This window comes from Silurus meridionalis, chromosome 7 (assembly GCF_014805685.1).
Source record: "Silurus meridionalis isolate SWU-2019-XX chromosome 7, ASM1480568v1, whole genome shotgun sequence".
Taxonomy (NCBI): Eukaryota; Metazoa; Chordata; class Actinopteri; order Siluriformes; family Siluridae; genus Silurus; species Silurus meridionalis.
The window spans coordinates 10,865,715-11,008,754 of NC_060890.1; the positions used below are offsets into that span (position 1 = coordinate 10,865,715).

The 143,040-nt window shown below is 36.2% G+C and overlaps 13 protein-coding genes and 1 non-coding gene across 22 annotated transcripts in view; 8 read left to right on the top strand and 6 right to left on the bottom strand.

Annotated features, from left to right (window-relative positions):
* Positions 1-19,113: 19,113 nt before the first annotated feature.
* trnae-uuc lies at positions 19,114-19,186 on the bottom strand. Its single transcript has one exon. It is a non-coding gene; the product is annotated as a tRNA-Glu (tRNA).
* A 14,655-nt stretch (positions 19,187-33,841) lies between these two features.
* Positions 33,842-67,465, top strand: fam20cb (FAM20C golgi associated secretory pathway kinase b). The gene is made up of 10 exons (XM_046853810.1): positions 33,842-34,645; positions 35,090-35,265; positions 35,924-36,002; positions 60,113-60,205; positions 62,756-62,871; positions 63,670-63,850; positions 64,772-64,881; positions 64,972-65,053; positions 65,176-65,235; positions 65,634-67,465. Exons 1-10 carry the CDS (start codon positions 34,128-34,130, stop codon positions 65,890-65,892), a joined length of 1,674 nt encoding a protein of 557 aa, XP_046709766.1. The 5' UTR covers positions 33,842-34,127; the 3' UTR covers positions 65,893-67,465.
* A 977-nt stretch (positions 67,466-68,442) lies between these two features.
* foxl3 (forkhead box L3) lies at positions 68,443-72,403 on the top strand. Its single transcript, XM_046853811.1, has 4 exons — positions 68,443-69,301; positions 70,385-70,515; positions 71,189-71,357; positions 71,645-72,403. The coding sequence occupies exons 1-4, from the start codon at positions 69,299-69,301 to the stop codon at positions 72,065-72,067; spliced, it is 726 nt and encodes a 241-aa protein (XP_046709767.1). The 5' UTR covers positions 68,443-69,298; the 3' UTR covers positions 72,068-72,403.
* A 6,025-nt stretch (positions 72,404-78,428) lies between these two features.
* Positions 78,429-86,229, bottom strand: tom1l2 (target of myb1 like 2 membrane trafficking protein). 2 transcript variants are annotated; one of them, XM_046854065.1, is made up of 15 exons: positions 86,125-86,229; positions 85,419-85,503; positions 84,032-84,110; positions 83,760-83,909; positions 82,355-82,489; positions 82,096-82,227; positions 81,891-82,007; positions 81,542-81,675; positions 81,419-81,467; positions 80,851-81,016; positions 80,631-80,751; positions 80,408-80,483; positions 79,954-80,013; positions 79,466-79,502; positions 78,429-79,177 (listed from the first exon to the last, which is right to left on the bottom strand). In XM_046854065.1, exons 1-15 carry the CDS (start codon positions 86,174-86,176, stop codon positions 79,023-79,025), a joined length of 1,548 nt encoding a protein of 515 aa, XP_046710021.1. In that variant the 5' UTR covers positions 86,177-86,229; the 3' UTR covers positions 78,429-79,022. The 2 variants fall into 2 exon arrangements, with proteins under 2 accessions (XP_046710021.1, XP_046710022.1); XM_046854066.1 differs by lacking the exon at positions 79,954-80,013 and having other exon boundaries at positions 86,125-86,206.
* Positions 86,230-87,453: 1,224 nt separating this feature from the next.
* atpaf2 (ATP synthase mitochondrial F1 complex assembly factor 2) lies at positions 87,454-91,102 on the bottom strand. Its single transcript, XM_046854063.1, has 8 exons — positions 90,796-91,102; positions 90,659-90,703; positions 89,609-89,757; positions 89,413-89,510; positions 89,084-89,164; positions 88,859-88,971; positions 88,283-88,398; positions 87,454-88,132 (listed from the first exon to the last, which is right to left on the bottom strand). The coding sequence occupies exons 1-8, from the start codon at positions 90,929-90,931 to the stop codon at positions 87,995-87,997; spliced, it is 876 nt and encodes a 291-aa protein (XP_046710019.1). The 5' UTR covers positions 90,932-91,102; the 3' UTR covers positions 87,454-87,994.
* Positions 91,103-102,834: 11,732 nt separating this feature from the next.
* Positions 102,835-106,573, top strand: noxo1b (NADPH oxidase organizer 1b). Its single transcript, XM_046854300.1, has 8 exons — positions 102,835-103,079; positions 103,158-103,238; positions 104,001-104,073; positions 104,179-104,362; positions 104,558-104,754; positions 104,842-104,955; positions 105,074-105,191; positions 105,346-106,573. The coding sequence occupies exons 1-8, from the start codon at positions 103,014-103,016 to the stop codon at positions 105,893-105,895; spliced, it is 1,383 nt and encodes a 460-aa protein (XP_046710256.1). The 5' UTR covers positions 102,835-103,013; the 3' UTR covers positions 105,896-106,573.
* Positions 106,574-108,750: 2,177 nt separating this feature from the next.
* On the top strand, positions 108,751-109,928 carry rnf151 (ring finger protein 151). The gene is made up of 4 exons (XM_046853901.1): positions 108,751-108,774; positions 108,920-109,095; positions 109,196-109,292; positions 109,422-109,928. Exons 1-4 carry the CDS (start codon positions 108,751-108,753, stop codon positions 109,926-109,928), a joined length of 804 nt encoding a protein of 267 aa, XP_046709857.1.
* Positions 109,929-110,475: 547 nt separating this feature from the next.
* tex2l (testis expressed 2, like) lies at positions 110,476-121,999 on the bottom strand. 2 transcript variants are annotated; one of them, XM_046854231.1, is made up of 12 exons: positions 121,675-121,999; positions 117,812-119,079; positions 116,597-116,797; positions 116,229-116,490; positions 115,770-115,837; positions 113,338-113,478; positions 113,113-113,212; positions 112,034-112,163; positions 111,640-111,774; positions 111,220-111,432; positions 110,889-111,009; positions 110,476-110,708 (listed from the first exon to the last, which is right to left on the bottom strand). In XM_046854231.1, exons 2-12 carry the CDS (start codon positions 119,066-119,068, stop codon positions 110,607-110,609), a joined length of 2,730 nt encoding a protein of 909 aa, XP_046710187.1. In that variant the 5' UTR covers positions 119,069-119,079; positions 121,675-121,999; the 3' UTR covers positions 110,476-110,606. The 2 variants fall into 2 exon arrangements, with proteins under 2 accessions (XP_046710187.1, XP_046710186.1); XM_046854230.1 differs by having other exon boundaries at positions 115,770-115,933.
* Positions 122,000-125,986: 3,987 nt separating this feature from the next.
* Positions 125,987-127,394, top strand: neurl2 (neuralized E3 ubiquitin protein ligase 2). The gene is made up of 2 exons (XM_046853477.1): positions 125,987-126,930; positions 127,141-127,394. The coding sequence occupies exons 1-2, from the start codon at positions 126,219-126,221 to the stop codon at positions 127,254-127,256; spliced, it is 828 nt and encodes a 275-aa protein (XP_046709433.1). The 5' UTR covers positions 125,987-126,218; the 3' UTR covers positions 127,257-127,394.
* A 634-nt stretch (positions 127,395-128,028) lies between these two features.
* Positions 128,029-129,345, top strand: msrb1b (methionine sulfoxide reductase B1b). The gene is made up of 4 exons (XM_046853481.1): positions 128,029-128,201; positions 128,390-128,532; positions 128,632-128,746; positions 128,847-129,345. The coding sequence occupies exons 1-4, from the start codon at positions 128,147-128,149 to the stop codon at positions 128,864-128,866; spliced, it is 333 nt and encodes a 110-aa protein (XP_046709437.1). The 5' UTR covers positions 128,029-128,146; the 3' UTR covers positions 128,867-129,345.
* A 382-nt stretch (positions 129,346-129,727) lies between these two features.
* On the top strand, positions 129,728-134,620 carry meiob (meiosis specific with OB-fold). 6 transcript variants are annotated; one of them, XM_046853468.1, is made up of 13 exons: positions 129,728-131,113; positions 131,322-131,379; positions 131,574-131,705; positions 131,808-131,880; positions 131,957-132,167; positions 132,251-132,351; positions 132,432-132,484; positions 132,807-132,902; positions 132,979-133,098; positions 133,183-133,327; positions 133,415-133,601; positions 133,817-133,903; positions 134,212-134,620. In XM_046853468.1, the coding sequence occupies exons 1-13, from the start codon at positions 131,048-131,050 to the stop codon at positions 134,356-134,358; spliced, it is 1,476 nt and encodes a 491-aa protein (XP_046709424.1). In that variant the 5' UTR covers positions 129,728-131,047; the 3' UTR covers positions 134,359-134,620. The 6 variants fall into 6 exon arrangements, with proteins under 6 accessions (XP_046709424.1, XP_046709426.1, XP_046709427.1 ...); XM_046853470.1 differs by having other exon boundaries at positions 133,000-133,098; XM_046853471.1 differs by having other exon boundaries at positions 131,972-132,167; positions 133,000-133,098.
* Positions 134,406-137,599, top strand: mlst8 (MTOR associated protein, LST8 homolog (S. cerevisiae)). The gene is made up of 9 exons (XM_046853475.1): positions 134,406-134,686; positions 134,864-135,035; positions 135,556-135,607; positions 135,683-135,845; positions 135,927-136,002; positions 136,100-136,252; positions 136,382-136,506; positions 136,615-136,778; positions 137,311-137,599. The coding sequence occupies exons 2-9, from the start codon at positions 134,907-134,909 to the stop codon at positions 137,427-137,429; spliced, it is 981 nt and encodes a 326-aa protein (XP_046709431.1). The 5' UTR covers positions 134,406-134,686; positions 134,864-134,906; the 3' UTR covers positions 137,430-137,599.
* Positions 137,600-138,321: 722 nt separating this feature from the next.
* On the bottom strand, positions 138,322-141,950 carry bricd5 (BRICHOS domain containing 5). Of its 2 annotated transcripts, XM_046853480.1 has the most exons (6): positions 140,937-141,950; positions 140,533-140,670; positions 140,275-140,427; positions 140,085-140,192; positions 138,977-139,130; positions 138,322-138,667 (listed from the first exon to the last, which is right to left on the bottom strand). In XM_046853480.1, exons 1-6 carry the CDS (start codon positions 140,988-140,990, stop codon positions 138,576-138,578), a joined length of 699 nt encoding a protein of 232 aa, XP_046709436.1. In that variant the 5' UTR covers positions 140,991-141,950; the 3' UTR covers positions 138,322-138,575. The 2 variants fall into 2 exon arrangements, with proteins under 2 accessions (XP_046709436.1, XP_046709435.1); XM_046853479.1 differs by having other exon boundaries at positions 140,533-141,950.
* A 141-nt stretch (positions 141,951-142,091) lies between these two features.
* Positions 142,092-143,040, bottom strand: part of LOC124388627 (phosphoglycolate phosphatase) — a 1,419-nt gene continuing 470 nt past the window's right edge. Inside the window, exons 1-2 of the mRNA XM_046853476.1 lie at positions 142,704-143,040; positions 142,092-142,605 (exon numbers count right to left, since the gene is read on the bottom strand). The exon at positions 142,704-143,040 is cut by the window's right edge and continues 470 nt beyond it. Of these exons, the coding sequence (XP_046709432.1) occupies positions 142,280-142,605; positions 142,704-143,040 (663 nt within the window). The 3' untranslated portion in view covers positions 142,092-142,279. The remainder of the gene's footprint in view (positions 142,606-142,703) is intronic.

Here is a 143,040-nt window from a genome sequence, read left to right on the forward strand (position 1 = left end):
ATTTAATTCACATTAGTAATTTAACAAGCTTGTGGCAGCCACAGAGTATTTTTATTGTAGCCCAATTTGGCATAAGATCCACAATCCTGGCAACTCATTAAGTGTTCTTCAATCTATTGTTCTTAGCTGTCATTAATTGTTCTATCTATTGCACTTTCTCTCTAAAAACATTGATAGTGCAAGCATGGGGCAACATGATTTCTGCCCCAAGTGAGCCTCTATTAGTGCTTTTTGCAGTAAATTAATATAAGTTTTTTTACCACTATGTAGAAGAATGCCTCAATAGATGTAAATAAGGAGGTGAGCTAACTTCATATATATGTAAAAAGTAGCAACAACATCTTTTTAAAATGCTGATTACTTAAAAGTGGTAATTAATATTTTAATTTGATTTTAAAATGTGATAAATGAGGATTTTATGGAGGTTAATATTTACTGAATGAACGATATAATGTAACAGTGGTGCCACATGCTCCTGAGCTTCCCCTAAATTTGAAGCACATATTACACTCCTTTAACTCAAAAATACTGACTATACCTTCTTACTCACTGTGTTTCCTCCGGCTATGTTCGTCTCTTACTTCAAAAAGGCTCTGAACCTCCAACTTGCCCTTAACTTACAGTACATGGTAGATTTATTGTCCATTGTATTGTGATGAGGACTGAAGATCAGAGCTTGAAATTTGAATACGATAGCTCTAAGGCTGAGGCAAACCCTGAACCACTGCTGCATTTCTCTTCACTGATAATTCGGCTCAGAACAGCAAAGCAAAATCAAAATGCAAAGGCCTGAAGCTGCAGAATGTATTGGACACATGCCACAGCAATGTTTCAGGCCCTGAGGTCGCATATTATAATAGTTAAGAGGGAAGGAAACTTTTAATATGTACAGCGCGTGCTTGCTGCAGGGTCAGAGCCATATAACCATCCGCAAATAAAATTCTTATCTACCTGGTCTTTGCACTTGACACTAGGGACAATTGTCAAATTAATCACCGTGTCAGACTACTGTAGAAAAAATGACCTCATTCTCTGTGTGTGATTGGTAGATCGCACCTGGAGACTCTAGTGAAGTGTTAATTAAAAGCAGTAATACAGTTGTCAGTGTCGATAAATCAATGAAAACCCAAGAGAAGGAAGCAAGAGGAACAGCATAGTGCCTGACTTCTAAAAGTAAACACACTTTTCTTTCTTGTTCCATGACCTTCTTTGCTAACGGTGGAGAACAGTAAGTAAAGCAATATTGAATTCAGGATAAATGGTCAAACATGGTATGATAGTTTTTTAATTATGAATTATTTTATGGCTTGATCCTAATTCCCACTCGACATGTGTGTGTATACAAAAGTGAATTTCAAAGGAAAAATTTATTTTCTATTACATCATCAACCTACATTATACTAATTCACTCTTTTTTTTATTTATGAAGTATAATGTGTAGTAACACTTCATTCACACAAACATAAAGTATGATTTATTAATGGAAAGGTTAATGTTAATTATTGTAGTAAATAATGATATTTAGGGGAACATGGTGGATTAAATCCCACCCTGAAAAAGAGTAAACAAAAAGAGAAACATGTTGAGTCCAACAGTTGCATCAAATCTGATAGAATTAGGGATTTAAATCTAAATCCAGGTTTCTGTAAAGCTGCTTTGTGACAATATGCAAATACATTTTAATTGAATTAATGAAGACCCCTTTATGGTGTCTAGTGAATTAGTGAAGTTGATTGTCTATTTTAATTTCTGTTATGACTCAAATTTATACTTGTTGATGTGTGCAGGAGGTTTACGTTAGATTGTTTTACCTAATTATCCTGCTAGAGGGACAGGACATGCTTCATGCTTTGGGGTCCATCATAATGCAGCACCTCGAAAATACTGGCCAATTTCATCATCCTCATCCTTCATATTTTCTGCTATAAGAACTGTAAGGGTGTTGGCATAAGGTAGAAGTTCAATTTTAGAAAAGGTTTAGACATTGATGTCTACTTAGTAGGCAAGGAATTGTGGGTGTTAATCAGGTATTATGTCCTTAATGTTTTAGCAAAATAGAGGACAGAATAATTATTCTGGACTAGGGTGGTTACATTATAATGTTAAATCTGTCTCTGAGTTTATGAGTGCTCAGAGTATAGCAATATGAATGCTCAAAATCCGGAGAGATTTTAAAAGAATCTAATTAAACATATTCTTAATGTCTCACAAAACACAACAGCTCTATTTCTAAAGGCATCCATAATTGGGACATCCGGCCTAGAAGGTCAGGCATCAAGAGAACACTAATGATCGAGAGTCTCGACTTCTGCAAAAGAATAAAAGAAGAGAAAGTCAGCAAGGCAGTTAGGGTGAGATGTAGAGGGATAGTGGAGGGATATGGAGTTAAAGAAATGCAGTAGTGTAACTGAGCAGAGCAGAGAAGGGTAGATTATAGTAGAGTTGAGTATAGTAGAGTACAGTATAGCAGGGTAAGCTGAGACTTGAACAGGAGTTTGAAGGGTGTTTAATTCAGTACTTCTGCCACTCAGAGAACCAGAAATGACTATCACACGGCCTTAGTCACAACTGCCCATCTGGAAAGTTTGTCAAGAGCCAAAACTTGTTACCATCAATAACGTAGCTCTCTGTGTGAAGAGAGAGTCCTGAAGAATGTTGAGAGGCATAACAGGTTTGATCCTGTTCTTAGCTACAATAGTGAATTGAGAAGGGATGAGTTCCCATTTCATGGATATTGTTTAGAGTTTAGTGTTATTAAGGAGGCAGAAGAATCTATGAGGAGGGTCGAGAAACACATGATTATAGCCCGCAGTATGGCTCACAGCTTACTGTACAGTTCAGGGCCAATCCTTAAAGCAATTGTTATTTCATAGGTGCAAGTATAAGAGCTAAATAATATGTAACAACATCATGAGCACAGTCACCTTGAATTTGGGATAAAACTACATAGTAGCCTTGCAGGTCCACATGTAACCAAATGTGAAATGTCTTAAATATGTCGCGAAGCAGACATGCGTTCATCCTATTTGTACTGGAATCAATAGACAAATGATACTTAGCTGGGTTAGTGCCAATTTGGAAAATAATCAATAAGACAATGTAGATAACTACAGAACAACAATGACATATGGAATCATATTTCAAATATAAAATGATTTGAAATAGTGCTGTCTGGATCATAATGGTTTAAGGAGGGATGCATGGAATCTGGAACAAACATTTTAAATAGGCAACATCCGAAAGGTCATGCTTAACCTATTTGCCATGTTGTGCCAGGTCAGGATCAGAAAAAAGAAATTACTTCAGCATTTTGGTGAAGAAAATACCAACCTGAAGACAAGCAGAGAGAAACTTGCTGAGTTTCCGACAGGGCGTCAACGAAAAAAAAAGGGAAAAAAAGAAAAACAAACCAAAATTTTTTAAATAAATAAATAAATATATATATATATATATATATATATATATATATATATATATATATATATATATATATATATATATATATATAATAATTATTATTATTTTATTATTATTATTATTATTATTATTATTATTATTATTATTATATATATTATTATATCATGTCACGGTGAATAAACATGGTCGAGACCTGTAGTTCCTAACTCTTACACTTAGAAAGGAGAGACAGGGTTGGGTGACGTCACGTCAATAACGGGAATTTTTATAAAATTAAAGTTATGGATGAAAAATTCTTAAACTTCAATAGCCCAATTCAGAAAAACGAGAGGAAAAAAATGGGGGGAAATGTGCAAAAGCTAAAGTTGTGTATGCAGCTGATCTGGTTATGAGGATAGCTATGCTTTTACCCATAGAACAACAATATTTCTTTTAGATTGCATAACATTATTATTTCAAGTGTGTAGTTTATCATAATGTGTGTAGGAACAAAACAATTACAGCCTAACTAGTCTAGATGGATTGTAGTTAAAGTCACACTTATTGATTTGGTAACCTTGAATTGGGTTTGATGTCATAAAGGTTTTCTGTAATTGTACTGAATAGGTACTGAACTGAGTTAATCCAGGGGAATCTCCAGTGTAGCTTAAAAGGCTAATTTAAAAGACATATTTGAGAAGGATATAGATAAGGATATATTAGGGTTAGGGTTAGCCAAGGAGTTGTATGGTTCTTGGTTCTGAGAGTTTGATCAATTGTACACAATAACATGTGAATTTAACCTCCTAAGACCTGAACTTTGGTTTGGCTTGCATTTTAGATTTCTTCCAGTTATTTGGGGTTAGGAAGAACCAATAATTATAATAACCATATATTTTCTTTGAACATGAAGCTCTTCTTGGAAAAAAATGATGTCACTTATGTGGACACTCGGTCTGTATCTACAGAAAACAATAAAGACACCATTGTGCACAATGTCCACGTATGTGGACACCCAGGTCGTAGGAGGTTTTAATTGTGCAATATATGCATTTAGGGTAATATTTATACATGAACTTGAGCTCTCACAAATATGTCCAAATTTGTGAACTGATCTTAGAAAATGTTTTACTAATCCAGTGGCTGTAGCTGAAGCAGAGAGGAGCTTTTTAAAGCTAAAACTAATCAATGGGGCAGACGTTGGCATGGTTCACTCAGGGCTTCATTCAAGCTGGAACCACCATTGCCGCTTGGTGGTATCTACTTAGCATGAACATCCAGTTCAGCATCAGTTCTACATCAAGCAGAACATTTTGAGAGTAGTAAATGATGTTTAAACTTTCTGACTCTAACTTGCCACATCAACCTGTAGCTTTTTTTGCACAATTATTTTAAAGTCGTTAAAAAGGTTTTGGGCTCATGATAATCTATCAGATATAAATCAGTGTTAAAGTCATTAATATTTTTCTATTGATAGATTGGTTTGCTAAGAGTAACATTAGAGTGTTTTCACATAAACTGAGTTGATTAAGCAAAGAGTCTTGTGACAAAATAATAATATGTATATTATAGCCATAATAAATCATTGTACTTGGATAGTGAGGTACATTTGAAGGCAAATACTTTGGTACTTTTACTCAAGTGAAAGCTTAAAGGGAGCACTTTTACTCGAATAATATTTTACCAACTGTATCTATTTACTCAAGTACACGCTTCGTATACTTCGTCCACAACTGCATAATACAGATACAGAATAATACTGTTAGTGACAGAGACCACAGAAACATAATGAAAAGTGTTGACCTTTAGTGCAGTGCCTCCTTTATATAAAAGTACTCAAAACGTCTGGACAACTTAAAGTAATAAATTAGTATGTTTTTGTATGTGTATATGTGTATATCCATGTGTGTGCATTTGTGTGCATGTGTTAGAGCAGATGAGAACACTTTGCTGACTTTGTAATTCTGTAGGTGTGTGTGTGTGTGTGTGTGTATGTGTGTGTGTGTGTGTGTGTGTGTGTGTGTGTGTGTGTGTGTGTGTGTGTGTGTGTGTGTGTGTGTGTGTGTGTGTGTGTGTTAAGCACTTGGTTTCATCCCAGACCTGCGAGCAAGTGCTAAATTGACAGTCAGTAGTAATTACTGATCATGGCTCTGATAGCCCCACAGATTAAAACCCAGATTGTTTTCAATCTATTGCCTCTGTGCACATATGCCTAGTCCCGTCAGATCTGGAGGAATGCCAGATAATTGAACTCGCTGGTTCAGCTCTACAATGTACAGTTCTAAGATGAAATCATTGGTATTGGGACAGTAAACTCCCTTTTCAATTCTGCTGTGTCATTTTTTTCATTGCCTAAAGATATAAATGGCTTCTGGGACATCTGGATTTTTTATGTGTTTTCTTTCATTGAGTCAAATTATGACTTTGATTATGGACTAGAGGTCAGATGATGGATAGTAAATTGAAACAGAGACACACACACACACACACACACACACACCCACACACAAACATGTTTGTTTTACTATCCTTGTAAGGACCTTCTATTGACAAGTATTTATGCTTTGTCTACGCTCTCAGAAATAAAGATACTGAGCTATACTATCATTTTGGGAACTTTTGTCTATTTGTAGTGTACCCTCAAGCTAGGAAGGTGCACCTGTGTGTGTTTTTTATTCCTTGTTTAAAGGAATACAATTTTATAGTAAAGCTTTCGGGTTAATCAGTAACCCTTTTGGTCCAGTTATATATGAATACAATATTTACATTTTCAGATAAAAGTACAAAATATTTACTGTTGATGGTATCACCCAAGCTATTGCAATTGTGATTAAGGCAAGCATTCACTGTGGTTCAGGTTGTTTTATTTACAGTTCTGTGAAAAGAGAGCACACCCATCTCTGTATTTTACAAAAGCACAGCGTTTTATAAAAAAATAATGAGTGTATACAAAAAAATATAGAACTTTTACAAATTTCGAATGATGTTCTTATCTGTAAGATAAAAAAAATGACAGAGTAATTTAAGTTTTTTCGCCGTTGTAAGGAAAAAAAACGTAGTTTGTCGACCACAGAGGGTTAATGGCCGTTTTTTTAATGTATTTTTTGCTTGATTTGAGACTTAAGTAAAACAAATGTTTAATGATTAAAAAGAAATTTTCTGGTGGAGTTCATTTACTTATTTTTTTTTTAATATCTGAGTAACGAAAGGACATTGTGAATAAATGTGTGTTGCGTTTAAGGGTTTAATTTAGCCTTTTTTTAATTTATTTATTTATATTTTTAATTACAAAATGTCAAACAAAAATGCTTGCTGCATTAATCATTAATTTTGTCAGCCATATTATAAACCAAAATGAATATACACATATTGGCTTGCCCCTACGACACTCAAGTTTGTGACTCTGTCTCTTACTAAGCAAACCACTGTCTCTTTGACTCCTACAGGAATTATCTGTGCCTGAGCACAGGGAAGGTGCTTTTCAGCATGTTTTGTCATGGCTGTGCAGGGTTGTATTGGGTTAAAGTGGGGCAGGAAGAGTGAAAGGATATTGCAGAGAGGCAGCAGGATCACCATCATGGCAGCAAAGTGTCATGGCCTTCCAGCTTACATCATTGACAGCATGAAATAGAACACGACACCTCAAGGGGAACAGGATAGCAGGAAATTGAGAGTGAGTAAGACCTCCAGTGGGTATAAGGCTCTACCATACAGTGAGTGAATGTATAATTTAATACATCAAAATTAAATACTAGTACACTATTATTAAAAAAAATGCATGAATAAAAAGTTAATAAATTCTTTATTTATTAATTGATTAATGTAAAACCATTTAGAAAGATATGCAGATAGGAGAGGGGTGAATATGTAGTCTGGGGGTTTAACACATAATATATGTGTTTTCATCCTCTGTGTGTAGGAGAGCAAGAAATAAACCTAATATGTAATTCCTGTAATTTCATTTCTGGCAGACAGATGTGTTATTTTAATTTATTTGGAAAGAACATAAAATCCATATAGGAGTTTATTCATGTTTGTAGAGCTTGAACACATCTGCATGCTACACCATTTTGTTTAAAGATGTGTGTAGTTTAAACATTTCTACAAACCACATGGTGCAGAATTACTCAATAAAATCTAGTATGCAGCTCATAGCAGTGTGCATGTTTACCTTGGTCATTAACACTTGTAATTTCTAGAGCCTATCCTGATGCACTGAGATATTTTCCACTGACTCAGGCTTGCTTGAATGCTCACTGAAAAAATGCAAAAAATACACAGCTCATGAAGTAATGAGCTTGCTTTGGGATCAGCTCTCTTACTGCACTGAGAATGTGGTGCCTCAGGGGCTCATTAAAATATTTGGTTATAAACAATAATTCAAGCAACCAGTTTAAAAGGCAAAATGAAAGCATGTGTGGATGTGCTTATTAACATGTGTGAGGTTGAGATATGTTCAATTACCACACTCTGAGTTGGTGTCAAATGTGCTAAATGATCTTGAATATTCTGAGAAACAACTCATGTTTACAAAATCACTGCTCACGTGTATTAAACCTCTGTAATAAATATGTTAATACTCTGAACTCTGTGAGCAAGATTTTGGCAGTACGATATGATGTGTACACACTGCACAAATTCTGATGAAGAAAATATTTTTTTAGGTCACAGGGTTCAAACCCTGCTTCTGAAGTTGCTTCTGTCCTGCACACCTTAAGGTTTTTCATTCTCTAATACACCTGATTTAAAAAACAGCTACTTATCAGGCTTTCTTTGGCTGAAGTGGGTTTAATGGAGCAGGATAAGCACTGAAATACAGGACAGGCGTACTCTAGGAGTTCTCTTACTTTCATTTACTGTAAAATTTTTTAATATACATTAAATAATTCTATAATACTATGTGTATTTTTTAATATATTATTGCAGGCATACAACATACATTGTATCTGCAGTAATATGTGTATTATAATCATACAGTATATTTTGCTTCTTTTGCCCAACATGCTTGACAACTGAAGCAAGATACAGATGTGCAGTTCAATGTTAATGATCTTGTTGAAGGAACCAATCATGTCAGCATGACACTGCTTGGATTTAAACTCCACCTTCTAGTAGTACAACTGTAGTACAATGGCTTGCTCACCGATCAGTTTCCTCAACTAGAAAGCTCGATTGTTAAATTTGCTCACACTAAATAATACAATTTAGTACTTGGCAGGTTGTAAAAGTTTTTACTAGCATATAAACTTAAACTTGAAGTGGGTTTGTTTTCTTGCATAAAGAGCTCAAACTACCTTCAGATACTGTTACTGAGAAAATGTTTATTATTCTTATTCTGACCCAAAATGTTATAAATTACTGTTTAAATAAATACAATATACACAGCTAATTTTTACAGTACATATATGAGGTGACCATGAGTATTTTAAACAACAGTGAATGTGTTTGTAAAATAATCGCTAGAATAAGCAGGTAAACTGCTGGAATTGCTGAGATTTCACCCTGGATATTTTTTGGAAATCTGAGCTTACAGCATTGCAGTTTTCATTGCAGCACAGTGACTAATCATTCTAACAAATGTAATCAAGTTATGCGTGTTATGATTTATTACACCACTTAGCACCCAAAACAAATGGTTTTACGCTGCATACAGAATGACACTAAACTCCCAGGGAAATGTTTACTACAACTCCTTTAATTGGTCCCATTAGCTTGTGTATACTTTGATGTTTTATGAATGTGCTACAAAAGTGTGGCGCGATTTTAACGTTGCCTCCTGTATGAGGTCAGCAGCACATCAATGGAAAATACAACTTAATATAGTCTGTAATGATGTCTGACAGGGAATAAATATTAATTAAATGAGATCAAACCAGGCTTAAACACTTGTCTTCATTAATGTTTAAGTGACAATGTAATTTTCTGGGTACTGCAACTCATAGGGTGATGAAGCGTCTCCGTTGCCCCTTGTTGTTCCCTAAGTGCCATCTAAAGTGTTTGTGTAGACTGAACAGGGTGGTGTGTTGCACTGAGTGCTAATGGCACGATGGAGCTCCCGTCCAATATCAGCTTTCATGGTGCTTGTAAATTATAGATCTCAATATGAAGTTATAACAGCCGCTTGAGTGATATCTGTTTCATGGAAAAGGATCGTCTCAGCATTTTTTTTCACGTCAGTCCCTGGTGGTTTACTGATTACCATCCGTCATGTTGATGCTCCATTGTTTATTGATCAGCAGCTCATAAATTGTGAAGGAATATAGCAATGATGGGGCCTCTAAAAGCATTTTTAAATAGATTAGTGTTGGCAACTGGAAAGCCACAAGAGCCTTTTAGAAATGAATGTGTGAAGGCACAATACAAACCATTGAGATTAAAACAAGGCAGAGGAGCCCCTGGGCCATTGTGTCTAATCTGTGTACCCCTCCTTTCTGCCATATTGTATTTAACTTGAACATTCATAGAGTAATGCTTTGGTCATGGCTGGTGCTGCTACACCAAGCTGAAAAATATCTCTCAGTGGATAGTGAAACACCAAGGCTGTCTTGCTGTGTAATTTTTCTGAAGTGTACTGCTGTTGCCTCAAGTCCGAGCTATTTGTCTTGTGCTCTGCCCTGGTGTCTTGTGGTACATCACAGGAAAGATGAATGCAGCTAATAGACTGTGACACAGCCATTAACTACAGCTGTAATGAAAGTGTAATGGAATCAAGCAGCCATTTCTCAGCACAACTCTGGCACACGTAGGTAAAATGTTTAAAGATGAACCACAAAGCCTTGGCATTCCATGCTGCTTGCCCTTGAACTCATTTTGGCCTCACAGGAAACATCAGAAACCCAAGGCTACTTTAAGTCATTTTATAAATTAAAGAGATCCACTGATTACATTTTTCTTCAGATCATGAAGAAAGAAAAGAAACATGTACAGTATGGTCCATAATTTTCTCAGCCAGAAATAAATCGTAGGCTAATTAGTACAGATTGACAGTAATAATGCTCATCTCTGAGGTGATTTGGGGCTCTAATTCTTAGCTGTCAGTGTAAAAAAATATCATAATAAACACCATAATCAGGATCAAAATTTAAGCAATGTCCAAACTGAAGAAATGTGTCACACTTAATATATCACAATGGCAATGTGTAGTTTCAATTGATATTTTAAAAAAGTACTCCAGTTTAATTGTATTCAATTAAATATTTTGGTTAATTGATATACAGAGTAAACTTCTAAATCAGCTTTTAAATAATATTACATTACAGATTACAGTATAAAATAAATCCCAATCATCATGTGAAGAACCCATGCATCTGGTTAGAACAAGTGAAGAGAGTACTGTTTAGTGAATGTTATTTTTACATGCTAAAGCCATCTGCTCACATGCTCAGTGACTCTTAGTAAAGCAAAATGACTTACACCACATGAATATTTTCTCCAATTAAAACACTGTCTCATTAACTTAAACTGGTCATAGGACTCCATAGAATTCAGGATTCACAGTAGTTTTAAGAGCTTCAAAAGAGACTTTTATACAAGCTGCACCAACCACAGAATCTGGCCTGCATTAAATGAACAAACCGCATAATCATGCAGTGAGATCTTTGATCATTTGTTAAAATATCGAATTTCACCAGTTAATATGGAATTGGTTATTGCTGTATTATAACAAAGTTTCATGGAGGCCAGGCGTCCCATGTAGTCTTTAAAATATCTCTGCTGTGTATTTATTACTCAAATATCTTCAAGTAGTCATAAAGCATGGTCATGGTCACCAGTATAAGTTTCTCACCTCCTGACATGGTAATCTACTGGAACCACTGCCCTAAAAAAGTATTTTGTCCACTTAGAACCATCTCTCCCATCCTCTTCTTTAAAGTCTATCCAATATTAGATTGCTATTATCCAAAGTACACAAAGAGACATAGTTAGGAAGTTTTTATTTCACTCTTCATCATAAAGCTTTATTGTCATTATTTACGGGCTATTTTCTTCTTGAATGAATCCCATTTGCCTGTACACAAACAAACCCAGAGCCTGCTGAGACCACTAACACATAAGACTATGATGAAATTCTAGCTTGTTGATGAACTCTGATATCAGGGGAAATAATGCGGATGAATTTGATCTAATGAGAGCTCAAGATGACTTTTTGATTTTTTTTTATAGCAGAAGAAAAAGAGCAGATTAAATGAAGTATAAAGTAAACTATTATTATAGTTTGTTATTGGTTTCATGACCAGAAAAAAAAAATCCCAAAAGAAATAATCACATGTTTAAATAAATTGTACACTGCAGTACATATATGACACACTTCAGGAGCTTATTTTATTCCAAATTATAGATTAGGCAGTTTTCATTGTGCTACACATATTTAAAACACATACTGTATGTCAAAACACTTAGCCACTAAACCTGATTCTGATATATATATATATATATATATATATATATATATATATATATATATATATATATATATATATATATATATATGTATTCAGTATACTGTATAGCGTGGTCTGGCTTGTCAATACCAGTCCAGTGTGCTAAAATGGATGGATTAGAGTGTCTTTCTTTGCTTCTTCAAAAGAATTTTAACAATTTTCAAGACCAGCAACTTTCAGGTCTATAAAAATTGATTTGTTTGTCAGGAGAGAAAACTGATTGGATCCTTTCATCCATGAAATCTTTGGGTGAAACAGGAATATCATTCTGTCACATGAAGAGGGTAAAAAAGAGTGGGAGAGTGAGGGAGAGAGAACTGAGATTAGGTCAGGCATTGTCTAGTGTTTTAAATACATACTGTACTTGAATACATACAACACATGATAAAGATTACAATATTTTGACAATAATGGCTGTATGATGAGTTTTTTAGAGGACAGTAAATCTATACAGCTATACAAGCTTCACAAGTTTCATTTCTATAGTATTGCCCATTGAGAAGATGTACTAAAATGGTTGCTGAAATGTGAAGGGTGTACTCACTTTTGGCAGATTTTGCTGCTTGCTTTGAGACTTGGCGCATCAGTAAATCAAATGTTCAGTGATTCAAAACCATTTTTCAGTTATTAATGCGTACACACACAAAAATATAATTATAATTCTAAAATGAGGTAAAATCTTAATACAGTACAGTACCGTATACATAAAATAGCATTTTTGGGTGGCGTCCGTCTATCGTCTTTTCCTATTTATCGTGGGCGGTTTGGGAATGTAGCCACCGCGATAAATGGGGGATTAATATCTATCTATCTATCTATCTATCTATCTATCTATCTATCTATCTATCTATCTATCTATCTATCTATCTATCTATCTATCTATCTAGGTATTTTAATATTAAACGTATACGTATTTTAATACATATTTCAAATATAAAATAGGATTTTGTAATTTGTATCTAATAGGATTAATAAAATGGCTTCACATTTTGTATCAAAATACTTGTGTTTCATATTTTTGTATTTAGTATTTAAAATACTGTAAAATACTTTGTAAGAAATCTAATCTACATGATGACATGATTGCCAAATATTGTACCCTAACTGAAGTAGCTGTTTGGTAGGATAAAAATGCAAGAATGACTGTCTAACACATAATATTTTATTATGTTTATGATTAAAAATCAAATGATGCATTAGTTGAATTAGTTGTTATTGTATACAGGTGCCATCAGTTGTTTTCTTATGAATGACTTGTCTGTCATTGAGTCAGTGTTGCTAATGTAAAGTAGCCCTTCATTACCAAACACCAAGTAACCAAACAAGGATACAATTATGAATAATTTGCAAACATTAAACTGTTGGGTACTTTAAAACTAATCTTTATCTGGGAGATCACAGGGATTATGAATGTGAATATTTGATCTGTTAGCTGGTTGCATATGTCAGATTTATTGCTTGACTCTGCCAGAGAAAAGCTGTTCAAGTCAAGTCAAGTCAAGTCATGTCAAGAGGCTTTTATTGTCATTTCTACTATACACAGTGGTACACAGTACACAGTAAAAATGAGACAACATTCCTCCAGAACCCTGGTGCTACACTAAACAACATAGAGCTACAACACACAACATAAGGCTACATAAAGTGCATCGAGTGCAACCTAGTGCAAACAGTGCAGACAAAAAACAGTACAGACAACACAAGACAGTGTGGGACAATACACCTAACACAAGATAGCACTGACCAGTAAACCTACTGTATACACTAAATATACAGTACTGTGCAAAGAGGAATATAAAAGACTATGTACAAGAGTAACTGTAAACAAACACAATGCAGTGCAAAAACAGCAGAAGCAGCAGTCGAGAGGTGCAAAAAAAAGCATGTGAACGGTATAATATGGTTAAGTATAAATAATAAATAAATGTTGGTGGAATGGATTGAGATGAGTAATAAGTGTGTGTTTAAGTTCAGGTTGTACAGTTCAGTAACACTCCGTTTAGTGAGTGTGTGTGTGTGTGTGTGTGTGTGTGTGTGTGTGTGTGTGTGTGTGTGTGTGAGTTTCAGTTCTGTGTATTGAGGAACCTGATGGCTTGCGGGAAAAAGCTGTTGCACAATCTGGATCTGACGGCCTTAATGCTTCGGAACCGCTTTGCTGATGGCATGATGGTGAGGAGTGTGTGTGATAGGTGTGTGGGGTCGTCCACAATGCTGTTGGCTTTGCGGATGCAGCGTGTGGTGTAAATGTCCATGATAGAGGGGAGAGAGACTCCTATGATCTTCTCAGCTGTCCTCACTATCGTGAGGGTCTTGTGATTCGAGACGGTGCAGTTCCCAAACCGCAAAAAGTGAAGCAGCTGCTCAGGATGCTTTCAATAGTCCCTCTGTAGAACATGGTCAGGATGTGGGGAGGGAGATGAGCTTTCCTTAGCCTTCTTAGGAAGTAGAGACGCTGCTGGGCTGTCTTGGTGATGGAACTGGTGTTGAGTGCCCAGGTGAGGTTATCCGCTAGATGAACACCAATCAAGCGTTAACATCAAATGTTGCTATCAAACGTTGTTTACTTAATCAGCTGAGTAGTGTAATAGTGAATGAGATCAAATAGGCCAATTGATGGAAGGTTTGCAAATAAAATTTCATGTTCTCTTGTAGAAATTTTTTAGCGTTTTAAAATACAAAAATACAAAAATGTATTTTGATACATTTTGTGGCTGCTGTATTTTGTAGTTTTGATACAATTGAAGTTCAAGATAAGAAGGGTCCCTCCCCAGCCACTCTTAGTGCCGGTCCCAAGTGCGGACAAATGGGGAGGGTTGCATTAGGAAGGGCATCCAGCATAAAAACATGTGCCATATCAAACATGCGGATGATCGGCTGTGGTGACCCCTAATAGGAGAAGCTGAAAGAAAGTTTAGATACAGTTAAGGTATTTAGTATTTTACTTCAAAATACATTTTGATGTATCTTTGCCCAACCCTGTATAAATATATACAGGATTCTGTGGAGGCCAGTCAAGTTCTTCCACACCAAACTCATTCATCCATGTCTTTATGGGCCTTGCTTTGTGCACTGGTGCACAGTCATGTTGAAACAGGAGCGGGCTATCCCCAAACTGTTCCCAAAATGTTGGGATCATGAAATTGTCCAAAATGTATTGGTATGCTGAAGCATTAAGAGTTCCTTTTACTGGAACTTAGGAGCCAAGCCCAATTCCTGAAAAACATCCCATCATAATCCCCCCTCAGAAAGTTGTCAACCTCTGTGCACTATGCGTCTCAGCATTCGCTGGCCCCGCTCTGTGATTTTTCTGTGATTTGTCCATGCATCCATTTGTCTGTGCTCTCATACATTCATCTGAGAATCTCGTTAAAAATATATCTAAAGAAGAAGTGGTTGGATATTAGTAGACTTTATAGAATTATCATTGCAACAAGCAAATAAACTGATTCGATTTTGGTATTGATCCAAACAGGACAATGGTCACAGCAAGGTCAAATGACTAAAATCATTTTTCTTTAAAAGCATCCTACCCGCTTGTCAGAGATGGTACCATATGTCCATCAGTACATTTTTCCATCTGTTCAAAATCTCAGATATCAGTAGGAAATGTAGGATTTGTATGGAAACCTTTGCTGCCACCAGATGAACAGATTACATTTTGGAATTGATCCAAACATGGGCAAGATATACTTTAAGGGTTTTTCAGGCATACAAAGTAGTAATAAAAAGGCACTAAACTAGGTGTAGTTGGCAAATCCTATAACACACTGCTGGCATTGGAGTTCTACTTGTTTCTTTTTTTTTATATATATATACATACATAAAGTGGTATGAAACAATGTTTGCCCCTTCCTGATTTCTTTTTTTTTTGTATGTTTGTCACACTTTAATGTTTCAGATCATCAAACTAATTTAAATATTAGTAAAAGATAACACATGTGAACACAACAAGCAGTTTTTTAATGAATTTTTATTATTGAGGGAAAACAAAATCCAACACTACATGGCTCTGTGTGAAAAAAAGTGTTTGCCCCATAAACCTAATAACTGGTTGGGCCACCCTTAGCAGAAACAACTGCAATCAAGCGTTTGCGATAACTTGCTACGAGTCTGTTACTGCGCTGTGGAGGAATTTTGGTCACTCATCTATGCAGAATTGTTGTAATTCAGCCACATTGGAGGGTTTTCAAGCAGGAACCGCCTTTTTAAGATCTCCATAGGATTCAGGTCAGGACTTTGACTAGGCCACTCCAAAGTCTTCATTTTGTTTTTCTTCAGCCATTTAGAGGTAGACTTGCTGGTGTGTTTTGGATCATTGTCCTGCTGCAGAACTCAAGTTTTCTTCAGCTTGAAGTCACAAACAGATGGCCGGACATTCTCCTTCAGGATTTTTTGCTAAACAGCAGAATTCGTGGTTCCATTTATCACAGTAAGTCTTTCAGGTCCTGAAGCAGCAAAACAGCCTCAGACCATCACACTACCACCACCATATTTTACTGTTGTTATGATGTTCTTTTTTTGAAACACACACCTTCCAAAAATTATTATTTGGATTATTTGGACACACACCTTCCAAAAAGTTAAACTTTTGTCTCGTCAGTCCACAGAGTATTTCCCAAAAAGTCTTGGGGATCGTCAAGATGTTTTCTGGCAAAACTGAGATGAGCTTTTAAGTTCTTTTTGCTCAGCAGCAATTTTCGTCTTGGAACTCTGCCATGCAGAGTATTTTTGCCCAGTCTCTTTCTTATGGTGGAGTCATGAACACTGACCTTAACTGAGGCCTGCAATTCTTTGGATGTTGTTGTGGGGTCTTTCATGACCTCTTGGATAAGAAGTCGCTGTGCTCTTGGGGTAATTTTGGTCAGCCGGCCACTCCTGGGAAGGTTCTCCACTGTTTCATATTTTTGCCATTTTTGAATAATGGTTCACTGTGGTTTGCTGGAGTCCTAAAGCTTTAGAAATGGCTTTATAACTTTTTCCAGACTGATAGATCTTAATTACTTTCTTTCTCATCTGTTTCTGAATTTCTTTGCATCTCGACATGATGTCTAGCTTTTGAGGATCTTTTGGTCTACTTCACTTTGTTAGGCAGGTCCTATTTAAGAAATTTCTTGATTTGAACAGCTGTGGCAGTAATTATGCCTGGGTGTGGCTACAGAAATTAAACTCAGGTGTGATAAACCACAGTTTTAACAGGGGGGCAAATACCTTTTCACACAGGGCCATGTAGTTTTGGATTTTGTTTTCCCTCAATAATAAAAACATAATTAATTTCATTTAAAAACTTCATGTTGTGTTCAGTTGTGTTATCTTTTACTAATATTTAAATTAGTTTGATGCTCTGAAACAATAAAGTGACATGCATGACAAACATGCAAAAAAATAAGAAATCAGGAAGGGGGCAAACACTTTTTTACACCACTGTACATACATACATACATACATACACTGATCAGACATAATATTATGACATTATACCATTTTGACCGGTGAGTGAATAACACTGATTATCTCTTCATCATGGCACCTGTTAGTGGGTGGGATATACAAGGCAGCAAGTAAACATTTTGTCCACAAAGTTGATGTGTTAAAAGCAGGGAACTGGGCAGACGTAAGGATTTGAGCGATTTTGACGAGGGCCAAATTGTAGTGGATAGATGACTGAGTCAGAGCATCTCCAAAACTGCAGCTCTTGTGGGGTGTTACCAGTCTGCAGCAGTCAGTATCTATCAAAAGTAGTCCAAAGAAGGAACAGTGATGAATTGGCATACATACATAGATATTAATATACTATATATTGTACATATCATATGCTGCAGAACTACAGGACAAAAAAAGTAGTGCATTCTTTAGGCACCATGTTACAAGTGAAATGTTTTGTCTTTTTTCAAAAACAACAAAGTTGCAGAGAAATATTTTGATATTGTTGCGTTAAGAAACCACAATTTTCTGTACACTGCTCTTTGATGCGTTTTACTAACATATTTGAAAAAACATTTTATATAACCTAATTTGAACTATTACAGTGTATAACAGTGAGCTACTTTGTCCCTGGGTGTGGATAAGTGTGTTGTACACATGTGCTCTGTGATGGAATGATAAAATATAAAAAATATATGTGATTTCTAAAAATATATAAAAACTCTTTGGAGTGCACATTTTAGTTCTCAGGCTTGGGTCATTTACTGTAAATACCATCACTTTAAACCATCTTTAATTACTTACTTACTTACCAGTGAATTTAAGCTGACTGGTTATTAGTGGTTCAAGCATGAATTGCAGAAACCCCATTGTAATTGTAGGGATTATTATTATTATTATTATTATTATTATTATTATTATTATTATTATTACGCCCTAAAACTGATCGTGCAGACCAAACTGTAAGGCCTAGAAACTGGAAACTTGGCCAAATGGTAGAGCTTAATTTGCGGAAATCTTGACAAAGTATCAACCCAATTGGCCTATGGGGGCGCTACAGTCCAAAAAACACATGTTGAAAACCTACTTTTGCGAACTAGTCCTATGGTTTTTACCCAATCAAACCAAGCCAGTGCAGAAATGTTTCCTGGGCAGTGAATAGCATTCACAAAATTATTTTAAGATAGTTGAACATTCAACTCATTGTTGCAAAGTGTTTAAAATGTTTGAAATAGGTGGGGCCACTTTTTCTAAAATCTCTATGACTCATGAACGGAATAAGATATCTTCAAGAAATTTGATACACGTGTGTATAAGTTCAATCTTTGGTCAAATAAAGTAGCTTTGCCACTTGGTGGCGCTAAACAAGGGAAAAGAATAAAAACGGTTATAACTACTATCCAATCAACCTGAAACGTGTGTGACACAAGGATCTATGAGGACATTTACGTATCTCAAAAAACATGGCCGGCATTAGCCAATGAATTTCGAGCACCTATTACACAAGGTTAATGGACACCGATCAAAAAGAAATCTCAGTGGGCATGTTCAACCCATGGCCCTAAAGGGCTTTAATAATTTTAAAAGAAATTGACCACTGGGGGTTCCTAATGTTCCTATGTTTTTTTCTTATGAGCCTCAATGCCTTAAGTGCTTAAACCCTGGTAATCGCTGCTTGCAGCTATATTTATTATTGTCACTAAACTTTCTTTCGGCTTCTCCCGTTAGGGGTCGCCACAGCGGATCCTCCGCACGTTTTGATTTGGCACATGTTTTTACGCTGGATGCCCTTCCTAAGGCAACCCTCCCCAATTTATCCGGGCTTGGGACCGGCACTGAGAGTGGCTGGGGATGGTTCCCTTACCGGGAATCGAACCCGGGTCGCAGCGGTGAAAGCGCTGCATCTTAACCACTAGACCACCAGGGGACCTTGGCACTATACGTTATCAATGTATCAATATGCTCCCATTAGTGTTATACCTGATTGCAGATTGATCTTGGTGTGACTCAGTAAGAGTGCATATCATGCTAAATGATTATAAGTAATGGAACACCAAGACTTGATGTGCTGAGGTTGTGAAACAAAGCAACCATGACGTTGAGTTTAGAGTGCAGGTAGTGATCCTATATTCTGATCATTATGGCCATAAAGGTCTTGTGAGTATTAAAGGGGGCTCAGGATTTGTACCTTGGGGGATGTTTAACCACTGTGACTTTTAATATAATGTTTTCACAGTCATTAATATATCACTATACAATAATCTGTAAAATTACAGCACATCACTGTCACATTTGCAGTATTTTAATAAAAATATTAGATTTTTTTTATATCACATAGATTTTGTTTAGGTTGATAGCTCAACGTCATGAACAGACATTTTTGAGCACAATTGATTTAAAAATAGTCTAGAGAACTTAAGAAATTACGAAACCTTTAAGTGTTAAATCTGTAGTTCCTCCTTCATTTTCTTTGTAATCCACCTCCTGGCCTTGAGCCATCATCCAGTGACAAGGGCCAAAATCAGTACTGGCAGGCTTTAATTAGAGCATCCATTTTACATTACAAACCACTAAACATTCAGTCTTGACCATCCGCCTTTGGCTCTGCACTCAGAAGCATGTTAATGAGACTAAAGATGCAGACACACATTTTTGCCTATTATGCAACATGGCACATTATTTATAATTATAACAGCACAGATCATAATTTCAGTGCTCTGTTGCAATAAAGAAGAGAGCACTATGTGGCAATTTACTAGATATAAAATAATTCAATAATGACAGACACTTTTCTTTCATCAATCTGCAGTCTGATAAAGGTGCATTAATCCTCTCACATGTGTCTGCAAATAGAACCAACTCTTCAAATTATTGTCTGCTTATGTATAGAATTATGGTTTTATATTTAAAAATGAATTGTTTAGGTGACAAGAGATTCATATTATTTCATTTTTTTTAATAATCTATAATAATATAAGTAAAAATATTATTTATTAACATTTTATAAATTTATAATAATCTGTTCAGAAAACGTTCTTTCTATTGTTACACCTTGCACCTTGCACATAGATTTAATGAAGGGCTTTCAACATTTATTTTGTTAAAGAATGTAATTATCAACTAATGTAATTGTTGATATGGCAGTTTTGCATTTGAAGAGACACTTATTTATCAGTTTTTTAAAGAATCTCCACTGTCAGGCTAATCTTCACTTTGTAACTTAAAATAAGAACTAAAACTAAAAAAAAAGGAGTGGTTTGTGAAGGGAAAAAATATAATTTGATAATCTTACTTACATTAAAAACTTATTTAAAAGATGTTCCACAACATTGAATGGAACGAGTCGCAGATAAAAAACAAATACTAAGTATTTAGATACAAATTAAACAGGTGAGATGTATAGCAAGATGTATAATAAAAAACATTTGGCAAATTGTTGGTATTTATAAAAATCACAGTCTGAAATTCTTTTGGTCCCCAATATGGACTCACACAAACACAGACAATACTGTTTTTCATATGCTTCCCACTATAAAAAAAATAATTTTTTAACTTAAAAAGTGATTTTCTGATACAATTCAGTATGTTATTTATTTATTTTTTATTTAAGGGACACATACAGCTTTCTGTGAAAAAAGTAAACAAAGCCTGGAAAATTGTATGCTGAAACTTGGAGATGTAGGAGATGCAGGAGTAACATCAAAATGTCAAAAAAAACAATATCAAAGGACCTGTAAATTATAAATTATATTTGACCAGATTTGTTATTTCTTCCATTGATTTAGGCATGCAGCAGTTTACAATGTAATTCCACCATGGTGTAGTTAACTACTACTACTGTGCACTCAGTGTGTACACACAGCATTGTTACCACAATAACCATGACATAGTTGTGCGAAAGAACAATAGCATGAGTCTACTGAAGGTCTCACAGATGCTCCTAACCATCTGCTATAGCCATATGGCTTTCTCTTGTCAAATTCTATGCCAATGTTGAAACCCACATCGGTGGCTTTCCAAAGTAAACAGGAATTGAGCAGGTATTATCTGTCTCAAGGACGCCTAGAATTATTTCTAAATAGCAGTGTTTTTAAGCAGTAAAAGTATTAGGTTTGTTTTGCAAAGTCTGTACTTAATTCTGATCTGAATGGTTGAGAGAAATAAGTAGCTATCAGTAATCTTTTCCTTTGAGATGAAGGTACTTTATTACTGACAGTTTGCATTTTGACTGCTCTCTCTCTCTCTCTCTCTCTCTCTCTCTCTCTCTCTCTCTCTCTCTCTCTCTCTTCTCTCTCTCACTGTCTGTTTTAATATACCTTATTCACATTGAAATTCACAAGCAGACGTGATGCCCTCTGAAGCTCATCTAAATTTGAATTTCATGTCTAAATCCTGCTCTCTCAATCAAACCCATGCTTTATTAGAAAAATAAAGTATGGGGGGTGCATTTAATATCAAATCTGTTCTGATTTACACATTGAGTGTAACACTGCAGTCTTTTAGGTGTACACGCATATAATACGACGGTGTATTACAGCTATTTGTATTACAGGTGTATTACAGCCAGGATTTTAAAAAAGAACTGGAAGGGAAGGGGAAATTTCCGAGTTTAGAAATAAGAATTTTCAAGTTGTAAGTCGAAATTTCCAAGTTTACATGAAGGAAAAAAATTTTCAGTATGATGATAATATATGTATGGGCTAAAATAAGTATTTCCTTGTTGCTAAATCCAAGAGCATAATGCGAAACAAGTGACGTCTGTCCAACCTTGCAAAGTGTATATGCGGTTTACTTACTTGATAGAAATCCAAACCCCACACATTTGAGTTTAAAAAAAAAGTGCTAAAAATTGTTCAGGTTGAAGTAATTTTTAATTATATTAGTTTTAATATTCTGAGTTTTAAACTTGAAAATGTCGACTTACAACACTAAGATGTTCTGTATGAGGTGATACACAAAACCTTTCTAAAACTTTAAGTTTATTTCTCGTAAATTTGTGAGTTTTGTCTTGTTTTGATGAGTTTTAAAATTGGAAATTCCCTGCACCTCCCCTTCCATGTTTTTTTTTATAATCCCATAGTGGTCCTAATACGCCGTCGTAGGAAATCAGACGTTTTTTGTTTGTTTGTTTGTTTGTTTTTTAGAAGTGTTGTATACTGAATTTTATTGGTGATCATCATTCATTGTGGTCATACAGTTGCAACTCAGTAAGACTGCAATGGCTACTACAGTAAGCTCAAATATTACCAGAGTAAGAAAAATGCCTTTTGAAAATGTAACTGACATTTGATGAGCCATGTGCTTGTCTTATTTCTTTCTTGTTATTCATGTGAAAAGAAGCTGTTATGGTTTCTAGTGGTGTTGACAGACATTGATCTGAAACGTCCTCTGGAGGTGTGAGAGAATGATTTTTTTTATGTTTGCTGTGGAAGTGAACAAATCCCGGGGGTCGGCAGGTTGCTACATATCCTTTCTGCTGATCTAATGGTGTGTTGCAGTTTGTTTGGTCTACTCCTGTGTCAGAATGGTCATTCATCAGCTTTTATAGGAAGAACATCCTTTGTTGGAACGTATTAGAAATCCAGTCCATCCTGGCATTTGATTTTATGTCAGCTGCAATTTCTTAAGAATGTGAAGGCCTCTTCTGCTGTCACAGTCTTCTTATATATAGGAAGGGAAGGCAATAGTCAGTATTTAATAATTTAAATAGTTCATGCTGTAATTTACAGACTTGTTCTAAATGGCCATGTCATAAACTCAAGGACAAAACAAACATGGCTTTAAGTCATAATGATGAGCGCATCCCTTTAACAGTGGCCATGCACTAAGCACCTTATGAATGCATATGTAGGTTACTAAGAAACTAAAGTTCTTCTCTGGCCATGCATTGGTGGTCGGAGTAAATGAGTTATAGATCCATTTCCTTTCTTTGCAGCTGATCACTGCACGGAAATTGGAAGGCTGGACCATAAAGAAAGAAACAGAAGTCATTGGCTCTTGCAAACTGGACAGCTTCTCCCTCCTCATCCTCTCAGCTCTGTGGGTAATATAGATATTATTTCAGCCTCAGTCCCATTTTCTTCTCAATTAAATTATGATGTCCTCGACCCATCCTGGCTGGGTGAAAGAGAGGGAAAAAGATATGATGTGAAAGCTTTATTGATGTCTACAATTACCGGCTAGGCTCAGCTGTAGGCTCTACGTGAATGAGGGTGGGAGGTTAGGGGCCTTATTCAAGCCTTGGAGCGACCCAGGGCCAGCAGGGAGCACCATCATAACTTCCACGGTCCGCCTCGTCTGATAGATGAGCAAGAGAGAGAGAGATCTCCTGAGGATTCAGTGCTCCCAGTGCCCACTGCAATACTGTGCTGTTGAGTCTCTTCCTCATCCATTAGGCTGAGCTAGACATATGAACCATATATAGTTTTTCAAAACAATGGAAGGCAGGGCATAAATTATTTGGTGGGACAAGTGAGTGTATAATACCATAAATACCACTTTTTGGTTTCACAGTAACATCTATTCTATAAAAATTACAAAGATGCAGGTGCAGGGTTTTAACCTCAAAAGTTTTTTGTTCTGGAAAACATGTGTAATTAAATGGATGGCAAAAAGAGTGCCATCTACCACTCTGATGTTTACTATCCTATGTTTTCTACAATGGAAAAGTAAAACCAGTTTAACAAACTACACACTTCAAAATGAAGGTTATTTAGAGTGATTTCATAGAAAAAGATCTTAAATGATTTAATTTCTGCCACAAAGAACCTAAAAAATCTTGATATTTTGTATTCTGTAAACACATAGATTTAAACTCTAAGAACAATTTCTTGTCTTTTTTATCTACTAATTGGACATTACAAATTATATTAAAACACAGAACATCAGCTTTATTGTTTCATTTTGTTCACTTTACTATGTAAGAAATTGCAGGGTTTTTTGTGTACAAGAAAGTTCTAGAGATTTAGCTTTTTTTCTGTATTGTACTACTGTGTTATTTGAGCATGTCATGAGGCTGAAAAAATCATTAAACATGTCAGCTAAATGTGAACTGAAAAAATAATATATAACTGATTACACTTTTATATAATTTGCTACTTTGTAATTACTTGTCTAGTGCAATACATATATTGTAAATGTGACTTCAGATTTGTGGTTTTATAAAAACAATGTCTCACTCAGATTTTAACACAGTGTTCTAAGATGTGTTGTGGAGACATTGTCTTAAACAATGACTCTACTTTGTTTGTCTGTGCTTATGTTGAGCAACCTGTGCAACGTGCTCAGATTACTGATCAAATGACATGGAAAACAGAGGAAGCCTGTCTGGCCAGAGCTTAATCAGAAAGGCTAGTCCTTTTTATATTTAAAATGGCATGCTTTATATATATATATATATATATATATATATATATATATATATATATATATATATATATATATATATATACAGTGGTGAGAAAAATAAGCATTTGAACACCCTGCTTTTTTGCAAGTTCTCCCACTTAGAAATCATGGAGGGGTCTGAAATTGTGAGAGACATAAACTAAAAAAAAAAATAATCCAGAAATCACAATATATGATTTTTAAACTATTTATTTGTATGATACAGCTGCAAATAAGTATTTGAACACCTGTCTATCAGCTAGAATTCTGACCCTCAAAGACCTGTTAGTCTGCCTTTAAAATGTCCACCTCCACTACATTTATTATCCTAAATTAGATGCACCTGTTTGAGGTCGTTAGCTGCATAAAGACACCTGTCCACCCCATACAATCAGTAAGAATCCAACTACTAACATGGCCAAGACCAAAGAGCTGTCCAAAGACACTAGAGACAAAATTGTACACCTCCACAAGGCTGGAAAGGGCTACAGGGAAATTGCCAAGCAGCTTGGTGAAAAAAGGTCTACTGTTGGAGCAATCATTAGAAAATGGAAGAAACTAAACATGATTGTCAATCTCCCTCAGACTGGGGCTCCATGCAAGATCTCACCTCGTGGGGTCTCAATGATCCTAAGGAAGGTGAGAAATCAGCCCAGAACTACACGGGAGGAGCTGGTCAATGACCTGAAAAGAGCTGGGACCACCGTTTCCAAGGTTACTGTTGGTAATACACTAAGACGTCATGGTTTGAAATCATGCATGGCACGGAAGGTTGTTCTGCACATGGACAGGGCGACTGCACTGTATTAAGGAGAGGATGACCGGGGCCATGTATTGCGAGATTTTGGGGGAACAACCTCCTTCCCTCAGTTAGAGCATTGAAGATGGGTCGAGGCTGGGTCTTCCAACATGACAATGACCCGAAGCACACAGCCAGGATAACAAAGGAGTGGCTCTGTAAGAAGCATATCAAGGTTCTGGCATGGCCTAGCCAGTCTCCAGACCTAAACCAAATAGAGAATCTTTGGAGGGAGCTCAAACTCTGTGTTTCTCAGTGACAGGCCAGAAACCTGACTGATCTAGAGAAGATCTGTGTGGAGGAGTGGGCTAAAATTCCTCCTGCAGTGTGTGCAAACCTGGTTAAAAACTACAGGAAATGTTTGACCTCTGTAATTGCAAACAAAGGCTACTGTACCAAATATTAACATTGACTTTCTCAGGTGTTCAAATACTTATTTGCAGCTGTATCATACAAATAAATAGTTTAAAAATCATATATTGTGATTTCTGGATTTTTTTTTTTAGATTATGTCTCTCACAGAAGACGATCACAATTTCAGACCCCTCCATGATTTCTAAGTGGGAGAACTTGCAAAATAGCAGGGTGTTCAAATACTTCTTTTCCTCACTGTATATATATATATATATATATATATATATATATATATATATATATATATATATATATATATATATATTTCGAAAGATCAGTTTCCTCACATAGTTGTAATAGTACAGTATGGTTAGCACTAATGCTAAACTTAGTGTGTAAACTTATGGTTAGGGTTGTGGTTTGCTATTAAGTATTGGTTAGGTTAGGTTAGGTTAGGGTGAAGGTTAGGGTTTGGTTTATGGTTTTGGCTTAAAATAATATAATATTAGCACATAAATATAGGTCCCCACAGAGATGAATACTGTGTAAGTGTGTGTCCCAGCAAATTTCTGCATTATTTGGGCTCCGATGTACTCTCCACCCAGAGAAAAGTACACCACTAGGTGTGGAGTGTAATGAAGGGTCTTGTCAAAACACGTCAAAACAAGGCAAAAAGGTGCGGCCTTATTGGGGTTTTCAAAGCTTAGTTCCGCACCATGCAGGTGACAACAAAACTCAGAAAAATTGACAAAGAATGTTGTGGCTGTGTTTCTGCCCTATGAGGTAATGCTCTAATTGGATTTCTCTCTTGAAATCTCTGTGTAAATTTGCCTGTGCAGACAGTCTGACCTTTATGGTATCAACCTGCAGTGACTTGTAGTGTAGTATTATTAAAGACAGAAGCTTATGCATACGGATATGAAATAGACATAAGGTTTTGCCTTGCAGTCCTATAACTGAGAATATGGCACATTGAATATTAGACATCAGAAATCTGGTCAGTGTGGTATATATTCACGAAGGGCACTTTTTTTTTTTTTTTTTTTTTTTTACAATTTTGCATGGTGCACACAGGCTGGTCTTATTTTCAGTTCTCACCTGACCCACAGCATTTTTCAGCTGGTTACATTTAGTGCTTCTGTTTGCTTACAGAAAAAAAGGCCATCAGTCACCATGGTAAGCACTACCTGTTCATCAATTATGCAGCTGTGTAACAAAAAAGTGGTTTTGAAGAAAACCAATTAAGAGCTTCTGTTTAAAAAACTCAATTCAATCTGAATTCTTGTCATAAAATAAAATGCCAATTTATACATACCCATGTGCCATCACAATGCATTAAACATACCCAGCTAAGTGTGAAGTCTGAAATCAAGTCTAGTACTTAATTAGAGGCATACATAGCAGCTGGATTTTTTGTTTCATGCTGATAGATATAATTTTCCACTTTTTAATTGTAATTTTTTTTTGGTCTTATGTGGTGGTCATTTTGCACATACATACATATATATATATATATATATATATATATATATATATATATATATATATATATATATATATATATATATATATATGACCTTTAACGCAACACACATTTATTTACAACGTCCTTTCTTTACTCAGAAATGAAAAAATTATTAATTTCACCAAAAAAATTACTTTTATTTACTAAACATTTGTTTTACTGATGTCTCAAGTCTTAAATCAAGAACCAAAATCTGCCATGATACACAGATTGTGTTGTTGTGTGGAAACATAGTAAAAGATCCATTTGGTGTACTGATGATTTACGTAATTTAAAACACCATCACTGCTTTAAAACATTTGCAAGTACAGTATATATTTGATCTTTATGCTCTATGTTGAGTATGGTTTCATAATAATAAACCCACATTTGCATAAATCATCCATATTTGTCCATACCCATGTAGTAATACAGTAAACTTTATTACATAACTTAAGGTTTACTGTTAAGCCTTTTTTCCACATAACAGATCAGGAAGAAGAATGACATGACTCAGGGTTTCCTACATTACTCATGACAGCGCTGGAGGTTGTGTACAATAAAGTGTTTGTGTGAAAAAACTAGTAATCCCTCTTTGTATGTGAGTAAAGTACCTAAAAGTGAAACCAGGAAGGTCAGCAGCATTGAAAAGTATAGAAACCACAACAATCAGTCTATAGAAACTGCTATGGTGTAATACAATCTATTTGTACTAGCTGCATTTGTATTTGGAATTAACCTAAAGTGGGCGTGACTGGAAAGAAAAGTTTTTCTGTTCTTCTATTCTAATCTTCTCTGTGTTTATTTTTTATAGACCCACATTTTGATACTCACCCACAAATGTGAAAAAGAATTAGGACTAAATTTCTTAAGTTTTCTCTAATAACTCACATTATAGTAATTATACACCATTATACACTACATTTTTAATCACAGACTTCTCATATAGTAATATTCCTTCAAACTGCAAAATAAAACCTTGCAATTAAAAAGAGCTGTTTTCAAGTGATAAAAAGAGTCCAGCTGACTACAAATGTTACTATTATAAGCTTGAAAATGGATGGTATTTTATTGACTTTTGATTTTCTTTGCCTGTCTTTGTCACATGGTTATGCGCTGAGGTGAACGACAGAGTTCTGATCTGAGCCAGTGTGCCATGTCAGCTCCCTTAAGCACAAAACTCAGCACCCACACCAAACAACTGCCACAACTCCACAAGTTTAAGTACACACAGCCGCATGGACTCCAGCCTTGCAATTTTAGCAGGCAAACAATTCTTTAATAAAGACCTTAGCAAGCAGTGTTACCTGCTACAGTAAAGTGTTTTATAACTTCCAAGCAAGTGAGGGAGTGAGTAGATCTACTTAGTCAGCACTTGAATAATTGAAGTGCAAGGAAGTGATGAGCCAACTTCAGGATCTAAGACCTGACAATGCTCAGGACCCTTCTGAAAAGCTCTTGATTTAATTTCTCGTAAATGCAAATAATGACACACAATATTGCTTAAATTAATATGCACCTTATAACAAAAAACATTAACGCTTTCACTGTTGCAATACTCAGAGATACAGATAAACGTTGTCTTTCCTTGGGATAATAGTGGCGAAGGTTTTAGTGATTCTTAAGGCTTTGATTAATATTTGGCAAAGATCTTCTCCCAGATAGATAGCTACCTAAAGTAATGACCCAAATACTGTACTTCATCTTACTAATCAGTAAAGGAAACCATCCTTGTCCACTTACCTATCTGTCACGTTGCCTTTCAACAAAAATGTTAAGAGAAAAGATGCTGTTCTAAATATTAATAGGGTAACACAAAACTTTACCCACTATCAGTCACCTTGAAAAACAAAAAACTCTAGCCAGTCAAAATCCTGCAAGCCACATATACATTAGGCACTCATTAGTTGAAAGATGTGTATAATCTGTATAAGGAGCCACCTAAAAACTGATATATTGATGCTAATCCCTTTTTACCAACTTTACATTATGCCCTGGTACATCCATCATGGTACCCAATTGGAAGTTAACATTACATGGTAAATGAACTGTCTGAAAATGAGTGTGGTACAAAAGAAACAGAAATCCAGAAAGTAACAGAAAGCTCCATTTTGTGACAGCAATAGAGTCTAGTCTAAGCAGTATTCTAGGGGAAAGACTGAGGGAACACTGAAAGGACAGGCTTTTTTATTTGAGTTTCAAAACAACAGGCTGTAGTTAACTTCAAAATCAAAATAGATAATATGTAATTATATTATTGCTCACACATTTACAGTATATTCCACACTTGCTCTTTCAATTTTTCTAAAGACATTTCCTTGGAATTGTTTCATAAACCTAACTTGCTTTTGTTATGGAGACAAAAAAAAAAGTAACTGCAGCACATTTGAAATAACAGAGTCAGGGGGAGTGACCTTTTGCCTGCAGTTGATTGCTGACTGCTCAATGTACTGATATAGCAGGTGGTGGCAGATTAAGAAGGTGAGGAACATCTGTCAGACAGAGTCCACACAGCCCAATAAATGCTCATATATATATATATATATATATATATATATATATATATATATATATATATATATATATATATATATAAACCAGTATTAGCGCAAAAAACTAAATGATGTGTTAAAATACCTTATACAAGATATTTTAAAATGATAACTCATACAAATAATAGAAGGGCCACTTGTTAATTTTAACCTGATAAACAGATTCACTTGTAGAGGGAAAAACACTCTAATCGTGTTGAGTTTTATCAGCTGCACCCTTCTGGTAAAAACAAACCCAGACTCCTTTGGCTGTCATTTTCAGCTTTGAAAAAATATATATAGCCCTTGAGTAAAATAACTAACTGTGGCACAGATGACTGTTATTTAGGCAGGGTAAGGGGGTCGTTACTATAATCAGTGCTGACCAGTCATCCTTGGAGACGCGCATTAAAACCCACACACCGAAATAAACATAAGCCTAACGCAGTGATCTGAACCAAAGCCTTTCCACAGTTCTAGCTCCTGCTCATTAAAGCTGTCCGCCTGGGGCTAATTATAGTAGTATATAGAGCCAATGGGGAACTGGCTCTGCATCATCTTATCTGGACACAAACATGGCACCCAGGCGAACACGACCCCTCGCTTTTTTAACACTTGAACAAACATAGGGTCTGCACAGAGTACAGTACCTACTGAAATCCAGGTAAAATATAGATCTAAATGAAACAGCTAAATAGAAAAAGAGTAAGAGAGAGGGACAGAAAGAGAGTCAGGCAAAATAGAGCTTTCACAATGTGGCTGCTGTAGCTTAATTTAGTTACATTTGTGTTTGCATGCATTTGTTACTTACATCCACTAAAACCACTCCCTATGAAAATACACCTGTTTTTAGCCATCCATTGAAACAGTAAGTATGCTGTGCTTACCTGCTAGGTGGAGCCTACTCTGCTGCATATAATTTTTATACATGTTTATCTGATTATTTCACGTTTCCTAATAAAAAATCACAGGTAAATGAACATAAGTTAGTAAGCTATGCATTTTTACAATTCTAAAGATTTAAACATGAATGTCCCCAGTGCACATAAGTATGAGAGACAAAAATAGATTTGCAATTGTAATACCAGTTTAATTATAAGCTCGAAACCTCTTCAGTGCTCCACTCAGTTAGTCTTTCAGATAGTAAAAGGAGCACTTAAAGAATAATGGTTGAATGCTATAACTCAATTTCTTGGTTTAATTCACTCACGCATCCCTCAACACTCCATCACCATTCAAGCAAAGTGCAGCGTAAATCTCAGACTCAATAATAAACAGACACATCACCCAATACTTTCGCACTCTCACTCTATCTGTATATATATATATATATCTCGGCTTCTATCTTCAGCATAATTCCGACTTTCTCTGTCTATGGAATTGTATCTAATGGTCTTGTCTGCTACCTTGCAAAGACATACGGTACCTGTTCATAAATTGTTTCTGGCATATTTACAGCCTCTGCTGTAGTCAGCGTTCTGAACAGTACAAATCCTCAGGTGCCTTTGCCATCTGCAGGACTCTAGCTGATGCCAAGCTGGTGGTCAGTGCTGAGGAACCTGAAACGGAAGGGTTTCTACTGCTGGACTGTAAGACAAATAAATCTAATTTACCATTTCCTCTTATGTCCATTGTCATCATAAACACAAAGAGAAACAAGAGAGGGGCTGTTAGTAGTTTTGGCTAGGCTATGCTTTTCTAAAAATGGGAGTTTCATCCAAAAATTCTCAAGCAGTACAAATAAATAGTTTTTTTTATGCTGAGTCAGAAACAGAGGAGCTTTCTTTGGAAGTGAAACCCAACACTGTATTGGATCAATGCGAGTTTATTAAGACTGACCTCATGTGTTCATCCTAAGTCAAAGGATTCTTCTTGAATGGAATGGACAGGACCTAGACAAAGCAAGACATTGTGTTGTTGTGGTCTAATAACTAAGTATCTCAGCACACTGCAATCTTTCTGAATATTTTCTGTAACTGAGGCCATCCAGTGTTCAGAAAAAAACTACTCCAAAGTGAACAGTTTTTTGCTAAACATAGAATCAAAATTACAATAAAATGTGAAAAGCATGTACAGTTTATGAACATAATATTGTGCGTGTAAACATAACGCATTTGTAACTTTGAACAATGTAATTATCAAAACATTATTTCCATTTCCTTTCTTTTTAATTGCATTGTCTCATACAATACAGTGTTCATTCATTTTCTGTTACTGTTTCAATGACAGGTAGATTATGTTTAGTAACATTCCTAGACTCCATTTTCAACTATTTTCCATACACAGCACAGCTGATTAACTGTTGTCTGTGTTAACACTGTTGTCTGGAGCATATGCTGACATTTTATTCAACTGCTTTTGTGGAATTTGTCAGTGGCTAAAGTGTATGTGAGTAAGATAACATGCTGGAAACAGATACTGACGTGGTATAAGTGCAACCAAAACAGAATATTTTTTGTTCTCATAAAATGGTGAAATCACAAGCCCACTACAGTTATGTAAAAGTGTCAGAATTATTCATAAACTAGAGCAAAATATATATATAAAATATTATAGAAAACCAAAAACCTTGATTGCAGCATTTATATTAAGTGTACAGTTTAGTCCACTTTATTAGACCTTGTTTTTTTGTTCTATGTACACTAACAGTCTGAGTTTATGTGATTTTATGTTCCTCTGATAGACCAGATCAGTGCCAGGTTGTGGTGCTCAATATTTGATAGTCGCAAATAATGCAGATAAGGACTATTCTACACATAGGGGTTACACGTAAATATATTGGTAGCAAAGCACATGTCAGTTTAAAATTAAATAAACAATAATAACCAATTTATGACTATTGTCTCGTTTTCAGACTCATTTACACTGATACACCACTGTTCATTCATACAAGAATACTAAGGGGTGGTTTTATGACTGTCCCTTTCCACAGATGGACATTTTAGAAGAGAGTTGACCAAATATGCATAGCAACAGAGAGGTTACAGTCAGTAATCTTATACCTTTGTTTACTACGGTAGGCATGCCTATTCCAATCTAGAAGGAATCTACAAGGTGGGTGCGGCATCATGTTGGTACCGTGATGAGAGTTGTTGCCTCACAATGAAAAGCGTATGTGCACGTGTTCTCTGCGTTTGTGCTGGTTTTTTCTCTATGTCCAAAAAGACGCAGATGAGGAAGAATTTTCCTTTGCTGGAAATAAGTGTGTGAAAATGTGTGTAGTGTCCTGCATTAGACTGGCAACCCATCCAGAGCAGGATGAAGGTACAGAAAGTAGTTACAGAAGATGAATGAATGAACCCTAACCCTAGTGTAGGTCTACTTATTCGACACTCAGATGGAGGAAAGCACAGATGAAGCAGTGGACGGGGTAAGACGCCCTCTTCTTGTACAGTGTGGAGTTGCACACAGCAGCAGGCTCAGTCTGAGCTCTGATTGCTCTACTGATCTCCACTGCGCAGCTTTAGCCAATCCCGTGTCTGTATGAGTGACGCTGAAGCGGATCGGAGGAGCGCCCCTTTAACACACACACCCACACACACACATACACAACGCGACGCAACAGAGCAGAGCGCAAAACCGTTTTAGTCTTGTCAACCAAAAAAAAATCTTTCCTGCGCGTCATCGCGTCTTTCTCGGTGGCGGTGTATGGAGTGTGACACGTGAAACTTCTTCGAAGAATTGTTCCTGCTGGAGAGACGCAGCGCTTTCTCCGTCTAACCTGTCCTGGGTTTTGTTTTCACTTCGCGTCACGCCGTGCTTCACCGAGTCTGCTGTGTCGGGGATAAAAAAGCAGGAGCGAGCAGACGCGCAGGAGAACAAGCGCGTCTGCGCTCATGCAGAGCTCCGCTGTCTCCCTGCGACTTGCCAAGTACAAATGTTTCCTCCGTAAACCATTTCCTTTGGATGGAAAGCGCTGAGTCGCGCATTACAATACAGACCGCAAAGATGTGCCGCTGCTTCTCCGCGGAGCTTTTCCAGGCTCCTTGTGATGCCTTTAAACTTTACAAGTAAAGCGAGCTCAGATTTCGGAGCGTACCGTGACTCATTTGACTTTCTTTAATGGAATTTGCTTGTCATTGGACTGGATTACACTCAAAACAATCACATTCCCGCTAACCAAATCGCCACAATCCCGTCTGAAACTGGCGCATGAAAGCCACGCTGTGCCGTGCGTCCTGCTCAAATTGGCCACTCGCGTCGTGTGCACCGTGTGCGATGTAGCGCGCCTGCTCACTTTCCTTCTTCTCTTTCCCAATAAATCTTGGAGCTTCACCGAACAGGAGGGCCTGAAGATGATCCTCTTCCGCAAATTCCGCGTCCTGATCCTGACCGTGTTCCTGATCGCGTGCTCTTTGCACATCATGATCGACTTGTTGCCGCGGCTGGAGAGTAAAGGCACCGGCGGCTGCTCCTGCTCTCACGCCGCCAGCGAAGAGCCGCGCAACTGGGCCCAGTCTCTGGGCCGAGCCGCCGCCCCAGAACCTCTACCGCCTCACAAACACACACTGAGAATACTGCAGGACTTCAGCAGCGAGCCCGGTTCCAACGTATCCTCACATTCACTGGAGAAGCTCAGTCCTGCTGGGGAGAAGACGGAGGCGAAGAGGACAGGTGAGCACCGCGTCAAGGCGGGACAGGACCGGAAGCAGGAGCCGCCAGTACCGGGAAAGGATACACACTCCAGACTCTCAGCGCTGTTCGAGCACCCGCTCTATAAAACACCTTTACCTGTCCTCAGCGACCAGGACACACTGTTTAACGTCAACACAGACATCAGATTTGACCCCAAAGCAGCCGAAAACCAAGAATGGTTAGTTTCCTGATTTTCCTTTTATAAAGATTTTAAAACATATGGTATTCATATGTAACTCATAATAAGGTATTTGAGTCCAAACATATAAATGTCTTATTTATAGGTAAAAAAAAATATTGTACGTAAAGTGCACAAATATATATGCACAATAATTTTTACACCTAATAACGTTATCATATGGTGTAATTATCAGATTAATTTATAATAAACTTAATTAAATAATATTACATTAATATTAATTTTAATCAATACAAAAAATGATGGAAAAAAAATAACACCGTTTTGTAACGTTTGCCTAAAATAAATAATACACTCTCATGGACTGGTTATATTAGAAGTCCTGGAGAACTGTCTTTTAAATTGAGTTTTTTTTAGTATCAGCAACTGGTTCTATCAAATGGTGTGTTTATGTGTGTGTGTGGGCATCTCCATGCTTGACAGGCATGGACAGGAGAAGAATGGGGAGTACACCCCTCCAGGTGAGCTCACCGCAGACTCCTACCCTAACTGGCTGCGCTTCCACATAGGCATCAACCGCTATGAGCTCTACTCCCGCCACAACCCTGTCATCGATGCAATGCTGAAAGACCTGATTACACAGAAAATCACAAGTGTTGGTAAGTGACAGCAGACCGAAAATGTATGTGATTTCATGAATGCTATTAAACTAGACAGCAAAACTGTTAGAGCTAGAAAAGTGACAAGTTTTTTTTTTAATGGATGTGATTGGACTTTGTTTTATGCATATTGTGTGTAGGAGTACACTGAATACAGCGTTCCTTTCATCTCATTATCAAAGTTAACTACACTGCAGTTTTCACTTTCATTGGCATTTAATTAAAAATGCGAGGCAAAAAGCACAGTGTTTAAATACATTGCATGGAGGCAGCCAGAGCTGTCTAATAAGAATCAGGCAGTGATTAGTGGGATGCAGCTGTGTTGGCACTCACACACACTATTGACTACAACAGTACAGAGTTTACTTACACTGCACAGTGGAAAATCAAAACCTGTCAAGGTCAACAGTCTTTTTTGTTTTAACTCAGTGTCTTCGTTGTGTAGGCACATTCTGCCGATGAAGGCCCTTTGTACCAAGGCCTACAAGAAATTCTAAACACCCCCCCATTACATTTGTTTCCCTTCATTTAATGTATGTTTTGTACCGTCAACAGTCATGTGACTTTTTAACTTTAATAAGAAAACAGTTACAACATTAAGTGTGTGAGACTGATGCGACTTTGAGATTTTATACTAAGGGCTTTTGTTTCTCTAAAGCCATGAAATCCGGAGGCACGCAGCTGAAGCTCATCATGACATTCCAGAACTATGGCCAAGCGCTCTTCAAACCTATGAAGTAAGTAAAAAAAATGGCTATGTGTGTGTTTACTCTGCTGTCAGTGTGTGTGTGTGTGTGTATATATATATATATATATATATATGTATGTATATATATATATATATATATATATATATATATATATATATATATATATATATATATATATATACACACACGCACGCGCGCGCGCGCGCACGCACGCACGCACGCACGCACACACACACACACACACACACACAAATACACACAATTCAGACAGGGAATCTCTAAATGTGTGAGTTCATGAAAAAGAAATGTGTGAGACAAGGTGTGAAGGAAAAAGGAAAAATGCCAGTGAATAAAAAAAGTGTGGATATATTTGTGTTTAGCCATAAAGATACGTTCAAGCATTCTTTTATTTGATTTTCCATTATTATTTGCTTTTGGTTTGAGCCAAGCCACCTAGACATATTTTCTACTTGGATTTCATCCAGGGAGCAGTTGCTTTCAGAATTTCATAACTAAAACACCGTGAATTTGTTGGCTCAGAACAAATGTCTGATGATATTAAAGGGATTGTAACATTAGTCACAAATAAGTGCTGGAGTCAGAGCTGCAGTGCGTAGAATTGTTTTGGCAAGCTATCTCCGTCTCGTTTATCCTGACACTTCTGATTATTTCTACCCTGTAAAATCGGCCTTGCCATTTTGGGAGGTACAACTTTAGTGCCGCTGCTTTATTTAATTTGAAATCATCTTTCATTATAACCATTAAATAATGGCATTGAATTTGGGCCATTGATGTAGGATTTATGTTAGCCATCACAGTAGGTTAGGGAAGGCGCTTTATCTTCTGCCATAAATATAGGTTACAATGGGAGGGTTGCTGTGCGTGGATTTGACGTGCCCTTCTCAACAAGTAATAATGGCCTCCCTATAATTTTCTATAGCTATAAATGGCAAAAAATGAATCACTTCACTGTCAGTTCACAGCCATGGTGCCATCTGAGTGCAGGGGCCAGACCGATGAAATTCTTTTGACACACACTGTGTTTTTTTCTGCATTAGAGTGTCTTGGAGTTGCATTTGGCTCCAGGTATCTTGACAGTAATATATGCTGTGATAAAATGATAAACTCGATTATTTGATTCTGTATTGAAATAAATGCTTTTTTTGTTGCAATTTACAATTTTACAGAAATAAAGATGTCACTAATCAATAAACATCCTAATGATTTTTAAGTTGCCAGCTAAGCTTACCGTTATCACAGTGAATTATGATCCTCATTAAAAACTACTAAGTGTATGTCTTTAAGGATGTAGACATTAGTAACTGGTACTGGTGTTGACAAGTTCCTCCAATAATATTTTTATCTCCAGATAGTAGACTTGAACACAATAAAAAAAACAAGGCTTTCTGGTGTTTTCTTCATCTCAGCTTGATAAAGTTTGTGAGTCACAGTAGGTCTATTTCAAAAAGTTCTTTTTTTTTTCCTTACCCACATATTTGATGTGGCCTTTCTTTTTAGCTTAGACTGACGTTTGGACCATGTTTAGCTTTTTTCTATCATGAATAATGATGTCTAAATCAAATCTGATTACGTTCAAATAAATGTGGATATAAAATAGATGGAAAAAAAATCTCTACCCTGTCATGTAGATGTTAATAGGTTCTGTACAATATGTAGTTTAACCCCCTACATCAGAATAGGCTATGCAGCTGGTTACATATAGCATACAGAATTATTTGATGGTGCACAAATAAATCTCCCACAAGGCTACTTTCATCAACAGTGTGTTTAGTTTCTGCACAGAAAGTATTTAGGACAGATGAGAACAATGGCCCACTGGTGAGAAGATAAATGTTATTAGAGAGTAGGGATCAGCATACAGTCTGTACCTTCTATAATTAGCACAAAGCAAACAATCTACTCTGGCTTTTTGTGAACTGGACCTCATTCCTGAAGTTTATTTTCAATATCTTTTATTTTAAAGTAAACTATGTCTTAAAATACATTCATTATCAGTTAGAGTACAACTCAAGGGTTAGATTCGGCTTGGAGTTTTGTCGGGGAAAAGCAGTGGTTATTGTGAGCTGTGTTTGATTATGTCATGCTTAAGAAAGGTCTTAGACCATTCTTATCTTTGAAGTCATCCATTAAAATGATCACAGAAAGTGCTTCCTTTATGTACTTTTTTTAATTATTTGCACTGCATTAACCCATAACTTTATATATAAGCTCATATACAGATATTTCCATTTGCACCATTTGTAGTTTAGTGAATCAGGTGCATAAAAATGAATCATGTCTGTCTTTGTGTGTGGTATGTAGTAATATCAACCTCAACCGATTGCATAATAGGTAAAATCCCCTTAAAGCATACACGCTACAGTTTTACTTCGTGGAAAATTCCCCTTAAGGACATTCTTTTCACAAGTTGCGTTTATGCACAGAGATGAATTGAACATTTTGATTTTTGGACTTAAAAAATATAAAGGTAATATGTTTGGTCAAATTTTCTACTTAATAGTTAAAGAATGGCAAGCTTAATAACAGACCAAGAAGCAATGAGTCATACTGTGTTGCAATGAAATAGCAGTGGCCGGTCTTAAAAACTTTCTGTGATACAAAATACTCTTGAAAAGATCTTTCCTTTTTGTGTGAAATGGAGACAAGGGCTCATTAATACAATTCGTCTTTGTGCCCCAGTTGTTTGACGTTATATTCAAGATGTCCTTGGTTTGCTGAATCACTTCACGGTCTGGCTGACTGACCAAAATGACAGTATTGACAATTATTTTTTTTCATGGAGTTGCATTATTGCTGTATGTTAAGTGTAAATTGTAGAAAGTGGTTGGTGGTGAATGTTTGTCTGAGATTTAGCTCCAGTGGAAGAGGCCTTAATGTTGATCCTTAATGTGGCTGACTGTTGCACCTCTGCCAACTCTCAGACGATGCAGACTGTTTTACCGGCACTGACATGATTCATACTTAATTAGCACCTCTATAAACATACAGCAACATATTTTGGACAATTTTGCTACCATTGATTACAATGTTTCGAAGTGTTCATTGCAGTGTGGTGTTCCGCCAATGACAGACAATGAACACCTATAATAAAAGACTTTCTTAAGAATGTTTTATACTCAGGTGATTGCAGACTTAACAAATGCAGGCTTATGTACTTGTTATCTAAAGGCATGTAGTATTTTGCATGTAAACGAAAGAAATAATAGTTGATGTATTCATGGTTAATTTAAAAGAATAATTTTGCATTTAAAATGTTGTGCCTGGATGACGAGCCACATCTGATTATTGGATCTGCTTTAGTGCAGCGAATCACTGGCAGTTTTGGTGTAGCTGCCTTCCAAGCAGTTATTTTACTCTGAACATTGATTGTATGTGACATGCTACATTAAGCCAGAAGTATAAAAATACCTCCCAGCCACTGAGGAAACTCATTGACTTCACACTGTACGACCTTATGCCAAACACAACAAGCTTGTTTGCCAGGTAAAATATAACAAGCATTTAGATAGACAAACCTGCAGACCCGCCTGACAACCACTGTTGTCCAAATGTTTCCTTGACACTTGTTTATTGCACCATTAGCTTTAGGAGATGAATAAATGAACCAAACAGCAAACACAATGATTAGGCGCAGTCTTAGAGACATGTGCTTTAGTTAAAGTCCTTCATAATGAATCACTGTAGGAATGTCTGATGAGCTACAGGGTTTTGCACATAGCAAGGGTTAATTGTGCTCTCCACAGCCACTAAGAGACCATAGATCTCTTGATTTTCAAGATATGACTTTAAAAGTGTACTATAGAACTCCATTAAATGGCACATGATCTATGACTCAATGCTAAAATCCCATTTATTCTAGCTTTTCTTAATACTTCCCCTTATCAGATTTAGGGAGACATACTGACTCACATACCTAGTCTATAAATATGAAGAATGGAAACTGAGGTCCAAAATCTGAGGCCACACTGAGAATCTTGGAATTTTGTTCATTTAAACATCAACAAAATGTAAAAATGAGAAACATCTGTAAAACAAAAAAGTTAATGTAAAATCTTGAATGTTCAGTAATAACAATTCTGTACTATTTAACATTATATTTTGACCAAATTTGTAATATTGAGCATATAAACTTCCTTGGACAAAAAGCTAGCTTTTTTCAGATAGCTTTCTATTAAAGCAGTTGCTTGAGACACAAACACAAACACACACCCACACACACACACACACACACACACACACACACACACACACACACACACACACATATAAATAAGGGGTGTAACGGTACACAAAATTCACGGTTTGGTGCATACCTCGGGTTTTAAGTCATGGTGAGGTTCAATTTCGGTGCAGTTAGGGGGAAGAAATGCAGAAAATAAAATTGCTTGTCAATTTTTATTAACACAGTTTATTATTATTAACATTTGTGATCATCAACATTTCAACAGCCTGCTTGGTTAAAAAATATATAAAATAATATTTTATAATATTTTATCCAAAATTTAATAGAATAAATCACATTCATTTTATTAAACATTTAGTGGTGTAATGATTAAAATTGGCACAAATTCTATTGATTAAATAAAATTAAATAAATGGAAATAAAATAGTTTTGTTAGATTTGCTAGAGCCCATTTATTATATTTTACATTTTATATTTTATTTTCTAAAGATATGATCTACTTAACTATACTTTTTATTTAATTATACTTTAAGAAATGTCTTAATTCCTTGCATCCCACATTCATGAACTCCCTTGATATGTGGCATTGTCAGGATTTAGTTTTTTTGAGAGAAGTTCTTGAAGCTGTACATGAAAATATAGCTATAAAGATTCTTTGGCGTTTCCATGAATGCGCAAAACATCCTATTTCCAGTGCGGAATTAGTAGCTAAAGTGACACTGTACTAACTGTAGTTTTTTTGTACACTTGGCATTGTTGTGTATGTTTTCAAGTTTAATATTAATAGTAATAATTTAAAAAATGCACTAAAAGTGCGAGGCGAAGACTAAACAAACTTGCTGTCTGCCATTTTATACGTTCCTGACGAAACTCAGATTTTAACTATGTTCCGCTCGTAAAAAGGACTGCATTTGGTACCACACACACACACACACACACACACTAACAGTATATATAAGTTGTATTAGCCGATTAAAAATATTTTACTCTAATGTAAAATAGTTTACCTAATTAGGATCATGTATTTTGCCTTGTTTGCATGTGCTAAATAATACAGGTGATGGCAAATGCAGATAATTTTAATTACATACAAACAAAAAGCCATCACCTGAAACATGAAGTCAACGACTTTGAAAGACAAACAAGAGACAGTGAGTACAGTGCAAGGTGAGGCTTAAATGCCAGAGCTAATTATGATGTAATGTGAGGTTAACATTTGATAAAGTTTATTGAGGTGCAGTGGCTGATGGGTAAAGTTCTCCATTTTGTTTATAGCATAATTATTACAAAGACTCCAGTTAGTGTGTGGCTCTGGATGCGCAAACCTGTCTTCCGAATGGGGTCCCCTTAAATCAAGTGGGAGGTTGTCTTTGTCAATGGAGCAAGGACGTGGGGCAACGTCCTCAGCCTAGCAGAATAATGAAGCATTGTTCAGAATAAAACCAGGATACATAGTGTTGTCTGAAGAAAAGCAAGAAAGACAGAATGATGCCCGCAGCTCTGCCGGGAGGATACAGAACATCCTCAGCAGAACAGGGAGGATAAGTGATGTCTTCAGCAGGGCAGGGAGGAGGAGATATCCTCAGCAGACTAAAAAAACAGACAAGGAAAGAAAAAGCATTACTTGAAACATGACGTGAATGAAAGACAAACGAGAAAAGGAAGTGCAATGAAAGTACAGGTGTTAATTACAAGGCAATCTGACATAGGTACGGAAAAGAAAACAAGGTTCAGTATGGTGCAATGGCTGATGGGTAATGTAGTCTATTGTCTCTTATAGAATAATCCTGACAGCGTTTAAACCTGACCACCATCACTCCTGCTGTCGTCTGTCAGTCAACAAAATGCATGAGTGTAGCATCATTGTACAAATATCATTGTACAAATAAGACAGTGATTTTATTTAGTATTATTTCTCATTCCCTCCTGACATGAATTGATTGCTGACCACTGCATAACATAAACTAAAGTTACATTTAGAGGGTGTTCTGAGAAATAATTAGCCAATAATGATGCAGAAAGGAGAAATTCAGCGTTGTTAAACTTCTTGATTGTCAGTCTTAATTATTATGGCTCAGGCATAAGCTCTGAGCTTATTTTATTTCACAGTAGGACAGACTCTAATTGGCACTACATGTATAAGGCTATCAGAAACATGGCTTTGAATGAGACAGATAATTAGAGGACAACAGAAACCACCATAAGACTCTCAGCCTCACTGCCAGTGTGAGGAGCAGTTCATGGCCCTGGAGAAGACATCTGTTGTACATCTTAACTTCAAACACACACTGCTCTAGTCCAGGCTGGCACACACACTCTCTAGATTTGTGCTTGAGGTGATTTACACATCTGAATGTCCTCCAATTTTCTGTATTGGCTGTTCCATATTGTGTTACTAAAAAGTTGGGTCGGAAAAAACAGCTATAATGTTTGCCCTGGATTCAGATTTTTCCTCCTTCTTTCTAAAGTTGGTATGTATGTCTATATTTTTGTTTCAGTCTCACTGCTCCCTCTTCCCTGTGCGAGTCTCACAAGTTCATTGCAGATTTTCGTGTTGTAATCAGTACCACAGTTGTTATAGTAGAAGCTCAGAGGATTGCATGTATGCCATAAGGCCTAGCCTTAACGGTTTTCTGTCTTTGTTTTCAGAACTCTCAGACATGATTGATTCTAAATCTTTTTTGTCGGAATGAGAGGCTAGAGACAACCACAAAAGAAAGCATATGGCTCTTTTGTGGTAATAAAAGAGGCATTAATATGTGATGAATCTGGGAAAAGACAGTTTGTACTTTTTCTATCTTAAACTAGTTCTTAGAAGGTGTTAGAACTGGAGATGAGGGCTAATAGCACTAAAGCAAAACAAGCTTGCAGGAAATCATTGATCTGTTTACACCGCAGAGATAAGCAGAAATAGAAATTTTTTTAAAACAGACATGCGCATTCGCCTGTTTGTTTTACAGCATATGCAAATATGAGCTTTGGAATCTAATTTGTGGTTAAAGTAGGGCCTGTGTTTGGGAGCTAATCTCAAATCATGTAAAATAATGTGCATGTATTATTGCAGGCACAACAATAGTGCTGGCAGACAGCAGAGCACAAAGGAGGAACTTATTTCTGGATCACAAGTTTCACAATTTTCCAACGTACTCTGCCAGATGCACCTTATAAATGGCCCGAAACCAAGAATCTCGCATGAAGAACCCAGTCTTGCTTCTTTAATCCTTCTTGAAAAACAGCCCATTGTGCTGATATTATATAAGCCTTTGCTGTAGTATCATTTAAACGACTTACTTAAAAAAGAGGGTTAAAGAATCAGAAAGCCAGCATAACACTTTCTTTGAGCGCTTGTCATCAGTTTTGTTATTAAACTGCTTTAATTAAGGTCTGTGCAAGAGCTGTGGTGGAAGATGGTTATGTCGAAAAATGTTTCTCTTACCCACAGGCAGCACGTTGCTCACTGTAGACTCGGTTATAAACTTTTTGTGCCATGAATGCAGCTATTCAAACTCCCTGACTGTTTTGCAGTTGACTGAAAGATAAGTGGTTCCTGTGTTCAATATGGATTATGTAATGTTTGTGTATTCAAATTTGGTTTTTGTAAGTTTGTTTATTGTTGATGATGGTGTTTTAAATAAAATTATTCGTGGCACTACTTTTATAGTGAAAACACCACAGGATAACAACTTATTATTATTATTATTAATGTTATTACAACTACAACTTGATTATATGCTAGAATGCAAAATGTCCTGAAATTATTGGCAGGACAATAGTGATAAAAAAAATCTTAATTTATATAACTTCATGTATTATATAAGGATAAAAGCAAATGAGGTGTGCTGGAAAATAATTAGCAAAAGGGTGGTGTGATACAGGTGGATGTGAACCATTTTCTACTACCAAGGTGAGAATTGTAATGTAACAGTACATCTCAAAGCTTTTTAGTTATTTTAAAGTTATGAGTCAACACTCAAATGTTTTTCATTTATTACAGAACAGCACATAATGCATTTTACCCACTTATAGCAAAAAAACAGGGAAAAACAAGGTAGTTCCTGTTATCACTTGTGATTTAACACAAGTTGCTCATGTTTCTTTTTTCATTTCACTGAATTTAATGAGACATAAAATGCATTTTGCGTTACTGAGAAAGCACAATATGCTACCCCAGAGATTTTACTATGTCACAAAGCCCAAAGTTAAATTTTTGCCTTAGAGTGCTGACACTGGAGATTCCTTCCAAATGATAAATGAAGCTCTTCTCACAGAAAACCACTGCATCTGCCCTACTCTACTCCCTGTGCATGCTGTTATTATACAGTATATGAATGCATTATTACAGTATAAACATGTAATTTTTCTATGTAGCACTATTGTCAGCACTATTGTCAGAGACAGACAGATCGTGCTGTAATACAAAAATAATGAACAATGTGCAAGTGTACGTGCTATGCTGTTTTTGTATAAAAGCACAATTCGGAGTGTGATCTTCCACTAGTACCACAGCAGTTTGCTTAAAGTGTTTCTACTTCCTTCATTTTAACAACCATTTTACTATATCCACTCAAGGGACAATACTATAGAAATGAAACTTAGATATACTTTAGAGTAGTCAGTGTGCAGCTTGTATAGCAGTATAGCTTTACTATCCTCTGAAAAGAACTCAACATACAGCCATTATTGTCAAAATAGCTGGCAACAAAAGTGAGTACACCCCAAGTTATAACAACTGTAGGTCATCTGTATAGCCATGCAAAGCCACAGGTCCTATTCATCATGTTCATGTTTTTCTCTGCTTGACAGGACAGGATACAAATTTGTGTATCTTGTTTTATAGAAGTTAAAGTCCAATACAATTTTCTTATACTGACCACTGGATATTCAACATGGTATCTCATGGTAAAGAACTCTCTGGGATTTGAGAATTAGAATAGTTGCTCTCCACAAAGATGCCCTGGGCTATAAGAAGTTCAGTAACACCCTGAAAATTAGTTACACTGCAGTGTAGATGTTTAAATGTTGCAGAAGCAGAAGGTCCACTTGTCGGTGCTCAGACATGGCTGTCATCCCAGAAGGAAGAGTCTTTTGAAGCTGGCTAAAAAGAAAAGTTTACTGAAGACAACCTGCCCAAGACCATGAATTACTATAACCATATCATGTGGTCTGATGAGACTAAGATAAACTTATTTGATTTAGATGGTGTCCTACATATGTGGCAATGCCCTGGTAATGAGTGCCAAGAAAATTGTGTCTTGCCTACAGTCAAGCATGGTGGTGGTAGCGTTATGGCCTGGGGCTGCATGAGTTTCTTTCTTTCTTTCTTTCTTTCTTTCTTTCTTTCTTTCTTTCTTTCTTTCTTTCTTTCTTTCTCTCTCTCTCTCTCTCTCTCTCTCTCTCTCTCTCTCTCTCTCTCTCTGTCCTGAAAACTGTTATCTACAACAACAAAAAAAGGGCAAAGCACCACGACTTTTACAAATAGTAAAACAATCAGCTTTTGTAGTTTGTTTGTAAAAATTAGTCTTAGGTTGTTTTGTACTTTCATCCTGTGAGCTATTACTACAAAAAAATATATCAAGTAATATAAACACTGCACACCTATCAGATACAAGAATCAAATATTGTGCAGTATGATTATACATTAAAGTCTTTCACTGTGAAAATACTCATAGCTCATGTGTTGGAACATCCCATCCAGCTCTTCAGCTTGACCTATCCTTCAGTCAAAAAACTTGGAACTTAGGTAGTCTCTTTTGTTTTTGTTGCTGTTTTGGGGGTTGGTTTGTTTAGTTTTAAATTTATCTTTATTTCTTTCTACACATAGCTGGAAATGTGAACACATCAACCAACACTGTTACCAATAGTGTAGTGAATCTGTTTTTTTGTTTTTCTTTTCCTTGTATTTTTTTGTCACCAATAAAGTTTCACAGACTGTTCTCATAAATATTTAACAATTTCACTTCTGCTTTTCTTAGATCTAGACTTTTTTTTTTCCCCGCTGTGGTTTGTAGGTCCAATTCGCCACAGGATTACTGGCATTCTTTGAAATTATATTTAGTTCTCTGAGCATTCCAGATTAAACTGATATGCCACAGATCAGTAACAGAAAAATTGCATGGGGTATGCTCTTAAATGGAAAATAATTAATGACAGAGTGATGTGATGTGTGGTTAACACCCCAAAAAAGCTTGAGTCTCAACTAACAATGTCAAAGTGTTTCTTGCTATGTAAAGTCTTTATTTATATCTATTTATAGTTACATTAAATTATGCAAAACATCTGTTATTACTTACATTAAAGCAGCTCTATACATTCATTTATTCCCTCAACTTTTTTTTTCCTTTGATATAGCAAAAATGACCAAGAAACCTAAAAAAATACAATTCTGTGTTGGAAAACAAAATTGTTACATATTAATTATCTAATTGTTAAAAAGTCCTTGCCAGTTTTAAAACAGAGATCAGAACTTCTTACCCTGTTCCTACTTCCTTAACATCCGAATGAATGCTTTCATTTTTAGTTTGTGATGCTGAAGTTTAATGACATCCCACTTTGTGATAAACAAGTCTGTCTAGTGCTCTTTTTATTCCTGTAAGATGGCATGATGTTTGTTAGAGCAGATTTTCATGATTTCTTAAAAGCTGTAAGATGAAGAGCTGCTACTTTTGTAATAAAGCTTGAGGAAAATAAGAAAACATCTCGACCACATGTCGAATCTTGCCAACAGCCTCCCACCAACAGCCAGACCAGACCAAAAACTGTATAATTACTCTGAAGTGTTCCTGCAATAAATCTGAAACCAGACATGAAAGAATTTAAGGAACATTTTTAATTATACACACAGAGAAGACCAAATAAACACTAGCACTGGAAGCAAATTTATGCAGTAGTTATCGGAGGAATGTTGAATTTGTACAAAGCTGCTAGGAACCTGCAAGCGATGATGTTTCAGAGCATATTAGCACTTCAATTCAATTAACACTGGTTCAGTTTCTTATTTTGCTCAGTTCTTTTAATCAAGTCAAATTACTGCCATTCATGCTAACACTGGTATCAAGCAGACTATCGCAATAGAAGCCCTTGAGAAAGTCACGTTTGGTCTGCTTCCATAAAGACAAATTAAGGGAATAGATGATACTTTGTTTGAGGCTTTGTATCATGCTAAAAGGGGACTGCAATTTCCGATTTTATTAAACACATTTTGGACCAATGTTAAATAATAATAAATGCCATTGTAAAGTGAACATGAACAAATATGCAACAGTGTGTTATTTCCTGGCATTTGTCTGCACCATAAAACTTGCAGAAAAGGTGTGATCACACTCTGAGAGCACGTTGTGAGGAAGACTAAAGCATAAGCCTCTAAAATGGGTTCGGGACTTTATATATCCTGCTGGAAATACAGATGTGATATGGCACAGCTGGATACAGCAGTCATTAATCACACTTATTTAACTGATGAATTTAACACCCTAGTGTATATTCATGACTCAATAACAGTTTTTCATGTATTTATGATGGATTTATTACAAGTTGCCTCTAATAAATGAACTGAACTTTATTGCTCCTGCTCTCTTAGTTAATTCAGACAGAAATAGAGATAATAGTTATTTGCTAAATATAGTGATCCACCTCCATGTCTGGTCTTTGTAATAGGAATTTCCATGGTTGTGCAACAAGCCAGTATTTAGATGGTGCTTTGGAAATTTGATCTCTGCTCTGTTTTTATCCAGAGGTCCTAAGACAAGCCTGAGGTGGGACAGAGGAGACTCTGTGCTGCCATTGTCCTGCACTCTTTGCTATTGTCTGTCCTCTGATCACCCTTTTATCTGTGCGAAATCCATACCATGGAAGGAAAAAGTAGAATGTATTAGCTTACAACAGCAGTGAATCGAAGGTCTTTGGAAGGAACATTGACCCATTATATGAAAGGTCGAGGGTGTATATTATAAAGGGGGAATTTGTTTAGTTGAACGTACCAGATTCATTACAAATGCCATGCAGTACTTGATCACCGAACAACACCCTGATGTAATAGATAAAGAAAAGTGTTAGTATGGCTATATTGGAGTAGTTGAAAACAGATTTTTAAATACTTTATATATATATATATATATATATATATATATATATATATATATATATATATATATATATATATATATATATGTATCATAGTTTTTGCTTGCTTTTGAATCTCATCTTATTGTGTGTATTTATCTCACATCAGTCAATAATTAAAGCGGTACTGTGCACTAAAAGAGATTCAAGATTAGGAGATTAAAAGAGAACATTCCAATTCATGTAGAGGCAAGTGTGCAGTTATATAATCCATAAAGACATAGGAATAAAGTAATTTGAGCAATGATTTCCAGAGGTTTTTGGTAACATGAAATTGTGTTTCATGAAGTTCGATTGATGGTCATGGCAGTGATGTTGCTGTAATTGTAGTAGGCAGACCCTTTAATGTGATATTTGAACTGGTCTTGAAACCTACGGCAGTTCTTTGAGACGTACTTGCTAACATCACACAATTGTACCTGCCTGCCAAAGGAATGTTACATTTTTTTACTTTTATAAAATATTTGCAACATTTTAATGTATCACTACTAACTTTTAAATTGAGTCTAACTGGCTGGAATAATGCTTAAATATAACTTGTCTTCTATAGTAGCTTCAAGCCAGTGGAATTGTATTGCAAAAGGACAACCAATGCTTATCTTTACTCAATCTTTTAACATTTAATGAACCTTATTTTGTCTGAAATGACATTATATGTCCTTGGAGTGATATAACTCCGTGAGCTGTATGGGCTTTGTTTTTTCATGAATAATCACTTTAAAATATCATAACATAGTGTGCTATGGTCCATGTATTGTATTATTTTTTCTTTTTGATTTAGTGTAGATGTTTTGACATAGAAGGGAAACGAGCAGAAGTAACAGAGATATGTGTCATGGTTGTACAGTAAGTCCGGAGGGTTAAGATGTTCCACTTGCCCCAGCAGAGCATCAGCAAATCATTTCTGTTACAAGCCTCTCACAGCAGGATCCTGTTTTACAGTACCAGTGACTGAGAAGCAGGACTTCCTTCACTCAGATGTTTATTCCATCTCCTTGGCCTCAATGAATCCCTGAGGATAGTTGTTGACATTATAGCCAACGAGTGATGTGTCCCGTCATCCCAGTGAAGAGGAAATGGCTTTCAGTCATGGGTGCTCACAAGCCAAATTGTTTCTACACATCTGCACCTGTGCATGTACAGTATTTTATATGTAAGTCTTTCTGTCACCATTAATTTATTGTTGAAAGGCAAAAGTCCTTAAGGTCATTTGACCCAAATCAGTCAAACCTTGACTCAATAATGATTAAAAATTATTACTTTATTACAATAATTTACACTGATATCCTGGTCAAAGTCACAATGAATACAGAGCTTAACCCAGAACATGGCACAAGAGGTGGGAATACTCCTTGGGTTGGATGAAATTTCATCATGAGGCTTATTAACTATCAGTATTTTTAAATGGCCAGTGAAAATGTGTCTAATTCCTGTTAGCAGTGCTCAAAGCCATCAGTGGATGTGGCTCAAATGTGGCACTTAAATTTCCTCTAGTCATCGTGCTTTTTTCTGCTTTTTCTCTTTCTGCCTCCCTCCTTCTCTCTCTCTCTTTCTCTCTCTCTCTCTCTCTCTCTCTCTCTCTCTCCCTCTTTGTCTGCCTCTCTTCTCTCCCTTTCTGCCCCCACAGTGCACTCTGGCCTCATATGCTGGCCATTAACTTTCCTCAAGCTGCTCTGTAATGTGAAGGAATGGCGTGCCCTCAGCACAATGAAATTGTGACTGGGTCATCGTTAACACATGCCGCTCTAATGGCCTGTCTGTGTATCTGCTTGATGTGGAGCTGTATTTACTGCACAGCTGCTGCTGACCCTGGAATGACACAAATAATGTGCTTGGGTTATCCTATTTAGAGCCAAGGTAGAGAGAGAGGAGGAAAGCAGCTAGGTGTAAAGCACAAGAACAGCTCTCTGAATGCCAAATTGAGCTAATCCCTGCCTTTACAAAAAAAAAAAAAAAAAAAGATACACTTTACTTAAGCTTTCTCACAGGCACCCAGTCTCACCGATCCAAGAATATTCTCCACCTGCTCTCATACAGATTACTCTTATTGCTGATATAGAGCGTGTTCAAATATTTCAAATCCCTACACTTCTTACACAGATCAGGTGAATTCTTTATTGAATGAAACCCCATAAAATCCTGGCTTATCATTCAGTTATTCCTCTTAAAGCAAAGTAACAACTATAAATTATTCAGCAAGTACACTTAAAAAATTGTTCCATCCAGTACTCATAGGGGCTTTTTGATTTGTTCTTCTGGGATATGCAGGGAAGCTACAAGCCCCCTTATGAATCTAAAGAATCTTTTTTAGGTCCTTGCAAAACTTTTTTAAGTATACAGTCAAATAGTAAAGGCATACAGTTAAACAAGTGAGGATTCTGTGTTTTTAACAAACATTCTGCTGTGAAACATTCACTCAAGCTGTTAATTAACTTATGACTGTAAGAGAAAGGTAAAATGCCAGTGATTCCCGGTAAGGCCTCTTAAAACATCTTGCTCGAAGGAAAGGGAATAAAGGAATAGTTATAAATTATGTAAAGCCTACTCTCAAGATGTTCAGTCAAATCCTGCCATGTGGCTCCACTCTTACAGCTTTGTGCCATCCTCCTGTGTTTTCCCTATAGAGGATGAAGCTTAATGCTGGACCTTGAAATATTTCTTAGAAAAAAAAGTCTTACTACAGCATTTCCCCCCTGCTGCGACATAAAGACTGATATTCAGGCTTTGTTTTAACACTAGAAGAGATTTCTGCATGTATAGAAGATGTCAGTTGATAGTGCGCATCCCCCCCCCTCCTTTATAGCCGTTACTCTGTGCCCTTTATACCCTTCTGCTGCGAGCCCAACTCTGGATTTTTTTGGTGCTCAGCTTGTGATGTTCCCCCGCTGCTAGATAAATGCTGTTTTGGTATCTGTAGGGAAGAGGAGCCTGAGGAGGGACAAATAAGGTAGACTACGTGCTCAGAGTGTAGAATCTAAAATGGAAGATTCAGACCTGCTAATTAGTGGTAATTGCTATATAGGAAAAGCAATTTACTTGTTTTATCTTGAGAAATGTACATTTTGTAAATCATTGCTTTTTAAGTAATCACAGATAAAGCAAAAGAATAGAATAAATGTGTGCATTGAATTCTTTAAAAAACAAAACATCATTGCTGTAATATTTAGTCATGCATCAGTTATTATAAAAGCAATGTTTTATTAACAGTTATTGGATTGCACTGAATTACAAATTTACATATATGTGCTGTATTGGTGTTGAAAAATTCTGCTTTTAAAGAATCAGGATTTACATTTACTAAAAAAGAGGCAATCTGTACTCTATTCTGATAATGGTGGCTGTTTTCTTTGTGCTCCAGCAGACAGGTTTAGATGAAGTGATCAATTCCAATTACACAGCTGTGTCTGGATCTCAACTGAAGCATAAATACATCCCATACTATATGTGATTTCTTTAAGTTAACATAATCTGTGTTCTTCAAAACAAGCACTGGCAATCACAAAAATAAAGATTTCAGTTAATGATTCATACTGATTCAGAGCAGCTCCAGTATTGGTTCAATGTTTCTGACTGAGTTCAATATCTCCTCGCTCACTAGCCACTTTTTACTGCCATATAAAGATGAATACAGTCAATTTCATTTCCTTTGTATAGTACTAAAAGCACTTCCTTGATTTGAATTATTACAAAACGATATCTCAGTAGCATAAGTCATAATTAATCACAGATATGTCACCCTCCCCCTTATTATGATGTCTAGGTTCCTCCCACACATCCGAGGCATTTAGTGTGTATTCATGCTCAAAGAATTCCAATCAGAGCGTCTCTTCTCTCTTAGTTGTTGTTGTTTTGTTTTTTTAATGAGCCATGCTGCTTTAAGGCATACCACATGCTAAGACTGGGTACTCAGATTCCTTTTTACAAAAGACACATACCACTGAGCACAAAAATATATAACATTTCAAAACGCTTGCATTTGCTACAAATGAATTTTTAAATGTGGTTGCTATTTGCAAGTATGACACAAAGAGCAAGTTCACAAACATGCTCAATAATCAATAATGAGCTAGGCTCGAGGTAATCTCTGCCTCAGGGTGCTCCACCTACGAGTCACAGAGCCTCTGATATTTTTGTACACTTTTCAGGGACAAAGCTTCAGAATAGTGATCAGCTCTCAGAGCTGCTATGTGTAAGCACTTATGAGTAATACTTCCCAGCAGGAAAAGAAGCTCTTAAACAGTGCATCCAAGTGAGCTTTTTCAACAAAGAAATTTTAATTAAAACAAATGGCACAATTTCAAAGGGTATATATTACGGAAATCACTGCTGTAATTAATTTTCACTCTTATTACGTACCTTATTTTGCTTCTAATACCAGCAGGTGTCTTATTTTTTTTTTATTTGTAATTGCATACAGCCAAGGGCTGATATATTTCACAAGCCTTTTTGTCAGTGCTGCATATAAACACTGTGATCAAGCTGAGTCAGTCTGGGAAGCTACAATCCAGTGCTCCTGTGCACTTTATAACCTCACATCAGACATCATCAGCACATGCCTGAAGCATGGTGGGTGGACAGTGCAGTCTGCGTATGTTTGTAAGATCCTGGATGCATTATCAGACAGTGAAGCCCAGTAACCATGGCTGGTAAATCTGCCAGAGGTTATGGATTCCTTTTTATGGTCCGTTGATCTGAATGGAATATTTACAGGATGCCATTATGGTAGCGATGGACCATGGAGGGGCTGATGCAGCTGGAGGTTTAGGCCTGCCTGTCGTTCGGCTCAGCGGGTTATTTTCAAAGACGGGAAGAATTGGTTTCCTGAATTGTTGCAGCTGGGCTGTCAGCCGTCGGTCATCTTGAGAGGGCCTCTTTAAAACTGACACATAGTCAGTTGTGATAGCGAGGAGAAATCGATTGCTGTCTTGAACACCTGATCCTCCCCACAAAGGTACATCTATCTAAAGTATCTAGCAATCTATAAGCGCTATGATAGGTTGAGCTTTAGGTAAAACTGCCTGCTACAAATCTAAGCTTAGAAAAACACATGTCCTCTTGAAGCCCACGCTGTCTCCTCATGTCCACACCAGCACTTTTTCCACACATATGCTGACTGAAGGCAAACAGCTGGCCTTCTGTATCTGTGTATCTGTGCTTCACACCCCAGGGCACTGCTGACAGTTAGTGGGAGACATGACTGAAGGAGCTATATAGCATTCAACATAGAGTACTACTACCCAAACAGCAATGTTCCCTTATAAATATACCAATGCAGAAACAGCAATCCTGCTGAAACATACATGCACACAGACACACTCATTCATGAATAAAAATATATACCTGCCTCAGACATGCACAGACATAGACACACAAACCTGAGCTAGTGTTCAAAAAACAAACAAACAAAAAAAAAAAAACGAATCGTGTGACTATCCAGAGACAGAGAGAAACATGCTTAGTTGCTTGGTGGAATTTTTACAGCATGTTTAAGTATTAATTTTCCTATAAAGCAGACTCAAGGCCGTCATCGGACTTTCTCAATAAACAGCTTTGCCAGCACTGTCAGACACAGCACTAAATAGTGGCCATCTGGGCTGAGCTGTGCTCGGTGCATGTGTGGATAAGTGCAATGGCCTCGATACTCACTCGGGCCCAAAACGCCCTTCACAAGTAAAACTGCTCCAAGTGCTTTAATGTTGAATGAGAGAAAAATGATAGGAGCGTTTTATCTGACATGCTGTTTCAGACACCAATACCACCCACCCCATGTTTCTGTACCACACCTCATGTTTTGTAGCTGCACATTGCATAGTGAGAAAATGGTTAAGAGCATTTTACCTCATCAAGTGCCAATCTAACTGTGGCTCAGGTGGAATGGTGAAGCTGGTCAAACAGAGTGCCTCCTGGCATAATGTTTTATCTGTTATTACCAACGCGCCAATGAAAGCTGCTTTATTTTCTCCCAGGTACCCTCACACCCTCTCCTTCAAGAATGAGAGCCAGGGTATTATCTCCAAAGGTCATCTCTGTATGCTCCAGCAGAGTTTAAACAATGCTCCATTTACTAATCACAAAGTCACGGTGGAGTCCCAGTGGAACGTGCGTATGAAGTGATGAAGTTTAGCATGTGGTTCAGCAAGCATGTTGTTTCAGTGTTCAGTTGTTCCTCTGCATCACATTAACTGGAATGATGGAGTAAGCTTTTCGAGCATGTACAGCTGCCATGCATGTGTATTGTTCGTGTTCTCCGAGCAATTATCAATGACACATGTTTAATGGTATTCACTGAGCGAAGCGCCAGCGAGGGATTCGGGCAGTGTGCACAGTCACAGCTGTTTCTCGAACCGTTAATCTGTTCTTGTTAAGGTTCTCATGGTATCAGATTTTTTATTGTGCACACCTTTTGTGCTCCCACACCCCACAGCATTTTGCTATCTGCTTCCTATGTTTTGCTTGCAAAGCAAACAGTCAACTATTTTTTTCCTGCTGCTGCTATGGTCCGTTGAGCCTTTAGTTTGTGTGTGTGTGTGTGTGTGTGTGTGTGTGTGTGTGTGTGTGTGTGTGTGTGTGTGTGTGTGTGTGTGCACCTTTTGTGTCCTTTGCGCCAGTATGCTGCCTGTTAAGAGTAAACAAGAGTAAACAGTGTCTTTACACCCATGTAAAGTGCATACTCAGCCTATTTTGATAGCTCATGTGGCCCATGTCTCAGCAAACTTTAATTTTAAAAGGGCTCCACTACAGACACACATCTCAGAGGTCTGTTTTTGCTTTAGATGAAATGGGTGTCAAGTGGGTGTCAGTTTCTAAAAGATATAGTGTTTTATGTAGGACCACATCTTTGGAGTTATGCATTGGGACTGGAACAAACAAGTGGCTCAGACAACAAGCTTGAACTCTTATGTGGGCGGGCAGATATGAATCGACACAGAAAGGTCATGTATATTAATACTGGAGCATACTGGTACTTAGTCCAGAGCACAGGTAAAAATTACTTTGGCCTAAGAGGAATTTGCAGTTTAGGAAAAAGACCAATGAAGTTAATTTAAAAATACTATTCTAAAAGTATGTGAACAACAGATTCTTCCCCAAACTGTTACCATAAAGAATGAAATACACAGTTATCACAGAATACACAGAATATCAGAATAACAGTATCCCATGACAGGAATTAAAATCAAACCCCAGTGAACAGAGCTCTGAACTCAACCTCACTGAACACCTTTGGGATGAACTGATATGCATGAGTCTGTCTCACCCAACATTAGAGCCTGACCTCAATAATGCTCTTTTGGCTGAATGAGCACAAATCCCCACAGCCACATTCTAAAATGTAGTGTAAAGCCTTTGCAGGGGAATGAAGGTTGGAGGTTATTATTGCAGTAAAGGGAGGACATTTTTTATATATTTTAACTGCCATGGTTTTGGAATACAGTACAATGTTTTATCAATCGTAAATAAGTGCCTTGGTCAGGTGTCCAAATACCTTTGTTCATATAGTGTACAAACCAATGTATCTGTGTGAATAAGGAAGTACCCCCATACCTACAGACACATAGCTTTTTCATTATTCGATTTACTTTATCCTCAATCTCTCTGTTTACAACACTAGTATACACTGGTATACACATTTTACAATCTTTTCAGTTACAGATAAAGCTTTGTAGCTCACTTTGTGAGAATGTTCCAATTGTCAAAGGTGTCTTAGTGTCTTATATACAATGTACTGGGTGGATGATTTTGATCTTATGACCCTCGGAATCATATCTGGTTTCCTTTGTTATTTCCTAGTCCAGCAGAGAAGTGCAGTGGTGGACAGTAACGAATAAGATGTAATTCGTTAAATGTAATTAAATGTAATTTGTTACTGTACTTAAGTCAGTTTTTATTTTTCACGAATCTTTACTCAAGTGTTTACGTTTGGGGAGACTTTTACTGTAACTTCATCACATTTCAATGTCAATTACGATATTTTGCTTTTTACCTTTTTTTATTTATGAGTGGATAAAAACTTAACTGGTCAAGCAGGCAGCAAGTCACCAATCAGGGTAGAGCGCACGCTTTGTTTTAAACTTGTTTTGATTGCACCTTGGCAGTGGTGGATTTAGGCGTAGGCGACATGGGCAGCTGCCCAGGGTGGCATCTTGCCAGGGGACAACACAGAGAGTTGGATAAAATCTCGTCACTAAAGAGCATTGAATTACAAATTAAAAATATGGATGAAAAAAGGTCTAAACCCTCATGAGCCCAATTCGGAAAAAGGAGAAAAGAGGTGTGCGGGAAACGTGCAAAAGATAAAAGTGTGTGCAGCTCTTCCACTCATCTGGTTATGAGGATAGTAAAGTCTAATGCATTTGATGAAATAGGTTAAAACCTAAATGTTTCTTAGGTTATGCTGTGTTGCCTGCTATGCTTTTGCTATGCATAGAGCTACAATATTTCTTTTAGCTTGCATAACAATAGTTTATTGTATGGACTTTACAGTGGCGAGCGGTCAGGGCCAGCAAAACCTTCTATGCTGATCTAAACACTATCAGAAGCACTGACCTACATTTACAAGCTAAATTTTAATATTTGTTCCATGAAATTGTATTAATTTATTCCCAACAGTTTATTTTCTTCATTTCGTAGTGTTTCTCTTGGCTGCACTGCTTCTAGTACGTGTATTTGGAAGTTCGATTTTTTGTCCAATCAGATTAAGCCTCTATGTGCTGCCATGTCAATCTAATCTGCCCAGGGCATTCAAAGTCTGTACTGCTGGCCCTTTTACCTTAGAGAATATTAGCAACGGGTCTGTTTCTTTAACCAATCAGATTTCATATTTGCGTCAGCATTTTTCCGTCCTCTGATTGGTTGGTCAGAGGGAAACTGTTACAGCCAAGTTCGACTAGCAAAACATGTCTGTAGCTGCACAAATGAATACATGTGAGATAGATGTCTTTACGCCTGCAGAGGAAAATACATTTATTTAGTTTCGAACATAATTAAAAATACATTTTCTAGAAAAGCTAGACATCGTGAGGAGAGGTCGGCCAAGCCCTAAGCTAGCGAGCTTGTCTCAGCCTGGGCGGGAAAGGGTTTGTTCGCCACTTCCAGACCAGTAAATACAAGCTTACAGCCAGAGGAGCTTTTCAAAGCTAATACTAATCAATGGGGGAGACGTTGGTTTATGGTGTGGTTCACCCAGGGCATCATTCAAGCTAGAACCACCATTGCCGCTTGGTGGTATCTACTTAGCACAAACATTCAGTTCAGCATCAGTTCAAGCAGAACAGCAAGCAGAACATTTTAAGAGGAATAAATAATGGAAGAAACTCCTGACTCGAACTTGCCATATCACCTGTAGCCTTATTTGCGTGATCTTTTTAAGTCGTTGAAAAGAAGGTTTTGGTTTTGTTATAAATATAATTTATAAGATATCAAAGTGTTTAATTTATTAATATCATTCTATTAATAGATTGGTGTGCTAACAGTAACATTAGAGTATTTTCACATAAACATTGATTAAGCAACAATCTTCTGATAAAAATTATAATAGCAACATTATAGCCATAATAAATTATAGAATTTGGCTATTTAAGTACATTCGAAGGCAAATACTTTTGTACTTTTACTCAAGTGAAAGTAACGGGAACACTTTTACTGGAGTAATATTTTACTTGTATCTCTACCTTTACTCAAGAATATGCTTTGTGTACTTCGTCCACCACATGTGAAGTGACGTTTTTTTCTTAGTCCTTTTCTGGGGAAAATTAGTTCCTTCTTCTCCATCTTATCAAAACAGTTTAGGGAGGCAGTGCAGCAGCAACCTTTGTTGGTCTAGAGGAGGGGTATTTTGAGGATCTCCACCTCGAGAACTTCTCTATAGGTTCTACCAGACACATGTGGGTTGATAAATATAGTTTATTCAAATGTTGTTTAGCTTTGTTGCTAATATTGAACATATTTGTTAAAATATATTAGTAATTATATCATTAAATATTAGAATAAATTATTAATATGGGTATTATTATTACAACTATAATAAGAAGAGGAAGCAGATTTTTGCATTCAGTCTACTTAATTGGTAGCTGTCATATGACAGATGTGGAAATTGACCAATTGACCAAATCTTTTAAGGTGGAAAGGAAAAATAAATACAACATGGGAGCGGTACCAGTTATTCAAAGTGCACAATCTACAGACTCTTACACCAAGTGGCAATTTTTATTAGCCAATCCACCTACTGGCATGATTTTGGGGAGAGGAGGAACCTGGAGGAAACCCTCCCATTAATGGGGAGATCATGCAAAGAAACACAACACAGACAGTAACCCAAGATCAGTATCAAACTGTGGACTTTGAAACTGTCAGGTGGGAATGCTACCTGCTATCAAATGAATGCTTAAATATTCATTCATACATCTTCAACCTGGTCAGGGCTATGATGGATCATGATTCAGGAACGGGGGTGAGGCAGAATTGCAGTGAGCCACAAACACTTAGAGCATTAAAAGCATCTCAGAGCAGAGGAATGTGGACTGTCGCTGACAGCTTCAGTGCCAGCTTATCTAATGATCAGCCCATATGTCACACTCACAACTGTGTCTGGAATGAACAGCCAGCACTGGATGGCACTCTACAGCAGAAACGCTGCCACAAAACCTGTGAGAAGACAGTGCCAAGTTTAGTAAGGAAGAGCCTCTTGGACGACATTTAAATGCGAGAACCCAGTGTGAGACCGAGATCTGGAGTGGGCCTGAAATGAGCTGTGCTGAAAACATCCCAGCACCAGTGTATATGATGTAAATATATCCTGACCAAAAAACAGCAATCCTTGTTGATATTCTCTACCGACATTGTGTAAAAGCAATAAAATAAAAATAAGTGAAAAAAGGCAATGACAGGTAGACAGTTATAAGAATAACATTACAGTACAGAGAGTCTCTTGCACCATCACTGCTTGACACCTCTAGAGAAGTTTTTAAAAAGTGCTAGTGTGTGTGTGTGTGTGTGTGTGTGTGTGTGTGTGTGTGTGTGTGTGTGTGTGTGTTTGTGTGTGTGTGTTGTTCTCTCAGGGGCCCTATAAAGTTCCTTCAGCTAGCAGACAGAAGTTCATGTTGTGATCCAGATCATCTCACAGGTGCTCTATGGGGTTTAAGGTCAGGAATATGAGAGCAGATCATGGACTGTTGACCATTTGTCCTGCCAACCTGCTGAAACTTCGTCTGCTGTGGCAATACCGGCACACAGCACACTAGTCTGCGGCATGCTGGCATCACATTATAATTCATTAGCGTCTTTTAATAACTAATTATTTTCCATTTAGGATTATATTTAGGAGGTATGGTACATATCAGAAAGATCTAAGGAATAAAGCAAATTTTATACCTTCATAAGAAAAGACAACATGCTATAACTAAGTTGTTTTCGTTCTGGATATGTTATTTTTTTTGCATACATTTTTTATAATGATCACATTTTACTCTAATATGTTTTAATTGTTATATGTGATCCTCAGTATTGTTTGGCTCCTACAGTATAGTATGATGTGTGTTTCTTATTGTGGGGGGATTTCTCCTTAAGATTTAGACCTTCTTTTGCTTACACAGTTTTTTCCTAGTAGTAGTTCTTTCCTCTGGCTAAATTTGGCCAGTTGTGCCAGATGCTTTTAGTATTGATTCTAGGAAACCAGAAATAGGTAAAGGGTAGATGTATTTTATATATTTAACGTTATTATTTTTTTCTTGCCACCCACAGTGGACTCTCAGGAAATTATGTGGGTGTTTTACTTTTATTTAGATGCAAGTAACATCACATAAACCTTTTTTGTATGCAGGCAGACACGAGAGCAGGAGACACCTCCGGACTTCTTCTACTTCTCTGATTTTGAGAGACACAATGCCGAGATCGCTGCTTATCATCTAGACAGGTAAGCATCCCTCACCTGGTGCTGTAGAGCAAAGTTTTTAAATAGATTAATACATTTACTGTACAGGATAGTAAAACACTCACATAGCCTGTTTTGAACAGTTTTGTTATAAAGGAAACATAAGGGGTGATGTTAATCAGTTGTATGGGCTGGAGAAGAGTTCTTCTCTTGTTCAGCATATTGCACTGCCTTCAGTTAGTGTGCACATGAACTGCAGATATGTTGGCAAACCTTGTCGGTAGACAGCAGGGTTGCCATGTCTGTGTTTTCTTTTCCAGGGACTTGTTTTTTTAAACAAAAGTGAGTTGAATGATGAGTTTTTTTTTAATGGAAAATAGATGATTTATGGTAGCAGTAGAATGGGCTTCTGAGAACAGTTGAATAAGTGGTGCATGTTTACTTCTGCAACTAATTTATGTCTCGCTTTTTTAAGGCTTTATTTGACTCACCCTTGTTTTTATGTTTTTAAATTGCATTTATATATATATATATATATATATATATATATATATATATATATATATATATATATATATATATATATGGAACATTTACAATAAAAATTTAAAGATGTGACCATAAACTACCTACAAAGTACCTATTAGCATTGTTCCAATTGTTACCAATAGCATTGTTACAGCTTTACCCATTAACAACATTTGGAATGTACTGTGAAATCTACAAAAACATGTACTGTATACATGTCTATGTCTAGGATTTGTTTGCAGGAAGATGTTCCAGTGTGAAATCTGACATTCATGTGTGAATATATGTGTGATGATGTACATTTGTTGAGAGCCCAAACAACACTATGTGTGTGAGGGTGTGTGTGAGGGAGAGTAAACCAGGCTTAACAAGAAATCCACAGAGGACATGGTGACTCACTCAAAATCAATGCGACTCCCATTTGTAAACACCCACCAAGCTCACTTTGAAAATATCCTATGGGTTGAAGGGGATATATATATATATATATATATATATATATATATATATATATATATATATATATATATATATACATACAGTCATTCTGAATGCATTGATGTCACTGACAAAAGATGACAGTCAGTCATCGGCATATCTTATTGTCCTGCCAGTGTGGGTTTAAATCTGATTGCTTCACCTCAAGTCTGAGTTTCTTTTTTATTGAATATTACCACCTGATTGTAATTGCACAGTTAATCTAACTGCTTGTTTGCTAATACTGTGACCCCCTTGCAGTCTGTTCATGTGAGTTTGATTCTGTTCTGCTTCAGTAAAATGTAGCGATTTTTCAGTCCAACCTTCTTTTACTCTCTCTACACATCTGGCCCTCAGCTGTAACCTCTCACTGGCCACAGGCACGCATGTGGGAAGGGAAAGGAAACCAAGAGCATGAAAAAGCCACCTTCCTTCTAAATATAAGTTTGTCTGGGTTAGCCAAAAGTGCAATTTTTGAGTTCGGTGTCGGCTGCATTCAGCATTGCTGAGTGAACCTCAAACTCTTCAGCCACGGCCTCCATGATCACATCAGTAATTATCAGATTTTAGTCAAAGCTGATTGCTTATGGCCGTGGCCAGAAACCTGCACTGAAGAAGAGGCTGAACTTCTTTTCTGTGTCTCTCATGGCTTACACCGGCTCATAGTGACGCAGAATTTCCTGTACATCCACACTCCTTCTGCTGCCTCTGTCAATGCGACTGAGCAATTAGTAGCTTCGAGTACAGTCATCCCTCAGGCTCAGTCAATTACATATTTTTCAGGATGAATATTTTAAGTTGCTCTGTCAGCAGAGAGCCTCTGAGGAGAGTGAGCATGTGTATAAAATGAGGCATGCATGCTGAATGCCTATTAGAGCATGAATGGTTGAATATATTCTCATGGCATGGCAGACTGCACATGCATTAGTGTTTTTGAAAGACATGCTTTAATATCCAGGCCAAATGATGAAGGAAACATTGCGGAAATATCAGCGAATTTTTGTTATGCAAAATATCTATGGTTGCAGAACTTGCTAAGGTGTTTGACCTTTTTCATTAATTGCTTTTGTATTCTATAACTTTTTCATAGGAGTCATTTTAATTGTGGTAAAAATAAAATGAAATAAATAAGTATAAAGTATTATTTCCATCTGTTTGTTCCTCTGATATGTCGATTTATGAAGACGTCTAGGAGATTAAACAGTGTGGCTAAAGCGCCCTCTGCTGGTAGTTTAAATCATATTTATGCATTGATTCAGCCATCTATGTGGATGAGGAATATTCTTATCAAAGCACTTGATAATTTTTTATTTATGATCAGACATTGATAGATTATGACTTAATGCAAGTGTGTGCAAGCACCTGAATATGTTTGTGTTTAAATGGAGCACAAAGTATGAACAGTCTGTGATTATTCTATTTCACTGTATTTTTTGCTAATAGGTTTTCTGGTGAAGTAAAAATTGATAGCTCTTTTTTATAAAATATTAGATTTTAAATTCAGTTATTTAGAAATTTTGGTGTCTGTTCAATTTTAACCACTAACTGCAAATATTTCTATTAAATAAAAATTCTGTTTTGTAACAGAATCTTGGATTTCCGACGTGTTCCTCCAGTGGCTGGTAGGCTGGTAAATATGACCAAAGAAATTAGAGATGTAACCAGAGACAAAAAGTTGTGGAAAACCTTCTTCATCTCTCCAGGTACTGAGCACATTATAAAACTCCCAATTAGTACATTTAGTACATTATTACCAAATATGTAGTAGCTAATATTAAGCAATTATTCCACTCACACTTTTTTCTGTTTTTTTTTTTTTATTTAAAATTAGAAATAGAATCAGTGTGATCACTTTAAACCATTTTACCCTGTTTAAAAAAAACAGACTTATTTTACAGACTGGATCTTATCACTAGATATAAAATATAGAAATATAAACCGTTAGGGGTCGCCACAGTGGATCCTCCGCATGTTAGATTTGGCACATGTTTTTACGCTGGATGCCCTTCCGGCTTGGGACCGGCACTAAGAGTGGCTGCTAACCACTAGACCACTGGACCTTATACAATGCAAAAAAACAAAACAAAAAAAAACCCCGAGTAATACAGGTAGTCGTCGACTTACGACCTATGCGACATACGACCATTCGACTTTACGACCACAATCGCTAGCCGCGGCGTACGACAGTGCGGACCAGCTTCCGGCATCATTTCACAGTACTGTACATATAGCCTACTCTACTTATGATCAAATCGTGTCCCAATCGTGGTCGTAAGTCGACGACTACCTGTATATGTAAAATGCAGGATGGACGTTGTAACCAGTCACTAAGGCCATATTAGTAACTGGATACAGTGAACACTAGGTGGCGGTGTTGGTTTTGAATTCTCACTTTAATCAGCTAAAAAAAAACATTTGGAATTTATTGAGCTTTTATATGTTTTTATTAAAAATAAAAAATTTTGCTTAGATTACCATAATCTATTTGTTCTTTTCCACAGCCAATAATATCTGTTTTTATGGTGAGTGCTCATACTACTGTTCCACTGAGCATGCTCTGTGTGGAAAGCCGGATCAGATCGAGGGCTCTCTGGCAGCGTTCCTTCCTGACCTGGCCTTGGCCAAGCGCAAAACCTGGAGAAACCCCTGGAGACGCTCCTACCACAAGCGCAAGAAAGCTGAGTAGGAACCACACCACTCACACGTCACTAGATAAACTTACAGGGTTTACACTCAGCTTTATACAAATAATAATGTAATATATACATAATGGGATAGATATTCAGTGCATAATATTACTGCTTAAGGTCCACACTGTGTCTCCTGAACTATTTCTACTTACCTTAGGATTGTAATAACAGCACACATTTCAATTATAATAATACTATTAAGCTTCACTATCTAATTAGTTTATTAGGGAAATTAATGATCTTTTATGTATTTATTATATTTCTAAATTATTAGTAGCATTATATATATATATATATATATATATATATATATATATATATATATATACAGAGAGATATTATTATTATTATTAATACTTTCCATTTTTATGATAAATATATAATACTAATAGTATTAAAATTATGATGATAATTATTCATCATCATAATAATGAACTGGATCTAATTACTACTACTGGAACTACTTTATCACAAAAAAAATCACAACAAATGCAGTGGGAAAACAAAGGGGAATTTTTTTTTACTTTATAATTCAGAAGCAGGGCTAAAAAACAAGTTGGAATCCAATTGTAGATATAATATATAATTATAGATATAATAGTTGGAGTAAAATATAAAAAGGTGTAAGACAGCATTGTGACTCAGAGAGCACGATCCTGAGTTTTCTTCTTCTTCTTCCTCTTCTTCTTCTTCTTCTTCTTTCGGCTGCTCCCATTAGGGGTCGCCACAGCGGATCATCCAGAGCACGATCCTGTGTAAACGGTGTAAATATGAGCAGCCAGTGCCCCATGTGACATTTTCACATTACTGAACAGCAGAAATAGTCTTAGGATGTTTATTCTAAACAGATCCTGCATTTTTACATCAGATAATCTTGATAATCCGCTGAAATGAGTTCTGTGTGTGTTCCTAGATGGGAGGTGGATCCAGACTACTGTGAGGAGGTGAAACAAACTCCCCCATATGACAGCGGCACTCGTTTGCTGGACATCATGGATATGACCATCTTTGACTTTCTTATGGGTAACAGTGGCCTCTTGGTTGTGATGCAATTTCAAGTTGTACAGATTTTAAACAATTGTTATAATAAATAATCATTTTCTTTATTTACAGGGAACATGGATCGTCATCACTATGAAACATTTGAGAAGTTTGGAAATGAGACCTTTATTATTCACCTTGACAATGGAAGAGGGTGAGACAAGGCTCCTCTTTATTTACACAGTGAAATCATTTCTTTTAATTAAAAACTATATAGTGTTCAATACTAGGATATGTTAAGGGCACTGATGAATCAAGTTTTTGTTCTCGTTTCAGATTCGGCAAACATTCCCATGATGAAGTCTCGATTCTGGCACCACTGAGTCAGTGCTGCAGGTTAGTCAGAAGATTTTTACATTATTATTATAACTCAAATGTTAAAGAATATAGTTAAAGTTAATTTATTTAGCTCTTAAGTTCATATTCTGATCCTGCATTGCAAGAGTAGTTTCTCTTCCTAGAAAAACACCAAAAGTATTGTCTATCGTATGCTATGGTCTAGTATAGTGAGGTGTAGTCTCATATAGTATAGTACAGTATTGCAGCAGTAATTATATACCTTAAATAATACCTTGTACAAATATTTTTTAACAATTAAATAGTATTGCATAATTAAACTTTTTTTATTCAAAATAAAATTTTAAGCAGCAGTGAGGCCATTTTCATAGTTATTGTGCGTGGCTTATCATGCGCTCTTGCTAAATAATTACTGAACGATCGCTGCATTTCCACAGAGTGAAGAGGTCGACTCACTTGCGGCTGCAGCTGCTGGCTAAAGGGGAGTACAAGCTGAGTATTCTCATGGAGGAGTCGCTTCAGAAAGACTCACTGTCCCCCATCCTTATCCAACCCCACCTGGAGGCAATGGACCGCCGTCTGCGGCTCGTGTTGCAGGTGCTAGCTGACTGCATTGAGAAGGAGGGCTACAGCAGTGTAGTGGAGGACGACATGACATCAGAAAGCATGGACAAAACCTCAGCTCCTCTGAGGTAGTAGGTCTGGAGGAACCGGCTTCCCGGCTTTCGAACACGTCTCAGCAGACCACAATCTTCTCACATGGGAAGCTCTGGAAGATGACTTTTCTGAATTCAGTGAATTCCAAAGACTCTGTCCGCAATCGGTGGACCATGTCTGTCACGTTAAAGACATACATGTGGACAACGTGTGCATCGCTGCCTGAGTATGTGGATATTTCTGTCTTAATGCAGTATCTTTTGTTCTTGCTCTTTTTGGGCGAAGACGGACTGTTCATTTAACAGAGGTTTCTTTTTTTAGTCAGAGAGCTTTGAGTGGAGTGCAGGTTAGCTCCAATATGTGTAGCTGCCAATAATTATTTATTAAGTTTTATATTTATTTTCAAGAAATTAGTTTGAACAACTTCTTATGTCAGTCCTGAAATGACAGGTGGGATTCAGTGGAAGCTTTCATGAAATTCCAGTGTTTGTGATAGCATTTAGAAAGTGATTGTTGTGTGTTTAAAATACATTCCTGATATAGCCTGTTGGTTACCAAGAAAATCCTGCTTAAAATCACATTAAAGCAACCTGTATCATCACCTGAAGGGTGTTTTTTTTAGCAAATCTAATCATAAATATAATAATAACAGCATATTAGAGAGGTTGCCTAATATCGTTCTGGGTTTGTTCATTTATAAGGCAAGCTGGGTTGACATACAGAACGTACAGTAAACTAATTACACCATAAATATTAGAGGTAAATTATTGAATAAACCAGCACCTTTTGTGTTTTTACCTTGAGGTTTAGCTTACATGTATAGCAGTGGTATTTTGGCAATGCACACACACACTTGCATTGCATTCATCAGAGCTTTTTCATATTTATATGTTTAATTTTAACTGATTTACAATATTTTGGTGGGCTTTGTATACACTGTGGTGTGATTGTGCTAGGCTGAAAAGCTGCTACTTCAGAAAACTTAACATTTAGGATTTCGGAGCAAGCAGGGTACCGAGATGTGCATAGCTGTGCATAGCCGTTCTCTCTCTCACTCAGTAGGAAGATGACAGTCTGTCCTCCAGCTATTAAGCATGAACTTGTCATTATTTGCTAAGGTTTTTACAGTCTAAACAGATTATCACATTTATTTCCAATATACTTTACAATCCTGGTCATTGTGTATAAGCCTTGTACTGTATTTACTTTACCATTACTTGCTGTCCTTTTTTTTTTTGTTTTAATTTTTACATGAAGAGTGAACATGGGTGTTAATGTACAAAGCAAAGACTGCACTAAAGCATATTTCAGTGTCTGCTGAAAAAGATCTGTACATATTATATGAATCTATTACCTGTGCAATCATAGAAATACTTGAAGATGTGGGTTGTATGTAAATGGGTTACGTGACTAAGCGATGGGATTGCATTGCCAAATTAAGGTAATTTGTTACATCCGGTGTTCTTTGTTTTACAGTTTGTTATATATTAAGTTCAATCAGAAATATCTAACGTATAAACGTTTAGAGATGCATATATACGTTTTTAATTGCTCCGTTTCTGTGTAAGGTTTCTTTTCCATGTCCAAGTGCAATAAACTGACCATTGCAGCACATCTGTCTACTGAGTACTAATATGGTGTAGCTGGCCTGAGTTTAGTCACACAATTAAAGTTAGAGATTATGTTAATTTCCTTTTAGTTTTTCGCAGCTGGAAAACATGGATGTTCACCTCATCCTTGTGACAGCCATATACTGTAAGTCAGAGGGGGTGTTCAGTTTTTGTTGTTACTTGCCTCGATGTCTTTAGTCTCTACACTGAAGCAGTATCTTAAATATTAACCTCAACAAAAGTGAACAAAATGAACAAATGTATTAGGACACCTGACATTTTCAGCCATATGTAGATCTTCCCCAAACTGTTACCACAAAGTTGGAGGCATACCATTGTACAGGATGTCTTCAGATGCAGTAGCATTAAACTTTCACTATACTTAAACTATGAGACACAATCCTGTTCTAGCATGACAATTCCCCTGTGCTTAAAGGCGAGCTCCATAAATATATGGTCTACATGGGTTGGAGTGGAAGAGCTTAAGTGGCCTACTATAGAGCTCTGACCTCAACGTTATTAAACACCTTTGGGATTTACTAATGCTCTTTGTGGTTGAATGAGCACAAATCTCCACAAGCACACTCCAAAATCTAGTGGAACTAGATACCTTCCCAGAAGAGTGGAGTTTGTTATTATTATAACAGCAAATGGGGACTAAATGTGGAATAGGATGTTCAAAAGAACATACTGTATATATCTGATGGTCAGGATTAACAAACTTTTCTCCATATGCTGTATGTTCCTATTGAAATATGTGTGATGAATGGAATATTGTTAACACAGTTATAGCTGTGTTTTATTTGAAAGAAAAACAAGCAAAAACAAACCAAAAATAAATAAATAAATGCTGGACATCAGCAATGTCAGGTGACATTGTTATCTCCCAAAATGAAAGAGAAAGAGCTTCTTTTCTCATTTAGTAATGTTTATGCCACAAAATTTCACTGAAGAATTAGTTAAAACAGCAAATACTTGAGACTCCAGAGACTCAGCTCAGCTAATTAGCAATCATCAATGTGATTAGTGTGATGGTGCTAAAGGCGGTGTCTGCAGGGGTGTCAGTCAACATGTAAAGATGTAGTGAAAGTAGAGATGAAGAACTAAAAATCTCACTCTGGCGCTAGAATCAAATAGCATTGTGGGTAATGTGGGAAAAGTGAATACACACACACACACTTGTTTAAATACAGGAAGTCGCCGACTTACGACCACGATGGTCGTAACTCGATTTGGTCGCAAGTAGAGTAGGCTAAATGTACAGTACTGTAAAATGATGCCGGAAGCTGGTACGCACGGTCGTACGCCGCGGCTAGCGATTGTGGTCGCGATTAAAGTCGCATAGGTCGTAAGTCGACGACTACCTGTATCGTTAGAAAATAAGTCCATAATAAATAGAGCAAATGCTAATTAGAAATGTTTAAAATATTAAGGGTGGAGTTTGCCTTGAATCGTATTTCAATTAAACAAATATGTGCTAATGTCAGAAATGTTTCTAAAAAGGTTTAAGTGAAAGAATACCCAAAAGTCTTAAACATATGCATAACAGAAGAATCCTAACGAGAGTTTATAACGTGAAGAACTGCTTTCGTGCCTTGATTGTGTGGAAGTTTTGATGACCTCCACGTGGCCTTAGCTGAGTGAACCAGCGTCTAACTTTAGAGACACAACAATCCTAACAGTGGACGGAAACAGAGCAGAACGTAAAGTCCCTTGGGCCAGCTAGAACTCTGTAATCGCGATCAGACAAGCCGCAGACACCAAGCAGAGGAAAGAGCGACATGGGAACGCAGAAGAACTTGTGCTCTTACACGAGGATGCCAGATTGAGCAATTATGGTACAGAAAATGACCTTGGGTTACTTTGTATAATCGGTGCGCGTTTTTTTGTGTGTGTCATTTAATGGGTTTGGAATGAAATATAGAAACATTTGGGGGAATCCGGTGAAGACAACCTGGCAACCCTCCATTAATTTACGCGTAATTCATGCGCGTTCACGCTGATGAGCGGCGATTGATTTCTTAAAATGTCGTACAATTAATATTAATATACGACAATTAACATTAGGTATTGGTTTACTTTATAATTGCAAATAGTCTTGTGTAAAAAAATTTCAACACAAAAAAACCCATTACATTCAATTAAATGCTTTCGGGAAAAACATGACCACACAATGATACTGAAGTAGTTTTGTGTTGAGAAGTAAATAAATGTGGCATGAGATCTTGTTAACTTGTGTGTCCGTTCAGCAGGCAGTAGCTGTAGTATCTGTATCAGTGTAGAGGCCACACACACACTGGATCCGCCGCAGGCTGTTTGTCGGCCTCGCAGTAAACCCTGAGCCCCTCATCTGGTCCGCTCAGGCTCCTTTTGAACACACACGTCCTCCCGTTTAGTCACGGAAACGCAATTTATGCTCATTACACAGCATTATAGATTACATCTACGGAACTCGATTGGCTGCTGTAAGATCTGTGTGATCCGGGCTTTGTGGAATAGACCCTGCTCAAAAATTGACCAAGAGGCGCTCACCTTGTGTGTGTGTGTTACAGGGTTGGAGTCAATGTGCAGTCGCTATTAAGCGGCTAAATCTATTAGTCTAAAGTGAAAAGCTTCAGTTTTAAGGCAGAACTAGACCACCCAAAGTTCTGGTGTGTGTGTGTGTGTGTGTGTTTACTGGCTCCGTCATTAAAGACTATTTAGGGAAGCAGCCTTACACAAATGGTGAGGGGGGAGTTAGTGAAAGAGGGAGGAGGGGGGCAGAACGAAGAGAGAAGGGTGTGTGTGTGTGTGTGTGTGTGTGCGCGCGCGCGTGTGTGTAGTGCAGTTCCTCCACACCAGGCCATCACTGAAGTGTGCTCACTTCACCAAGTTCCCTTCAGCTCTCAACAGCCCTGAATTCCACTGAATGATCCTCTCAGGTGACTCTCCAGCCTGCTCTCCACACAATGTTCGACAATTCACAATACCCTTACAACTGCTTTAATTATGATGGAGATTATCCGTCCTGTGGAACTGAGGAGGAGAAGAAAGTGTGCAGACCTGCTTACAGGTATTTGTCTTCAACATTTTGATTCCACAATCTATTATTATTATTATTATTATTATTATTATTATTATTATGTTATTGTTGATGTTAACATTACAAAAAAATGAGGACTATGATATTAAAAAAATTATAATGTTATTATTCTAATTCTTTCAAATGACCTTTATTTAAAAAGTACTGTAATAAAGCCTAATATCAGATTTATAATAATAATAATAATAATAATAATAATAATGTTATTATTATTATTATTATTATTATTATTATTGGAATACATTTATAAATGTACAAATTATATAGTTCTATAAAGCTGCTATGTGAAGTAAAGTATTGTACAAATTAAAGTAAATGAATTGAATAGTATTTTAACAATAAACAATAATTATTTTGAGTATTAATTACCAATAGTACTGAAAATAATAGTTATAATTAATAGCAATTCTATCAGTTTAGACTAATAGTAAAAATTGTATTACTATGGCTGTTGAAATTAAGTTAATAAAATGTTACCCCAACCATAATATATTGCTGTTTGAAATACAACTTTGAAATTTCAAAAAAACTTTTTCAAAAACTGTCTGTGATTTTTATAGCATTTGTTTAGTGCTTTCACACCAGGAGCTGGAAACCACTTTGCTGCTATTAAATGTGTCCTTCTCTCATCTTCCTCTTACAGTTATATTGCGCTGATAGCCATGGCCATTCAGCAGAGCCCGGAGAACAAAGTCACCCTATCGGGCATCTATGAGTTCATAATGAAAAGATTCCCTTATTACAGATCCAACCAGAGAGCCTGGCAAAACTCCATCCGCCATAATCTCTCCCTCAACAGCTGCTTTATAAAGGTAAGAGGGGTGCCAAAACATAATACAGCACAAATGCATGCCAAGATTAAATTAAATTAAAATTCTAGTGAGTAGTGGGGGAGCAGAGCCCTGCTCACAAACTCTCCCTGTTTCAGGGTTGAACTTTTGTTACATGGCTTACATGTGTGTAGGTAATAGGAGCTTGTGTTATATAGATGTTTTAGGCTGTAAACTCTTTGCCTAACGTACACCTGCAACTAACCCCACAGACAAGGCTTTTTTCAATTCCACAAGAGATCATGAGGCCAAAATGTCTTTTTGCTCAGGTACCCCGCACCGAGGGCAATGAGAAGGGGAAGGGAAATTACTGGACTTTTGCCACAGGCTGTGAGTCCATGCTAGACCTCTTTGAAAACGGCAACTTTCGTCGGCGCCGTCGTCGGCGACGCAACTTAAGCTTGGGCTTCAGGGAGCCGTCTGAACCCTTCAGCCCCATGGACCCTCAGCAGAACACCACGGCAAGGTCGCTTCATCCTGACTCTTTTTATCCAGAGAGTTCAAACCACAGAGTGGACCAGCGCAACCCTCCTCTCAGCAAACCCGAGCCGGAGATTAAATTCAGCATTGACTACATTCTGTCCACACCAGACCCCTCACCAGGGTTTAGACCTCCACACAGTGGCTCTGCAGGAGCTATGATACAGCACCTGGAACCTCAGCAGCTCAACCTGCACTTCTGGACCCTGTAAACTACATATTCTGGAAAAGACTGAAAAAAAAATCATGAAAGCACACTCAGAAACGTGGTGAAAAACAATAATATGATGATTGTTGTGTCGAGTTCATCAGAATTTTGAGATCAAATCTTTAAACACCATGTAGGTACAAATACCAAAGCCTGGACTAGTACTCAAGGTGCAATGGATTAATGATAAAAAAAAAAAAAAGAAATCTGTAAGTTAACAAATGCACAGAACATTTCTTTATTTGGCTTGTTAGCGGAATTCTTTCTCCTCTCTATACAAACATTCGTGATGATTGGGAGTAAACTTGTAGGATTTGTTTCCAACTGAAGAACACAAAGGAAGTTCCACTCTGGAACTTTTGAGTATAAAAGAATAATAAAAATAATGATTTATATATATATATATATATATATATATATATATATATATATATATATATATATATATATATATATATGCTCTAATTGTGCTGATATTTGTAAAATAAATAATAATATAAAATATTATAATATTATAATTGACATAATTTGGTCAGGTTATTTTATTATTTAATTTTAAATCATTTCCAGACCTAGGCTTAGGAACCTAACAGTTGTTCAGTGTGTGTTTAAGCCTGACTTTGGTCTATGCACATTTTTCAGCCTTTACATTATACATCATCTCCCTTAACACCCACTGCGCTGTCAGACCTTTATAGATGGCCCATATCAATTTAGCAGATGAGAAACAATTTAGAAGACAGATTTCAATTTAACAACTTAATAATCAGTGTAAAATATAACATTGATCATGTGTGATCATTCAGTAGGTCACAGGAAAGGGGAAAGCTTTTTGTGCAATACCAGCAAATACATTATGTGTTTACTACAATAATTATGGCTGTGGTTTATATTGCATATAATCTGTATAAATGCTTTCTGAGGAAAAAATAAACCAGACATCAGACAATTAATACAAATCTCTAATCAGGTGGTAAATCTACACTTATCATGCACTTATTACAATAGCCATAAGACGTAAAATTTATTGCCACCATTTCTGTCCTAATATTAAAATATACTTAAAATTAACATTGACGCACAATATATGTCAAATTATTAAAATATGGATTTATGTATATATTTTTAATCAAAGAACAGCTGCTTCTTGAGAAATTGTAAAACAAAATCAGTCCTTATGCAGTTTATTACAATGAAAGTGTCAGAACAGTTCATGTAAAAGATTAAAAATGTGTCATTCTTTGTATTTTAAATTCTGTATTTCCGTGACATGGTAATTTACATGCTGCCACACCTGCACGCTCTAACCTTCTCCGAATCCGACTAATCTCTCTGACTGACCTTTTCCTTTGTGCTGAAACGGAGTCGCTCTCAATTTGATTCAGCCGCTCTATTAGAATACATATCATTCATAACAGTTCACGTTTAAAACGGAAGCCTGTTAACATTTATTTTCCTTCGAAGGTGTATCAATCATTGCATTTGTACTGGAGAGGGGACATTTTTCAATTTAACCTTTATATTATGGTGTGACTACATCAGGAAGGTTTCGACACACTTACCATGAGTGGCATTTAATATAGTATTACACTTGCAAGGTTAGCAGCAGATGTGACCTTATTCAAATCCTGCTGCCACTACATCACCACTCCCAATGCAATTATAATTAAATGCCTTATGCCGGCTTGCAAATCCCCTGATCGATCATTGATATTAATGTTAATATTGCACTGCCCCCCAGCCCCTGTCTAGCAGTAGAACTGTTATGGATCAGCAGGTTTCTATTAACAGAGCTGTTGATGTTGTGGGCTGTGGCGTGGATATATTTGGGTAAATTAACTTAGCATAAAGTGCTCCAAGGCCTGGGCTTAAAAAAAAAAAAAAAACAGTGGAAACAGCAACAACAACAAAAAAAAGGACCATAAGCCTCTATATACGATTTCTTCTTTGTGTTTGCTTAAGATTACTTTGTGTATAAATGCCATGAGATGATTCAGAGCAGACTTAGTTAATATTTATTGATATTTCCGGAAAATTTCAGTATGGGTTGTTTTGCGTTTGTCTATGCAAATAAAAAATGTCTCTTTTTTATATTACAGCCATCTTTTTTTTTTCCTGCATAACATCATTGCATTATGTGGTACCAGTGTGACATTAGTGAAATGAGGAGCTTAGGGCAAAGTAAACAGAATTGAGAGAGGCAATTGGGAAATCAGTGATGTGCAACAGCAGCAGCAGCCATATAACAAACATAAATAGCCAATTTACTCAATTGTTTTAAACTTTTCTCCACAGTTTATAATTGCTTTTTAATAGGGCTCAATAACTCATATAAAAAAATGCTTTTTAAGAATGCATTATTGCATGTTTATGTATAAGAATGGCAATCCAATTATTAAGTTCCTGATTAATAATAATTTCCTTGAGGTCTGTTTTTCGCTGAAGAGTAAAGATGAAGTACTCGCCGGAGATTAATGTAAATGTTTGAATGCTCCAGGTGTTAACGAGGATTATTTCAATAACTCGAGGCAAGAGACATAGTAATGCGATTCTAAGAATCACAGAAAAAATTCACCACGTTGCAATTTTCATTTTAAATCTGTTCATCTTTCTGCTGTGGGGTTTACATTTATGTGAACTAGATTTACCTGTAGGTAAACCTGAACAGCATTTTGTTTTCCCTAAATGACCTTGGGGGACTCAAATCAGATAGACACGAGTGGTAAACCTAGTCAACAGAAATGACATGTGTCCAAGCAAATAATATGACCTGCATTGTGAAAAATAATCATAAATAAATCCCCATGGTCTGTGTGGAAGCTGTCTTTAGCTCAGGATAAAAAAATACAAAAAACATTAAAGAAATCCATCATTGGGTGTTTACTGGCAAACAGAGCACATTGAAATATTGGGCATCACCCTCTCATTGTGGGAAACAGCTAAAAAGGAAACGTTTAGTACTTATGTAATTACATTTAATGAGCATTTTGCTGCTGAAATCTTTGAGTTCATCATGGCACTTCTCTTAACGTTTTACAGAACAGCCTATGGCAGGAGAGCTGTATTTATAATTAAGTCTAATTCCTCCCAAATTACTGGCTTTTTATTGTTTAAAAGAATAAGTGAGATAAGCTCGCAGAGTAATAGCGGCTCAGGAATATGTGCAGTCACTAACCCAGACAGATCTCCTGCACATGACCATTAAAAAAAAAAAAAAAAAGAGTATATTTTAAACATCACTTTATAGCCAATGAAAGAAAGCAGAAAAATCAGTGTTGATGAAAGGTCACCACTTCGTATGTCTTTATTGAAGATTAGCACATGCATGAATCAAAGAGCACAGAGTGCAACTTGAGGTATAACAACAAGTAAGCACACAGACCAGCACATCAGTACACAGCAGTGTACGGTTTAGCCGTGCCTCACACACACACACACACACTTGTATTCAACACACTCTATATCTTCACTTGTTCTCCGTTCTCCATGAAATGACAATTTCCTGCAGCGGGGATAAATGTATGCTCATACGGACACGTTAACACATCAAATACATATCCATACAAAGAAAAGTACTACTCATACACATACATGAAAATGCTATACGGATGCACTGATTTTTTTAAAAATTCCATTCAATGTTATGGTTTAAAAAAAAAAAAAAAAAAAAAGAGAATCACTAACCACTGTTTGATAATTTAAGCATTTCTCTTACATAATTTCAGTTAGAGTGAAATCAATGAATCAATGCATTTATTTTTTAAATGAACGTTGGACCATGAAGTGTAAAACGCTAACAAAAAGCAAAAACACAAAACACACCCAGGTTTCTCTTAACACAAGCCTTAAAAATCCACACAAAAAAAACAATCCATAGCTGTGAAGTCGATCGCCACGTTCAGTTTTTGCCATCAAATACTGACAGTATGAAATTAAAATAATAATCATTCAGTCCTAATTTCTCCACATGTAGACCGCGGAGATGGCTACACTCCCAATTACACTGAAATACAAGCAACAAAGGGTGTAGTGCAGCAGCTGACGAGTGTTTTTCTACCCATAAACATATCCATACACACTAATAGACAAATTGCACATATTTGATTGAAATTAATTACATAATGTTTTTATTTCTTCATTATAGACAAGGGTTTTCAGCATCAGTGAGAAAATTATGTGAGTTCAGAAACGAAGTATTCATGAGATTCTGTACCTTAAAATTTAATTGCCAGCCGATGCTGATTAGTGTTGATTTGTGTTACAGTGGAAAAAAGCTATTAATGTTTTGAACATAAAAATACCACAAAAAATATAAAGAAAATTACTGCTAAAAATGAAATGTACATTTATTTCTTCCCAAGAATTTCGCATTTGCCACAGATTTTCTTTTAATATTGCCAAGGCTAAAGGAATTAATGTATTCTATATAAAGAAAGGTTATACATTTTAGAAACGACTACTCTGTTGCAACAAAACTCCTTATCAAAAATTGACCATTGTCAAGCTAATCAAATCCAAACAAATCTGTCAGCCTTGTCTTATTCACTTCAAACCTCACTTTACTGTTCCCTTTGCTTACCAGATGTTCAATCTAAGTTACCAAAATTTACTGTCTCTATCAATCATGCTATAAAGCTTCAGATTATGTGTCCAGGAGAATGACTTGTGTGTTCAGGACAATCTGCTATTTATTTGTTTTTATAAAAGCAGAATGTAAAAAAGTGTCCCATCATCATCCAGCCATTTAGAACAAATCCAGAGTTAATGAACAGTCAAAAAAAGATTACACAGGGTTTCTCCTGCATTAAAATAAGGCAAGATAACTATCTGTTCTAACAGGCAAGTGTGGAATACACTGTTGAGGATAAGTGGACTCTGTACTATAATTAAATGAAAGCACTTTTTTTAAAAGAAACAAGCCATTATTATTATACAACTTCTCTTAATATTTCTGCATGTTTTGATTTGTTTGTTTTTGTGACATATGACATGTTACGTTTGGGAGAAAAAACTTTTGCCTATTAACAGTTAGATAAAAAATAGAATTGATATTTAAATGTTTGTGGTGATTCACAGATCAGCTGTTAAATGACAGAGGAACAGGGACTGGAAAAAATCCAGACATATGGCATATTTAAATTCATATCTGGTTTGTTTGGAGTTTTTTTCACTTCTCTTTTTGCCAAAGAAGTAGGTTTTAGTGTGGCATTCCTAAAAAATGTCAGCCAAGTCGAACATACATCAAAAAATTTTATTTTATTGGAATAAACTTGTACATAGAGAAAACATTCTCCATTTACAGTGACGGGAAAGTGCCATGTCAGCGCATCTTTCAAGCAGAAGATTAAGAGAAAGAGATTAATGTAAAATAGGGGAAGGTGGTGGGGTTGGAGGTTGGAGAGTTTAAAACACCTATGCAACTTTTTATTACTGATGTATATTTGTATCAAGTGGCAATGTGCCGTTGTTATTTTTGTTCAAGGGTGTTTTGGCTGTAGAATAAAATTGCGACTCAAACACAGTTTTTGGAGAGAGTTCAATTCCACACGGAGGTACCCCCTGATCCAAACTATTCTCCTGGACACTTATAATCAGATATATGTAGTTTGGTGTATTAAAACGGCACACATTTGTGAGTTAAAACACTACACAAAACACTCAAATGTATCAAAAAGTGTATTTATCTTAGATATTATCTTATCTAGGGATATAATATTTTTTACCATAAAAGGTACTATATATATACTATATTAGCTACTTATGACTTCTTTTAAATAAGGCAGATCCATTCCATTTTTTTAGTACCAGCAGAGAGCTTCACATCACTCCTATAGTAGTTGTGTGAGGGGGGGGAAATCCAATTTAACCTGCCTTGCAGTCACCATCAGCCTTGAACTCTATTTACTTGGAATAAGTCTCATATAAGAGGCGGCATTACAATGAATGACTTCGCATTTCAACAAATGCTCTGTCTGAACAGCCAAAAAAGACTGTTGAGTGCAAATGATCCTAAATATACATATTAACACTCTATCCCTTTGCCATTTCTCAAATAGGTTTTATGTCTAAATTAATGACATGCATTATCCTGAGGCAGCACACACACAAAAAAATACAGACTCACTTTATCAATCACTACACATAGATCTATTTCCAATCAGTCACTTCTGCTTCCTATTCCCTTTCTCACTGCTTCAAGAGGTAGACCAAAAAAAGCTTGAGTCAAAGGAAACACTCGTACCGCAATTCAGGTGTACTACAAAGAAGTAACGCTTCTTTCTTCTGTTCATTTTCATATAATACACATAAAATAGAGTTTATAATAGAGCAACCTGAATGCATTGTTATTAAAGTGAAAATTTAGCTAGGAAGAAAGAAACGACGGAAATCTTTTTATTTCCTTTAACCATATTGTTTGTGTGCTACTGAGGTGCATTGTATCGCAGGGGATTTGAACAGCTAAAATTTGTGAAGATCAGATTACATGTTCATAAACTAGCAGCATCTGCAAAATGAAGACTTCTGAAATGCATTAGTGGTAGCTAGCTGAACAACACTAATCCCCCAAAAAACAAACAAAAAAAAACACTTTGATATTTAAAGAAAATGTTACAATTATCATTGTCATTAAGAATGTAAAAGCTTGTTACTTTTTTAAGTTTGCTTGTTCCTGGCATGTGCTTCATTAACAAAATATCAATGACCTCTTACATTCATAGAGTTGAATTTTAATGTTATATTTTTTTTATGATTATGAAGGTTCATGAAAATGTCTGTCTTATTAAGATCTGTTCATGAATCCAGTCTGTGAAAACAAACTGCATAGGATTCAGCCACTGTAGTGTTGATTGGGTAGTAATGCAGGAAACGGAGGAAAGACGGGGGCCACTGAGTCTGCAGGACCACCTACTTACCACACTCAGGAGGCTGAGCACAGACCAAACAGTCCCAAAATCCTTCTACAAGACAAACAGAGAGCCTTCAGCACGATCAGGCTTTTTCCCAGCATTTACAGTGGAGCCAGCTACACTGGTTGGATCTGCACTCAGAGCAAGTGGAAGTGTAGGAACTATTTCTGCAGCTTTAGCCCTCTCCTCCAAAAACTTGTCAAACTCTGAAGGAGAAAGACACAAAGCAAAAGAATATTCAAGGTCATAACTCATCTATCAAACAGTAATGTATCTGGGTTACATCAACAATGTGTGTGATGACTAGGTTATTGTTATCAGCCTGTCTTGATTTGTGTTTCACCATTGCCTACTTCACCTTTACTGATTTAGTCTCGTCTAGTTTATGCCTGCTAGCCAATTTTTGCGTGATTGGTCACACTGAATGTAAAAGATAAAATAAAAAGTTGCATTTACTTAAGTCTCTTCACATAATAACAATAACGTTCGAATACCTTCACTCGTCACACCTTCTTCTCCCTCGTCTCCTTTCTGTCAAATTAACAGGAAAAAAATATTTTTAAAGTCAAAATGAAAGCAACATTTGTGACATGTGCTGCAAGCAGGTGGGAACATCTATATGCATTTTTATAAGAAGAATATTGGAATGGTCTTGTTTAGAATTCACACCAAAGCGACAAAGTCAAGACAAAGTTGAAGTGGAAAAAAAAAGTAGTTTTTGAGAAACAACAACAAAAAAAAAAAAACACAAAGCATCTACAAATGTCCATATGTAAAGTGAACATTTTAGAAGAGCCATTAATGGGTTACAAGCCTCCTAAAAGAAGCTGCTAGAGAGCAGAGCTAATTGGTTAAAAATCTAAAGGAAAAAGAAATATACTGTTAAGTGAGTATGTTTCCTTTTCAGAAAAGCTTGTTATGCAGCATCCAGAAAGAAGCAAAAAGATGGAGTTTAAAAACAAAACAAAATAACCCTTCTCACCACATCAGTACAGAGCCATTCCTCAATGTCATCCATGACAGAGGACTGGTCAAGAGCAAACTTTAGGCCGAAGACATGGACAAAACATGGGACAGAACCAAATAAACAATAAAAAAAACATAATAAAATAAAGAGCCAGAAAACATAAAAAATCTATAAAACAGTTAATGAAACAACAACAATGCAACAACAATGTCTCTGCCTAAGTACTGAGATAATTTCCAAAATAGACAATATAGATCCAATTTGTGTAGTGAAACAGCATTGCATACAGACAACAGCAATAGGTCTGGAGTTTTAGAGTTGCTAATATATTCAGATTTAGGAGAAAATGAGAGATAAAATACTGAAACATTGTAACAGAACAAAACAAACATTAATTTCAGTTGTCCTCTTAGTAACGTTGGTTACATCGGAATGTTTCATCATATAAGGAGATAATACACACACTCACCCCTGCAGAGGTCTGTTGTCGAAGCTCAAGAGTAGGGGCCGCTCCACTTGCAGCCTGTGTGTCTTCAAATGGTTGACTACAATTTGGACAAGCAAAAACAATAAAAAACAAAGGATGTTTTTTTAATTTATAATTTGTTAATTGACTTCATCATCAAAATCCTTTTTGTCTGTAAAACATGGAACATAAACATATAATAAGATATTATTATAAATTGTCTTACTTCTTCCTTTGGTCAGTCAAGGTGCCACTCCTTGTCTGGGCAAACATGTCAAAATCATCTGACAGTGGCTGACAGCGACTTAGAGAACTCAGAGTGCCACTGACACTATCAGCTCCTACATCTGAGAACATACATCTCTGTCATTTATTGCCAAGTGTTACTATTATTACTGGGGCTAGCATGCAGGAGATACCAATAAAGCACGTAAGTAGAGACTCACCCAGGCCTGCCAGTCGAGAGGAGAGTGTGGCAGGTGAAGCAGAGCGAACAGGGGCTACAGAGGCTGGCAGGCTGGAGGGAGGAGTGCCACTGATCCTGGGGCTCACCACCGCAGGAGAACCTGGCCCAAGGTCAATCAGGTTGTCATCTGTGGCCTCACTCAGAACCTGGGAATGCACAACACATTAATACACACCAATAGGCATGGCAACACAATCTCATGATGCACAAAAAGGGCAAAAAACAAGACTTGGTTTTGGACATTAATAACAAACCAGGAAGTAAATGCCGCTTTATTTTGTTTGAAGATGAAGACTGAACATTTAAGGAAGCAATGAGAGAACAGATAACAAAACAAAAGAAAAGTCTTAACGTCTGCAACTGCTTGACTGATTTTTAGACAGATTTTCTTGTATTTCTGATCATATTACCAGTGTGTACGCTATTTGGTAGTTTGAAATCTTGACAATGAAGCACTAAAGGCTGGCCAAATCAGTCTCACATTTAGTCCTCCAGTTCAACATTTATCTAACGTGAGAGTATAAATGAACCCAAACAACACAACTTACCCCATTATTGACACCATGAGCACTTCGACCAGACCGGAACCTCTCATATCTAAATATAACAAAGTACTCATTAAAGATGAGGTCCTTAAATATAAACTATATACCTTCGTCAGCAATTTATACCTCTCATATCGCAAAAAGATGTTGTTGAGGTCGTCATTGACATGAAGCAGTTCCTCTGTAACCTCTTCATTGGACACACGAGAGATGAGCTCTACTATCCTCTGCTGCATGGCTCTGCAGGTTCTGTTCAACTCCTTACCAACAGATATGACAGATTTTGAAAATACTACACATTAACATTAAAAGCACTTCCTCTAAATTGAAAACCTAGCTTGGTTATAAGGAATGAAACACAAGCTTCTATAATGTATAATATACAGAGACAAGGCTTGCTCATTGTCAGAGACTGCTTATATAATGCAATAATAAACTATACAAAGACAAAAAAGCTGAGTCAGGAGTCACTCACCTGCAAAAGCTCATGGTCAGATGGATCCTCCTGGCCGGGAACCATTTCTGTTAACATCTCAGACATCACCTTGGTGTTCCCACGCACGATATCCAGCTCACTGCGCAGCCTAGAAATCTACAGAGTAAAAAGCCAGTAAAACATGTCAGTGCATTCTAAGCACAAGTACTAATGTGGCAGTGCTGTTTTAGAGGAAGCGGGCTACCTGTTCCAGTGTGGGGTTGATAGGTCCAGACAGGTGCACAGTGGGAACCAGAGGTGAAGCTTGGACAGGAGGAGCATGCACAGGTTTTGGCTGAACTGGAGCACTGAGCTTGGGATCCACCTCAGAGAGATTCTGCAGGTGACACAACACCACCAAACCAGAATGTGACTACAAACAGTGTGCAACATTTTACACCTGCAATAGTAGATCATATGGCTACTGCAGAACCTCTGCCAAGTAGGTCACCAGGAAGTCTCACCCGGTGTGGTGTGTGGATAGGTGATAAGGTCTCCAGGTCTGACCTTGGGAACTCTATACCTTTTCTCTTCATTTCCTCATAGACATGGACCACACCTGTCAGATCTGGACTACTCCTGAAAGCATCAGCCCAAGCCTGAGCCACACAGCACACAAAGTGTTAATAAATATGGACCTCAGTAACCTTAAACTTGCCTTATTATACATACATAGCTTTATTGAGTCAAATGAAGAATAAAACTCTCTAAAACCAGGAGGGGAGTAAGGGCAAAGATAAAAAGTTAAAAAACACGAAGCACCTTGAGTTAAAAAAAAGAAAAAAAAAACCCTTATGCTTTCCCCATTCAACCTCAAAATCAAAACACACGGACAAATCTCTGCTCAGTTTAGTACCATTCTGAATGTAAAAAAGAGAAACGCACTCCACATACATTCCTTAAATAAAATCCTAATATGGAAAAAAATGTACTTTAAGTTCAGTTAACAAGAATAAAACAAATATTATTTTATCTGTTTATTCAGGTCTTTCTGCCCTTTTCTTAGACTAACAAAGAATTTTAAGTAAAAAAGATAATATCGTAAGTCCTTCTGAGCACCCCTGAATACACAATGTATATAAAATGACCCAAAAGTGCATTTTTAGCAGCCAGACCTCACAAACAACACTGAAGTAGTGTGATTAAACAATAAAATGGGTGTAAGATTAAGATGCAATCTAGATGCCGTTATTTACAATATAGATAGCAATGGAAATGAGTTAATAGTTTACACATAACAATTTTCATATCAGTATAATTACAACAGAGATTGTAGAAATAACATTTTAAAAATGTAAACTTATCACTATAAAACCAAAGCAACAGGGACAGGGTGGGTGTTAAAGATGCTTAATAAAACACACAAAAAAAGTGCTGAATTCTATTTGGTCAATATTGTTATTAACTAATGCACAGCACTGCTTTAATGGGGAAATGAATGTTAAGTGAGACCTAATTCTGCTCTTTGGAAAATTCACTTAGAGAAACTAAAAAAGAAAAGAAAAACAAAATTAATACTAATGATCTCTTTTACAATGTTCAATTACAACTACTTAAGGTACAGTATGAATCTTTACATAGCTCTTCCATAGCTTTCACTGCAGTTCCATAAAAAGCAGCCTATCAAAGACACGATCAAGTTGGCCTCAGAAACCTGAGATGCTCCAGGTAACCAGATCGCATATAGCGATTATTTGCAACTCCTGGGACAAAGCACCTGCCAGGTCTCCTTGGCTACAAGGCCTCTTGTAACTAAGCAGTACCAAAAGCTCTTCTGATCCTGCCTCCTCATGTTATTTCATTTAATGTGTTTCAAATTACAAAGCATCATATTTTTATCCACATCGAATTAAGATCAAGCTACTACACCTGTATAAGGGCAAGAACTTTATCCTGGACGATGGCTGGTGGATTGTTTTTGGGAGAAATAACCTTAACCAAAACTCCATCGATAAATTCCCTGGTGGTGACGAGAGCATGGAAGCGATAACCACAGTTCTTCACGCATGTCTCAAGAACCTAGTAACAGAGGAGAAAAGGGGGTCATGTTCTGGGTGATCCAATTCAACAACAAGATCTATAGAAATAAATAAACAAATTAAGAAAGAAAGAGTTATTTATTTAAAAAAATATCTGCTTACAGTCAAGGTCAACATCACTTCCCTGTAATTTTTATTCCCATTAAGTCTCTTTTTGACAGCTCTTAAGGCATCCTTAGGCCTGTAATCAGAGGGAAAAAAACAGAGATTAACAATCTGTAAATGTCATGTAAATTGTTTAATTAAATCCATCACATGGAAAAAAAACCCAATATTATTCGACATATTTACAGGTTTGGTCAGTTATAAATGTTCACCTTTGCATAGCTGCATGCTGAATTATTCTGTATCTTTAATCTGAGGATGAAACCTGTATCTGTGACTTACAGCTATATCGACTGTCTGTTTGGTGTAATACATACTGAGAAAGAAAATACACATTTGCAGGAAGTACTGTTAAAGCATATCCACTTAAACATTTGACAAATACATTTCTATATAGTTTAATTCCTGACATACTGCATTTACACAAGCTCAGATAGTTTAAGTCTCACTGGTCGTGAAAGATTTTACGATGTAGTGTACATTAAAAAATGCTTTTGGAAGGTGGTGCCAGAACAGCTTTAATGAGCTTGGCATAGATTTAACAAGTCTCTGAAACTGTACTGAAGGAAGAATATAATTCTTTCCAAAGTTATTCCATCTGCTGGTGTTTTGGCAATAGTGGTGGTGATTACTGTCTAAAAGGTCACTCAAAAATCTCCCATTAGTGTCACAAGTGTCATTTGGGTTGGGATCTGATGACTACATAAGCCATACCAAATAACTGACAACACTTCAATATTACTTTAATAATCATTAAACCATTTAGCAGACCCTTGTGCTTGGTGGAAATTTCATCATTTGTGTTAAAACATTAACACAGCTATTTATGTTAAAACTAGAAATATATTTACCAGATGTACCAGATGATTACACAGAACGACCTTGCATTGTAATTTCCAATGATTCTTTATGCTCCAGGGTAGTGTAAACCTAACCTTTGCCAGATAAAACTATTGAGACATAATAGCATAAGTACTGTTTTTTCCCCTTTTAATTTGTCATCCAACTAAAAATAATTTAAAATAAATATTCGTATACATTTTGCAGCCAGGGACTAACTATTTAAATATTGGGCACATTAGATAACAAATGTATTTATTTATCAGATTTCCACAAACATATCTCAAACCATGTGTCATGTTAAAATATAAATTGCACATGGAATCAAGTCCACAATATCTTAAGTGCATTAAAATTGAATTCGGCTCCCAAATGACAACCATTATCCATGAACCTTTGATAGCTTTTGACCATGATATATTAAAGTAACAACATTGTTAAAAATATATTAATAATCTTAAAAACTATTTACGTGAACACACTGCCAATGTTTTACAAAATCTGGAGTCCCCGTGCCTCACTTTTAGAAGAATAGTTCCCTCACCCATCCTCTGTTTCATTGATGATGTCACATATCTCCATATTTAAAGTCCAGTCTTCACTTTGTAAGGAGCCATCTGTGGCTTTTTCTGTAACAGAAAACACAATATACAAAACACATTTTTTAGTATTTAGCATATATATAATTGTAGCTAGCTGAACAAACCCACTACACAGCTGCACTGGATGATTTAGGCTTTGGCTAGCTCAGTAAAGGGCAGTATAGTGATGCCCTTCAGAATCTTATAAAACACTGATATGCAGTTTTACATTCTATCTGAATTGCAGGCATTTTTTCTGATTATAGTGTCTCTGAAAAGCCGGACCCTATCTGTATGAGGTTATTTCATACACAGGGAAACAAAATAGGGGGAGAAAAATCATCCATACATGCAGCTAATCTAGCTAGCTTTCTTAGAAACAGCGTACAATCATACAACTACAGCTCAATTCAAGTTTATTTTTAAACATTAAAATGAGAAATGTGCAAGAAAGAATTAAATGACCAACTTGTATTAAACATGACACAGCAATTACAACGCTGATGTTTAATCGGGAGCGATTGCTCAGGACTACACAGTACTGGATAGGACTCACAGGCAGCCATGTAAACCAGCCAAACTGGCATATTACAAAACCTTACTATTAAACATCACAGTAAAACATATGAAACGTTCAATTAATTTATCAATGTTTATTTAATCCCATACCAATGCACTGTCCCACCGGAGTACCATATGGATTTCCCAGCAAGAACTCCATCTTGTCAACAACAATTCCATCGACTAACGGTGAACAAGGCAGTAAACACTGAAGCCCCGCCCCTCCCATGCTCCTATTTGTGGACGCAACGCAAAACTTTTATTTTATTGGGCCAAGAACCTGCCAATCAAAATAAAACCAATTTCATGAGTTAAAGGGACACATCAGCAGGTGGGCATATAGTGACTATTCTACACTTTTTTAAATATATTAAACATCATTTTTAAATCTGAAACTTTTGTTTATAAATACATTTAATAAACTTAAATATATGTTTGTTATACACATATAATCATATGTATGTGTTAAATACATATATACATACCAATCAGGCAAATCATTAAAACATTATAACATCATGACTGGTTAGTTAATAACACTGATTATCATGGCACCTGTAAGTGGGTGGGATATATAAAGCAGCAAATGAACAATTTGTCCTCAAAGTTGCAGTGTTCTTGTGGCGTGTTCCCGGTCTGCAGTGGTCAGTATCTATAAAAAGTGGTCTGCAGTGGTCAGTATCTATAAAAAGTGGTCCAAGGAAGGAACAGTGGTGAATCGGCGACAAGGTCATGGGCTGGTGTATGTGTGTATAGTATAATGTATATATATATATATATATATATATATATATATATATATATATATATATATACACACACACACACACACACATTAACAGTACTAGTTTTATTAATGTTTCTGTTTGACAATTTTTATAAAAAATATTTAATAAATAAATAAGGCGAAATTAAAACTTTCAACACCACACTTTTATTCACATCCTTTCTTTACTATCTAAAAAAAAATCTCAAAAAAAAAAAAAAAAAAAAACACGCCACAAAAATATTTTTTTTTTAATCACTAAACATTTGTTCACTGATGCGCTGTCTCAAATCAAAAAGCAAAAATCCGGCAATTAAAACTGTGCGTGTGGAAACAGCACAAGTTCCATTTGGTATCCTGATGATATACGTTATTTAAAACACCATCATTAGTTTAAAATAATTAGAAGAGCATTTTTACATACATATACATACATACATATATATATATATATATATATATATATATATATATATATATATATATATATATATATATATATATATATATATATTCCTACCAGCTGAAACCCATGGCTTGGGACATTTTACCCAAACTTACAAGATAACTTACTGTTACTGTGTTACTAGTACAGCCTCTGTATATGTAATGTGTCACAGTAACACTTTACTATTAAAACATATACAATATAATGTTAACATATAGCAGTATTCATTTGTTTAATCATTTATTGATTCTTTCATTATTCTATTTTCAGGAAGCACTTTATCACCGTGTGAAGGTCAAGGGGGATCTTGTAATTATCCTGAGCAATAGTGAGTAATGCTCCAGTCTATCACAAGGCTCTTTCTCACACACACACACCCACATCCACACACACAGCTGCAATTTAGAGTAGGCGATGTTTTTAGGAGGTGGGGAAAAACCTGAAAACTCTGAGGAGATCCACACAAACATGCATGTGAAACTGTACACAACTGCATCCATAGTTCTGCATTAAAAACTAGGAATCCTGAAGCTTTGAGGTGGCAATTCTTCACACAAACTATTGTGTATTCTTAAAGATGCCATCAACATTCTCACAATCACATTTACAAACACAGTATTAAGAAATGTGTTAGTATCCATTAAACATGTCACAATTCCATACATATTGTTGCTTAACATTCTGTTTTGATGACCATAATTAAATAAAAATTCTAATAGCTATAAGCAGAAGATATAGAGTTTGGTTCATGTAAACAAGTCAGATCAGTCCTGAAGCAGTTTTCTCTTCACTGTAGAACTTTCAGATGACAGATGAACAAACAGGGCACCTGCTGCTGTTCGAGCCCGCAGCTCATACATATCATAGTCATGAGCCCATTCCACGTTTCCCCAATGCTGGATCTAAGTGTAAACACACACAAATGCTCAATCAGCACAAAGATGCTAAACAAAGAAATCACTGCTATTATAGTGAAACATTATAATAATAGACACTCGCTTTTTTTCAGCATGAATTTAAATGTAGGCTGTAAAATATGTAGGTCATTATACCTGAAATTCCTCCTCTAGACGAGACAGCAGTACAGCATGATCCACAGTTAAATGTCTGTCGATCACCCCAAAAGACAGAATCAGTGACTTCAGTTGTGATATCACATACTCGAGCCCTGGAGAAAGATGCAGTTTATTTATACATGGTGTTCTCATAAAAAAATAATAAAAAAAACTTTTTGTAAACATTATTCTATACATAGATATATAATACAAACAAAATGTTATAGCTCTGTGACTGACATTGCAATAATACAAAAACCACTCTGTTAACCCCTGGCTGTTTTACGTCTATTAAATATAAACATAAAACTTTAGGATTAAGTGTACTTAAATAAAGCATATGAAACCGTTTTAAATACAAGTTTTCAGCAGGTTTGACATTTATTCAAAAGACAAATTTGATAAACAAGATTTCTGGCACTGTATTACATTAAAGTACAAAGATCATGAATCATTCGCATAAACAACAACAACAACAAAACAATAAAAAATTCCGATAGGGAAAACAGTTAATGCACTTCCAAAAACATGGTGACAACTCTATTGTGGAAAAATATACTTATAAACATATACCTGTTAGAGACCAAAAGTTGTAGGATTTAAGGTGCTGGTGAAACGTTTCCTTGGTTTCCTCTGGGATTTGTGGGCCCATTATACTAGTGGATGACCCAATAACAACATTGTACCTATTTAAAAACAAAAATAAATAAATAAAAAACTAATTTTCTCTATGTGCATGAAGACGTTTATGTTATACAAAAACTGTCTTTTTAATAATGACTCAGAAGGAATAATAACCTTTTTTCAATCCAGTCCATAACAGGGTCCCATTCATTCTTCTGCAATTCGACAAGCCGTGGAGGGTCTTCTACTCTGTAACTAAAGATCAATATGGCTCAGCTAACATGCAATCACATTTTGCTGATAAAAGCTGACATGGTAACAGCTCATCACTCAATTGGTACAACCCTCTTACAAACACCGCTCCCTGTTAAACCTAAAAATATACAAATATTTTATGTATGAGATAATATACCTTTTAAGTAAAAATGTACTCTTTTTTTCTCTATTAAAACATCCAAATCCTTTTGGCAATTTAAATGCAATAAGGCAGTCACTTTTCCTACCAAATGGTGTCGGTCTCCAGAAATTTCAGGGCAGCAGAGATCATTTGGTCCTTGCTACGTTGGGTTGGGTTATCAAGAGCTGTATTACACAGAGTGGTCTATAAAAACAAACAAACAAAAAAAAGACATCATTGCAAAAAAGGAAAAAAGTCCTAATATTATTTTACAAATCCATGCTGCATAAAATGGTTCTCACTAGATGCATGGTGTAGAACTTTAATGTGTCCTTTTGAACATCCCATTCGGTCGCAACAGCAATGGCCAGGGCCTCGTTGGGCACAGTAAATAGTTTTCCTCCAGGAGTTTTTAGTTTTTTCCTGTCCAGGTTAATCTCAAACAGACCACCTGCAGCAGACAACAGTATTTACCTACAACAGCATGCATGTAGTAAACACATAAAAACTTTTTTATGCTTTGCTACGTAGTAATACCAAGTGAATTATAGCATTAAAGTACTATGGATTGCCTCGATAACAAATCTTTACTTGAACTGTAAAGGGGGAAAAAGTTTCTTTTCTGTAAACAAAACAGCAGCATAATCTAAAAATGAGCATATCTACCTGGAACGAACAAGCTACGGCATACCCTGACAGTATGGGCATTTTATTAGGAATACATGTACACCTATTCATTCATGCAAATATCTAACTATCAACCAATCATGTTGCAGCAGTGCAGTGAACAGTATACAATCATGTAGATACCGGTAACATTCACATCCTTTTGAGTCAAAGTCTAACATCATAACCATTAAGCTTCCACTTCCACTCAGGTGATAGTCACATCCACCATCCGAATTGGGAAAAACTTGATTGACATACTGGATTGAGTATTTCTGTAACTGCTGACCCCTAAGTACTTTCATGCACAAGAGTTTCAGAATAGTGCATTAAAAAACATCACGTGAGCAGATGTTCTGCACAATGGAAACACCTGGTTGATACAGTAACTTAAATATACTTTAGAATTTATTTTTTAATGATGCACTCAAATGCGATTTATACTGTATCAAATCTCAGTTATTGTATTGTGCTTGCAGTTTACATTAAACAATTAATTGAAATGAATTGTTCTGTAAAATCTCTTGATAGTGTCTTCAATTAAAAAGAAATAAACCGATCAGGGGTTTTTTGGCTGTGATATCTACTGTATAAAAGTAATACTGTACTAAAAATATATACACCCCCTATTTATATTAAGTGTATATATTTAATGTAAAAGTAATGCAAACTTCACGGATGCTCACCTTCACCTTGAGAGATACTGACATCCTGGTAGAATTTCCTACGTTCTGTGGGAACAATATTTTCAGAATAGAATAAAGAAATAGGAAACAGTAGACACGCTTCCACAGTGAGTGTAGTAGCATGATGAAGAGCTCACCTTCTGCAGCACTTCCGTAATTTGCTCTGTGTACATGTGCTGAAGGACTGAATGTTTCTAACGCTAGTGAACGAGCAGCAAAAGGCAGCAGAGCTCCAGAGAGCTGCCGCTGAAACCTCCACAAACCCTGTAACATCTTTGTTTCACAAACTTGCGGACTATTTTACGAACCCCGGCTATTAGCCATAAATGCCTGAAAGATTAAACGTATATATTTATTTAACACATTATTAACTCCTACACCTCAAAGATAACAGTATAAATCCTCCACATTGATTGACCTTCCGCTCACATGTGAATAAAGCACTTCCTTTATAAAATAAAAGTCGCTTTTCCTGTGCGCTCGCTTATTGTGTAGTTTAAAAGGTTGTATTTTAGTTTTCTGTTTATATAAGTATTCTTCAGGGAGCAGTTGTCATTATTTTTAATTAATTTTAATTAAACATTTAGTTTAAATACTACATGACCAAAAGTATTGGGACACCCGACTTTTTCCGGCTTCTTGCCCAAACTGGAAGGAGGTAATTGTATAGGATGTCTTTGGTTTCGGTAGAACAAAAATTTTCATTCATTCAAACTAGGAGACCCAAACCTGTTCCAGCATGTGCATAAATGCTCCATTAACATATAGTTTATATGGGTTGGGATCTAGAGCTCTGAGCTCAACCCCATTTAACACCTTTGGGAAGAATTGGAATGCTGGCCTACTTCAGTGACTGACTTATTAACACCCTTGTGCCTGGATGAGCTCAAATCTGGAACATCTTTCCATAAAAGAGGAGGTTATTATAACAGCAAATAGAACCTACATGTAGAATGGGATGTTCAAAAAGCACATACAATCATACACATACAAACTGTTTATAAACTTTTGTCCATACATAAAATGTGCCAAAATAATTAATGTCAACAATATATTCTAAAAAAGAATGAATTATTGCCTACCTTGGTAAACATAGGCAAAAGTCATTTGAAATGTCTCTGTAGTTCATTTCCTTGATGGAAATTCACAAAACAATTATAAAATATTACATTTTGCAAATTAATTCCTTACATAAAATTACTTGAATTCAATGTAATAATAATTAAAAAATATATATATATATATATATATATATATATATATATATTTTATTATTATTACATTTTATTACTTAAAATATATATATATATATATATATATATATATATATATATATATATAATATATATTTTTTTTTCAGTTAACACTTTACAGATGCATTTCTTAATCATTAGAATTTTAGTTGATGGGAATAAAAATCAAGTTAAACTAAGCTCAAGCTGTAAATTGAATAAGTCTGTTTACTCAAATAAACAGTCTTCCAATTGCAATATCTCAATATATAAACAATTAAATGTAATACAAATAACATTTTAAAGGGCTAGTTCTTGGTGTTCCAAACCTTCTCTAAACTCAAATAAATCAGTGGGGTTATGATACTTCTTACTGTCTGTACTGGCTCAACCTTTATCTTTTGTACTTTCTGATCTTGTTGCAATTCATTCGTATCTCCAAAACAAGTGCTTGAGGTGTATGAAAGCATCATTTTATTTGAAGCAGGTGCATTAGCAGATGTTTTTGTTTGATGACTTCATGTAAGAAATGGCCAAGACTTGAACTGAGACACATGTGATGACTACACGTTAAGGGGTTATAAATGTGCCAAGGCCAAGGCCAGAACTCTAATTATTTTTGACACATTTAATTAAAAACAGAGATCAATAAGAGCAGGCATCTAGTGAAAGTGTAAGAAGAGTTGGTGTCTTATTATCAGAATTAGAATCAGAAAGAGCTTTATTGCCAAGTATGTTTGCACTTACAAGGAATTTGTTTTGGTGACAGAAGCTTCCAGTTGCACATTTTCTAAGGTAAAAAATAAATAAATAAATAAAAAATAGCAAAATAAATAAAAAATAATAAATATATAAACGATAACTTAATAATTAAGAGGTCATGGACAGTCCAAGACCTGGACCATGACTGAAATGTATTTTTTACATAAAAAATTAGAGATGATTGGAACCGCCACCATTATGTCATTGGCCTTGAAAAGTATCTAACAATTTGAAGATAATGGAGGCAGATTCGATAAGGGTTGGCCAATAAATAATAATAAGTCTTATCAAGATTGTGAAATAGAGTATAAAAAGGCTGTGCATTTACTGTGTTTTTGGGCACAGCCTGACTTTGTTTCTAGTGATTTTGTTTCTGCTATAATAAAGCCTGACTCTTTGACATTACAACCCTGGACTCTACATGAACTCTATTACTTTTGATTGGTGCTTTAACTTTGTCTCTGAATGTGTTGCTACTGTTTTCAATTATCCACAGGGTCAATTATCAACAGGGTCTTATGACAGTCAACGTACAGTCCTCCAGATATAACAGCATGTTTTTATTGTTTGTGTGTTTAATGTAAAGTCGGATGATGCAGAATAAATAATCCAAATATTGACGTTATAGTGGCTTTGTGGGTTATACTGTAATACTTTGTGTGCATCTGCTGCCACCTACTGAATGCATTTCATTAATAAAACAACAACTAAATGCACTGAACGTTTCATGCATATAGCAGTGTTTTGAGAAGATTGCTTGTATTCGAACTTATTTTTGCAAACATTGTGGGTCAGAGTAGCTAAGAAGCATACTTTGGTTTATACTAATGTATACTGTACCCAATACTGAAGCATATTGTAGACTACAGTAAAGCATCTCAGACAATACTGAAATGTATTGTAGTCTACAATACATTTCAGTATAGTAACATATAGGGCAATTTTTAGTATCAGACTATACTGAAATATATTGTAGGCTATACTTCTGTATAATCTGATATGCTTTACTATAGTCTATAATGCTTTAGTATTTTGTACAGCATACATTAGTATTATGACTACACTAAAGTATATTGTAGACTATACTGAAATATATCATAGTCTATACTGAAATACATTAGATTATGCTAAAGTATATTATACAGTATACTGAAATATACTGTAGACTATACTGAAATATATCATAGTCTATACTGAAATATATTAGACTACTAAAGGATATTGTAGACATATTATTATACAAGTATATTTAGACTGTAAAACATAAGCATATTGTATTAAAGCACGTGCAAATTGCAATAATAAAAAAGCTCAGTTAATTGTTGGGGATTTTCCATCTCCTCACTCCACCCATTTCGAATAACTCTGCTGTAGATTGTATTCAAGTACACTACACTAAAACATGCACATACTCTAGACAGCATCACCAGATTGAAAGATTATCTACATGTTAAATCGTTTTCATTTTGAAACTAAAAGCAATCTTTTTGAAACAATATTTTGCCAACAACAGGTCACATGGTGCACTTATATTCCATGGGAGTAGCATTGTTGAACCTGTGCCAAAAGTATGAAACTTCAGGTGCTTTTTAAAAGGTGAGCGCTTGAGTGCCGAAACCAGCTGAGTTCACGTGAGGTGCACCCAGGGGAAAGCATGCATTACAGTTTCCTGGAACCAGTGAAGAAGCTTAGAAACTGAGGTTCATTAAATAAAACGCCTGCAGTCGTTTTACATTCAATCGCTTTAAGTTTGTACAGTCTTATGATCAGATGTGCACATACTTAATGTGTATACTGCTTTATTCATTTTTTTACATCCATTCTAGGGACATTTCATTCTAAAATTATATATTTTTAACTGTTGCACTGGCTTACACACTATCATTTTGGATATTGATATTAGTCATTGTTGATGCAGTTGCAATAATATTATGCATTTGCAAGAAATAAATACAATTGTCAGTCCATTTACGTCAAAACCCTAACCAGTTTGGTATAATCATTTTATATTAGTTTAGAAAGTGGCATAATAACATTACTCTTAATTTGTACAGTAGAAATGTTTGAAATATATTAACAAGTATTTGACAGCTAGCAGACAACAGTTTGGGTTAATGCATTTATGGATATAGAAATGAAAGTAACTCAACATAAAGGACAGAATTATTGACCGGTAGTGAAATTAGAAAGTCAGGTCACAAGTACCTCTTCTATGTTATTTGAAAGTTTAGTCTAACATGCTGTAATAAATGATTGCCATGAATAAATTCAATGTACACACATAAAGGGGAGGTATTCTGAACTATAAAACCTTTATAAGATCTTTTGCAACACTGAAAAAGCACAAGCTCAACAGATTTTGGTGTTTTTCCAGTGTTGAAAATAGCAGACCAACTTTAAATGCTCATGTCAAAAAACCCACTAGATTATGTTTTAGACAATCCAATTAATAAATGTGTGAAACAAGTATAATAGCAAGGCTATGTGGCATAGTTCACTGAAATATGAATAAAGCCTGATTAGGGATTATTGAGAAAGAGATGACAAAATACAAACTTTAAATGAGCTTCATTTCTGATATACAAGTAAATTCACTTTTAAATGTAATAATATGCTTTTTTTATAAAGCATCCAGGAAAAACAGCTGATATACAAATTGATATATAAACAAGTTGTTTCTCTTTAACATTTTGTTAGAAAGTGTTTCCTTAAAGGATTTATTGTTGGTTTCAAAATCTTATCTAATAACTACACAGATATTCTTCCTGTTATGTTTAAATCAGCAACTGTAAAGCCATGAACAAGGAAGCAAACATTCATAGAAACCTAAAAATCTTTTGCTTTGTTTTGTTTTGTTTTAATTGGTCTGTCTAGAAAAGCTTTATGTAAAATGGAATTTATGAATTGCTATTCACCTGTGCCAGGAGATAGTAGAACATGCAGACTGTAGGTTCTTTCCCATCAGTCTTTTGTTCAGAAAGAACTTTTTTTTCTTACACCCAGCCAGGTCTAATATAAGTTAAGCTTTTCAGTGTCAGAATAAGTTCTATATATTACTTTGCTACTGTTCACTGTTAAAAAAAAAAGAGAGAGAACAAAACTGCAATGTAAATATGTCGTTAAAGTCTCCAACCTTTTTGTATGGCAGTTTCATTAAAAAAAACATTTTGCAGACTGCCTAGTGGTGTGTGTGTGTGTGTGTGTGTGTGTGTGTGTGTGTGTGTGTGTGTGTGTGTGTGTGTGTGTGTGTGTGTGTGCGCGTGTGTGTGTGTGTGTGTGTGGAGTGGTGAATTAGGGTTGAATTTGATTCTGTTCAGTAATCTTGAACCTTTTGGTCCCAAGTGTAAGAGATTTTGAACGTCTAATTTTATTAAATGTTCTTGTTCATCAACTTCCTTTAGTTTCAAAAGTAAGCTTTTCTTTTGACCAAGCCAACACAATAATTTAGGACTTTTGCTATCAAATGTAGTGCCATTGTAACAGGACATTCTTGGTAAAATTGTAATTGTAATTGACTAAACAGTAGTGTGATTTTCTACAGTCACAAGTACAAAGTCCAGGTCAAACAAAGACAATAAGTATACAGCATTTGCGTGTGTGTGTGTGTGTGTGTGTGTGTGTGTGTGTGTGTGTGTGTTTGTTTCTGTGTATGTGTATGTGTATACACAAATATTGCACTTCAGTGTGAGTGATAGTTATTAAGGTGGAACTATTTACAATAGCATTAGGAGTTACTGACAGTCGCTTTCACTGTAAGAAACATATTCATAATATTGATGTCCAGTAAACCACACTTATTACTAAAAGTTATTCTTGAACACACTCAGACTTTTCCTGGACTGCTGAAAAAGAGCTACTGTTGACACCAGTCATTAATACCTATGCTCGACCTACAGGAACCACTTTATTAACAAACACAGAAGTTTCATATCATTTTCCTCTAAATGAGAGTGTTATCTTAAGATTTCCTGTAAGACTCAGGTGTTTTTTTCTTCCTTGTTTGACCAGCAGGCTTTCTTTTTGCCAAGCAAAAAGCATGCACACTTTACATTTATAGTGTATTGACAACTGAAGCCAGGCTTAATGCTTAGTACTCTCTTAACAAATGAACAATTGATTGCTCATGAAATTCTACACATTGGAACGACTGGGTTGTACTCAATGGTACTTCAACAGTAATGTGTTTCTTTGAATTGCAAGAACACTATATTTTTTATCCAGGCTAATTATACTAATATAATTTTCTTTATTACAAAGCAAACGTGGAAAGTGTTAATTCTAGTGTTTCAGGAAGAGGTATTTCTTCAACCGTCGTTTAAAGCCAAGTAGACAATAGTAATAACTATATATATATATATATATATATATATATATATATATATATATATATATATATATATATATATATTTTTTTTTTTTTTTATAATTTTGCACACAGAATAGAATAGCAGCAGAATTCATATAATGGACACACACCTTCCAAAAAGTTTAACTTTTGTTTCATTAGTCCACAGAGTATTTTCCCAAAAGTCTTGGGAATCATCAAGATGTTTTTTGGCAAAACTGAGACAAACCTCTATGTTCTTTTTGTTTAGCAGTGGTTTTTGTCTTGGAACCATTTTTGCCCAGTCTCTTCTTACGGTGGAGTCATGAACACTGACCTTAACTGAGGCAAGTGAGACCTGCAGTTCTTTGGATGTTGTTGTGGGGTCTTTTGTGACCTCTTGGATGAGTCGTTACTGTGCTCTTGGGGTCATTTTAGTTGGCCGGTCACTCCTGGGAAAGTTCTCTACTGTTCCATATTTTTGCCATTTGTGAATAATAACTCCCACTGTGGTTTGCTGGAGCCCCAAAGGTTTAGAAATGGCTTTATAACCTTTTCCAGATCTCAGTTACTTTCTTTCTTATTGGTTTCTGAATTTCTTTAGCTCTCGGCATGATGTCTAGCTTTTGAGGATCTTTTGGTCTACTTCACTTTGTTAGGAAGGTCCTATTTAAGAGATTTCTGTGAACAGCTGTGGCAGTAATCAGGCCTGGGTGTGGCGAGAGAAATTTAACTCAGGTGTGATAAACCACAGTTTTAACAGGGCAAACACTTTTTCACACAGAGCCATGTAGTTTTGGATTTTGTTTTCCCTCAATAATAAAAACATTTAATGCATGTTGTGTTCACTTGTGTTATCTTTTACTAATATCAAATTATTTTGATGATCTGAAACATTAAAGTGTGACAAACATGCAAAAAAAATAAGAAATCAGGAAGGGGCAAACACTTTTTCACACCACTGTATACAGTAACATATAAAAAGAATAAAAAACAGAAACAATTTAGAAGGAAATGTTACATGTGCACACCTTTTGTAATGGGGTATGTGACTATGACTCATGTTCAAAAACAATCACACCTCTGTTATCAATAAAGTTAATTTGATTAACTACATACAATGATAATCTTTTTCTGTATTTTATGTAGCTGCCAAAGCATCTTCAAAGGGGTTAACATGATCTCACTATTGGCAAACATCAGTTAAAACTTTTAAGGCATTTAATACAAATTAAAAGCATGATGTACTATGGAATATGGTGCATACCATAATCAACAAATAAAGAAATACGGGGCACCACAGTGACATTACAGGATATTCCTTAGAAAAGTGATGAAAGGACAAAAGAAAACTTACCCGGAAGCCTACCCCAAGAACCATGATAACATTGATGGAGCTTGAGAAATATCTGGGAAATACTGTGACAACAATCTTTCACTTGTTTAGACTATGGCATAGTGTGGCTACACAGAATACAGCAGAACACCTTTGGCAAGTTTTACAAGAAGTATGGCAAAGTTTTTCAGCTGAATGTTTGGACAAACTATCCTGATGCCAAGAGTGTGAAGTTTTTTAATTATGAAAAAGTCAAAGTAAATATTCATACTGTTAAATTACCTAGTTTCTTTCCATATAAACAAAAGGAACATGCATGTGTCTCTCAAAAATTTACTGACAGGACACTGTAGTTACATTAAATATTATGGACCAAGAAAGTGTTATCACTTACATTAGGGCAGACTCTCTTTTTGTTCTCTAAAAGCAATAAAAACAAAACAAAAAATCCCACACAGCTTTTCATGTTGCAGAGAAACTGAAAAAGTCCTCTGTTCTAAAGATCCCTAAAGACTTACTGACCGTTATAAAAGTGCTGGCAGTGGCCAACAAGATCCCTTTAAATGTGATTAGCTTTACTATTTCAGTGATTATAAGTTTTTGTTAGATTTCTTTTTTAGGTCTGTTTGTTATCAGGCTTTCATACTTTGTTCGTGTGAATTATATATGTATTACATATATAAATGTTATGATCAGTCAGATTATATTTTTGCTGCACCATTTTCTGTGATATTGTATAGCAGGGACACAGTGAACTTTACCTCACACATGAAAAAAACATGCAGATGCAGTTCCTATCCCAGGTGATGATGTCGTCATGTGGTAGTCCTGACAGATTTGACTACAGATGATCTTGTGCAGCCCTTTATGGAATGAGTCTTGGCAGTCCTTCACAAGCCTTAATGATGCTAGAGGCCTCAGATCAGCTGCATTTCTGTCTAAACAGCCAGCTTCCTCTCACCACCAATGGGTTGAAGAGACACCTGCACCATCTTTTCTCTGATCTGCCTCCATAAACACACCATGTCATTGTGGAGAAATTGAAAATAGATGATAGCTTGGATTGACTTCCTTTGTTGGTCTATTTTGATTAAATGTCAGAGTAATGCCGGTAAGTTAAACGTCACCATTCAGAAAGTTTGTTTCCTACTGCAAGTTTAGCTTGGGCTTTTAATAATATATAATGATAAAACAGTCATTTTACTTAGGGAAGTGTTCATATACAAAAACAACAAGATAAAATAAAATATACATGTAAAATTACACATTAAAGGATTTTTTTTTTAAAGTTTCACATTTTTTTTATTTAAAAGGAGCGTCTCAGTGCTTTATTCTTTCTTACATTATAAACACACTTTCTGCTCTGTCATCTACTATCTCTATAGAATACTATATCCGTTTTTTTTTTAAGAATACTCCTAGATAATGAGGGCTTTTGTTTTGTACAGAAAGTGATCTTTGTACAGAGACATCTTTAATCTAAAGAGACACACCTGTAACGCCCATCATTTTCTGTGAATAAGAAAAACATAGAAAACACAGGGTGTGATTTTTAAGATAATTAATAATGGGGTTGAATTATGTGTTATCACCCCCCTTATATTTTTTTAAAACACCATTTTGGAAAGAGCCAGTCAGCTGGAATTAATTACACTGAAGGAGGAAAAAAGTTCTGACATGAGATATGTTGGTTTCATTCAGTCTGAAAGTGTGCTGAAGTGAAGGGTTATATTCTTTTTTTCTTCCGAAATTTTACCATGAAAACAATATTTTCATTTGTTAAATAACCATGCTTAGTTTTAAGAAGATTAAACAAGATTAACAATATAAAATCTTTATTTGTGCAACAAGGAACAGTTGTGATTTACTTTAAAGTTATAAATTGTCATCCTCTTACTAGACTCACTTTATAATCTATTTTACCCTCAAAAGCTAATGTCTGATCTATGCAAAACAATATATAGATAGGCCAAAAGTATTTTAGAAACAGGTGCTGTGGACTGATGAAGAAAAAAAAAATGTACCACATGTTGTGTGCCAAAATCACTAAAGCACATTTTGGGGTGGATTTATTATACATTGGGGTTGTGTGGAAAACTACGGTAAAGGAAATATTATCAACAAATGTGACACACTCAGTCATGTTATCACTTACTGTACATTACAGCAAACTCTCTTTTTGCTTTCTCTTGATAAAAAAAAAAAATCCACACAGCTTCTCAAGCAAAATAAAAAAGATTTGTGACATCAGTAGCGTTGACATCAGAAACTCCTTCTACAAATGTAATAAGCAAACTTGACTATGACTATTGGGCTTATATAAAGTGTTCTTGTGAACTACAAATATACAAATTCTGATCAGTCAAATTTAGACTGCAGCTTTCAAAGTGACTTTCTAAGCTTTATGAATAGCCCTCACAGTCTCCTGACTTGATAAACATTAAAAGTGTGTAAATAAATCTGTAGATCTGCTGGGCATGAATGGCCCAAAAAACATCTCTATATCTATTTATTTCAGAGTCTACTGTATTTACATACCTAATGGTTATAAAAATGTTCTAGGACATGTTATATTTTTTTTAATACTCTGCATAATGATTGGCACCAAATGAAATGGGTCTAAATGAATTGTATAAAAATAAAACATCATCCATTTTATCCATGTACAGGTCCATTTAATGTTGTGCGTCTTTGTAAAATAGGTTTGCGTTATCAATTTTATTATAGCAGTTGTAAACAGTGATTCTCTATATCCTAACTGTTAATTAGTAAGCTAATAAAAGATGGTTTGCCATGACAAAAAAAAGATACTTATATACTTTATATGTGGGTTCCGTTTGACTTCCACTGTGGTATTTCCCATGAATGTTCCATATGCCTTTCTGACACAGCCTTGCCTTTTCTATAATCTGTTTTCACACTCAACCCATGATAACAAACATCCAAAAGCCATTTAATATAGCATATGCCCCAGCAAACCTTTCCTGCATTAGTCATGCAGAACACTTAGCTTATATATAGGGTTTTGAAGAGGTGCTCACAGCACATTGTCTGCATATCCTGTCTTTAATCAGCATATGCAGAATAAAAGGTAAAGTATTAAGCCTACAAAGTCCTTAACAGCAACTCATTGGTCGGAAAATTAGCAAAAATTATAATTAGCAAATACTGTCAAGCTCTTCCTGCTCTATCCATCCTGGTTCTAGTTTGTTATCAGGTCCATGATTGGCTACATTAGGTGTGGCAGATAACCAAATAATGACTAAGTAATGACTAAAAAAACAACCTAGAAACTTTTGTACACTCAAATACGTGTTAATTTGTGTGTGTGTGTGTGTGTGTGTGTGTGTGTGTGTGTGTGTGTGTGTGTGTGTGTGTGTGTGTGTGCGTGTGCTTATTTAACATCATTAGTATGATTTCACCTTTGTGTAAAAAAAACTAGATATGTTCATTTCCCTCATCTAGCTTTTCCCCAACAGTTCACTGTAGCAGGAGCAAACAAGAAAATATAGGCATTGAAGCTCCTTTTTAATTCTTGATAATAATCTGACCAATGATATTTTAAGGTCATCAAAGCTTAATATTTTGCTATTTTAACTTACCCATGAATGTGGACTGAACAATCTGATCTGAAATAATAAACTGTTCTTGAAACTGGTGGTAGGAGGTAAGTGGTTATAGTTTTTATGTCATATTGCAGTATCTAATATATTTCACTCTTTCTTCTGACATCAAGTGCCTGTGATAGGTAATAGATCTAGGTGATTAAATGTGCTGTATTCACCGCTTTCTGAAACAGAATGACACAATTTTTCAATGATGAGGCAGAAATGTGCATTCAATTTGGACTTGAATTTTATTTCAGTACTATTCATTCTTATTTGTATAGCACTTTTAACAATGACATTGCCCCAAAGCAACTATACAGATATAAATAGGTTTTATACAGATTGTGTACATTTTATAAGTTTAATCCCTTTACGTTTGAGAAAGATACTGGTGACAGAGGCAAGGTAAAACTCACTTAGATGGTAAAAGGAAGAAACCTTGAGAGGAACCAGACCCAAAAAGCAACCTATTCTAATCTGGGTGGCACCATTCATAATAGTTTTATCATTGTTGAGGTGTGCTGTTCAGTCATGGGTGGTGTAAATGCAGAACTGTTCATGCAAACTGCATTTCTAACCCACTGTAGCAGACTATTTATAGTAATTACAGTCTAAGGGTTTGTCAGGTCCAAGACTTGCCACGTTATATCTTCTGTAAGTTCTTGTGAGGAAAAAAAAAAAATTTACATTTTAAATATAGGGTTTGACTACAGTCAGTATAGTCAATTGATTCAGGCTCCTAGTTAATGATTGGAAATTTGGGGGTTAAAGCCCCAGTATCATCAAGCTGCCAATCTTGGGCCCTTGATTAAGACCCTTAACCGAAAGAAGAATTTCACTGTACTGTAATGTAATGTACACGTGACAAATAAAAAGCATGTTTCTTTCTTTTGTTAAGGATGATCTAATGAACATGGAGGTTAGAACCGCCCACTGAGATATGATTGGCTGACGCGTTGGTCTGTAGAAATAAAACGGAGCAGGTGAGGAAAATATTCAAAGCTGCTCGCGCACCGCATCACTTGCGGGAACCTTCGGTGACGAGAAGCTCAGTTTTGAGTTTGTTTACGATCAACACTCTGCTCAGATCACAATGAGTGACCATCGGTACCCTCTGCACGTCCGAATAATCGGCATAATGTGCAAAGGCAACAACAAAGTAAGAAAGTAACTAAGGATAAATGACACCTGTACTGATGACAAGGAATCGCAATGATATTATGCACTTCTGTTTTAGTTGTACATGGCATCTGTGCTGTGGTCGGATCAGACCGAAGTGATTGTCTACAGATCCCTGCGAGACTTCAAGCAACTTCACGTAAGAACCAGTAAATAATCAATTAATTCGTTCACGTCAAATGTCCTAATGACTTTCTAAAACGTTTCTCATCATGACATAAATCTGCATCTAGAAATTTAGTCTAGTTGTCTATATTCTATACGATGGATGAAATCGTTGTAGGTCAGTAAAATTATTATTATTATTATTATTATTATTATTATTATTATTATTATTATTTTATTTAATTTTTTTATTTTAATTTTATTTTTTTTGCATTGTCTTTTTTTTCAGAATCTTTTTATTTAAATTATAATTTTTAGTTTTATAATTGGGAAAATGTTAACATAAAGATCTGTGCTTCATGGGATCACTCATATTTACATTTATTGCATTTGGCAGATGCTTTTATGCAAAATAAATTACAATCAAATTTATTTATATATTTACACAATCGAGTAATTCAGGGTTTAGGGTCTTGCTCACTGCCTAAAAGTGGCATCTTAGTGGTGCTAGGATTTAAACTCAGCTTTTCAGAGTTTAGCGATCAGAAGTCCAACATCTTAAACACGTAGCTACTTTTATTGTACTAGGTATAGCAGCTCAGTGTGTGTAGTGTCTTGTTGTCTATTTGGATTGTAACTAAGCTGTAACTTGATATGCAAAAAAAAAAAAAAAAGATTGTCTGGTGATTATTTTGGTCGTAAAGTCGAATGGTCGTAAGTCGACGACTACCTGTACATTAAATGTCTACAATTTAAAGTATTAACTTTATCTTTGTGTATTAACCCACTTTTACAGAGGCAACTGAAGAAAAAATTTCAAGTGGACAAACCATTTCAACCTCAAGATAGAGTGTTGCCCAGATTTGGAGGTACAGTGGCAACTACTGCTGTGCTAACACTTTATTAATTTTGCAATGGAACAAATCCAAACTACATTTAATCCTTTTTAAAGAGTGCCAATAATTTTCTGTCAGGTTTAGTGATGAAGCTGAGCCTCCAGAGGAAGACTCCAGCTCAGTGTGTTTATCGAGTGAAGGCTCTAGAAAGTTACTGCACTGAGCTGCTTCGTTGTGAGAAGAATGTCTCGCAGTCTTCCGAACTTATTCGTTTCCTTGTTTCCAAGGAAGAAGAGCTGCATCCTGAGTTTGCACGCAACAGGTATCATGCACTTTGACCACCACCATTTTTATCTCTGAGCATTTAGTGCAACATATATTTGCAGTTGAAAGATACAGTAAAGGTTCAAAATAATAATAAATAATAAAACAAATACATTTACAAATGCTTTGACAAAAGGAATACTATGGATAAAATAATTTCTTATACTGTTCTGTTCTATTTTGTTTTTTTCAGCATAATGATTTTTCAGCCAGAAGATGGTCAGCCAAGAGTCCTGAGCAGCAAGCGCCTCAGTGTTGGGAATGTGTCACAGCCATGTATCACCAAACTGTATAGGTGTTTAGCTCCATATGAGACCAAGGACACCAAGAACAGATCATTTAGCGTGACTGTGGGTGAAACTCTGGAAGTTCTCATCAAAGATCAAGCTGGTATTTCTTCTTATGTTTCTATATTTAAGCTATTTAAGCCGATGACTTTGAATTGCCTGTACTTATTTTTCCATCTAAAATTATCAGGATGGTGGCTGGTTGAGAATGAAGAGAAGCGTCTAGCCTGGTTTCCTGCTCCCTACTTGGAGCTGTGTGAGGAGGAAGAAGGAGAGGATGAGCTAGACAGTGCAGGTGGTCAAAGTAAGTAAGTTAAAGTGTTAAATTACATTTATTTGGTGCTATTATATGCCAAAATGCATATGGAAATGCAAAATTGTAAATGTTTTAATTGTAAAATTTTTCTTTGTTTTCCCCCTAGGGGATCTTTACTGTGCTATAAAGACCTATACCTCTGCCAGGAAAGATGAGCTAACAGTGAACATCGGAGCCATAGTGGAGGTTATTCAGAAGTCTGATAATGGCTGGTGGCTAGTTAGGTAAATCAGTTTATATTTTTGGAGATGGTTTACCATTGGAATAAGGATTACATTACAGCACAGTGCTAAAAATTGCATATAGGATATAACTACTGCACAGGATACAGTTTCTGGGACCAGAACTGAACGATATGATATTTCTTTGCTATTTCAGGTACAATGGAAAGGCAGGCTATGTGCCCTCTATATACCTACAGCTATACTCCAACCCTATGATTTGCATGCAGAAAAAATTGAATAGCTCCAACCTAAACTTGTCCACTCTATCTACAGTGCTGTCTCACCCCACACGCAAGTCTCACTTCCATAAGTCCCACTCTCTTGAGGTGCTCTCTGAGCCTCTGGGTCACAGTTCACCAGTTAATTACAATGAATCTGACACCCCTGAATACAGCTTAAGTGATGACACTGACTTTTGCTCCAGCTCCTCTGTTTCTCTGAGGCTGAGCGTGTATGGATCTGAGGGGGAAGATAACTTGAGACAGTCAGGGAAAGATAGTCCAGACAGTCCTGATAGTGTTTTGTCTATGGAGCTTCAAGGCACTACCAAATCAGAAACCAGCAGCCCTTCCAAACTGCACCCACAGGTGCCACCTCGTCCACAAACCCAAGAGATCCTCACTCGCTGTACCACCTACACCCGCAAAGCAGCCCTGGAAACCAAAGCTCGTTTGTTTAAAGGTGCTGAGATTCAGGCACTGTGAAAGCAGAGCAGATTTCATTTTTAAGGAGATGTTTTTGTAAACCTGGACTGTTCTCATGTTGACGCATGACAATTATGTCTGTCTGGTACATCTTATTATCTTTTTACCTTTGCTATGATAATAAACTGTTCATCATGCAGTTATGTCCACTCGTCAGACTGGTTCTATTCTAAAGATTAGAATTATAATTTAATAATAATATGTCTGCCTTTTTACAGTCACTTGGCATGTCATATAATTGGCCTGTGGAAGTGTAAAAGAATATTGTGCAAAATATTGTATAGACTGTTTTCTCATTAGCTATACTTTGTTTTTTAACATTATCTGTATTCCCCATACTCCACAGTACAATGTCTCTGAATAAAATGATCAAATAGATTATATATTATGTTTTAAACAATTATTTTGTTGTATATAACTTAAGAGTGGTATGATACTGATGACCCAGGGTAGTGTTACATTGTGTATACTGTAATTGTTGGCATTTCCCTGTTCATTATCACAAAAATAGAAAATAGACTTACCTTTTGACTATAATTCCTCTCAAAGTTTCTTTTGTCATGTTTTATTTTGCCATTTTCAACTCTGGCTTGCTAAGTGGGGATTTAATTCTGTATCAGAGGGACTTCTACTTTTGAATATCTTTATATTCATAATAAAAAATTATTTATGTCTTTATTGGTTTCTAGAGGTTTCTGGATAACCAAAGTATGCATACAGTCAATAAAGCAATCGTTCTGCATTTAGTGGTATCTTGTAAAATAAATACTATGGAAAAGCACACAATTTCCTGAAAGGCTATTTTTTTGTTAAATCAAACATCTGTACAAGGAAACTGCTTTAATGTTTCCTGTTGTGTTCTCTGTATGTCAGTTCCTGAATGAGAGCTATTAATATTTGGTATGTCATTTAATTTACTTGTTAAAATATGTCTTGTGGCAAATATGTTAATTTCAATAAATAATTGTTTCACAGTAATACCGTAATACAGTAACGATGATAAAATGAGTAAGAGCAAAATGTTAAAACAGAAAACAGAAAAGGGTCAGGCAACAATGCCAGAACCAGAATAACAATACATTGCAAAACATGGCTCTGTAGGTACAAGGGTTGTAAGCTGAGTTTTACTTTACAATAGACAGGTAGTCTTCAGTAACAAGGCTTCAGGTTAACAGACTATACAGTCTGTTAACATCTTACATAGTTACAGAAATTCTATTTAAAATTCTAATTGTTTGCTAATAAAGGATGTTGAAAAGCATTTTAAATGATATGCTCTTGTTTTATTTAAGTCACATATATATTGTACTGTACTATGTTGTATCAATAACCAAAACAATAATAACTTCCAGTAAAACTGAACTGCTGTTTATTTCAGCAGTTGCATCCTCACATTAAGATTTTGCAATCCCCCTAGACAACTCTCAGATCTCATCACCTGTTACTGCACACTACCGTGTGGAAACCATAATTCTCTAGCACCGTTTGGTTGGGTCTGAAACAATGGGGGAACAAGGAAAGCATGTTTTAGGGCACTTTTGACAGCTAAGCTGTTGTAATGTCTTTTTAACAATTATTTAAATGAACACTGTGTTATTTAAAAATGCGTTGTTTTGTGTTTTCTATATTATTCTTTATGCCCAACTGTTCAGATTTGGTATTATTACTCCCTGACCTAGTGAACCAGTGTCAGGGTGAATTTATTGTTAGAGACTTTAAAGCAAGCTGCATGGATAAGGGTGTCTACCAAATGCTGTAAATGTGAAAACAAAACTTGAAATAATAAAATGAAAGTTGAATGAAAATATCACATCTTGATTTCCTTATAGAATGCAGGACATGACCTGAAAATACAATATAAAGCATGTCAAACAAATTAAATGACAACCCTAAATAAATGATATCAATCTTTTTCATTAAAAATGAAACTGTCTTAGTTTTAAGTCAAACATCAACACACTATAAAATAAAACTAATGTTGATAGTTCAATTTAGGAATCATTAAGATGGCTTTGGATTACAGTGAGGATGAGTTTTCTTTTGATTCTAGTCCCTCTCATTTTTTTCCTGTTATTCTTCTAACTTTCTCTAAATATGGTGACGCAGACATTCTAATGAAGACATACTTCCATGCAGCATTTAATTTTGGCCCATTGCCTTCAGTCAAGTTTGATTTTTGCCCCTTTCACAAGAAAGCTGTACAAATAAATGTATTGTACCAATATAATCCAATAAACTATGATTAGGTAAAATAAACAGAAAACTTATACTTGATTAACTTGATAAACAAAACTATGCACTAAATGGTAACTGTACAAATTTCCACGGAACAACCATTTTTTTTTTTTTTTTTAAGATCATTACCATTGCATCCACGAGTCCAACTGTAGAAAACACCACTGTGTTCCACTGCCATTCAGTAACAACAATTTCAAGAGAATAGAGTTCATAATCTGTAGCGCACACAAGCCATTGTAAGCTCAGTGGTTTCCACAGCCTTTGTCCACTAAGTAAAACCTAGATGGCACTAAAATAGGCCTCTGTTGGTTGAGTGTCTAATACCTTCTAGACAAGTGTGGATAGCACATTTAAAACACCGTGCTAGAATGTAAAAGAAAAGAAAAATGTCATCAGGTGTTAGTTGGGCTTGGTAAAGCTCAGTATTGTTGTTTGGCAGCATCTGCTTGGACTTTATGGCGCACAGGACTCTTTAGGATTTATTGTTTTACTGACAGCTGTGACTTTCTACCACAGTGAACTATGGTGAGTTGTGATGTAGTTTTTCTTCGTTGCAATTATATTGTTTTTTTTTTTATTTAAATATTACTTAAGGCTTTGTCAGTAAAAGTAGGACCATGGTGCTATATGCTTGGATAAATGTAAAATATATATCCTTAATTTGGACTAATTTGTATTTAAAATTAATGGCATGGCTTTCATTTTACCAATATGAATAATGCTAAGATAATAATATTGAACCTTTTTTTTAAAAATGTTTTTAATTTACAGTCTATAAACTAATAGTGTTTGTTTGGTTATTATGTTTCATGTCAGAGTGGTGGTTATGAAGTGGATCTTTTTGTGGATCCCCCAGACCATGACCTAATCTGTATCATATGCAAGGGGGTTCTACGCTGCCCTGTGCGTGTGGCATGTAACCATGTCTTTTGCAAGAAGTGCATTTTGCAATGGATGAGGAGGTATGAAATCTACAGATTACATTTATATTAAAAAGAATTTATGCAAAAAGAAGTGTTGCAAATGTTCACATACTGAACAGTGTGTACTGAACTGATTCAGGCAGGAAACATGTCCGTGCTGCAGGAAGCCTATTAGCCAGCGCCTTATGTTTGTCATGTTCAAGCTCAGTAAATCCATTGGTCGTTTGCCAATCAAGGTAAGAATACCATTGGTAAGAATGCCCAGAGAAAACTAATGTAATGATATCTGAATATTATAATGGTAATATCAATCTCAATCAAAAAATGTCATGTTATATTATGTCATGTCATGTTATTATTCTCAGTGTCGAAATGCACAACAGGGTTGCACAGCTACCTTCCAGCTCTCAGAGGAGTACCTCCACAGCTCCACATGCCCCTTTGAGTGGGTGCTGTGCCCACAACAGGGCTGCGAGGCTAGGGTACTGAGAAAGGAAGCACAGGCCCATGCCCTGGTCTGCAGCCACTGGAGGCAGCTGTGTCCGATGGGTTGTGGCACGCTCCTGAGTCGCACTACTCAGACCCAGCACAACTGCTACAAAGAGCTGCAGGAGCGCTATGAGGCCCAGAGACAAAAGCAGAGAACCATTGCCTATGCACTACGCAAAAAAATGCAGCGAATGCAAAGTCGCATGGCCCACATGGCTCAGCAAATTAGCCTGATCTGTGAAAGCCTGGAGCTTAGAGAGAACCTGGAGGAAGAGGAGGAGGGGGAGGAGGAGAGCCCTGGTGAGGGAACCAGTATGAGAAGACACTCCAGAGTCAGTTTAAGCTCCATCACTCCTACGAGCTCTAGCAGCAGCAGCTCCTAAGAAATATGCCCTTTATATGTTTTTATAAGGTGTCTTAATGTGTAAAAAAAACACAATACACAATCAATCATTTCTCCCATTTGTGTAGTTTTATCACTCATGAGTGAATTCTAACAGCTGGCTTACATATAATGCATATGTCACATACTACATCTCTCCACTGAAGTATGTTCAGACCACAGAAACTAGAAATACTCTGTTGAGCATTTCAGGATTTACATAATAAAATATAAAGAAATCATAATTCCAAAAAAATTCCATGTTTAAATTCTTCTAAAAGCAAATAACATATAAAAGCACTATTTTATAGTGCATCCTTCAGTACTGGTACATATAAATCACATTAATTAAAAATAAACATTTCACAGTAAATGCATATACAAATCTCATTAAACAGGGAAGCCATGTTCTGCTTGCAGTGAGTTTATTATAATCGAATCAGAAATGTACAAATGTTTAATCTAGATATACATAGCTAAATACGACCTACGACCTATGCAACTTACGACCATTCGACTTTACGACCACAATCAAGTCGAATGTCGTAAGTTGGATAGGTCGTAGGTCGACGACTACCTGTAAACCAAATGCACAGTGATAATAGTGTTTTCTTAAATGGCCACAGAGGGGCACTACTATAAAGGGAAAGCATGGTTTAGAATCAGGTCTGGTTGGCGCTCAGAGAAGGAGTGTAGGAGGCTCAGGTGCTGATTGGCCCTCAAAGGCTGAGCGCATAAACGGGAGTTTTATGTCATCCATGTTTGGCAACACAAACACTTTCTGTAACACAGTTACAATAAATATATACATATACAACAAAAAGTAATAAATTATAATAAAATATATTAATACCTAGTTAACATCAAAACATCAAATAATCATGGTCATATTTAGAGTAATGCAAAAAAATAAAATAATAATAAAAAATAAATAAATAAAAATACAAAGTAAATGTTTAACCTGAAACTCATCTTGAAGTTTTTTCTCAATCCATTCAGTGACATGACAGAAGTTCATTTCCCGTTCTCCTAATTTAGGCTGAACTCGCAGGTCAAGTTTTGGAGGCACACAAAAACTGTACCTAAAATAGAGGTATAAAAACAATCACAAAAAAAAAATTTAAATAAAAACCAGGAGGTTCATTAACTATTTCTCAATCACCCACTGGCAGGATAAATAAAATTAAATAATAGTCACACTGAACAATTTAGGAGTTAATCAGTGTTTAATTATTTTCAATTTATTTTTAAATACAAATGACCACAGTTGTGTATTGTTTTGTGGACTGTACCATATTCTGTCTGTTGGGGGAGGAGGAATATTGACAGCAAGTTTTCCAGAAAACTCTTTAACCTCAACAGTGAGAACCAGAGGTGTGTTTGACATCTCCTTAATCTTCTTTTTGATGTACTCATTTTCTGTAGCTTTCTGGAAGTATTTGGATTTAGCAATTTTGTCAACAAGTCTCAAAATCCGCCAGCCTGTGCTGCCCCCAGCCAAACTGCTGTAAAGAAGAAATTAGAGTTGTCTGATATCTTCCCTGAGTTAAGCATTAATTTATTTAATTTGGCAGCAGTCATTAAGTGCAGTGGATTAAACACAGCTGTTTCACTGATCTAGAAAGCAGTTTAAATATATAATCCATGCATCACCTTGAAAAAAGCTAATTGGTTTCTATGGATGAAAGAATATATTTGAATATTTTGGTCACCTCTCAGCACTAAGGATTTTCTCTCCCTGAAATTCCTGAGGCTCATTGGATGGAAATTCTTCTTCATCAGATGATCCTGCACTTGAGGATTCCTCATCACTGTCCGCCAGTACAGCAAGTTTGGACCTGGGATTTCTACGGAATTATTTTGTGATGATAGCAGAGGGTTAAAGAAACAGTACTTAAATTCTAAGAACATTACTTGGAAAGTTTATTTTAACTTCTGTTTTGACCAATAAATCTAAGAAAAAAAAAGGAAAAAAAAGTAAACGATATCCTGAAATGATTTATTGCAAATCATAGGCTCTCTAAGTAATATTTTCAAATGTATAAATATTTTGAGTCTAGATAATAATGCAAATCGTACCTTTAAACGTGTTCAGTGCAAACTAACCTTACATGGTAGACCTGAATATCTCGTGCTGCTTCCAGTTCTTCTTTGCCAATTTTTGACAGGTTAATCTTTGTCTCTAATGTCATCTGTAAGGCTCCTTTGTACTCAATGTTCAAGTGAAGCCACAGACCTAAAATAGAGAACACACGATACAGTAATTAAATATTTATACATGATAAGTTTAAAGATAACAAAACAAACGGATTATATTTCTCCAAAACAATTAATCCATGAAGGAAAAATAAATAATTAAATAGTGAAAGCTTAAACAGGGACTTGATGGAGAGGATTAGAGGATTGTGATCGCACAGACTACAAATGACAATCTATTAGAGCAGATTATGAGACCCAATCACATAATGATGAGAGCAATAATTCTGTAAGTGGAATGAAGTGTGATTAGAACAGCAGGACTGTGACACTCAGAATTACATAACTACTGCAGATCATTAAGCAGGGAGAAGCAAAAGTCATACAGACACGTGCACACGTACTGTCTACTGTGTACTGCTCACGTGCAAACACACACACACACACACACACACACACACACACACACACACACACACACACACACACATGCCTGCACTCACATACCTTCTCTTTTGCAGTACATCATCAACTACTACAGATATTTTAATTAATTAAATATATGCACAAATAATCTATGTGACCAAAAGCTAATGGACATTTGTATCACATTTCTATATGTTATTTGAATAGATTGTTAATACAATGTATTTATTTTGCAAAAACCATGCAAGTGGGTTTTTACTATCATATGCATAAGATGTGCAGTTACATTTCAAGCTTGTAGGACACAGTTAACAATAATTCATATCATATTTTAGAAATCATTGATCATCCATAGTAGATGCCTGGTCAGGCACACAGTGATTAAGCTACTAATTTGACTTTATACATTATTTTTGAAGAGAGCTGCATCCATTTAAAAAAAATATCATAGGTATTCAGCTTAGCATGGAACATGGCAGCACATAGACAGTACACATTCCTTTCTCTTTGTGATGGAACTAATATGTTTCTGTATAATTATCTGTTCAGGCTTGTTCACACACCTCTGCCATTGACCTGTGGCTGAAACAAGTCTGTTATCTGAGGCATGCAGGAACCCAAGGAAAGCTCAGTTACAGTGAGTTTATCCATGAAGTAAGGCAACTGTGGAGTAACATAACTTTGTTATTTTTCATAATAATTCGATTAATTTTAATGGGTAAATATTATATTTTGTGGTGTGGGAGTAGTTGGATTGGGGGTGGTTGGTCTTGGTGTTTGTGTCATACTCTTATTTTGCCCAGCTTGCATTGAATCTTGTGAGCTACTTGATCAGACCAGTACTTCTGGCAGAGGAAATCCCAGAAGAGGCGACCGATCAGGGCATTCATCCAGACAGACTGCATTTCTTCCACATGATGAGACACTCTCTAGAGTGAAGATTCAAAATAATAATAATAATTAATTAAATGAAAGGTCAGGCACATTCTTTGCTAGTTTTACAGCAATCGTTTCTTTAATTAAATGAAGCAAAATTACCATGGAACTAATGCTGCCTATTCTCTATACCATATTCCCTGCTCATTTTTTTTGGCTGTTTATGCATAATAATGTTTTTAAATATTGATATCCACTATGCCACTATTAACCTGCCTGATCTGTCTTAACCTACCTGAACTGTCTCAACCTCTTTCTACATCCCTAAATGCTAATGATCTTGACTAAATGGCTAACAACATAGACACTACTAGGCCTTACTAGCACCTTAGACACCGTTGCCCTCATTTAATTAAAAAAGGTTAGAGAAAAAAACACCTGCACCATAAAAGTCATATTCATGCCCTCAAAAGAGCAGTCCGTAATCTGGAAAGAAAATGTAGAAAAACTAAATTAGAGGTTTTCAGAATAGCATACAAAGACAGTATGCTCAGCTACAGACAGGTGCTAAACGCTGCTAGGGCTAAGTACCTGAGCAAACTCATAGAAAATAACCAAACCTATCCAAGGGTTCTTTTTATTACAGTGGCTAAATTAACAACAAATCAGGTATCTAAAAAGCATATTCTATCACAGTTTAGTAGTGAGGACTTTATGAATTTCTTCACTAAAAAATCTTAAGTATTAGAAACACAATTGTGGAGGTCCAACCTGACAGCATCTCGTGATCCAGTCTCACCTAAAGCTCTACAATTACAATTACAATTTTTTCACCAAAAACAATTACAGTATTTTCACCAAAGCCAAATCAACAATATGTCTTTTAAATCCCATTTCGACTAAACTACTAAAACAAGTGTTGCATACAGCTGGTGGGCCTCTTTTCAATATTATTCAATAATTTATCTTTAGAACAAGGCTACATCTCTCTGTTAGTTTTACTAGATCTCAGTGCTGCATTCAACACTATAAATTATAACTTTCTCTTGGATCGCTTACAGAATTACATAGGCATCCAGGGACTGGCATTAAGATGGTTTAAATAATACCTGTCTGATCGTTACCATTTTGTAGATTTAAATGGAGATCTATCCAGGATAATGCAAGTAAATTATGGGGTGCCACAAGGATCAGTTCTAGGACCCTTGCTTTTCACAATATACATGGTTCCCTTGGGAAATATTATTAGAAGGTATGGGATTAGCTTCCACTGTAATGCTGATGATATCAAACTGTATATTTCATCAAAACCAGACGAAACATCTCATTTGACTTGGGTAACTGAGTGTGTAAAAGAATTAAAAGATTGGATGATGCATAACTTTCTTTAATTAATTTCTGATAAGACAGAGACAGAAAATCATAATACACATATTACAATTTCTTTACCTTAGAAATATTGCTAAGCTAAGAAACATGTTGTGTATAACTGATCCAGAGAAGCTTGTCCATGCATTCATGACCTCCAGACTGTTCTATTGTAATGCATTTCTAGGTGGTTGTCCTGAACCATTAATAAACAAGCTACAGTTCTCACAAGAAAATATGACCATATAACCCCAATCTTATCATCCCTACACTGGCTACCTGTTAAGAATTGACTACAAATTATTGCTAATTACATACAAGGCTCTAAATTTGGCTCCCATGTATCTATCCAGTCTTCTTACATACTACAATCCGTCACGCTCCCTGAGATCTCAAAACTCTGGACTTTTAGTAGTTCCTATAATAGCAAAGTCCACTAACAGCAGTAGAGCAGTTTCACTTTTAGCTCCTAAAATTTGGAATAGACTCCCTGACAGTGTTCGGGTCTTAGACACAATCTCCCAGTTTAAGCACAGATTAAAGACGTATCTTTTTAGCAAGACCTACACATAACACATCACATATTATAACCTTGTGCTCCAGTACATCTGATCAAATGCATTTTATCAGCTTGTGCTAATCTCACACTCTGGTACTCATGGTAGTTCTCACTCTTTGGTGTTTTGTATTGTTTTAAGATTTATAACCACACTCTTGATATCATCCAAATAAGGGTGAGTTCCCCTTTTGAGTCTGGTTCCTCTCAAGGTTTCTTCCTAATAACATCTAGGGAGTTTTTCCTTGCTATGGTCGCCCCAGGCTTGCTCATCAGGGAAAAATACACATCATTCACTTAAATTCTTAAATTCTGTAAAGTTGCTTTTGAGACAATGTCCATTGTGAAAAGTGATATAGAAATAAACTTGAACTTGAACTATATTCACTTGAATAAAAAATCAGCATGATTTCTACAGACCTGATTTTTTTTAGAAGGACTCCCTTGCCGGCTGTTATTGCAGAAGCATGGTGAAGATCTGCCCTGGTCTAAAGAGATGAGATCAGACATAGCTGAGATATTCTCAATGCTCCCAGTGACCTGCACTAAACTAGAGGATTTTTCATCTTGCAAAACAGAAACATCTACAATGGGGAGAAAAATTACTGGAATGATTACCAAGAGTGTTAAACAGTTATATAGGAAAATATTGAACTAAATACATAATCACACTGAAATTGACAATTTTTGTATTGTATATTTTTACATGTCAATAAGACATGTATTGCCTTAAGATTCTTTTCTTTCTAGTTTCACTAAGGTTTTTGAATAATTTATGCTAGCATAATGAATAAATAACTAAATACTAAGAATTTTTTACTGAGAATTTTCTGAATTTTTATACTATGACTGCAGCATCAGAGAGGCTAAAGCTCTTACCGGAATCATGCTGGCCCGCATTTCTGTACATGGACGCTGAACAAAGGTAATGAAACCACTCTTCTTTCTCCCTTCCTGTTCTGGCAAAGAGATATAGTGTAGTATTATAATTGGTTTTAGATTGGGATTTGGCTAATTTCTCATTGAAGTGAGGATCCTGTTGATCCTCTGTTAATTGCTCTGCCGTTGCAACAGTGATGCATATGGGATACTTCCTGTTCCACACTCGCTTCTGTGCCAAGGTTGGGGGTGATAGGAACACCTATTGCCAAAATAAAATTTAATGTATTGTACAGTCATAAGAACATGCAGAAAAACAAGATATATTGAGTCAAAAAGGAAGTTATAATAAGTTGTAAAGCACAGACCTTGCTGCCATCCAAGTGAAACCTACGTGAATGGGTAAAGCTTTGATCATAAAAAGGCTCATTGAAGGTAGCCCACGGGGGGATATTGCTGCGGGGATAATCCAATCGAATGCAGTGCTCCTCCAGCGTTAAATATACAGAGTGCATAAGAGATGGGTGGTATGTTTCTGGATCATAGGTGTACATCTCATTAATCCAGCCCTGAAATACAAAACACGATTTCTTTCCTCTTTTATCTCAATATAAAATAATAATCCTTAGTGTTACCACTGCACTATTCCCTGTAGTGTTTAAGTATTTCTCAAACAATTCAGTTAATAAAGGCAACATGTAAAAGAGCTGTCAGTTAATTGTAAAAGCAGCTTCTGGGTCAGACAGGCCGTGGGTGGCTGCTTTTCTGCATCAACCGCTGGTGAACAGTCAGAATCCAAAACAGGTTGATTAAAAATCTGGCAAAAGCTCAGAATGGCAGTGAGACACTAATTGCATATTATGAGGGGCACCAAACTGTGATATAAATTAATATAGCTCCAAGGACTAATGTTCTGGAAGTAGTAAAAAAATAAATACTTAGGTTAAAAAACAAACCATCAACTAACACTTAACCCCAGCAAAACCAAACTGCTGGTCATCCCAGGTGATTTATTTCCAGGTCAAAATCTCAGAATAACTCTTCATAGCTCTCTACTCTCCCCTTCAGCCACAGTTTGCAACCTTGTGGTAACTATGGACAATTAACTCTCCTTCTCTTCACATGTTGCTAATATGGATAGTTCTTGTCGGTTTTTAACTAGGATTCAACTAGGTCTGTACACACAGGCTGCTCACATGTTTGTTCAGCACCTTCTTACCTCAGAGACCTCATCACTCCTCGCACTGCACCACGCTGCCTGAGATCCTCCAGCACTGCTCGACTGGTACCACTTTCTCTCAGGGTAAGAGGTAAATATACTTCAAGACTCTTCTCTGTTCTTGCACCAAGGTGGTGAAATGAACTTACCCTAGATGTCCGAACAATGAAGTCCCTGGCTATCTTTCAGCAACAGATGAAGACCCCTCTTCCTAAAACACTTAATCTAACACTTCCCAGGTTTGCTTTGTTTTAAAAAAAAAAATCCTCTGAGTTGTATGCTGATTTATCTTAGGTTTGTAATCTAGCGTACCAGTGAAGATTTATTTGACAGAGACTCAAAACACTTTTTTTAATCAAATTACCTTAAGTGTGTTCTTTTTGCTCTCACCCTGAATCCAGTCATGTTTCTTCTGATTAAAACTGTCTGAAGGAACAGAATAACGATGTTTAGTCAATCCTAATCGGATGAGGAGTAGCCCCAGCATGAAGCCAAATGCTATTCCCACAAATATTCCAGACCAATAAGAGGACAAAGGTAAGATGAAATAGCAGTATAACAAAACAGCAGCACAGCTGAGACTCATCCCTGGGACTGGAGAACAGGGCTGCTCTGATATGTCCTTAGGTGCTGGGTGGCTTTTATTTTTTGCCATTACATCATGTACAGCATCTTCATATGTGCAGTCCTCCACAGGGTCTTCACCCTCCAGTTTGTTTAAGTGACTGTTGGAATGGCAGGATCTGCAGTGAATACATTTTATACATGGTCTCACATGCTGGTTCAACTTGGCCAGTCCCTCACATTCTACTTTTATAGTCTCGAACCCAGAAAGCTCACCACTTGATTTCTCAAGCCATTTAGAATAGGTAAAATCATTGGAACCTGTGCTCCTTTGGTGCTTAAGCATGTCCGTGCTGTCCTCACCTATGATTTTACTAAACACACTAAGAGGCTCATGCATGGCTTCAGTGAGTTTCCGACGGGTGTCTTCTAGCTCCATTTTAAAAAAGCCTGCTTTGGCTTCAGTTGGGTAGAGATTGACAGGAGATGGAGGAGCAGTGCGAGACTCTCCAATACGGCCTTTAGACTGAATCAGCTGGGTCCACAAGTGCAGGCTGAGCTTAGAGTCTGACTTGGATTGGGACACCTCAGGACTGCTGTAAGAAAGTTCAGTGGAGATAGACTTCACTAAGCTGATTAAAGGTCTGGGCTTAAGTGATGAAGTGTCTTTTAGCTGCAACTCAGTAGAAATAGATTTCACCAGGCTAGCCAGAGGCTGGTGGGAGAGAGAAAGGGAACTCAGACTGGAGGTTGAGCAGTCCCTAAGTAAGCCTGGTGAAGAAGGGGACAGGGAAACATGAAACAATGGAGAGTGGAGCGCCCACTCTTTGTCTTTTTCGGTCTTCATGTCATTAGAGGATGACTTGGACTTATGTAGTTTCTGGTTATTCCTGTCTAGTGTGACTATAAGATCACTTTCTTCGAGACTGTCCCTTTCACCTTTTGTGCCTGTTAGCTGGATGACAATGCCACTCATGCTCAAATCATACTGTTCTGTCTGCAGAGTTGGGTCCTCAATCTCAGTGGATGGCTTCTGGCTTAGTTCATTTCCTGCCATGCTTCTTATCTCTGTGTGCAACACACAAAGCATCTTCAAGTCAGCAGAAAAAAATGACAGACCATTAGATACTTTGCTTTATAAATATGGCATACCAGCATGTTTTTCTTTGTTTAAATAAGCATTGGAAAAGATTGTCTGGCACTAGGTTATTATTTTCCATTTTCTGTTTTAATATAAAGCATTGAATGGTTTCTCTGTCAGAGTCAAGTCCCTATAAACTGCTTGGTTGCACAAAAAAAGAAATAAGGCAAGTCACTCTGCATAAGGGCATCTGCCAAACAACATAAACATTAAGTTTCACATAAACATACAAAAAGGATTTTAACTGTTGTAAAATATGGGATGTCCTTGCTGTATAATTACACTTGATCCTCAAAATATATTAAATTGTCAACTATGTCAATATATATTTATATATAAAAACATAAAGTACAGTAGCAGCATTAATGTATTTCAGCAGATTAATAGGACATGATTTAATACATCCTGAGTGCTTAGGTTTACTTAAGGTCCACTGCTTTATGCTTGAAATACATGCATGTCCCATAAAGTACTCATTATATTTTGCCCCAAAGGCTTGTTGATACATTTCAAACTAATGAAAACCCAACAAAGTGATGTATGACAGTGACATTGTGTTTTCTAGTGCTGTTGGGAAAAGTTGTGTAAGGAATTTTTAGCAGATTTCTAATGGGTTAGGGTTAGGGTTTATCAGACCATCTATCAGGAAGATAGACTAGAAGGTGAACTTGTAATAATATTAGGGATCCCCTGTAATTTTGTTTCAGTTCACTTATTGAATCACACTGAAGATATTAGTGCAGTTGTGCGTTTCAGTGATAACCTGCCCAGAAACTTTGCCTTAAAAAAGATTACAGGTAAACTGGACACACCTGCCACATCACATTTCTGACCACATTATAGGTTGCATTGCACAGTCAAAAAGCATTAACACATGAAAATTATTTATAAGCAACATCATAAGCATAAATCCAAATTTCCTTTCAGGTTTGGGAATGCCTCACATTGTTCACGGTCCGAATCACGTGTAAAATCTGGCCGATAGGCAGTCGTGACGTCATTGGCGGGCGACGTTGCGCAAACCAGGAAGTTTTTGTTGTTCAGGTAAACGCTTTGTGTGTGAATCTGGCAGCATGGCTAAAAAGCAAAAATACTTTTCCATGTGTGTCCCAATCCTAGATCTGCGCTCTTTGAACCGCTCACTCAAGATGCTTACTCTCAAGGAGATCGTGTCTCAGATCAAGTCCAAGGACTGGTTTGTCATGGTAGATCTAAGGGACGCCTATTTCCACATAGCCATTCTTCCTTCTCACAGGAGTTTCCTAAGGTTTGCTTTCGGGGCGAGGCTTATGAATGTTGAGTCTTCCTGTTCGGCCTTGCACTTACCTTCGCCAAGTGCATGAATGCGACTATAGCCGCAACGGCTTCCGGGCATCCGCATTCTAAACTATGTTGATGATTGGTTTGTATTAGCTCGATCAGAGCTTTAGGGGGTCAGAGATGTCATTCCCGCCCACATGATGGAATTGGGGTTAAGATTAAACGCAAAGAAGAGTGTGGTTTCTCCAGTACAGAGAAGGCCTCTGAGGGGGGGCAGTTCTTAGCAGCTGGTCTCTCTACAGAGGTAGTAGAGACCATTCTCCATTCCAGAGCTCCCTCCACGAGGAGTTTAAATGGCATCTTTTCACCACGTGGTGTGAGCACCACCAGTTGGACCCAGTTAACTGCCCGGTTGGTTCAGTTCTGGAGTTCCTGCAGGAACAGTTTGCAGCAGGGTTGGCTCTATCAACCCTGAAGGTTTACGGTATTGTGGCTTATTGGACCCCGCGAGCGGAGGCTGAGGCCCAGGACAAGACCCAGAGTGCCTGTGTGGGACTTGGCAGCTCTATCTGAGCCCCCCTTCGAGCCCTTGGCTGAGGTGACCCTTAGGTATTTGTCAGTTAAGACCACCTTTCTCCTGGCAATCTCCTCCCTTAAGAGGGTTGTGGACCTACAGGCTCTCTCTGTGGCCCCGTCTCTCCTGGAGTTTCGCCCCTGGCATGGCCAGTGTTATCCTTTACCCTAAACCAGGGTATTTTTTGCGCGACGTCACCCGCCAATGACGTCACGACTGCCCATTGGGCAGATTTTACACGTGATTTAGAGCGTGAATAACGCGAGGCATTCCCAAAAAAGTGTTTTCGACTGCAGCTCTCATTCCCTTCAGGGAACTAGGGTTACATCTGTAACCTAGTGACGATATTTCTTAGAAGAGAAATACAAAGTAAAGTAGAAGTAAAATCTATTTTTTTTTGTTTGTTTGTTTTTTTTACAAAAACCATCGACCTAATAACTTCAGGGCTAAACCCAGCAATTCTCTTTGAGAATCTCAGTATTTTCCTGTCCGCTTTTTATCTTTGTTAAAGATTATTCCAATATCACATGGATGCGTTTGTGATCAGGACTTCCATAAACAGGGAAGCCATCCACTTCTTGTGCATTTAATATTAGAAAAAGACTGATCAGCTATTAGAAAATAAGTAACAGTGATTTCATCTGATTAAGTCGATATCGATATCTTTAATAAAGAGAAGGAGACTCACCCAGCTGTGATTGTTCTTTTACTTCAGCACAGAGCTCGGTTACGCGCTCATGTTTTCGCTTCCTAAACACTGTTCATCTTCCTCTGAAACACACCTTCAGTAAAAGGACCTTCAGCAAATTTTCGAAAATCTAAATATAACCATGGTTTGAACTGTTGAGAAATTATTATTATGGCAATCACACACAAAGCTTCAATGCAAAAAAAACTTCAATGCACGTCTGATTTAGCATTTGTATAAAAAAAAAAAAAGAACGAAAAAAAAGATAGATACATAGTATGTCTAAAGCGGAGGCAGTCAAACAGCCGAGCTGAACATCCCTTTGTTTTAGCCTCTGTCCAGATGTGAACTGACGAGCAGCAGGATGATTATAGACTGTAGGGATACAGATCACTTTAATCCCGATTAAGTAATGCAGCTCCGACATACGCACTCTTACAACACGTTGCACAGCATTTAAGACATTTGGGATTTGCACATTAATCAATATTAAAACAAAGAAATTAAGATTATGTCAGCCAAAAGTACCGAAATATCTGAAAAATTCAAGAGGGATTTAGTATTCTGTATAATGTTATTTGCATGTTGCTTTCAAAGAGTGATGGCATTCAGTCAAAAATATAGATTGATGGGCACCCGAGGTTCATTGATGTGACTTGATTACTGAATGTTATCTAATATTGTCTGAGCTCACAAAAAACTTACAGTAGCACAAATTGCTGAAAAGTAAATTCTGCTATGATAGAATATATGTGTCAAAACATACAGTTCATCATAGCTTCATCATCGAAGCTGTATAATCTCACATCTGTCAAATTTTGCCTGATTTCCACCACCAAAGCACTACATTATCAAACTGGACCAAGGGGCAAAAGAAGAATGTAGCCCAGTAATGAATCACATGTTCTTTTACAGTATGTGGACAGTGCTTGTGCATTGCTTAGTAAGTAAAGAGATGACAGTAGGATGCACTATGGAGCAAAATAGGAAAGCTGATGGTCTGGGAAACGTTCTATTTTTAAATCTTATGCCCTGGTATTCATGTAGATCAGGGGCCACCAACATGGTAAATTGAGCAAATTTGTTATTTCAGATCAAACTGAAAACTGTGTGTATCAAACTGGTAGCTCTTCACATTAAACGGTACCCAAGAAGTAGCTCTCAGTTTCAAAAAGGTTGGTGACCCCTGATGTAGATGATGCTTTGAAAACATATCACTTACATAAACATTGTTGCAGACAACGGACACCCGTTCATGGCAGCACATTTTCAATTGTCAGTGGTGAGAGGACACTGTGCCCTGGAGACATTGCAAAAATAGTCTGGGAATAGTTTGATTCAAGTGGGTGACTGTTACATTTCCTAGATTTTAAACTGATTGAAAATTTTTGATATGTGCTGGACATACAAGGGAGTATATTTCATAGTGACATGTTGTTTCAGATAATTTAGTTGAGCTTGGATGTTTTCTGAATAAAAGGGCTTCTGTCTGGTAAGGTTTTGACATTACAGCTATCAAAACTCTATGTACACTCTCCTATGTGTACAAAGCAGTAACTAGTAAAAGTAGAGAAACTGGACTTGGATGGCTGCTGAAAGGTGATCAGTACAAACTGCGATTCACAACATTTTACTACTGTGTGCAGAAGGTGAGACCATGGATATGAGGGTATGCCACTAAATCCTGTAATACATACAAATATTATAAGTCTATGTTATTAACCTGACTAATTTAACTATTATTTTTATAAATGCCTATAATATCCATGATCTCTTAGCCTTTCTGGCTGTCTGAATAATAAGACTGGAAATTAGATTTTCCATGTCACCATATAATTTTACATGTTTATTTTGATAATAATTATTCTAAATAATTAGTAAATGTATATATTTTAATAAGTAATTTTTGAAATGTCATGTGGGCTGGATGGTGTTGTATACATATGGAACATCCTGACCAGCAACTACAAAATTAGGAACAAGACTAACTGTAGCTTTGCAGATGTAACACTATCTAACACCAGGGACATGCTCACTGTAGATGGGTTTAGGAGATTCATTATGAAAAGGAAAGTGCGAAAAACTAACTATATGCTTGTTTTAATAATAATGATAACAATACATTTTATGAATTGTCACTTAAAACACAGTCAAAACACATACAACAATTAACAAAAATTTGAAATAATAAGACACCATACATCCAATAAGAAGAACATATAGAGTATAACTGATATGTCTGCCTACAAAGATGTTTTCAATTTATATTTAAAAGAAGAAAAAGTGTCACGGAATTTTGACTCCGAGAAAGGTAAATAAAAAAATGTCTGTCACACCTGGGGATAATTTTCTTTTGACTGCCTCAAAGAACGGCTCCCTCCTCATCAGAATATCATGGATCATAGCAGACAAAAGCTCAAGATGGTGAAAGAATTTGATTATACTCAGGAGATCCTCTGTTTATCTTGGGTTAGGGCTAACATTTTAAATGCTGAACACCACAATAAATTGCTATGTTTATTCATTCAGAATACAAGTACACAAGGCCCTTCACTATGGCAGGCTCTTGCTCCATGAAGGGAAACACCACTGCAAAATTACAGATTAGTAAAGAATTAATGGTGATAATCTGGGCTGATTGAGTGATTTTAGACAGCCATATTATTTTAATCTGAAGATAACTTAAATCCACTTGTCTCTGACATTTATAATGTGTTCTTAAATAACATGTGAAAAAGGAGTACAAAGTTATATTTACAAAGTTATATAAAGTTATATATTTGTTTTAAACACAAAATTGTGCCTTAAACTGTAAACCAGCTATTAGACTGTATGGTAGATGATAATATGCTGACATATTTTTTTCTTTGGGTTTTTTTTTTAGAGTGATAAAATAATAGCAGGGTTTAATAATGTTCTATTGGTAAATATTGTTATTGGTTAATATATTAATTCTATGGCAAATAATAACAAATATATATAGTCACAAATGGTGATCTTGCGAAGCACCCTTTATAAATAGAATTGCCAATGGCTGGTTCTTACAAAGTTGCATAGATTTCTAAATCAACCATTAATGAAAAAACTGTTGAAGTTTTGTAAATTTAAAGCATAAATTTGACATTTTGCCTTTCATGTGTCTTGTACTGAGGAGAGACTCCTGTATAGTCACTGCCATTAATCCCAGATTTGTGAATCGTGGTAGTGAAGGATGACCTTCTGATAGTTTCTCTCACCCCCACACTTAATCTCTGGAGCTCAATCAGGTTGGCCATTAAGTTGTTGGTCACCACTCTACCCAGTCCCCATCCCCCCAACTGCACAGCTTTAGGAAGCTCTAGGAAGAGTCCTGAAGAGACCATTTAAGATTTAAGAATCATGTGTACTGCGCTTTGGGAATTTTCACTGCAGCAGGACATTTTATGTAGCCTTCCTCAGATGTGTGTCTCACTGAGCTCTGACCACATTGCTTGCCATTTTCTGTTAGACTTTAAAGCAGGAGGTTTGAATATCAGCATGCTTATATCAACATGATATTTAAAGTTTATCTTTTTTTATTTAAATAAAGTTTATTATGATTATTTATGTTTTTTGATTTGTCGTTATAAATTAAGAAGGGTTAATTGATGTGAAAATAATATTTAAAGCATTTTTACAAAAGGCAACAACATGAAAAAAAACGTATATATTATATTATAAAAGTTTTATATATACTTTCTGAATACAACCGTTAAAGAAAGAATGTGTTGGTATAAAGAACAGTAACAAAATGAGAAGAAAAAGCTTTAGAAACTACATTGGTATGTATTGCAGTTTAAGATAAAGAAAGTCAGAAAAGTTATTTCAAAACATTGTTACACAATATAACATTACACAAATAAACATTAAGAATATATAAAAAATAAGGCATTAAAATACAACTAGCATGAATTAAGATGACAGCAGACACACTGAAAAATAACAGAGGCATCTCTTTAAAGCAACTTCCTATCCTCAATAGTCTTGTGCCTGCTTCACTCTTTGAAACTGTACTGTATAAGGAGGCAAATTAAATCTGTTCAGGTCCAGGTAAAGGATTGTGGAGTACAGAATTAAATTTTTAAGTGCTGTCCGAAGTACAGTATTTTTATTTAAATTGTGTTGTAACTAGCCTTTGTACCTGACTGTGTACTAAATCAGGTAAACTCAACTGCAGAAATGATTGAAAGTACATGTGCCGTAGGTGGCACTGAAACGGGGACTCCTTATTTAGGAATTCTTATAACTCCACCCACTCACCCATATCTCCTCCGCAGACCTTGCCATCTGTTTTAATTGTCAGTGACACATGCTGTGGGTCAAAAATAGCAAGCACTCTTAAACTAGAAACTTCTCGCGGTTATTGGAGAGCACTGTAGAAGTATTTGTCTGCCCCAAGGCCATGTAGTCAACCAGGATTTAAATATTTACATGTTTCAGATTGAAGGCAAGTATGCTTAAGTAATCGTTTATGTAATTTATGTAAAACTGCCATTTGTTAAGTTTAAATTTAAAGTCTTCATTAAATGGCTGCAATTTTGGGGCAGTTTATGGAGTTTCACTCTGTTCATGGTACCAATGTCCAACTGGACTGCTGTGGGACTAGGGCCATTAGAGTTGAAAGTTTTGCTAATGGAATCTGCTTTAGTAAACATCCTTTAAATCCCGGAGAGATTTTCCTGGTGGAGATCGAGGACAAGGAGATAGGCTGGTGTGGTCATCTCAGGATTGGACTAACTGCAAATGATCCTCAAAAGTTGGAGACAGTTCCTGAGTATTCGTTGCCTGACCTAGTGGACCAGGGAGGAAGCTGGGTGTTTGCCATAACTAGGAACCACAACAAGGTTATTGAGGATGAGGCCCAAGAAGCAGATGGTAGGCAAGCTGATAGAAATGAAGGCAATATTTTAAAAACTTTTTTCACTGAAAGTCACTTACATATAGAGAGTGTGTGCATACCGAAGGACAAGTTGGTGGGAAGGAGTCGGCCTGGCCAGTTTAGTCACATCCTGGATGATCTTTATAAAATTAATGCTTTGCCTCCTACTGCCAGACGCAGTCGGATTGGAGTTTTGTATGTTCCAAAAAGCCAAGGTTTTGCTGACATGCATATTGTCATCAATGGTGAAGACATGGGTGCCTCTGCCAAAGGAATTCCCACCAGTCAGCCACTCTATGCCGTTGTGGATTTATTCGCTGCTACTAAAAGTGTCCGAATTGTACAAGTGGAATATGGCCGTAAGTTTACAAAAAATATATGCAGCATAATGAAGTAGATTTAATTGTGAAAATTGTTTAAAAAGTGGTAAAGTGGATATATTTGATTAATATTGATAGGAATTTCTGTTTTCACACAACACACACACACACACACACACACACACACACACACAGAGACATAAACCAAAATGCAAGTATACTTTTTTTCTCTGATTCTCTTTGTTCTAGTTCCCTCACTGCAGACACTTTGTCGGAAGACTATTCAGAAGCACATCATTCACAGAATGGCATTGGACTTGTTGGATCTCCCAGAGATGCTAAAACAGTACTGTAAATTTGAGTAACAAAGTCAATTGGAAAGCTCTGACAGCTAAATGCACACTCTGAACCAGAAAGTTGGATTATAACACCTGTTGGACAGATGTATTAAACAAATAGCAAACAATATATGTGTGCAATAAATCATTTATCAACCACTTTAATCCTTCTACGTTCATCTTGAATGAAGTGATGTCTAGGTGGGGAACATTCAAAATATTCCCTGTGGGGAATATTTTAATCTTTTCTTAAAATATTTCAAAACATGCATTTTGTAAAAGAATGTAATTATACGAAACATGTAAAATTAAATTAAATTTAGAACATAAACACTGTATTTGTGTTGAAATGTTATACTCCTGAATTTACATGCCAGGATTCCTCTTTAGGGTAGGATGGGAACATACAGGTATTACAACACATAACATCTCTCAAATGTAATTAAATATGTATTTTAAAAAAACAAATTGTAACTTTTAGCAGTTGTTTAGACTATTTTAAATTACATGTTAAAACAAACAAAAAAAATTAAGATAAGTATTTAAATATTATTTCAGCGCAACTTCCCACCACAAATGAAGAAAGACCCAATACACTGACGACTGTAGACATATTTTGCATCAAACAAGCTTTTACATTCTATATGATATAGGATACATTTCTTGAAAAGAGGCTTTGTAGTTTACATTTCAACCAAGATTTAAGTTTTTTTTTTTTATTGTTGATCATGTTCAATAGAAATACACTGCCATCTACAGGACATGTATGGTTTACACCAGGTTGTGTTTTGTAATTATCACGTGGCCGGAATATTTCAACAGCGCATGCGTTATTATTTCACTGTAGCGTTAACGTTGTGCATCTGCCTAGATTTGAGTGTTATTCATTTATACAGTGTGTTTGTTTTAAAGACGAAATGTCGTTCTGTTCTTTTTCCGGGAAGGAAGTGTACAAAGATCATTTTAAGCGAGGTAATCGTTCTATTTCTGTTTCAGAAAACCACTTTTCAGATGTTAGTTTCAGTCTTATGTGTTAAAAATAAATCAGACAACAGCTCGATATTTTATGCAGCTTACTAGAAATGTTCTAATTTATTTTATTACATATTTACATTTTTTAAAAACTAGATTTATTTGATTTTATATTTGGTTGTCTGCAGGAATATATGTCTGCTCCCAATGTGCAAACCCACTGTTTTCAAGTCGATCAAAATATGTCCACTCCTCGCCTTGGCCAGCTTTCACAGAAACTATCCAGGAGGACAGTGTAACTAAAGTGATGGAGACACTCACAGCTTATAAGGTCAATAATGTTAAAACAGCAAACTTTATAGAATTGACAGACAGGGTGAGTTTGATCCTTAGTTACTAGTCTAAGGTCTCTGTTTGGGTTCTTGTGCAGGTTCTGTGTGGGAAGTGTGGAAGTGGACTAGGCCATGAGTTTCTGAATGATGGTCCAGAAGAAGGCATGTCAAGATTTTGAATTTTTAGCCACTCAATGAAGTTTGTTCCAAAAGGTAAATAGATATATAGAGAGGTCTTTAAATAAGCATGTGACAGATCTATGAATTACTTGTGATCTAAATTCTTTTAAACATTAATTTGTGTATTTTGCAGACAAGGTTGGCCATCAATAAAGCGAGGATGGCAGTCTATGAACATGCTCTCTAGCTGCTGTTGCACACACACATTAAGGGGATGCTCAATTTATGAAGTGAACTGGGAAAAATCCACCTGGATCCCCTGTTCACAGATGTATGTGGTCATCCTGCTCTGTACCACACTGTAAAACAGTAATAATGTTTCAGATATGCAGAACTGTGTAGAAACAAAAATCAGATGCTTTCTCGTGGGCCATAGGAATTAATATCCTTTACTAATCCATATAACATGGCTTAGTATGACTTCTTTGGTCCAGTGGGTCTGAATCTGGGATTTGTCATGCTTAGATGTCATTTATTTTTTTTATTTTTTTATTTTTTAACATCGTTCAGCTACTATTAATGCTAGTTATTATATTACCTTTGCATATATTGAACTGGTCATTTGAAATGAATGTGGAAAATCTAAAGCACATGAATGTATCAAGTGAATTTTATTAAAACTAGGAAAAATATTTTATGTAGCCAACTAATATTTAATTATTAATAACTAATTAATTGAGGGTCAGTGGATTTTCTTTTACACTAAAAGTGGATGACAGAATGATTAAAAACACTTTCTGTAGAGCTGTCATTTTTAAAGTGTGGTCTGAGAAACCCCATGGGTCTATCAAACACAACAGGGTTTTTTTTTGTGTTTCTTTTGTAACGGTTATCAGTTTATTATATACATTTTTGTCATTTATGGTTATTCTTAGTTAGCTCTTAGTTTCAATTTGTTCTTTTATGGCTTTAACCCAAACCACAATCATTCAGATACATATAGATCATAAAACCAAACAAAAAAAATATACTTAATGTTTTCAGTTAATGGAAAGTTCAGGAGTTTAAATTCCCCTCTATAGCTTTAATGCATAGCCAGATACACTATATGGACACAAGTATTAGAGCTTATAATTCTGGTTCAGGATTCTTAGAATTCTGGTGTTTTAATCAGAGCCATTGCCAAAGGTGTATACATGCAAGCATCTAGCCTTATAGACTGCTTTTACAAAATTTGTGGGGGGAAAAAAGATTATTCTGAAGAGCTCAGTGATTTTAGACTTGTTACTGTGATAGCATGCCATCTAAAGTTTTTTATCTCAAGTGAGATTTTATCCTTGCAACATATTTCATTGTCAACTGTAATTGTGAAAGAGGAAGCATTTGAAAACAGCAGCAACAAAACCCTGAAGCAGAAGACTATGTAGTCACAGATTATTTGTCACAGTGAATTCCATAGACGATTCCTCATCATAAACCTAGCTTCACATTCATAGATGTATAAAAAGATTCTCATATTTTCCTGGTTTTATTGATTGTCTGTGTTACTTTGGATTTCATATTTATAATGTGTAGGTTGCAAATCGGGGACCAACTCCATGTATTTAGAATGAATATGATTGCAATCCCTGTTGATGTAATAGTCAGGTGTCCAAATAATAATGCTCATATAGTATATATTCCTACATGTTTAAATGAACATTAGCACAGTTGTGTTCTGCTCATGGTACACCTGCAGATAGAGCTGGTATAAACACTGAGTTTTTTCACCTCATCTCATTATTTTGGCCATAATGATTTTGTGGAAAACCCTTCCAGAAAATTAAGGTCAATTTCCATCAAAGCTGGAACTGAGCAGGATGTTCAGAAAGCACATATGAATTTAATGGTCATGTGTCTACAAATATGCTGCTGTAGTGAATAGGGTTCGTGTAGCGTGTAGTGAACTTCTCATGAACTTCTGCAGGGTCTGGTGCATGAAGTTCGCCAGTACAGCAATTACATCAATAAAATTTTTTTTAAATGTTAAGATATGGGGTTTTTTTTATTGCACAATTTTTTAAATAATGATGTGTAATGTTATAATGTTATATAAACCTCCCAGACTGCACACTTGTTCAGCAAACCAGGAGTTTTCCATTAACATTGCATCTTGAAGCGCAATAAGCGGTGCGCGCTCAGCCTTTCTCCACACGTACACTTCTACACAGATTAGCCACTAGCTAACAGGGACAGGTTTGTGTTGACGGTTTGTGGTAAGAACAACGTGATTATTGATGTAGCTTGCATGTAAAAAATTATATACGTATTTTAATTCGCTGGTAACTTAAATAGGGAGGTCAAAGGTTTCAGCATTACTTTCAGAATAGCTGTTATTTAGCTTCAGGTCGAAAGATGGAAAATGGTTCCACATACAGCAGTGTTTCAATATCTGACTTGAACCCGAGTATCACACGTCCGGTGAGAATTATTATTATTATTAATATTATTATTATTATTATTATTATTATTAAGACTGAAATTAAATTGGTCTATAAGAATTGGTGTCAGGAGTTGTGTTGTTAAACGTGTTACCACAGGTTTTATAAAACAATGACTTTTTTATGTTTAATTTTGTAAGCCTTAACTAATAAATAACAAAATATATGTTTATACGTTTCACTTTTAGAATTTGGTCGGGATTATTATTGGAAAGACTGATGCAAGAGGATTCCCTGACAGGAAAAGTTGGCAATCATATAAATACTTATTCATTCATTCATTCATTCATTCATTCATTCATTCAAGTCTTCGACTGCTCACATTTTTTTTTATTTCTTAATCTATTCTGATTGCAATATTACTACTGCCATACTACTACCACGAATAATAATAATAATAATAATAATAATAATAATAATGTAGTTCAATTTTATTCTAGATGTTGGTTCCGAGCGATTTACCTTCAACTTTACAATTAAAGACTCACCAATCCATTACATTAATGTTTCTTCATGGGGCACTGAACAATATATTCAAGGGCTTTGCAGCCATTTTAAAATAGGAGACTGTGGTAAGAATAAAACTATTACACTTTCCAGTCTGCTCTGTTCCTGCATATATTAACCAGTGTGTGATTTAGAAGTAACTGTTCCATTTTATTATTTGTTTTTAGTTTTCATTGAAAATCCTCTTGTTGTTACTAAAGATCCAGAGAAAGAGGATCGATTCTGTCCTTTAACCCCAAGGTAGAAATACGTTTTTTTAAAAGGCTTTTCAGTGAAATCTTGCTGAACTTATTGATTTATTTTTGATGATTAAAAGTTCCTTTGTCCTCAGTTTTTACAGATTGTTGGTGACAGAAACCCACTCAGCCATACGAATGTGTTCAGATTTAGACACAGAGAGCAGACTGCTTCCTCTGTTCCACATACCAGTGAAGGACTCAGGGGATTTCTACACACTGGGAGACATTACTGCAAATGGACAAAGCTTAGATGGGAACTTTATTAATATTCTAGCTGCTGTGCGATCGGTGAGAATACTATGAGATGTCCTTGAAACATTTAAAACATTAAAACATTTCATTGCATGACACATGTAACATATGCCCCAAAGATTGGCGAACCAAAGTACTTTACTACATCAGATGGGCGAAAAGGGCAGAAGCTAGAGATTAAACTGTTTGATGAAACTTTGACATCATTCCCTTTCATATGGTATGTTTGTTTGTACATAAATAATGAACCTGACTGTATTTCCAAATGTACATCATTATAAAACATGCTGTCATTCATAGTTGGGATCGAGAAACAATTCAGTTTGTGCAGACCTTGCCACCACGAGAGACAGGTATAGTAATAAACAAAATGCACACAATGTTATTATTTTAATTTATATATATATATATATATATATATATATATATATATATATATATTATATTATATTATATTATATTATATTATATTATATTATATTATATTGGAGATGGATGATCCACTGTGGCGAAACCTAATTGGAGCAGCCAAAGAAGAACAACACACACACACGCACACACACACACACACACATATATATATATATATATATATATATATATATATATATATATATATATATATATATATATATATATATATATATTAGGATATTTTGTATGTATTTTCTATAGTGCTCTTCATAGTGGATGCTCGGATCAACTTTGATACTTTTCGTAACTCAATGGTGGCAACAGCTACCTCAAAAACGATCATTACTATGAACCCTGGTAAGTTGTAGTGTCTATTGATACCTGTTAAATTGTTATTATCAAAATATAATTATTAATAAGTGTGCATTTTAAGGTTTCCTTTGTCTTTATATAGATACATTAGAAGCCAACCAGCTCTTCAGTTATGCCAAGGAGTTATCAGAAAGTGAACAGCTAAATGAGCCAGAAATAGAAGTGAATGTTAATGTTCCCTGTAAGCATAAAACATGCATTTGTTTTAACTGTATAGGACCATCTCAGGTAGATAGTGAATATTTATTTTACAATTATTTCACAGTGGACTCCATTTGTGATGTACAGACAGTAAGTCAGGTTAAAGCCAGAGCCCTGAACAACTCTGATGCCTTTTATGTTGTGATATATGGGTTCATCACCACTTTAGGATTAGATTCCTGCATTACTAGAGTCATTCGCAGCAGGTGGTAAGTAGGGGATGTTTGGGCGGTAATGTACCCAGTTTAATGACGTGAGTTTTCTTCAGATGGTTGAACCAGTTCTTATTTTCATAGTGACAGATGCAAATTTCGTGTCCATGAGGACACTGAGGTCTGCACTAACGCAGCCTGTCCAAAACAAGGAGAAGCAGGTGAAGTCACTGCAGCCTTTGATCTGCTAGTGGATATCAGTGATCACACAGGAACTCTGCAGAGCTGTAATCTGTCAGGCACTGTTGCTGAGCAAACACTAGGATGTACTGTGAGTACAAAGTTTTTTTTTAAATACAAATTAATCACTTAATCTTCATAAAAAAGTTCAATGTAATAGAGAGGATATGTTATGGTACAATTAGCATGCATGGGTTCTACATATAAACTACAATTCACCCATTTGCAGCTTCTGTATTTTACCTTCTGTAAACTTTTAAAAAATTATTTTAAGAAAGAATTGTGCATATTTTGCTTCTCTTTCAGTCCAAGGAATTTGTGTGTCTATCAGAGTCTAACCGGACGGCCATGAAGTGGAAGTTTCTGCTGGAAAGATGCAAAGTTTATGTAAAGGTTTGAATTTTTTTTCCTTTGTGTTAAAATCTTTTTATCCACATTATATTTTATCCCATCAACACACCATGACTTACTGTTCATTATATACTGTTGCCTGAGGAGAAACCTACCTATAATTAAGTGAGTTTGTTGAAAGTTTTACATTGTCACATACTTATGCACTGTGTTTCATCTGAAAAATCACTGGTGTTTTACATTTTACTGTCCAGTTTTAATGTTTTAAGGGTTTTCCTCAAATTTCAGTGTCACTGTTGACTCTCTCTCTCTCTCTCTCTCTCTCTCTCTCTCTCTCTCTCTCTCATCAGGTGTTACCATCAACAAAAAGCAAAATTGGCATGAGGACAAGCATCTTGTCTTGCACCCTTGCTGATCCAGTGGAAGTGAAACAAAGCATGTCTGCCTTCACCAGCTTTTATATACCAGATATAAGATTAAATAGTGGTAGTGTTTGATCAATAAATCTTTTTTGATCTAAAGAAAATATACTTGACCTACACAACTGTTTGCTTCTGTTCCGTTTTGTTTATATTTGATTTGTGTATCTAATGTTCTCCTTGGATAAATGTAATCATTTGCTTTAGAAAGTTTCTCTGTTGTCCTTTTCGCCTAGTCGGAACTATTAAATGTGTTCCGTGTTTCAGGCGGAATGTGTTCGGTCGGATATGCATCGGCTTGGTTATTGCCATTATTCTAAATAAAGAATATTTCATTGACGGTTCCCTTTAATTTTCTTGCATTATTTTTTTATACAGCTGGTATACAGTGTGCATCTGCTAAGAGGTAAAAAAATTGTTTATTGGTTGGTGTTTTCCTGTATAGAGGACGATCATCGTTCTACTAGTTTGTTATCGGTAGTTCTTTAGTGTTTTAACAGCTGATAAGAATTTTTTCCCTTAACAAATTAAACTACAACAGATAGAACGCAATATTTTTTTTTTTGCATTGTTTATGTTTCAGCTTTCTGTAGTTAAGCACCGGTGTGTCAGTACTACAGCCAACCATGAATGTAAACCAAGGTACAGTCGGGAGTGACCCAGTGATCCTGGCCACCGCTGGGTATGATCACACAGTGCGGTTCTGGCAGGCACACAGTGGGATCTGCACCAGAACAGTACAGCACCAGGATTCTGTATCCTTCCAGCTGAAAAATGCATATGCATGCTGTTTTACATGACCAAAGAACCAATACAAATGATTCATAATAGTTGTTGAGTTGCCTAAACAGGAACAGCCTAAAGATCCATAAAGTTACTATATGATGATGTTTTTGGATTGTAATTTTATAATTAACAGATTATAAAATAGACAGTCTACTACAAAAGCTTAGGGCTGTAATTTTCATATTGTTTATACCACATCAGGGAGGTTTTCCTTAGCACACTTGGCTCTGGCTCACTCATTAGGGATACATGTATAAGTTTAAACTTTTAGGCACTAAAATAAATTAATATTTTATAACTTATTTATCTCTGTTAGGATGCTCTGGGACACTGTCCATTGTTAAAAGGGCTAAACAAGTAAGAGAGAGAGAGAGAGAGAGAGATTTGCTTAAACCATGATGATTGATAGCTAGATGAATATACTTCATTGATCCCCAAGGTTAAATTTGGTATTATATTATCCCAATGATTGCTTAACTACAACATCAGCAGGTGAATTCACTAGAAGTAACCCCTGATAGGAGCATGATTGCAGCTGCAGGTGAGTTACAATCCACAGAGTAGCAATGAAGAGCTTTGTACAATGGGGGTTTTAATTGTCACCCTCTGTTTACAGGTTATCAGCACATACGCATGTATGACCTCAACTCAAACAATCCAAATCCTGTAATCAATTATGATGGCGTTAGCAAAAATATCACATCGGTTGGCTTCCATGAGGATGGCAGATGGATGTACACTGGAGGGGAGGACTGCATGGCCCGCATCTGGGATCTGAGGTGATAAACAGTAACTAGTGGTTTAGATGAGAAATCTGTTTGAAATGTTTTTTTTTATTGCATTGACTTGTTTTTATTTAGGTCAAGAAATTTACAGTGTCAAAGGATCTTCCAGGTCAATGCACCCATTAATTGTGTGTGTCTTCATCCCAACCAAGTAAGATTTATGTAAATAAATTAGAAAACTGTGATACGAGTTATTGATTCATTTGCTTTAGAGTTTATTTGATGTTTGTGTATGTGTGTGTGTTTAGGCTGAATTGTTTGTTGGAGATCAAAGCGGTGTGATCCATGTTTGGGATCTGAAAACAGACCATAATGAGCAGCTCATCCCAGAGCCAGAGGTGTCGGTGAACTCTGTGCACATTGACCCTGATGCTAGCTACATGGCTGCTGTCAATAGTTCTGTCAGTACCAATATCACACTTTCTCTCTCTTGTTATAGTTTCATTTTAACATACACAGTGGTTCTGCACGAAAAGCTTCCATTTCTTTTTTATTTATTTTATTTTATATTTGCTGTTGTTGCTCGATAGGGCAACTGTTATGTATGGAATTTGGCTGGAGGAATCGGCGATGAGGTGACACAGCTTATACCCAAAACCAAAATCCCTGCTCACAAGCGGTACTCTTTGCGCTGTAAATTCAGTCCTGACTCCACGTAAGTGCATTCTGAATTATTTCAAGAAATGGTTGTAGTGTCAGAAGAGTTTATTTTTTTTCTGCCACTCATCTCTTATTTCTTTGTCTTTATTATTATCTTACCTAGATTGCTGGCCACCTGCTCTGCAGACCAGACGTGTAAGATCTGGAGGACTTCAAACTTCTCACTGATGACAGAGCTGAGCATCAAGAGCAACAATCCTGGAGAGACGTCTCGCGGCTGGATGTGGGACTGTGCCTTCTCTGGAGACTCGCAATACATTGTCACAGGTAAGCATGTAGGAGGAGACAGATGTGGACACCTTCCTCTTAAATTGTTTGTTCCTGGGTTCTTCATTTTTCTTTTTTTCCATAACTAAGTACACTTACACTATAAGTGTAGTTAGGTACTTGTTCTGCCATTGGAGAATAATATATATTTAAATTATGATGATGCTACAGAGAATCTGTCTTTGTTAAAGAATGTGTCATTGGCCAATCATGAGCATCTCTTTGCTAATGCATAGAATAAACCAGTTATCATTCGCCTTTAAGCATGTTTAGTTGCTCCACTGCTCAACTTTATTGCAGTTACTTTTCTAATGTATTTAGACAATCCATAAAAATGCAGTCATAATCTGTAGAATGTTGAGCACATAAATTATTACATGCAATACTTGTAATACAAGTAACTTTGTAAAATTGTGTGTTGTTAGCCTGACACACAATTTTTTGATTACAAGAAAATATATTTTTGCTTGTCGTAGCTGAAACTTAAGCCATGCTGCTCATTGTGTCCTTTTTTTTCTATATTGATTTTCAGCCTCTTCAGATAATTTGGCACGTCTGTGGTGTGTGGAGACTGGGGAAATTAAGCGTGAGTACAGTGGGCATCAGAAGGCTGTGGTGTGTCTGGCCTTTAATGACAGTGTGCTTGGTTAAATCGAAAGCAGTGCCCCATCATCTCCTATTCTGATTAAACAGGCAGCAGTACTGTTTATTGTCACAAAGGTTTGCAGTTTGGAGTATATCTTGGAGATATATGAAGCATCATAAAAGTTTGATCATTTTGATTGTTATTGAAATCGTAATAAATTATTCTTTGTGTATAACTCTATATTTTATGGTAAAAGAGAAAAGTAAACAGTCGACATCAACAATATTAAAGGGAACTTTAAAAATACATCAAAAACTGCAGTTTGGGGTGTGTGTTTTAGATTCAGCAGGTATCCTGCTAGTGTATTAATTACCACATTTGAAATACAATAAAAAAAGAACACATAGGGAAATACTAAATTGAGTACCACCTCTAAATGAATCTGGTTAAGAAATTGAATTATAATTGTAATCATAATAATGTTAAACATTTGATTCGGGTCTGTGATTGGACTTTTTGTCTAAATGGTGAATGCTATTTAAATAGGCAAGTGTACAAAGAACATCTCGCTCACTTTCAGAACTTCTGATATTTATACCTTTGCTGCTCAACAAATATGTTTCTTAGATATTTTCTCCCATAAGTGGATGAGTTATTAAACATCATCCCACAAGGTTTGAAACTGCTCCCATGAACAGAAGGTGTTTCATTATTACTAGGTGACCATGTCACATGGGGTTTGGATTTTCTTTTCCTTACACACTTTTTTTTTCCATCTGTATATAACCAATGTTTGTAAATACAATCTGTCAGTAAAATACTAATACTGGGTCATTGCCATCTCTGCCAGTAAAGTTATATTAAACACTGATTAGCAGTATCAAACTTCCCCCTTTATTTAACTATCAAGGTCAGTTTACATGATTAAAATGTGTTCTTGTAGTCCTACAATGTGTATATGTATACACTCAGGAAAAAATGACTCACTCAGAATCATGATACTTTATTGGATCTCAACAGGGTTTTTAGTTAGCAGTGAATTGAAAACTTTAATAAAAAAAAAAATAATAAAAAAAAATGGGTGAATAGGTCTGGAGTCATTGTGGGTAACATGACTCGATGAATGTAGTGTCTCAGTGATAGTAAGATGAGTTTTTACTCATTACCAGCAGGGATGTGTGTTTCTGCACACACACACACTGAATAGACGCTCATTCTGGCAGGTAGTAGAAACACACAGAGACACAAATGTTGTTGGGGAAGCAGATGTCAATGCAGAAGTAAATTAGTCGTTCTTTGGGACCTGTAAGGAGATCAGTGTGCCTGTAATCAGTAAAGGACTCGTACTTAAATCACAAAACGACTTCACTTTGCAGTTGTGCCTCAGTTAGTCACTAAAACTTTGGAAAAGGTCACAACTGAAGTGCTGGATTATGTTTCTCAGCACTTTACCATGCTTCACGCTATGTACCCTTGCGCTCGGCTTGTTCGCCAACATGAGCTTTCTAAATGTTCCATTGTTTGTCTTTAGAAAAACAAAGTATTAAAAATAGAAAGCATTAGCATTTATTTTATTTTATTTTTTAAGCTGTGTTTGTAGAGAAACTCTTACCATTAGCTCTCCTGGTCCAGTACACTGGTCTCTGCTGACAGAAGGCTTGCAGCGGTTGATGTAGGGCTGAAACGTCCACATGACGGCCTGACAACACACCTAAAAACTCAGTTTCTCTCTGAGTCTTATTTCCCACCAGCCAGATCTGATTCACCTGAATTAATAACCACATCCATCAAAATTTACATTTGTATTATTGGTATATGTTGAATGGCAGCTGTATTAGGTCCAATACATACATTTATCATTCTCATGTTAAAAATTGTATAAATGCAACGATACGTGTATTTATACATCTATATGTTTAATATGAACAATGCCATAATTACTACTCCGGTAAAATGAGATAGAAATGTGACCTGATGTGTCTGAACATGATACAAAAGCAGTTAATATCCATAATTAAATATAGCAATTTCTTCCAAAATGTCTATTCATTAGGATAAGTGTCCATTACTGGTGAGCAGATCGAATTAGCCCGAGTTGTCTAATGGCCTCAATTAGGTGCAATGATGGAGAAAAAAATAATCTAATCTTACTCCAGGACTTTCTACCTGGACAAGGATACACATCAAGTCAAGTGGAACAATTCGTCTATTCTGTGCAGATCATAACCCACCACAGGAACAGCTTGTTAAGTGCTGAGAGAAGTGTGGCCAGCACAAGTCTTCTGCCTGTTAACGGAAGAGTGCTCTTTCCTCTCAGTAGCGACTTATAAGAGAGGAAAAAACACAACAGAGCGGCCATTGTGCACTTAGTGGTCCAATTCTGTAATGGGATCCGTATGAGGCAGATCAAATGTGCTAAGGAATTCAGAGCCAGCTAAGCCTGATTTCTACTGAACCTGTGCGGTCTGTTGCTCCTTTTCTGGAGCTGAACGAAGAAACCAGCCAAAAGTACCCTTTTATCAGCTCAGAGCAGTGAGGGTGGTGCTGCATTTAGGTGTCAGTCAATCTGCTATCCAAAGTAGCATACTGCTATTTACACATAAGTTAACAGTGCTGGGCCTATGGGGGGGCCTGATGTATCTCAGAGATACAAGGTGTGATTTATGATTTGGGTTTTTTTTTTAGCAACTATAAGATTTGAGATGTTGAAGCATTTTTACCTGTTGTTTGGACTCATCCATGAGAGCACGCATGTTTTCATAATCAGACATCTCCATTTGACGAAGGAAGCAGCTGTCCTGGTTGTCAGGCTTGTAGCATATTAACCCCTAAACAGGAGAAATTTACTTTAAAGGATTCCTATTATATTCACATGTTCTGTTGAAACCAATAAGAAAATAAAGATCTTACATGTTTAATGTCAAAGAGCACTGTAGATGTGTGATTTGTGTGCGAGATGACTGAGTATGTCACAATGTTGTTGTGTTTGTCCACTAATGCAGACTGATTGATCAGAGCAGCAGGATTGTCAGGAGCTATGATACGGACAACCTGAAACGAAGACTGTTTGGGAAAGCTTTCTTTATCTTTTAGATTTTGGAAATTGAAAAAGCTAATTTCATGATTTGTAAGGGCAACAAATGCCTTTAACTAGACATTATCACTTACCTGCACGTCTGGATGGAGTGTGAACTTCCCAGTGACAACGAGGGCAACAAGGGCAATGATAACAATGAGCAGTGTGATACTGAGGCTGCCCCATAGCACACGCTGTGGAAACCTGGAGGAGCCTATGGAGCCACAATGCTGAGACCAAGAGAAATACATAAATATCACCCTATAACTTCTGCAGTCCTCTTCAGGGTTGAGGATTTTCATTCTGGATTCAGGTGGACATTTTACACTAAATTACCCCTTCATTCTAAATTGTCAGATTAATCTAAATTTGTTCTAAAAAATTATATATTTTTTTTATATTTAAAAGAAAATGCACTTATATATTCTTTGCTGATTATACTTATTAGTGTTAATCATTTTGGATGTAAATGAAAGAGAGGGTCATAAAAACTCACCATGCACTGTGGATCCTCCAAACTGGTTTCTGAGAATTTGCACCACTTCATCATTCTGCATCTACTTGCTTGTCTATCAAGCTACACTCATGACTGAGACTGCAAGAGAGTTTGCTGTATACCTGCTCAGGTCCTCACTGCTGCTCTTTAACCCCCCCAACACACACTCCACTCAAAACATAGTCCAGCCCACTGGCTGCCACCCCACACTGGACAATAGACAAAGGGGAGAGGTGGGGATTTTTTTTTTTTTCTGTGGACAGGGCTAGTCATCGCAAAGAGGCAATTATTTTAGAAATGCATTGCTTTTGCCCTGAATCAGCTTCTGTAGCTGCTGACTTGCCAAGGTGACTTTACCTCAACAACTGATCATGAAAATATCCCATAAGTACACACAGTAGCTTGCACACAATACACCAGTCATTTCTTTCAGTCTGAGATGATGCTCATTTATTTGATCTTGTATGATGAGCACTTTGTTCAAGGCAAAAAAAAAAAAAAAAAAAGGAAACCATTACATTTGATCATAAACATAAATGGGGTTACAATAGCTGTTGTGCTTCAAACTCTACAACTTTGTAACTTTATAATAAAGGAAAAACAAGCACTTTAATAAAAACAATTCTTGTTTAGTTATGTGTTAGTGATCTGAACAAATAGTCACATTAATTGCGTTATCCAACCAATAAGCCTGTCTATCATCTGTTGCAGGTCATTACTCTGTACCTGAGGTTTGACGTTCAGAAGAATTTACAAAAGCATCACATGCTGACTCAGGCATTTACCTAAGTGTGTAGATATCTTTAAAAATAGATAAAGGAAAACTACTGTACTGGGAAAAAAGTAGAGTGATATACATGGGCATTAGTGATGGATAACAGAAGTAGACCCTGTTGATGCAGCAGATAAATAATAGAAAGTATGTTTTTGTGGCTTTATATAATAGGCAGTGCATATCATAAACCGACTCTTAGGTGTGTTAAGGTTGGGGAAACCTAAAACTGCTGCATAAGAAACCACAGATATAAATATCACTTGGAAATATCTAGCTATTTTATAAACCTCTTTTTCAGTGGATCTCGATCTTGCCCTCAGAACCTTTAAGCCAGTCCAAGTTTTCTTCATCTTAAGTTCCAAAGACAGCTAAACTAGAAATTGTACAGATCAACAAAATTTAATGTTGGGATCTAAGGTCCTGAAAATAATAATAATAATAATATTCACTCTTTCAACATAGACTAAATTAACTTGTTCAAGTTAGCTCTGTTATGTGAGCAGTAATAAAAACTTCCCTTTGTTCTGAACCTACAGAATACATATTACATCCTGGTCAGTATTCACTGCTATGCTTGGAGGGCTGGTAAAATCTCTGCAATGCTATCAACATAATAATCAGGCACCATTCCCTGGCGCTTGGGGCATCCGCTTCTTTGGTGTTCCTCGGCATCTGCTACCGTTGAGACACCAGTCAGGGCCAGCAGAGTCTTCAGACCACAGGTGGTACCTAACATGATGTCTGTGTCTAGTCTGTCCCCAACCATAAGACATTTACTTGGGTCAAGCTTAAACTTGCTAGCCATACATTTGAACATGAAGCTGCTGGGTTTTCCGACCACTTGGGCATGACGCTGTGCTGCTGTTTCCACTGCCTTCAAAAGGCAACCAGTGCCTAATATATATATAAAAATAAAAAAAGATAAACACCAGATTAGTCAAAACATCACTGTACTGGTTTTATTATTTGACCTTAGGGGAGTTACAGCTTACCTGGGACTGCTTTCCCCCCCTCCAGAGGCAGTCTGGAGTCTGTGTTGGTCCCCACAAACTGACACTCGGAATTGCTCAGATACTGTAACGCTCTGTTCAGCTTCATGTAACTGAAATGTTCGTCAAAACCCACCAGCACGGCTTTGACCTCGGGGTCCAGAGGAACACCGGCCCAATCTTTCTGCCCTCCAGAGACTGGATCTGGTCCAACACCGACCTGCTCGATCCCCATTGCCTCAAGCTCTTGCTTCATCGCATTGCTCCCAATCAAGTACACTTTTCCCTGGAGGTTGCACACGGTTTTGAGGTAGACAGCTGAACAGTACGCTGTCCCGAA

Bases quoted from the DNA above. Each gene is read 5' to 3' on its own strand.
- fam20cb (XM_046853810.1), top strand. From the start codon at position 34,128: ATGATCCTCTTCCGCAAATTCCGCGTCCTGATCCTGACCGTGTTCCTG. The intron at 34,646-35,089 runs GTTAGTTTCCTG...CATGCTTGACAG, and splicing joins GCAGCCGAAAACCAAGAATG to GCATGGACAGGAGAAGAATG. The intron at 62,872-63,669 runs GTACTGAGCACA...TCTTTTCCACAG, and splicing joins AACCTTCTTCATCTCTCCAG to CCAATAATATCTGTTTTTAT.
- foxl3 (XM_046853811.1), top strand. The intron at 70,516-71,188 runs GTATTTGTCTTC...TTCCTCTTACAG, and splicing joins GTGTGCAGACCTGCTTACAG to TTATATTGCGCTGATAGCCA. The intron at 71,358-71,644 runs GTAAGAGGGGTG...CTTTTTGCTCAG, and splicing joins TCAACAGCTGCTTTATAAAG to GTACCCCGCACCGAGGGCAA.
- tom1l2 (XM_046854065.1), bottom strand. From the start codon at position 86,176: ATGGAGTTCTTGCTGGGAAATCCATATGGTACTCCGGTGGGACAGTGC. The intron at 80,752-80,850 runs GTGAGTCTCTAC...GTATGTTCTCAG, and splicing joins CTCTCGACTGGCAGGCCTGG to ATGTAGGAGCTGATAGTGTC. The intron at 79,178-79,465 runs GTATTCGAACGT...TTTCTCCTTCAG, and splicing joins AGAAGGTGTGACGAGTGAAG to AGTTTGACAAGTTTTTGGAG.
- atpaf2 (XM_046854063.1), bottom strand. From the start codon at position 90,931: ATGTTACAGGGTTTGTGGAGGTTTCAGCGGCAGCTCTCTGGAGCTCTG. The intron at 89,511-89,608 runs GTGAGAACCATT...TTGTTTTTATAG, and splicing joins AGTTCTACACCATGCATCTA to ACCACTCTGTGTAATACAGC. The intron at 89,165-89,412 runs GTAGGAAAAGTG...ATTGATCTTTAG, and splicing joins CTGGAGACCGACACCATTTG to TTACAGAGTAGAAGACCCTC.
- noxo1b (XM_046854300.1), top strand. From the start codon at position 103,014: ATGAGTGACCATCGGTACCCTCTGCACGTCCGAATAATCGGCATAATG. The intron at 104,074-104,178 runs GTACAGTGGCAA...ATTTTCTGTCAG, and splicing joins AGTGTTGCCCAGATTTGGAG to GTTTAGTGATGAAGCTGAGC. The intron at 104,956-105,073 runs GTAAGTAAGTTA...TTTTCCCCCTAG, and splicing joins AGACAGTGCAGGTGGTCAAA to GGGATCTTTACTGTGCTATA.
- rnf151 (XM_046853901.1), top strand. From the start codon at position 108,751: ATGGTGCTATATGCTTGGATAAAT. The intron at 109,096-109,195 runs GTATGAAATCTA...GAACTGATTCAG, and splicing joins ATTTTGCAATGGATGAGGAG to GCAGGAAACATGTCCGTGCT. The intron at 109,293-109,421 runs GTAAGAATACCA...TATTATTCTCAG, and splicing joins TTGGTCGTTTGCCAATCAAG to TGTCGAAATGCACAACAGGG.
- tex2l (XM_046854230.1), bottom strand. From the start codon at position 119,068: ATGGCAGGAAATGAACTAAGCCAGAAGCCATCCACTGAGATTGAGGAC. The intron at 113,479-115,769 runs GTCTGTAGAAAT...TCTTCACTCTAG, and splicing joins GTCCTTCTAAAAAAAATCAG to AGAGTGTCTCATCATGTGGA. The intron at 111,775-112,033 runs GTTAGTTTGCAC...ATAATTCCGTAG, and splicing joins ATTCAGGTCTACCATGTAAG to AAATCCCAGGTCCAAACTTG.
- neurl2 (XM_046853477.1), top strand. From the start codon at position 126,219: ATGGCTGCAATTTTGGGGCAGTTTATGGAGTTTCACTCTGTTCATGGT. The intron at 126,931-127,140 runs GTAAGTTTACAA...TCTTTGTTCTAG, and splicing joins TGTACAAGTGGAATATGGCC to TTCCCTCACTGCAGACACTT.
- meiob (XM_046853465.1), top strand. From the start codon at position 131,048: ATGGAAAATGGTTCCACATACAGCAGTGTTTCAATATCTGACTTGAAC. The intron at 131,881-131,956 runs GTAGAAATACGT...GATGATTAAAAG, and splicing joins TTCTGTCCTTTAACCCCAAG to TTCCTTTGTCCTCAGTTTTT. The intron at 133,328-133,414 runs GTAAGTAGGGGA...TTATTTTCATAG, and splicing joins AGAGTCATTCGCAGCAGGTG to TGACAGATGCAAATTTCGTG.
- mlst8 (XM_046853475.1), top strand. From the start codon at position 134,907: ATGAATGTAAACCAAGGTACAGTCGGGAGTGACCCAGTGATCCTGGCC. The intron at 135,846-135,926 runs GTGATAAACAGT...GTTTTTATTTAG, and splicing joins GCCCGCATCTGGGATCTGAG to GTCAAGAAATTTACAGTGTC. The intron at 136,779-137,310 runs GTAAGCATGTAG...ATTGATTTTCAG, and splicing joins CTCGCAATACATTGTCACAG to CCTCTTCAGATAATTTGGCA.
- bricd5 (XM_046853479.1), bottom strand. From the start codon at position 140,742: ATGAAAATCCTCAACCCTGAAGAGGACTGCAGAAGTTATAGGGTGATA. The intron at 140,193-140,274 runs GTAAGATCTTTA...TCTCCTGTTTAG, and splicing joins TGCTCTTTGACATTAAACAT to GGGTTAATATGCTACAAGCC. The intron at 138,668-138,976 runs GTAAGAGTTTCT...ATCTCCTTACAG, and splicing joins CTGGACCAGGAGAGCTAATG to GTCCCAAAGAACGACTAATT.